General features: G+C 42.4%; 1 protein-coding gene across 1 annotated transcript; it reads left to right on the top strand.

The window, feature by feature from the left end:
• The first annotated feature begins 62,056 nt into the window (after positions 1 to 62,056).
• Positions 62,057 to 136,025, top strand: LOC117508587 (protocadherin Fat 4). The gene is made up of 16 exons (XM_034168382.1): positions 62,057 to 62,304; positions 63,092 to 63,326; positions 82,042 to 82,383; positions 88,502 to 89,415; positions 94,463 to 94,637; positions 94,730 to 94,910; positions 102,576 to 102,826; positions 117,734 to 122,056; positions 124,664 to 124,765; positions 124,867 to 125,168; positions 125,819 to 125,904; positions 126,025 to 126,204; positions 126,354 to 126,481; positions 132,006 to 132,226; positions 132,311 to 132,569; positions 134,656 to 136,025. The coding sequence occupies exons 1-16, from the start codon at positions 62,251 to 62,253 to the stop codon at positions 135,999 to 136,001; spliced, it is 9,099 nt and encodes a 3,032-aa protein (XP_034024273.1). The 5' UTR covers positions 62,057 to 62,250; the 3' UTR covers positions 136,002 to 136,025.
• The last annotated feature ends 8,154 nt before the right edge of the window (positions 136,026 to 144,179 follow it).

Genomic DNA, 144,179 nt, shown 5'->3' with positions numbered 1-144,179 from the left:
TTTCACGCAGGTTGACCCCGGCTGAACGGAACTATGACGTCGGCAATCGAGAACTCCTTGCGGTGAAAGAGGCTCTTGAAGAGTGAGACATCTGTTGGAGGGAACGTCCATGCCATTCATGGTTTTCACTGACCACCGGAACCTGGAGTATATCAGGACCGCCAAGCGGCTGAACCCCAGGCAAGCCCGCTGGTCACTGTTCTTCGGCTGTTTTGACTTCCGGATCACCTACCGCCCCGGGACCAAAAACCAGAGATCGGATGCCTTGTCCCGGGTGCATGAAGACAAAGTCAAAACGGAGTTGTCGGATCCACCGGAACCTATCATCCCGGAGTCCGCTATCGTGGCCACCCTCACCTGGGACGTAGAGAAAACCGTCCGGGAGGCCCTGGCACGGAGCCCGGATCCCGGAACTGGGCCGAAGAACAAACTTTACATCCTACCAGAGGCCAGGGCTGCAGTCCTGGACTTCTGTCACGGCTCCAAGTTCTCCTGTCATCCAGGGGTGCATAGGACCGTGGCAGTTGTCCGGCAGCGCTTCTGGTGGGCGTCCCTGGAGGCCGACGTCCGGGATTATATCCAGGCCTGCACCACCTGCGCCAGGGGCAAGGCTGACCACCGCAGGGCATCGGGACTGCTCCAGCCGCTGCCTGTGCCTCATCGCCCTGGTCCCACATCGGCCTGGATTTTGTCACGGGCCTCCCGCCGTCCCAGGGCAACACCACCATCCTCACGATAGTGGACCGATTCTCCAAGGCGGCCCACTTCGTGGCCCTCCCGAAGCTCCCGACTGCCCAGGAGACAGCGGACCTCCTGGTCCACCACGTCGTCCGGCTGCATGGGATTCCAACAGACATCATCACAGACCGCGGTCCCCAGTTCTCCTCACAAGTCTGGAGGAGCTTCTGCCGGGAACTGGGGGCCACGGTGAGTCTCTTGTCCGGGTATCATCCTCAGACCAACGGGCAAGCAGAACGGGTCAATCAGGAGGTGGAACAGGCCCTGCGCTGCGTGACGGCCGCGCACCCGGCGGCCTGGAGTACCCATTTGGCCTGGATCGAGTATGCCCATAACAGCCAGGTGTCTTCAGCCACCGGCCTCTCCCCTTTTGAGGTGTGTCTGGGGTATCAGCCCCCGTTGTTTCCGGTGGTTGAGGGAGAGGTCGGTGTGCCCTCGGTCCAGGCCCACCTGCGGAAGTGCCGTCGGGTGTGGCGCGCCGCCTGTTCTGCTTTGCTAAAGGCCCGGACGAGGGCAAAAGCCCATGCAGACCGTCGGCGGACCCCGGCCCCTGCGTATCGGCCAGGGCAGGAGGTGTGGTTGTCCACAAAGGACATTCCCCTGAAAGTGGACTCCCCTAAACTACAGGACCGTTACATCGGTCCCTTCAGAATCCTTAAGGTCATCAGTCCAGCCGCAGTGAGGCTTCAGCTTCCGGCCTCACTGCGGATCCATCCTGTTTTCCATGTGTCCCGGATAAAGCCGCATCACACCTCACCCCTCTGTGCTCCGGGTCCGGCGCCGCCTCCTGCCCGGATCATCGATGGCGAGCCGGCTTGGACTGTGCGCCGGCTCTTGGATGTCCGTAGGATGGGCCGGGGCTTCCAGTATTTGGTGGACTGGGAAGGGTACGGACCCGAAGAACGCTCCTGGGTGAAGAGGAGCTTACGACAGCTGTCACCAATCATCTGATCAGCAGTGGTATATCAGCAAGACGACATCTCCACCTCTTTGCCGAGATATCGCTCTACCTAGGAGGTACAGTCCTCAGCCGACTGTGTTGTCTTTTTGACATTAACACTTTGTTACTTTTGTGCGTTAAATAGCAGACATTCTTCCGACGAGAGGTGGAGGTGGTTTTCCCGCCATACGGGTTGCTGGGTGCAAATGCACCCACATTTAACTGTTTTTGTTCCTCGCCAGCAGTACCAGATCCGACACGCGGAGGCAGTGGCCACCTGGGAGTTCGGGACTTGGCGGCTCCAGTATTCCCGGGGTTCGGTGGCGGAGGAAATCGTGTGGTTCCGGTTCTGCTTTGGACAGACGTCTCTTATCTTCGAGCCTGCCCACGTGACACATTTTCATTAGCATATATTTAATTTTGGACAACTTTAGCATTTGTTATAGCCTGCAAATGAATGTTTTGTTTTGTTTTTTCCCCACAGCACATCACAGGGATGCATGGACAGCTTTGTCCGGAGAGGTCCCTCATGTACTGTCGAGCAGGCTGTGGTTTTGACCAACAGCATTTTAAATATGCTCATCACAGACATGCGCCCACTGTCCATGGTGGAAGACACAGGATTCAAGAATATGATCAAAACATTCAATCCCAAATACACCATTCCCTCAAGAAAATACTTCACAAATATGGAGCAAAAATACTCAGAAATAACTGAAAAATTACAAAGTGTTCTTAAGGACATAGAGTGTGTTGCACTCACAACTGACATTTGGACGAGTGTGGCTACAGAGGCTTATCTGGGGGTCACATGTCATTTCTTGGGAGACATTTGGGAAATGAAGTCCCTCTCCCTTACTACAACCCCTGGCAAAAATTATGGAATCACCGGCCTCGGAGGATGTACATTCAGTTGTTTAATTTTGTAGAAAAAAAGCAGATCACAGACATGACACAAAACTAAAGTCATTTCAGATGGCAACTTTCTGGCTTTAAGAAACACTATAAGAAATCAAGAAAAAAGATTGTGGCAGTCAGTAACTGTTACTTTTTTAGACCAAGCAGAGGAAAAAATATGGAATCACTCAATTCTGAGGAAAAAATTATGGAATCACCCTGTAAATTTTCATCCCCAAAACTAACACCTGCATCAAATCACATCTGCTCGTTGATATTGACCCTATGCCATGACATTGACCCTATGTGTCTTTTTGCAAGGAATGTTTTCACAGTTTTTGCTCTATGGCAAGATGCATTATCATCTTGAAAAATGATTTCATCATCCCCAAGCATCCTTTCGATTGTCCAAAATATCAACGTAAACTTGTGCATTTATTGATGATGTAATGACAGCCATCATCTTTATAAATCCCATTGGAACGGCACCAAACAAAAGTTCGAGGATCATCACCTTGCCCAATGCAGATTTGAGATTCATCACTGAATATGACTTTCATCCAGTCATCCACAGTCCACGATTGCTTTTCCTTAGCCCATTGTAACCTTGTTTTTTTCCGTTTAGGTGTTAATGATGGCTTTCGTTTAGCTTTTCTGTATGTAAATCCCATTTCCTTTAGGCGGTTTCTTACAGTTCGGTGACAGACTGTTGTATGGCTGGGGGGGCCTGGCTGCCTTTTTGTTTCTGTCTTTTGTTTTTCCTTCCAGGTGGCTTGCATTTGAGACTGAGTGGCTGTGTTGCTGAGGTTATCAGGACCTCACCCTGATCACCTGCGGCTCGTCAGGACTCACAGCTGTGGTGCATCTATATGGATTGGAACATGGTGGCATTTAAGACTGGAGTGTACAGTGTGTATTTGCCAGAGACTCGACCTTGTGACCAGACGGGTGAGATCGTCGTCTCGGGAGCCATCTCATCATCAGTGGATGCAGAGAACGTCCAGGGTTTGATGCACGGTCTGTGAAAGAGGAGGGGGTGAGGTCTCACGCTCGTCAGCACACTTCCTGAGGTACGTTAGATTTTGTGACTAACGTTTATACAGTCAGTAAATGTGGTGTCCCTCACACCTTATTATATTGAGCTGTACGTTAGTCATGTATCGGCTTCCACTGCAGTGGAGTTTTGTGAACTGGATGTTCCATGCCTGCAGGTTGGGAAGCTGATTAGTAATTAAGCCAGGAAGTGTTTGCTGTTTATGTACACCTTTGAGTGGTCTCTCTGTGTGTAGAGTGTGGACTCACATAATGGTTCCTTCTTTCACAGACTCGGTTTGTTGCGGCCACCTGGGGGGTGTCGGCGGGGTCCTTGGGTCCGAATGGCCTCTGGCTCCGGACCGTTAGCGCTGCTGGGAGCGCACCGTATCACCACCACGCCAGACCGCACATTCTTTTGTTGTTTTGTATCACATCACTGTTATGTATTAAATTCAGTTAGCCTTTGTACCGTGCTCTGCTTATTTCATACTGGGTCCTTCAAACGCTGGTCGGTTCTCCGAGCTGCGTCCGACACATAACACAGACGTTGACTCCAGTTTCCTCCCATTCGTTCCTCATTTGTTTTGTTGTGCATTTTTCGATTTTTGAGACATATTGTTTTAAGTTTTCTGTCTTGACGCTTTGATGTCTTCCTTGGTCTACCAGTATGTTTGCCTTTAACAACCTTCCCATGTTGTTTGTATTTGGTCCAGAGTTTAGACACAGCTGACTGAACAACCAACATCTTTTGCAACATTGCGTGATGATTTACCCTCTTTTAAGAGTTTGATAATCCTCTCCTTTGTTTCAATTGACATCTCTCGTGTTGGAGCCATGACTCATGTCAGTCCACTTGGTGCAACAGCTCTCCAAGGTGTGATCACTCCTTTTTAGATGCAGACTAACGAGCAGATCTGATTTGATGCAGGTGTTAGTTTTGGGGATGAAAATTTACAGTGTGATTCCATAATTTATTCCTCAGAATTGAGTGATTCCATATTTTTTTCCTCTGCTTGGTCTAAAAAAGTAACCATTACTGACTGCCACAATCTTTTTTTTCTTGATTTCTTATAGTGTTTCTTAAAGCCAGAAAGTTGCCATTTGAAATGACTTTAGTTTTGTGTCATGTCTGTGATCTGCTTTTTTTCTACAAAATTAAACAACTGAATGAACATCCTCTGAGGCCGGTGATTCCATAATTTTTGCCAGGGGTTGTACAATGCCTCTAGAGGAGAGGCATACAGCTACAAACATTGCAGATTGGCTGGAGGAGGCTGCTACCAAATTTCACATTCCTTTTGAGAAGGTGAAGGCATGACAATGGGGCCAATGTAGTGGCAGCTGCCAGAATTCTGAAAGAGAGACATGGATGGGCCTCAGTCAGATGTGCAGGACACACACTGAATTTAGTTGTGCAGAATACACTAAACAATAACAAAAACATTACAAGTTGTGTTGCCTCTGCGAGATGCCTGGTGGAGCACTTTAAAAAGAGTGAACTGGCCTGCACAAAACTTAAAGAAAAGCAGCAGCAAATGGGAGTGCAACAGCACATGTTGGTCCAGGATGTCAGTACCCAGTGAAACAGTACATTTCATGTGCTGTCCAGGCTCCTTGGCCAGTGACTGCTGCGCTTTCCGACCCTACAGTCAACACATGGGGAAAACATCACTATTTGGGTCTGAAGCCTGAGCAGTGGATATTGACTGAAGAGCTGGCTCAGGTTCTTGAACCTTTCAAGGGGGCTACAGTGTTCCTTAGTGGGGAGCAATATGCGACCCTGTCTGCGCTTCCTCAGCTGGTATAAACATTGAAGAAATCCACCATAAATTCAGCTTTTGAAAATGCACCAGTGAAGACATTTCAGGGTCATGCAGTTCAACAGACCACTGACAGGTGGGAAGATCTGTTTGTATTTAAACCTGAGGACCCTAACACTGCCCTACTTGCTGCTGCCATGGACCCCCGCTTCAGAAAACTTAAGTTCTTGTCTTCTCAGAATCAGAATAAGTTTATTGCCATTGCCAGTGAACAGGATTCACAGACTAGGAATTTGCTTCGGTACAATGGTGCAACATTAAGAAGAGATAAAATGCTAAGATAAAATATAACATATGTGTCAAAATAAGATAAAAAAGAAATATGAAATATGAAAGGCTGTGTACAACAGAAAAACAGAGAAACAGAAAAAACAGTGCAGTGGGAGGAGTGCAATTAAAAACCAAAGTACATTGTCTAAAGTGACCCGTGATAAAATGATAAAGTGACAGAGTTAAGCTTAAGGTGACTGAGTTATGAGGTGTTCATGAGTCTAACGGCAGAGGGGAAGAAACTGTTCTTATGGCGGGAGGTTCTGGTCCGGATAGACCGTAGCCTCCTGCCCGAGGGGAGTGGTTTGAATAGACCGTGTGCAGGGTGAGAAGGGTCAGCTGTGATCCGACCTGCTCAGCCCAGAGTCCTGGAGACGTGCAGGTCGTGTAGAGATGGAAGGCTACAGCCGATCATCTTCTCAGCAGAGGCCACAATGTGCTGCAGTCGGTGTCTGTCCCTGGCTGTGGCTCCGGCGTACCACACCGTGATAGAGGAGTAGAGGATGGACTCGATGATGGCCGTGTAGAACTGCACCATCAGCTGGACAGGCAGCTTGGCCTTCTTCAGCTGCCGCAGGAAGTACATCCTCTGCTGGGCCTTCTTGATGAGGGAGCTGATGGTTGACTCCCACTTGAGGTCCTGGGTGATGGTGGTGCCGAGGAAGCGGTGACAGACCACAGTGGTGATGGGGCTGTTGGTGAGGGCGAGGGAGGGCGGGGAGGCTGTGGCTTTCCTGAAGTCCACGATCATCTCCACTGTTTTCTGGGCGTTGAGCTCCAAGTTGTTGCTGCTGCACCAGGTCACCAGCCGGTCCACCTCCCTCCTGTAGGCAGACTCATCCCCATCCGAAATGAGTCCGATGAGGGTGGTGTCGTCCGCAAACTTGATGAGCTTTACAGAGTTGTGGCTGGAGGTGCAGCAGTTAGTGTACAGGGAGAAGAGAAGAGGGGAAAGGACACAGCCCTGTGGAGATCCTGTGCTGAGAGCCCGAGTGTTCGAGACATTTTTTCCCAGCCTCACACGCTGACTCCGGTCCATCAGGAAGTCTGTGATCCACCTGCAGGTGGTGTTGGGCACGTGGAGCAGAGAAAGCTTGTCCTGGAGCAAAGCTGGAAAGATGGTGTTGAATGCAGAGCTGAAGTCCACAAACAGGATCCTAGCGTAGGTTCCTGGGGAGTCCAGGTGCTGCAGGATGGAGTGCAGGGCCAGGTTTATGGCGTCATCTACAGACCTGTTGGCTCTGTAGGCAAACTGCAGGGGGTCCAGGAGGGGTCGGTGATGGACTTCAGGTGGGATAAAACCAGGCGTTCGAAGGTCTTCATGACTACAGATGTGAGAGCCACAGGCCTGTAGTCATTAAGTCCAGTGACGCATGATTTCTTGGGGACTGGAACTATGATTGAGGACTTGAAACAGACTGGAACATGGCATGACTCCAGGGAGGTGTTGAAGATCCCCGTGAAGACTGGGGCCAGCTCATCAGCGCAGTGTCTCAGGGTGGCAGGAGAGACACAGTCTGGGCCCAGGGCTTTACGTGGATTCAGCCTTTTGAAATGTCTCCTCACGTCCTCCTCTTGGACCGAGGTCCAGAGTGTTTGAATATCCAGTTGTGTGGGGGGTGGGGAGGTGTGAGTCCTTGTCTTCAAAGCGTGAATAGAAGATGTTCAGGTCGTTGGCCAGCTTGAGGTCATCAATAGAACAAGGTGCTTTGGGCTTGTAGTTGGTGATCTCTTTCAACCCCCTCCACACAGAGGCCGAGTCGTTGGCAGAGAACCTTTGCTGCAGACATGAACTGTACATGGATTTAGCCTTTGCCACCTCCTTGCTAAATCTGTACTTTGCACCTTTATAGCTGTCTGTCTCCTTCTCTGAAAGCCACCTCTTTCTGCTGACGGAGCTGCCGGAGTTTAGGTGTGAACCAGGGCTTGTCATTGTTATATCTCACCCTGGTGCACTGTGGGATGATGCTGTCTTCACAGAAATGAATATATGACGTCACAGTGTCTGTGTAGTCATCTAGACTGTCTGTTGAAGCCTCAAACATATCCCAATCCGTGGTGGCCAAGCACGTGCGTAGCTCCTCTACAGCTTCATTGCTCCACACTTTAGACGTCCTTACAACAGGTTTAGAGAGTTTAAATCTCTGTCTGTACGTGGGGATCAAGTGGACCATCACGTGATCTGAGAGTCCCAAAGCTGCACGGGCCACCGCGCGGTAGGCGCCGCTCACTGTCGTGTAACAATGATCTAACGTGCTCCCTTCTCTGGTCAGGCATTTAACAAACTTTGTATTTTGGTAATTCCTGACTGAGATTCCCTTTGTTAAAATCACCGAGAATTATAACAAGAGAGTCCAGAAAGTCTCTCTCCATGCTCATAATCTGACCCGCGAGCGCGCGCTCGGCCTCGTGCACGTCCGCGCTCAGTGGAATATACACAGAGAAAAGTATGAAAGAGTTAAAATCACGTGGAGAGTAGAACAGTCTGCAGTTTATGAGGAGATATTCCAGAGAGGGACAGCAGTGTTGGGAGATCACAGTCACATCGGAGCACCAGGCGTTGTTGATATAGAAGCAGAGTCCTCCCCCTCTAGTTTTTCCACCAGAGAGTGCTTGGTCTCTGTCTGCGCGGAGGAGTTGGAATCCCTCTAGTTGGAGCGCGCAGTCCGGTGTCTGTGCATTTAACCACGTCTCCGTGAAGCACAGTACACAAGATGAGGAGAAATCTCTATTCTTCTTCATCAGCAGTGCCAGCTCATCCATCTTGTTGTGGAGTGAGCGGACGTTGGAGAGAAATATCCCAGGTAGGGGCGTGCGCGTGCCCCTTCGCCGTCGTCTCACTTTTTTGGCCAAAAAATGAACCAGTTCAGCTGCAGGCACTAAAAAAACTGGCGTAATGTCCGTGGGTGTTGATGATTTGATGTTTAGAAGCTCCTCGCGGGTGTAGGGACACGATGACACACGATTCACGCACAAAAAAACAGGGAGCACCATAATACCAGGGTGCCTTCACGTGGCACCATCTTGGAAGGGTCTGAGAAATCATTTAAGGTCCAAAGCACAATTCAAACAATGGCACTAACTGTCAAAAGGCAAGAGTCCAATGTGCAGGGAAATTAATCCACCACCAACATAGAAGGAGACTCCCCACCTACTCAAGCCCAAGGATCAGCTCACAATGTTCTTGGCTCTTCATCAGACTGCAGTAGCAATGAAGAAGGGGATAATGATGAGAATCAAAATCAAGAGGTCCAGAGGAAAGTCTTACATTATTTTGGTGAACATCCTCTCTCCAAAAAAAAAAAAAAAAAAAAAAAAAAAAAAAGAGGATCCACTGTCATGGTGGAGAGGAAATGCAGTAAGATACCCAACCCTGGCTAAGCTGGCAAAGTCTTTTCTCAGTATTCCAGCCACCTCAACACCCTCAGAGCGCTTGTTCTCTGCTGCTGGGAACATTGCCTCAAAGCGTAGGGCTAGCCTCACCTCTGACCATGTCAATATGCTGACCTTTTTGCATTGTAACCATCAATTGCTCATTTAACGGGATGCATATGCATTGCACACACATACACTACTACAAATTCTCTCTCTCTCTCTCTCTCTCTCTCTCTCTCTCTCTCTCTCTCTCTCTCTCTCTCTCTCTCTCTCTCTCTCTCTCTCTCTCTCTCTCTCTCTCTCTCTCTCTCTCTCTCTCTCTCTCTCTCTCTCATGCATTGCTAAGACAAGCACTCACCTTCTTGAACAAAGAAGAACATTATACTCTACTTACCTCATCTGGATTCAGTTGGAAACTGAACTGTACTAAGTTACAGTAAAATGTTTAAGTTAAATAGGCCTGAAAATGCAACAGAATGCACCTAAGATCTCAAATTTTCTGGGAGAGAACCCCCAGATCCCCCGCCAGGGAAATTTTCTTTTTTTTTCCCATGGCCCACTTTCATCACTGAATATTAATGTTTTTGACATTTAACAGATTCAGGGGCAGCTTTTACCCAATTGCCATAGGACAGTTAAATGCAAATCGATAGAACTGTGCAATATAGAATCAGTATTCCTTAGTGGGGAGCAATATGCGATCCTGTCTGCGCTTCCTCAGCTGGTACAAACACTGAAGAAATCCACCATAAATTCAGCTTTTGAAAATGCACCAGTGAAGACATTTCAGGGTCTTGCAGCTCAACAGATCACTGACAGGTGGGAAGAAGATCTGTTTGCATTTAAACCTGAGGACCCTAACACTGCCCTACTTGCTGCTGCCATAGACCCCCACTTCAGAAAACTTAAGTTCTTGTCTTCTGAGGAATCATTTAAGGTCCAAAGCACAATTCAAACAATGGCACTAACTGTCAAAAGGCAAGAGTACAATGTGCAGGGGAATGAATCCACCACCAACATAAAAGGAGACTCCCCAGCTACTCAAGCCCAAGGATCAGCTCACAATGTTCTTGGATCTTCATCAGACTCCAGTAGCAATGAAGAAGGGGATAATGATGAGAATCAAAATCAAGAGGTCCAGAGGGAAGTCTTACATTATTTTGGTAAACATCCTCTCTCCAAAAAAGAGGATCCACTGTCATGGTGGAGAGGAAATGCAGTAAGATACCCAACCCTGGCTAAGCTGGCAAAGTCTTTTCTCAGTATTCCAGCCTCCTCAACACCCTCAGGGCGCTTGTTCTCTGCTGCTGGGAACATTGCCTCAAAGTGTAGGGCTACTCTCACCTCTGACCATGTCAATATGCTGACCTTTTTGCATTGTAACCATCATTTGCTCGTTTAAAGGGATGTATATGCATTGCACACACATACACTACTACAAATTCTCTCTCTCTCTCTCATGTATTGCTAAGACAAGCACTCACCTTCTTGAACAAAGATGAACATTATACTCTACTCGCCTCATCTGGATTCAGTTGAAAACTGAACTGTACTGTTTAAGTTACAGTAAAATGTTAAGTTAAATAGGCCTGAAAATGCAACAGAATGCACCTAAGATCTCAAATTTTCTGGGAGAGAACCCCCAGATTCAGGGGCAGCTTTTACCCAACTGCCATAGGACGGTTAAATGCAAATCGATAGAATTATGCAATATAGAATCAGGGTTCTCCCCAGACAATGGAACAGTGATGCCACGCCGTTATACTGCCATCTAGCGCCGCTATAGTATAGTGGCATCTCATGATGTTTTAGCAGATGACTTGATGGGAATCTATCGGCGTGCAAACCTGCTTTTGCGGGAAATTTCACATGAACAACTTCAGCTCTTTATTCTATCCTGTATACGTCCAGATGACACAAACCATGACCAAAATGCAAGTGTTACCCAAAGCCAGATGATCAGAGGACGATCTCTGGATTTTTTTGTTTCACCTTGGCAGGACCACAGCCCATGTGGGGGACAGCGATTGCAGAGACAGGTGCCCAGCCGACTCGATCAATGCTGTCTGTTGTGGGATTGATCAAATCAGAGGGTAAGAATAATGCTGCCTCTGTGACAGTGAACAGAGAGGCTTTTATGAAGGAAACGGCAGAATGGAATTCGAAATTCTTCAGGTACCGAGACACACTTTGAGATTTTGGAACTGGATAGCAGCGTGCATTATTTCCATTCTTCTATGTTTTAAAGGACATGTTGCACTGAAATTATAACATTTCCGAGTGTTTCCGACAGCGTTTCTTAGAGGAAAACGTGCACTTGAATGCTGCTAGCTAGGGTTGAGCTGGATAATCATCTGAAATGAGTATCCGGTACGGATAAAGCATTTTTGATGAGCACAAGCACGATACGAGTAAAACTCGTCAATATCTGTGCTCGTGCTGAAGGAAAATCCTGAATGGCTAACTGACTGTCTTCACGCTCTGTGATTGGCCTGTCACTCACAGCGCCTGCCCCTCTACACAGACACGTCTCTACAGCCTCTGGCACACACACAGACAGCAACTCTGTCTCTGTGCTTCTCATGATTCTACCTCACGTTGTTCTCTCAGTACTCCTTAGGTTTTCTTCAATTCGCCTGTATTTTGGTTTGTATTATATTTAAAGTTACTTGGTGAACTTGTTTCGTAATGTACGCAATGCATTTGACAAGACAGAGCTGAAAACGGCTCGTGTTGTGTTGATAACCGCCTCCACTCAGGTCGTTTTTTTTTCTTTTAACTGTTTGCTTGCTCTTTGTTTGGTTGGGTGATATAAAGTCAGTTGGAAAACAGCTCGTACTGAACATGATGCTTTTGAGAAGAATACAGTAAACAAGGCTGACATATTATTTCCCTGTTTGCCATCACTGGTTTCAATTTTCAATTTATTTTCATTTATATAGCCCCAAATCACAACAGAGTTGCCTCAAAGCACTTCACACAGGTAAGGTCTAACCTTACCAACCCCCAGAGCAACAGTGGTAAGGAAAAACTCTCTCTGAGGAAGAAACCTCAAGCAGACCAGACTCAAAGGGGTGACCCTCTGCTTGGGCCATGCTACAAACATAAATTACAGAACAATTCACAGAACAATTCACGGATGAATATACAAGAAATGCTATTGGCGCATAGGACAGGAGGATCGCCAACACGAATACAACTCCCAGCTCTGGATGGAGCTGCACCTTAAACAGAGAGAAAAAAACCAATCAGGCATCAGAAAGACAAAAAATACTGTATAATTTGCCAGCATTAAACAAGAAAAACAGAGAAGTACTAAAGTGATCGCTGGCCAGTAGCCCTAAACTTCAATTAAAGACCCAGAATTTAGGTAAAGTTGAGGCCGCAGTCCGCTCCAATTACTAATAAATGAATTAAAAGAGTAAAAAGTGTAAAACAAAACTGTACCAGTATGCTAGCCATATGAAAGGGAAAATAAGTGCGTCTTAAGTCTGGACTTGAAAATCTCCACAGAATCTGACTGTTTTATTGATGCAGGGAGATCATTCCACAGAACAGGGGCACGATAAGAGAAAGCTCTGTGACCCGCAAACTTCTTATTCACCTTAGGGACACAAAGTAGTCCTGCACCCTGAGAACGTAAAGCCTGGGCCGGTATGTAAGGTTTAATTAGGTCAGCTAGGTAGGGAGGTGCCAGTACATGAATAATTTTATAGGTTAGTAGCAGAACCTTAAAATCTGATCTCACTGGGACAGGAAGCCAGTGAAGGCATGCCAAAATGGGTGTAATGTGGTCGAACTTTCTGCTTCGTGTCAAAAGTCTGGCTGCAGCATTTTGAACAAATTGGAGACCCCTAATGCTAGATTGTGGTAAACCAGAAAATAGAACATTGCAGTAGTCCAATCTAGAAGAGATAAATGCATGGATCAGGGACTCAGCATCAGCCATAGACAGGATGGGACGAATCTTCGCTATATTTCACAGGTGGAAGAAAGCAGTCCTCGTAATATTTCTAATGTGGAGACCAAAGGACAATGAAGGATCAAAAATTACCCCAAGGTTCCTCACTTTGTCAGTGTGATGTATGACACACGTGCCGAGGCTGAGCGTTAACTGGTCAAATTGATGCCGATGTCTCACTGGACCAAGAACCATCATTTCAGTCTTATCAGAGTTTAAAAGTAGGAAGTTTCTAGACATCCAACTTCTCACTGCTGCAAGGCAATCTTCTAACGATTTTATGTGAACGAGATTACCAGCAGTTATCGGCATGTACAACTGAGTGTCATCTGCATAGCAATGGAAGTTAATCCCAAAACGCTGCAATATGTGCCCAAGGGATGCTATATAAAGGGAGAAAAGCAGGGGGCCTAAGACAGACCCCTGTGGAACCCCAAGAACTTTGAGTTATGATTGTTTTTGTTGATCAAATCAGAGTAGTAAGTCCGCTTTGTAGCCAGTAATGTATGCTTATAGTCTAAGATAGCATCACACCACACAAGGTGAAATACTTCTAATTTTGAACGACGCCATTTCCATTCTAGACCTCTTGCTTTATGCTTGAGGTCACACAGATAATCATTGAACCAAGGTGACTATGATTTGGGGGAGTGTGGTTTTAACACAGGTGGTGCAATCATGTCGAGTGTAGTTTTGAGCACTGAGTTTAAACTATCCACAAGTCTGTCTACTGACTGGGTATTTGTCAAATGTGAAGCTAAGACATCAGGCAGTCTAGCTTCAAGTTCAATCTTAGTTGAGGAGTTGATGCATTGCCGTAATGATATACGAGGTCTGTGAGAAAAGAATCGGACCTTTTTATTTTATGCAAAAAATATATGGATTTGAGTCATATGTTTTTACGTCAGCCAAGCTTGAACCTTCGTGCGCATGCGTGAGTTTTTCCACACCTGTCGGTTGCGTCATTCGCCTGTGGGCAGGCTTTGAGTGAACACTGGTCCACCCCCCTCATCGTCGTTTCATTGCGAGGAAATGGCGGAATGAATTGGGCTTTTTTTCCATCAGAATTTTTTCAGAAACTGTTAGAGACAGGCAGCTGGAAACCATTCGAAAAATTTATCTGGCTTTCGGTGGAAATTTTATGGGCTTCACAGAGAATAAGGAGTGTTACTACAGCTTTAAGGATGCTTTAATGGTGCGCGTGCGCCATTGTGGGCAGTCCTGGAAAAACTGGAAAAACTCACGCAAGCGCACAAAGGTTCAAGCTTGGCTGACGTAAAAACATATGAATCAAATCCATATATTTTTTGCATAAAATAAAAAGGTCGAATTCTTTTCTCACAGACCTCGTATAAGGTTGTTGTTCAACTAAACACGGCAGAGAAACTGTAAACTTAATAAGCGAGTGATCAGACAACACTGATGTAAGAGGCATGATGTCAATATTCATGACAGCAATACCACGTGCAAGAACCAGATCCAGGCTATTTCCACTAATGTGCATCGAATCCCGAATGCATTGCCGAAATCCTAATGCATCCACAATTTCCATAAATGATTTGCAGAGGGGCTCAGAAGGCTTATTTATATGAATGTTAATGTCACCATTGATCAAAATGTTATCTACACTAGTTGACAAGTTAGAGATGAATGCACCAAATTCATCTAAGAATTCAGAATATGGGCCAGGAGGCCTATATACAATGACAAAGTAATACGACTGATTTTTATTCTTCTGACCTTGGCAATGTGTAATATCCTGAGCAGAGCGGAGAATCAGATGCTCAAACGAGTGATATTTGTAACCCCTAACAGATAATAGGCTAAACCTAGCTTTATAAATAAGAGCAACACCCCTGCCTTGCTTCGCATCACAAGGGACGTGACTAAATGTATATGATGGTGGGCAGGCCTCATTTAAGGGGAGGACAGCTGTAGGTTTAAGCCAGGTTTCACATAGCCCAATCATATCTAAGTGATGATCAATAATTAGATCACTGATCAACAATGATTTTGAGGACAGTGATGTTATGTTAATGAGACCCAGTCAAAGGGACCTCAGTGGGGTTGACAGTTGAACTGTTTGGGTTTAGGGGTGGTTCCAGAGTAGCATATATAAGATGCCTAGAAGTAGGTTCAGGTTTGAGACATTCCACGCGCGTTGTATGTAGTAGACACAAAATCTTTGCTATTGCTGGAACAACCACTGGGCCATCCTCAATTTCAACATCATCCAATATAGTAATGGGTATTAAGTTTGGAAAGCATATTCCTCTATGATTTTTATGGACACGACTATGGAAGCGGGCCACAGTCTCAACTTGTTGAAATTCCCTCCCTGGCAAATAAACTGCACTATCACCATAGTGGATTTTCTGCACTAAATTCCCTGCTAAGCTAATGGATTCCACACCCACATTTGTCATAAACCTTGCAGGGTCTCTAATCACATGCTCCGTGGCCTGCTGTAGATTCCTAATGTTACCCTCCCTGTAGCGCTCTATGTTCGCAGACAAGATGACGGCGCCTTCCCCAGTAGGGTGGAGGCCGTCCAGCATCAGCAAGCCACAGCGGCCCCACAATGAAGGCCAGTTATCAATAAAGCTAAAGCCTTGATGTCTACAAAACTGCGCCAGCCACCTATTTCACGATGTCAGCCTGCTAAAGACCTCATCAGTACCCCTGGAGGGGAGGGGACCAGAGACTATTAATCAATGCCGACACATCTTTCTGGCAAGGTCACAAGTCCTCTCTATGTCCATTTTTGTGACCTCTGAGTGCTTCATCCTGATATCATTGGTGCCAACGTGAATAACTATGTGACTATATCTCATGTCATGTTCCTTCGTCTGTCTTCCCTTCTGCAACATCAGCACCCTAAGATGGGATGCAATGTCGGGAGCTCTGGCCCCAGGAATACATTTAACGTCAGCCAGCGTCTGTAACCTGACTTTGCGGGTGATAGAATCCCCTATCACTAAAGTCCGGTGTTTTGGCCTGGAGACAGGAGTGGAAGTCACTTGTGGGCTCAGAGAACTCACATCAGGTAAATCCAAGGGAACCGATTCACAGTTCACACTGGCAAGTGTGATCGGGGTGCCACAACCGGGCACCAAGCCCTACAGGGTTTCCTCCGCCTAGCCACAGTCCGAAAGCCGTCCTCCACAGCTGGCGTTTCTAAGCTGATGTTAATGGGCTCACTAGCCGGCCCAACACTAACCTCATCTGGAGTGTCCATAACATCTAACTCCACTGAGCTAAGAAGCAGCTCTAACTTACGGACATGGCTCTCTAAGAGAGCCACCCTATCTTCCAACATCACGCAGGTTGTTTGCATGAATCACCAAGTTTACACAGATCATTAAAAAATAAACAGTCTTAGAACAAACTCTCTCTATCCCTCTCACTCAGTCACACTCACATCCACATGGAAATATAGACTGGAATGGACGTGCGCGCCTCAATCTATTAGTGTCACTCAGGACAGGAAGGCGCCATTACTAAGGGTGGAGATCATCAATAATAAACTGACCGCTTTTTTTGCACTAGCGTCGCTATTTATTAATGGATTTTGATAAATGTAGGCTTGTTTTCAAGCCATTTTGAAAGCTCTTTCCAATGAACCTATGCATGTGCGAGTGAAAAAAAAAAAAAACGTTTATGTAAAATGCAGAAATTTGGGGAAATTATGACAAACTGTGTTGCTTTTCTCTCTCTCTATTGTCGCTATTTGTTAACAGATTTTAATAAAAGTAGGCTTGTTTTAAAGCCCTTTAATTGCTCTTTCTAATGAACCCATACATGTCTGGGTAGAAAAAAAATGTTTTATGTAAAGTGTGGAAATTTGGGGAAAATATGGCATTCTGATCATTTACTGTGATGTTTTTTTTTCCTGTCATAATTATCAATGGATTTTTATAAATGAAGCCTTGTAAGTTGTATTCATGCTGATTAAAACCTCTAACGAACCCATACATGCCTGGATAAAAAATCCTTATGTATTAAAATATAAATCTGAAGTATGCCTTGCCATTGTGCTCATTTACCTTGCTGCTTTTTCCACTGTAATATTACTGCTAGTCTTTTAATGACAACAACATATGTATGATTTTTACTAACATTTTATTACAAGTAGATATAAAACCATTCAGAATTTATGACTTTTGACCCTCACTCAGGGTAAAAAGTACCTCCTCCATCCCCTCCAACCACACTGTTAAAATTTAAATGCCGCCTGAGACCACCATGTACATACCATATTAAACAACACTGCAAGTATATATATATATATATATATATATATATATATAAACATTTTTGTTTCCATATCTGTATGCATGTGAATGCAGCTTAATGAAAAGAACTTATGGCGTTGAGTTATAGTCTCAGTATATTGATATTAAATTGCGACATGACTTTAAAATAGACATTTGTTTTACACTGTCTGCACAGGTGCACTAATTTTACGCACGGGGAAAACCTCAGGGAACCGCGTAGATGCGCACATGACAGTTATCAAAAACTTATTTCCAGATTTGGTTCGCGGTAACGGACCCACACAGTCAACCAACACACGTTCAAAATGTTCACAAACTGCTGGAATTGGACACAATGGAGCAGGTGGAATTGTCTGATTAGGTTTCTTGACAGATGACACGATCTACAATAGTGTGTCACATCACGCTTCAACCCAGGCCAAAAGAAATGACACAAAATGCGATCATACGTTTTCCTAATACCCAAATGACACGCTAACGGATTATCATGAGCCAGCTTCAATATTTCAACACGGTACTTCGTCGGAACCACAATCTGCGTAACCACGCCCTAATCCCCAACAGGAGAGACATCCACAGGTGTCCATTTACGCATCAACAGACCATCCGACAAAAAGTAACCATTGGACACAGACTCATCAGTCACCGCATCAAACAAATGTGCTAAAGTGTCACCAGCTTTCTGATCAGCACCCAGTCTACTCTTCGATTGTAACAGCACCCCCATATCATAACCCTCTACAACTCCTGTCACTGCACCTTCATTCACAAAGGGAACACTCTCACTCTCAACTTCAGTGTCACCCAAAAAAACTGTCACTCAAATCAATCTTGCCTTTTCCCTTTTCCTGCTCACACTTAGCCCCTGCGCGCGTAACGGCACAAGATGTAAAAACGTGTGGAAATGTACGAGCAAGCTCGTCTGGACATGAACATAAGACTGGGACAGGAATAACCTCCTGTATAATCAACACTATACCTCCTGCCACATCATTTCCCATAATGAGAGAAATGCCACTGATTGGAAAACCAGGACGCACGCCGACCACAGCCTCTCCAGGCCACAGCTCTGACTGAATCATTATTTTATGCAAAGGAACGTCAATTTCCCACATACCAAACCCACAAACAGGAATATTAGAACCAACCGCAGTATCGCCATTTAAAGGCAAAATCCCCTCCAAAATAAAAGACTGTGAGGCAGCCGTATCGCGTAATATTTTCATTGGAATGCTCTCACCACCTGCAACGGAGACAAAGCCATCCATAATGAAAGGCTTAAAATCTGTGAAATCACACTGCTTCTCTGATGCAAAATGACTAACTTGATCCACAGTTTTCACCAAAGCCACAGATTTAAGGTTCTTTTTCTTTAAAACCGGACAGCCTGCAACGATATGCCCTCTTTTATTACAATAAAAGCACAGCACATCGTTAGATTTTCCAGTTGTGTATGATTTACTCTCAATAACGCACGGCACCTGCCTCGTAACAGCCTCTACTGTTGGAGAAGAAATTTTCTCCACCTCCTTTCCATGGCCATTAAATCTGTCAGATTTAACAAAGCGCTCAAAATGCGTTTCATGCATCAAGATATATTCATCAACGAGCACTGCAGCTCTTGCATTACTTTCTTTTCATTCATTGACATAAGTAGCAACTCTATCAGGCAGGCCATTTTTAAAATCTTTCATTAAAATCAGCTGTTTCAGTTGCTCAAAATCCTCAACTTTTTGAGAAGCACACCACCAGTCAAAGAGCATCTCCTTATCGCTCACAAATTCCACATACGTTTGATTATATTTTCTCCTAAGCTTAAGAAATTTCTGACAATAAGCCTCTGGCATTAATTCATATGCCTGAAGGATGGCACTTTTCACTTTAACATAATCAAGGCTGTCGGCAGCAGACACTGATGCATAAGCCTCCTGCGCTTTACCAACCAGACTACACTGTAACAATAATGTCCACGTCTCTCTAGGCCACTTAAGTTCTTCAGCAGCTCTCTCAAAAATGACAAAATACTTATCAACATCATGCTCATTAAACGGTGGCACCAAACAAATATTTTTATTGACATTAAAGCCTGTGGTCTGCGATCGCTGCTGTTGTCTCACCAACTCCAATTCCAGTTTGCGCAAACGAACTTGAGCCTCCTGTTCAACTCTTGTTCCAATTCAACCTTCTTCCCTTCCAAACTCAGACGCTGTAACTCCACATCCAGTTCCTTCACGTGAGCCACTTCCTCAATATCAGAAACTAACCGTGAACTTCCTGGAACCAAAGAAGCAGGAAAAATCCCTCGTTCAACCAACCCAGGTAACAATTCAGATTTGATAACCGCCTTCCCAACCTTTTCCAAAACCGGAACTTCAAAATGATCAGCAATTACAAACAAATTATCCCTAGAGCACTTGTGAAACCCTTCCAAAGTGGGTGCCTTAACAAATTCATCTAAATTGAACAACATCTTAAATGCAGAACAAGTGCATCCAAACAAATTTTTCTGCGCACTCGAAAGGCATACACCCCACAACTTAACAAATTTCACAACAAATGCCCTCAAACTCTAACTCCAACTCACTTAAAGAAGAAAAAAAAAAAACAATATTCCCATGGACTCAGCACAAGTCTCAACGAAAAGCCAAACAAATGTCACAAAAAAAAAAAAGGAAATAACATTCATAAACTACCAAAATACTACAAGTAACAATAGCACAACTCTATGCTGAAGGAAAATTTGTTTTTAGACAAGCCCCCCATAGTAAGTTACCAAAAATAAAACTACAAACAACAACGGGGCACAATTCGCTGCTAAGAGAGAAATTTGGTTTTAGACGAGCCCCCATAAATATGTTACGACCCAACGGGACACAACATATTTATTGAGACACAGACAACAGAGGAAAGAGTCAAATAGTCAATTTTATTCATTATTAAGTAATTCGTCGTTCTTCTTGAGTTATTTCATTTAGGCAGACTTCTCTCTTAAGGTTTCACAACAGAACCCTTACCTAGAATCTAAAAGTTACAAAAGAAAGTTGGGGCCTGGAAGGCCGGCTAAACAGAAACAACAGGTGCCGCAGAGGGCCAACCCCGTACAGGGCCATCAAAGCCGCTGCAAACACCAGGCTAACAAAAAAGCCAAACCCCCCGAAACCCAATCAAAAGAAAAGCGAAAACAGGACAGCCGGACCCACCAGGCCCAAAAGAGAAGAAAAATCCAAAAGTAAGACTACTAAAAACTACTCACAGGACAGGCTCAGGCCTATGGCTTGAGGCCTGCATCCTGACAACTGACAGCTGTGCGTGCTGACGAGCCACGCCCAGACCCTGGCACAAAGTGAGCTGGAGAAGGTGAGAGAGAGAGAGAGAGAGCCGCAGACAAGCCTATTTATAGGCTGACAGAGGGGGCGTTTCCACAAAACCACAAAAAATACCCACAAAAATCAACAGACAAAAAAAATACAAACATACTTATAACCGGAAAAATAAACCAGAAAAGAAGAAAAATATATTGATACAAAAATAAGAATGGTAAGGAATCACGTGCCCAGCATGTAACAAGGACAAAAGTGTCTTCAGCAACACCACCAGAGTTCAAAGCTGCAGAAGAGACCTTCATCTGGTCCCGAGAATCCAGCATAACATCACCTGCTTCTAAATAAAAGGTTCTTTCAACAGCAACTATTTTACTATTTTTTAAAAAGCTGTTTCATTTTATATTTTAACAATAAATGAACGGATCATTAAAAATGTCCACGAATCAAAGTCCAAAGACATTTGCACAGGTAGAAGCTCTCCACTTATTGTGCTCAAATTCATATTTTAGAAATGACTCTGCCCTGATAACAATATTAATATATAAAAGGCAATTACATATTTTGTGCATCAGGTGCGTGCAGCAGGGGGCAGACAGGAGGTGAGGACGCAGCCTGCAGGTTCTCTGTACAGAGAAGTCAGAGTGCACAGTTTGGCTGCAGACAGACTGTGCACTCTGACTTCTCTTCTACTTTATATGTGTTCTTGTGCTGAGCTGCACGTCTGCGCTCTGAGTTCTGTTATAGTTTATCTTTCCTCCTTTGACCGCGAGATGCGCGTGGTCAAGGGAGGATAGAACCGTCCGTGAGCAAATGTGGAGATGTCTGGAGTTCTACTTGATGTTGACATGTCCTGTCTCTGGCAATCAGTCTTTGAGCAGGACTTATGTCCTTTTTTGTCCTTTTTTAAACACAGTGATGAGAGTTTGAAGGGAGAACAAGGAACTAATGCCTGCAGCCAGACAGTTTTTTTTTATTTTATTGTTCACATGTGCGCATGTGAATGAACTGTCCGTGAGTGGACTGGAGATGTCCAGACTTTTTACTGGATGTCTCTGGCAATCAGTCTGTGAGCAGGACTTTTACGGATTTTATTTAAACACATTTGTGAGAGAAGAAGCTGCTGTTTCACAGTGCGTCTCTTCACCAGACAGCTCCACACAGAGAGGAGCAGCAGCTGCAATCAGCATTTTTTTTCCTGCGGTCTTTTTCTTAAGCGCGTATTTTTACTAGGGATGTCCCGATCCAATCACGTGATCGGAAATCGGGCCCGATCATGTGGTTTCAGACTTGATCGAAATTGGATGTTGAATCCCGATCAGGAATCCAATATAGATTTTATCCTCATTATTTTGATCAGCGCTATTTCAGGCTCATTATTGCAGATTAATGGGCCTTTCACATGTCTGAAGCATCAGAGGCGTGAGACGCGTTGCTTTTTAGAGGCATCAGAAGTGTTGCTTTAGCTCGGCTTTTGACGCAACGCTTCTGACGGGAGCGTGCATTGCCACTTGTCGGCAGGCTAACGTGGTCAAAGTTCAACTCAGTCTTTTTTTTTTAAATTGAACAAAAGAAAAGTTCAACTGGACAGAGGTGGGGGAAGTTATGCACGCAAAGTTTATTTTGCAGAACTGCTGTTGGTGTGTTTACGCGCTCAGCCTGACGCCTCGATGGAACGACAAGAGCATGATGGACACTTTCCCAACGAAACTCTTGCTCAGTCATCCTTCCGTGCGCAGCAGGACCCGGTGCTGACCAAGTCCTCAGGACGACGATCTGTCATCTGATTAACAAAAAGAAAAAAAACAAATTGTCCTGTGATCATTTGTCTGCAAAACGGAGCGAGAGATAGTGTGCGCATGAGCGACGTGCGCACTCATCACATTTAGGAGCCAGTTTTAAAGAGCTTCCGTCTTCATTCACGTTCACTGCGCTGCTCTGAACTTGATGAATACTGATAAAGCATCAGAGGGGTACACTGAGGACTGTCAGGACGCAAATGTAAGTTTTTTTTTTCTATTACTTTTCAAGTTGACTTTTGAACTTTCGACACTCTGAGCTGTGACGTAGCTTCACGCTGTCCAATAGGAACAAGGTATCTGGCAAAAACATGGAAGACTAGTGGCAGAAACCACTGATCTGGACTGCAAATGTAAATGGACTGCATTTATGAAGCGCTTTTCCATCTGCATCAGACGCTCAAAGCGCTTTACAGTTATGCCTCACATTCACCCCGATGTCAGGGTGCTGCCATACAAGGCGCTCAATACACACCGGGAGCAATAGGGGATTAAAGACCTTGCCCAAGGGCCCTTAGTGATTTTCCAGTCAGGCGGGGATTTGAACCACAGATCAGTGCAGAAACCACGTGTCTGAAGAAAAATCCTTGGAAATGTTTTTTTGTTGTTGTTGTAATTAAAATAGCTAAATCAATAAATGGTTCTTTAAAACCTTTCATCTATAAATTAAAACCACCTGTTATTTCAGATTAGATAACTTCTTGTTTAACATAAGGAACCTTTGACATTTATTTTTAGACAAATAAAATAACATGGAAATTTGTACATTTTTTAAGTCTGGTAGATTATTACTTGATTGTTCAAGCTACCTCAAGGAGAAGTGCACTGTTTAAGTGATAAATAATAAAATAAGGTGATTAAAATGAAATTATTATATATTTAGCATTTGTTCATTGTTCATTCAGTTTTTAAAGTATTGGATCGGGACTCGGTACCGGCAGATACTCAAAATCAGATGACTTGGAATCGATCAGGGCCAAAAAAACCTGATCGGGACATCCCTAGTTTTTACTGCATTGCGTACATGGTATTAAAACAATCCTGTGTGATTTCTACTTCGGGAACAATGGAACACAGCAGAAATCATAAATTGGTGTCGGGTAACGTCGTCTTGTGAGGGTGTGGCTTCCAGTCACGCTGAGTACTGTCCTGTTGCTCTGACATGCGCTGAAACCACTTAATTCTGCGTCGAGCAGAGGACGCAAAAAAATTAATCATGTTTAATTTTTGTTTGTGCTGTTGTGGCGCTGAGCTGCATCATCTCCGCACCGAGTTGCTTCCACGTGGCATCGTCATAACAAGCCTGTACTATCTGCGCTCATGGTAAAACTTCTCATCAACCTCCTATTGGGCTCCTGCGACCGCTCCCCATTCCCGGCCATCCATGGTCACATATTGGAATGGATTTCATCACTGGACTCCCTCCTTCCCGAAGACAAAAAGAACTTTCAGTTTAATTCTTTACAGTTAGTGGGCTAATGCTTTAATCCATTCTCTTCATCTGTTTATCTTTTATGGTTACTGGGCAACCGATAATGTAATGCTTTAATCTATTCTCTTTATCTATTACAGAATTCATCTTTAATGAATATTGCTTGAAATAATCTACAACCCCAATTCCATTGAAGTTGGATGTTGTGTAAAATGTAAATAAAAAGCAAATCCTCTTCAACCTATATTCAATTAAATACACCACAAAGACAAGATATTTAATGTTCAAACTGATAAATTGTATTGTTTTTGTGCAAATATTTGTTCATTTTGAAATGGATGCGTGCAACACCTTTCAGAAAAGCTGGGACAGGGGTATGTTTACCACTGTGTTACATCACCTTTCCTTCTAACAACACTCAATAAGCATTTGGGAACTGAGGACACTAATTGTTGAAGCTTTGTAGGTGGAATTCTTTCCCAATCTTGCTTGATGTACAACTTCAGTTGTTCAACAGTCCGGGGTCTCCATTGTTGTATTTTGTGCTTCATAATGCACCACACATTTTCAATAGGCAACAAGTCTGGACTGCAGGCAGGCGAGTCTAGTACCCGCACTCTTTCACTACGATGGTGCTATCACAGATGTGTAAGTGCCCATACCACAGGCACTAACACACCCCCATACTATCACAGATGCTGGCTTTTGAACTTTGCACTGGTGACAATCTGAATGGTCTTTTTCCTCTTTTGTCCGGAGGACACGACATCCATGATTTCCAAAATCAATTTGAAATGTGGACTAATCAGACCACAACACGCTTTTCCACTTTGCCTCTGTCCATTTTAAATGAGCTCGGGCACAGAGAAGGCGGCTGATTTTTTGGATGTTGTTGATGTATGGCTTTTGCTTGCATGGTAGAGTTTTAACTTGCACTTGTAGATGTAGCGACGAACTGCGTTAACTGACAATGGTTTTCTGAAGTGTTCCTGAGGCCACGCGGTAAGATCCTTTACCCCCGCCCTAGATGTCGGTTTTTAATGCAGTGCCGCCTGAGGGATCGAAGGTCGTGGGCATTCAGTGTTGGTTTTCGGCCTTGCAACTTACATGTAGAAAATTTTCAGATTCTCTGAATCTTCTGATTATATTATGGACTGTAGATGATGGAATCCCTAAATTCCTTGCAATTGAATGTTGAGAAACATTGTTTTTAAACTGTTGGACTATTTTTTCACACAGTTGTTCACAGAGTGGTGATCCTGGCCCCGGCGAAACCTTTTGGGGATACTCCTTTTTTACCCATTTATGACACTCACAATTAGCGTCCTCAGGTCCCAAACACTTATTGAGTGCTGGTGCAACACAAAATAGATGCTGAAAAATTTATTAAGGTGCTGAACAAACAAAAGGGACTAACATTTTGATGTGAGCATCAAATCTTCATCAGAGTCCTGAAAAATCATAGGTGGTACAGCCTAAATAATTATAAGAGCCAGGTGTCATAATCCTTAAATGGGGGCGTGACCATCCGTCGAAGCACTCACTTCATTTGTAATCAGTTCATAATTAGAGACAAATTGTCCCAAAAAACAAACATGACAAAAACCCAGACTAAAAAACAAATATTAATATTAAAGAAAACAAGTGAATTTCAGTTCATTCAAACCAAATGGTTCCATAATGCCCAAAATATAAATCCAAAATGCTTCTCTACATAAACGTTTTTTAATGATGTCACCTCCTCTGGGTGGAACTGTGATTTTCTCAATCCCCCAGAATTTTAAAGATGCTGGAGAGCCAGGCCTGTTTATAATGCCTTGCCATGGCATAAGTTAAATTCTGAGTATGGATTGCTGTTTTATGTTCAGCTATCCGTAATCTAAGTTGATGTTTTGTTTGGCCAATATATGCCAATCCACAAGGGCATTTTAGGAGGTATACTACATGTGTAGTATTACAATTGATAAATGAAGAAATACAATATTGCTTACCAGTACGGAGATGAGAGTAACACTTTGCATTAGTGGGATTAGAACAATGTGCACAATTACCAGTGGTGGGCACAGATAACTAAAAAATTAACTTCGATAACAGATAACTGAAAAGTTTTCTTTGATAAAGATAAACCACCCAAAAATGTATCAGAAGTTATAGATAATTGATAAATTCCGGTGTTGTCTATGGGACATTTGCAGTTACTAAAGAGTTGAAATTGATTTTTAACACAATCACTTTCGAAAGCATCAAAAGTGGTAAAAGACCTAAATAATAAGCAAGAATGTTTGACCATGCTGCCCTCCGCAGGAAACAGCACAGACAAATCCTGAGAGCACCCAGGACCAACTCTTTACTAATCATAATCATTTTTCTTTCAACATTCTGCTCCTGCTGGAAGCTCTTGTTTACAACAATGCTCCCACCACAGAGGCACACCAAAAGCAGCCACAAGGCCAGCTCCCTATCAATTTCAACACTCCAGCCAGCCGGAGGTCTTGAAAAATAAAGTCATACTAACTTATGTTTTTTTGAAAATACTGATAGAATAACTCCATTAATGTCAATTCTGTCATTTGTACAAAGTTAAAATATAACATATATCTTTTAATGTTGAATAAGGCACTAATTCTGAGGTTTTGTAACAAACACAGACCGCAAAGCATTCTGGGTAAAAGTGCTAAACAGTGATTGGTTCAGTAATCCATTATGTAAACCAACACATTAATGTGACGTGTGTCGTGTGTTGGTTTAAAGATAAATGTGCTTTTGTAAAATATTCAATTTTTATTTGTAAAACAGGCATTTTTACGGAGCCCTGGAAGTGTCATCGCAATTGCATGTTTTAAAACTTTTATGATGTTGTAAAACATGCACTCAATATTAGTAAGTAAGTACGTAAATTTATTTATATAGTGCCTTTCACAGACATAAGGCCATGTACACACGTCGGGTATTTGTAAAACCGAATATCTTACCCTTTCAGTTTGGGTCAGTTTGGGGAAAAAAACTTCATCCACACTACGTCGTTTAAAAAAAAAAATCCATCCACATCGAACCATATAAATGTGTTGTAATTAGTCTGCCAAACCTTTGGGTGGTGGTACTGATTAAAATTCTATCCAATCAGGAGCCTTATTCTCTTGTCGTCACTTCCACAAAAAACTAAAAACATGGCGCCAACCTCGTTCGTGTGGACAGATAAGGAGTCGGAATTACTTCTAACCGTAGTTTTAGAATACAAAGTTAACATATATGCACATAAAAAGCGTCTGGACAATGGACAATACCAACACTTTGAGAGCAGCCTTGTACCCAGACGTTTAATACTGCCATGAACACTCCTGGCCAGTAGATGGTAGTAGCGGCCTTGAAAAAATGTCAAACAAAATTCCAGATAATCCGTGTCTGCTACATTTAAGATGCGTGGAATTTAACAAACGCAAATACACTAATGGCTATAAACCCAGAGAATATATTCACGAGAGTTTTAGGCACTAGAGTTTAATGTGGTTATCTGTGGACCCTGAACAGAGTGTCTGAAATGCATTTGTCCTGTCGTGAACGTCTGAGATTACCTTATGCTACCCATAATGCATTGCTGCCTGGCACAGCATGTGCTCACAAAACCTTAAAAATTAGCACATTACTTTAAAACGAAAACATATATCTGATATTTTCACTTTATAAACTTCAGACATGACAATAATTTTAAATAATGTCTAAAATGAGTGGTTAAAATTTGAACCGTAAGTTATATATATATGCCTCTGGATGACTTGGTGACATTGCGATTATATTAGTATGGTGTTAAAGGAAATGACTTTTTTTTGGTTACCAGTTCTCCTATGCTTACAGACAATAGTGGTTTCTGATTGCAGGGGGTAGAACAACATGCTTATTAGGAAACGTTTAACAGGTAGGTTTCAACAGCTTTAACAGTTTTAAAAATGTTTTTCACTGTTCAGCTTAGTTTAGTACGTTATCAGTCTAAAAGTTATCGGACAGTAATTCATCGGAAGATAATTAGTCTGATGATGGTTTTTAAATTTATCTAAAAAGATAATCCGATAATGAAAACATTATCTTCGATAATTATCTGTTATCGGATTATTGGAAGTGTGCCCACCACTGACAATTACCACATCAAAAGAAACCTTTTGGTGGCCTGGAAGGCCAAGTAGATGACACAGAAATATTCATATCTGAGTGAACAAGTCGATCAAGAATATTACGAGCATGCCTAAATATAAATTTGGGCAGTTCAGCACAGGTTTTAAGTTTTAAGATTTTAAGTGTCGGATCACTCTTAAGAATATATTTGTAAATTATGTTGTTGTTTCAAAATGAGCAAATATTTTCACAAAAACAATAAAATGTATCAGTTTGAACTTTAAACATCTTGTCTTTGTGGTGTATTCAATTGAATATAGGTTGAAGAGGATTTTCATATCATTGTATTCTATTTTTATTTACATTTTACACAATGTCCCAATTTCATTGGAACTGGAGTTGTATTGATCTATCACAGAATTCAGTTTTAATCATTATTGCTACACATTTTAGACAAAAATAACTCACTTTAATTCTTTATGGTTACTGGGCATCCAATAATTTAATTCTTTAATCTAGTGTCTTTATCTGTTTAAACAGCTTTAAACATTATTGCTAGAATTCTTAGGCAAAAAGAACTTCTGGACAACCAAACATTTAATGCTTTAATCTGTTCTCTTTATCTATTTATCTATACAGAATTCAGCTTTAATCATTATTGCTAGAAATCTTAGACAAAAAGAGCTTTCACTTTAATTCTTTATCATTACTGGGCAACCAGTAATTTAATGCTATAATCTGTTCTCTTTATCTTTTATATATTACAGAATTCAGCTTTAATCATTATGACTTTAATGTGTGTGTGATGCTTTAAACTAGTGTGTGTGTGTATATGTGTGTTTGCGCACATGCTCTTTCAACAGAAAGTTTCAGTTTCAGTTCAGTTCAGTTTCAGTTTATTGCCATTTGCAGTAGAAAAACCACATTGGAATTAAAACAATTGCGAGCAGATCTCAGTGCACATCAAACACACTAACACAAAACCATTCATTCAACATGTACAGCATGATTAAAACCTCCAAGCCACATAAAAATCTTAAAAGAAGGTATTCAAAGTCAATAAATAGTAGTTTAAAAATATCAAAAACTTAAGTGCCCGTGCAGATCCAAAGTGCTTTACTATAGTGCATCGTTTAAAATTTTCACAGCCTGTGGGAAAAAAACTCCTGCTATGATGGGGTGTTGTGCTTTTAATGGCACAATACCTTCTGCCAGAGGGAAGCAAGTCAAAAAAGTCACTGGCCGGATGATGAGATGGGTCATTAATGATCGATAATGCCCGAGAAAGAAGTCTTTTTTATAAATGTTCTCTAGATCGGGCAGCTCCACACCTGCAATCCTGCTGGCCAAGTGGACAACTTTGTGCAGTGCTCGTTTTTCTTTGTTTGTGGCGTTACCAAACCACACTGTGACGGCTCCTGTGAGGACACTCTCAATAGCACAGCAATAAAAGTTTGTCAGAATTTGTTTGTTTGGGGTAAAAGCCTTCAAGTTGCATAAAAAGAACAAACGCTGATGGGATTTTTTAGCAACAGCAATAGTGTTTGATTTCCATCTTAAATTATTTGAAAGAGTCACACCCAAAAATTTGCAGCTTTCTACCCTTTGCACCTCAACATTATTGATACGGATAGGCTTATGAGAGCTGTGTCCAAAATCAACGACAAGCTCAAGTTTTTGAGGTATTCAATTTCAAGTTGTTTTGTTCGCTCCACAGAACTATTTTTTCCACATCTGATCTATAATGCGAGTCATCATTGGCATGAACGAGACCGATTATAATTGTGTCATCTGCATACTTAATAATCAGATTGTTGGGATTAGAAGCAATACAATCATAGGTGTACAAGGTATACAGCAATGGGCTTAGTATACATCCTTGTGGAGAGCCAGTGTTTACAATAAGTTCATCAGAGACACAGTCATTAACCTTAACCCTTTGAGGCCTGCCAGACAAAAAGTTCAAAATCCATTTGCACATTGCATCACAAAGGCCAAGATTTTTCAGTTTTACAATGAGTCTTGATGGAACCAAGGAATTGAATGCTGAGCTATAGTCCAGAAAGAGCATTCTTGCATGAGACTGCCTTTTGTCCAAATGCTTGTATACAGAGTTCAGGGCAAAGGCAATGGCATCCTCCACGCACCTGTTTTGTCTATAAGCAAACTGAAGTGGGTCAACGGCCACAAGAATCTGGTCTTTAATATAGTTCAACACCAAGCGGTCAAAACATTTCATTAAAACTGAAGTTAAAAGGCTCCAAAGACGCCCACCTCTGTGCCCCCCAGTCAAGCCAAGTTTGGTGCCGATCGCTTAATTGCTGCGAAAGTTCACTCTGAACACAAATAAGATGACGTCCCGGATCAACACAGCGTTCAGTTTGGAAATGATCTGGTCATTTCAGCCTGTCGATGGCCGCTCGGAGCGCGGCGCGCCCTCTGCCGCTGTGGGCCGTCTTTAATCCGGTTGTAATGCTCCTTAATCTGTGTGATCCCCATAAGATCTTCACCGAAAGCCACCTGAATTTTCCAAATGGTTTCCACCTGGCTGTCTCTCAGTTTCTGAAAACATTTTGATGCAGTAAAGCGGCAGTCGCTCAGCCAATTTCCTGACAATGAAAATCCGCCGAGGAGGCTGGACCACTCCTCCCACAAGGCGTGCTCACAGGCGAATGATGCAACCGACAGGCATGAAAAAACTCACGCATGCGCATGAAGGTTCAAGCTTGGCTGATGCAAGCACACATGATTCAAATCCATATAGTTTTTGCAAAAAATAAAAAGGTCGGATTCTTTTCTAACAGACCTCGTATATATATATATATATATATATATATATATATATATATATATATATATATATATATATATATATATATATATATATATATATATAGTGTGTGTGTGTTTTGTGGTTTTTGTTTGTTTGTTTGTTTGTTTGTTTGTTTTTTGGCAAGGCATCCATCTGTCTGTCCATCTCTGCTTAACAGAATATTCTTGGGACACAGACCTTGGACATGTTCAAAGATGGCTAACCTTGTCCTATTTTAAAAGGTCAAAAGGTCGCACACATTCTGTTTCCTGTTTATATGCTCAATTTCAGTCAGTCAGTCATCTTCTACCGCTTAGTCCAATTAAGGGTCACGGGGGGCTGGAGCCTATCCCAGCAGTCAATTCAATTTAATTAGCTTATAATGCGCCAAATCACAGCAAAAGCCATCTCAAGGCACCTTACATAAAACAATTCAACATAAAATTTAAATAAATAATTAAAAATGAATAAAAAAAATTAAAATACATAAAAACAAGTAAAATGATAAAACAGATAAAAACTAAAAACTATTCATAAGAAAGAGAATAAAAATAGGTTTTCAGTCTTGACTTAAAAATGTCCACGAACTCCGACTGCCTCACGGTCGCAGGAAGACTATTTCACAGGGTGGGTGCACGATATGAAAAGGCTCTTTGACCTGCTGACTTCTTCTTCACCCTGGGAACACAGAGAAGTCCCGCATCCTGCGACCGCAAAGCCCGGGCCGGCACGTAAAGTTCCACCAGATCAGCCAGATAAGATGGCGCCAGTCCATGAACAACCTTATAAGTCAATAACAAAACCTTAAAATCTACTCTCACAGAGACAGGGAGCCGGTGCAAAGATGCCAAAATGGGTGTGATATGTTCAGACCTTCTGCAACGTGTCAGAAGTCTGGCGGCAGCGTTCTGAACCAGCTGAAGACCCCTGATGCTGGTCTGCGGTAACCTTGAAAATAGAACATTACAATAATCTAGTCTAGAAGAAACAAAAGCATGAATCAGGATCTCAGCATCAACCACAGACAGGATGGGGCGGATCCTCGCTATATTTTGCAGATGGAAAAAAGCAGTCCTAGTAACATCCCTGATGTGGAGGTCAAAAGACAACATGGGATCCAAAATTACCCCAAGGTTCCTCATTTTGTCCATATGATGTATGACACACGAACCCAGGCTGAGCACCAGCTGGTCAAACTGATGCCGATGTCTCGCCAGACCAAGAACCATCATTTCAGTCTTATCAAAGTTTAAAAGTAGGAAGTTACTAGACATCCAACTTCTCACTGATAGAAGACAGTCCTCCAGGGATTTTATGGGAGTGAGATTTCCCGCAGTTATCAGCATGTACAACTGAGTATCATCAGTGTAACAATGAAAAGCAATCCCAAAACTCTGCAGTATATGTCCAAGGGGTGCCACATACAGGGAGAAAAGCAAGGGGCCTAAAACAGATCCCCGTGAAACCCCAAATCTCATGTCACCAAGGTCAGAGGTAGTGCCATTATACAAGACACATTGAGAATGACTGGACAGATATGACGTCACCCAGGCAAGGGCACTTCCAGTAATCCCCCCAAAAATTCTCCAACCTATCAAGCAAAATATGATGATCCACGGTATCAAATGCAGCACTGAGATCTAACAACACCAAAACCGTAGTGGTGTCTGAGTCCATTGCTCGCAGAAGATCATTCACTACTTTAGTGAGCGCTGTCTCTGTGGAGTGATATTTCCTAAAAGCAGACTGCAGTGGCTCAAAAAGATCATTCTCAGTGAGGTGGTCTACAAGCTGCCGTGAAACCATACTCATATGCCAAAGTTATTTTAGCATTCCGTTATATTTCAGGGCCTGTATCCATGAAGCAGCCTAAGGCTAAAAATAGCTCAGAGTGACATTATTCTAAGAAAAATCTTAGAATTTTCCCTTGGTAAGATGAAAGTTGTCCGCAAAGCACCTTAAGCCGTAAGAGAGCTCCTAAGGTGCCAAACTGGTAAGAGGAAGGCTTTTAAACAGAGAATATTGCAGAAAAAAACAGAGAGGAAGCAGAGGTCTTCTCCGTATGTAGGATGAGTTTTGAGTACCGGTTTGATCTACATAATTATTTTATGTTAAGTTACTGTCTTAATGTATTTATAAATGGTTTAGGTTCTTGTTATGATATACACACAATTAATATTATCATTATTTTTATTATTAGTATTATTGTTATTACCATCTGTATTATTAATATTATTTTATTGCTACTTCTGTTTTGTCATTTGATTTTAAATGGACCACAATGGAAATAAGTGTTTTCATTTTCTTCTGTCATGCATGCATTTTTAACGTATTTGCAATTATGTCCTCGCAATGAACGTACTAGATAAACTCACACATGCTTTTAATATATAGATAATTGGCATGTGAATGAGGTACGTTCAAACGTTTTTAAGTTGTGTAACAATTAATTTAATTTCACTGGGTTTCATCATCATAACAAAGTTATGCTCACGAATATATGTCTTAATGCAGCTAGGTTATATGATCGGTTGGTTTCCCTGTCCATTCATAACTAGGAGGACACAGCGCATTTGTTTTTTTTAATTTCTCCTCTCTTTTCTGTGACAACCAATCACAGCTCTTAGAGGACTGGGTCATACCGAGCAACAGGGTCAACGCCACCTCCTCACAAAGATAGGAGTTTTTTGGCCCTTCCTTACTCAGAGTTGCTCTCATACACCTGGTGGCTCACTCTTAGGCTAAGATTCCTTGTCAGAAAATTTTAGGCTAAGTTAGGAGCTCTTTGAAAGAAAGGGCTTTGATTTAAGTGACATGCTTTTTCTTCAGCAGTGGAGTCCTGCGTGGTGAGTGTACATACAGGCAATAGCGGGAGTGTATGACTTGTTTTCTTTGAAACAATTTTATCTACTAATTCCAGGTCTTTCTGAAGCTCTCCACAAGTGGTTCTTGGCTCTTAAACAACTTTACTGATAATTCTTTTCACTCCTCTTTCAGACATCTTGAGAGAAGCACCTGGTCCGAGCTAGTTTATGGTGAAATAATGTTCTTTCCACTTACGGATTATGTCCCCAACAGTGCTCACTGGAACATCCAGAAGTTTAGAAATCCTTCTGTATGAAAACACATTGGCTGCCAATCAAAAGTATCAAACTGGCTGAATACTTTAAAAACAAAAGTTGTATCAGTACCAGTGCTACATAGGAATTGAAATTAAAGACTAGACTAATTACAGTGGTGGACTTGGCAAGGAAACCTGTGGGAGGTGACTGATTTTTACATTGACCTTAAAAGGGTCCCCAGATCTTTTGAAATCAGTTAATCTGGTTGGATTAACTAATTAATGCAGTTTTTCCATTTGTATTGTGTGTCACATGCCCATGAGCTGTTGTCGAAAACAGCCAATTAATGCAGTTTTTCCATTTGTATTGGACTTGTATTGACAATGGCATGCCCATGAGACATTGTCAAAAACATGGTGGAGTGGTGGATTTATTTATTTATTTTAGCAGTACCATTGCCAGATGTAGGACATTTTGTATGTCACATGGCATATTCAGAGTCATGACGTATTCAGAGTCTCTGTGAAACATCCAAGGATGGTTCAGTCATGGTTGGGATGAATTATCCCTTGAGTAAACTTTTAAAAGCCATTCGAAAATAACAGTTTAATAGTTGACTGAGGGGCAAAGCCAAAAAAGATGCGCCAATGATCCATCCACAGACAGACACCTGTCACACTTGTGAGATACAGATGTAAAGATGTGGTTTAATTTTTGTATAGTGGAGTCTGTGTATCAATTATACTGCATTAGCCTGCAGCATGAATTTAAATAAACTGTGAATCCAAGACATTGCTTCTTACCACAATTCCACCCGTATATCAATTTAAATCTCTGTCCCATTCTTACCTTATATAATCTGAAGAAATTATATCAAAAACTGTTCACAAATTTAGATACAGTGTGTCTTGACTCTGAGGGGGAGAATGAGATTTGCGTCACATAGTTGAATGGGGTGAGTTGACTCAAATTGAAAGTTATTTTCCCTAATATAATGCCTGAGATGAAGATATCTTTAAAAAAAAGTGAACTGGGAAGGCGAAACTTGGTGTAATTTTCAATTCAATTTCAATTTTCAATTTAATTTCATTTATATAGTGCCAAATCCAGGTCTCACTGTCACCGCCCATGTGGGCACTGAAATCCCCCAGGAGAACAATGGAGTCCCCAGTCGGAGCACTATCTAGTACCCCTCCCAGGGACTCCAAGAAGGTTGGGTACTGTGCACTGCCACTCGGCCCGTAGGCCGAGACAACAGTGAGAGACCTGTCCCCGACCCGAAGGCATAGGGACGTGGTGGTCCCTCTGTTTAAGAAGGGGGACCGGAGAGTGTGTTCCAACTATAGGGGATTGCACTCCTCAGCCTCCCCGGTAAGGTCTATTCCAGAGCACTGGAGAGGAGAATTCGACCCATAGTCGAACCTTGGATTCAGGAGGAGCAGTGTGGTTTTCGTCCTAGTCATGGCACACTGGACCAGCTCTACACCCTCCATCGGGTGCTCGAGGGTTCAAGGAAGTTCGCCCAACCAGTCCACATGTGCTTTGTGGATCTGGAGAAGGCATTCAACCGTGTCCCTCAGGGCACCCTGTGGGGGGGTGCTCCGGGATTATGGGGTCCGGGGTCCTTTGCTAAGGGCTATCAGGTCCCTGTACGACCGCAGCAGGAGCTTGGTTTGCATTGCCGTTAGTAAGTCAAACCTGTTTCCAGTGCACGTTGGCCTCCGCCAGGGTTGCCCTTTGTCACCGGTTCTGTTCATTACCTTTATGGACAGAATTTCTAGGCGCAGCCAGGGTGTAGAGGGGGTCCGGTTTGGGAACCACAGAATCTCATCTCTGCTGTTTGCCGACGATGTGGTTCTGTTGGCTTCATCAAATCAGGACCTTCAGCGTGCACTGGGGCAGTTTGCAGCTGAGTGTGAAGTGTCCAGGATGAAAATCAGCACCTCCAAATGCGAGGCTATGGTTCTCGACCGGAAAAAGGTGCCTTGCCCTCTTTAGGTTGGTGGAGTGTCCTTGCCTCAAGTGGAGGAGTTTAAGTATCTCGGGGTCTTGTTCACGAATGAGGGACGGCTAGAGCGTGAGATCGACAGACGGATCGGTGCAACGTCTGCAGTGATGCGGTTGCTGTATCGGACCATCGTGGTGAAGAGAGAGCTGAGCAGGGGGGCAAAGTTCTCGATTTACCGATCAATCTACGTTTCGACCCTCACCTATGGTCATGAGATTTGGCTCATTACCGAAAGAAGGAGATCATGAGTACAAGCGGCCGAGATGAGTTTCCTCCACAGGGTGGCTGGGCGCTTTCTTAGAGATAGGGTGAGGAGCTCGATCACTTGGGAGGAGCTCGGAGTCAAGCTGCTGCTCCTCCACATCAAAAGGAGCCAGCTGAGGTGGCTCGGGCATCTTTTCTGGATGCCCCCTGGACGCCTCGCTGGAGAGGTGTTCCGGGCACGTCCCATTGGGAGGAAGCCCCGGGGAAGACCCAGGACACGCTAGAGGGACTACGTCTCTCGGCTGGCTTGGGAACGTCTCAGGGTTCCCCCGGAGGAACTGGGGGAGGTGTGTGTAGATCGGGAGTTCTGGGCGGCTTTGCTTGAGCTGCTGCCCCCGCAACCCAATTCCGGATAAAGCGGAAGAAAATGGATGGATGGAAGGATGGATGGATGGATGGATAGCGCCAAATCACAACAGAGTTGCCTCAAAGCGCGTCACACAAGTAAAGTCTAACTTTAGAAACCTGGTGCTTAATTGATTAAATAATGCAACATGGCCATCACTGTAAAAATCACAAAAAATAGTGATACCTTTCTGTCTCTCCATTCAGTGAAAACTTTTATCAAGCGGAACTGGTTTGGATGAATGACTCCAACAAATGGGAGCCAATGAAAGTGAATTTGAAGCCTGAGCTTGGTGAGCAACCCTGATTTGCTGTAGGATTCATAGAGTTTTTCAGAATTAAATTTTGTTTAATGGACTTATGCATTGAGTCCGTGTCAGCGAACAAAAGGGCAGAAAAGTGAGGAATTTGTAACAGCGGCTGCTTCTAGCTGTAGCCACGCTGGTTTATTATCGAGGTCGGTAGCACAGTTAAAAAAAAAAAACAAAACCTTAGAATTCACTGTGCAGTAATGATGTTTAAATATATAAATACAGGAAGACCAAACCCCCCTCCTCTTGGTAGGTTTATGCAAATGAGCTCTAGAAATCCTATGAGATTTATATCCCCAGGTAACGCAACAGAAGTTGACCTATTTAAAAAAATTATGCATTTAAGTAGATGGGCAAGATTTGGAAAAAGTTAAAGAAACCTGGGTAAAGTTACCATTTTGATGGTGTTCACTCGTCCAGTCATTGATAAAGTGTTGTAACAATTTTAAGCCTCCACATGGGGCACCAATAATCATGTAGTGAATATTAATAATAAAGCCTCCACACACGGGCACCAATAAAACTGTAATGAATATTAATAAATTTATTGGAATAAATGTATTAATAATTTACTGAATCACGCTCACGGAGCACCGATAAAATGTAGAAAGTAGTGATTATTGGTGATTTGAGTGGAGACACTTTGCTTTACATATATTCAGGCCTCACTACGGGGACCCTTGATATGTAGCATTTAGTTGTAGTGAATAAGTAATTAAACTCCCAAATTGAATTAGACTGGATTAGGCCCCAAAATAACGGGTCACCAAAATAATTGATTTAGGGTTTAATACTAATGGGGCACCACTTATTCTTTTTTAATATGGCATAAGTACCATAATTTAAACATTAATTTATCAGTCTTAATTAATTAGTCTCGATTTGGTTTAATCAATCTCTGATCTGAAAATCATGAATTCTTCAATACGGTTGACCAAGACTTTACTTCTGTACCCAAAATAAACCACAGCAGAAAATATTTACAATTTATACAAGAAATGAACATTTGACTGGCATTTTATAGACAGTGATGAAAAATACGTTCATTCAGGGAAACAATTTTCTTACTCACTCATGAAACGTTGGAAGAAAGAGGTGATGCTTAAAACTTTAAGTAAATGAGTCTGATTGAAATTTAGTGATGAATTTTGAAGCCAATTATGACATAGAATATTACAAGAATGTCTTTAAAGAAAAAGGAGATGAGGAGCCACCTGTATCCATTGACAACACCTCCTTCATGGAGCCTGGACTGGGTCAATTAGCTGCTGTTAGAGGGCTGGTTCCGTCAATCCGTCATCGATATCGGGCAGTGTGAGCTCACCTGGGTCGGAGGGGTTCACTCAAAGGTGTCCCCGGTGGGATCCCAGGGCTGGTGTCGGCTAGTTTTGCTGTAACTGCTGCAGTCAGGTGGAATCAGCTGCGTGTCCGTGCAGTGACCCAGAGGTGGAAGGTGTTTGTTGAAAAAGGATTCTTAGTAAAGAAAGATGGTCCTTTCTGTGGTGTTTGGTCTTGAGCTTTGAGTCGAGGACTCGGGATCTTTGTTTGAGTCAGTCTGTGACGTTCCTCAGTTGTGTGAGACTGAGGGAATGATGTTGCTATGTTTGAAGGTGGAACTGTACAGGTGATGGATAGCACATCAGCCATCTGTTGATGGTTCTCTTCCTTCAGGTCGTAGAGGATGTCTCTTAGGATGCCTAGAGCTCTCTGCCTAAAGACAGAGTTTTCATTTTTATCTGCAGGGGAAATCCTGCTTTGGTGTTGGTTAGCAGTTTGTCTTTCCCAGTATGTGGTGTCAGATCCCGTTATTTTTTTAGATACACGGCACACGCTCACCCTCCGATGAGTGTGTTTGTGCACTAAACCAGCTCTCCGTCTCTGGGGTCCGACCTTCGTGTCTCCATGGGTATTACCCAGCAGGGCTGCACAAAGGCTGTTCAAGCTGGTGGCGAGGAGATTCATCTAGCCACTCACTGCCTCCATCCGGACGTCCACCCCGCTGACGCTGATCTCGCACCCCGGACGAATAGCCTTCTCTGGAACCAGGATACGAACCGGCCACGCCCGTTAACGGCAGCTCTCCTCTTATGGGTCAGGGCTCTTGGAATGTTGCTAGATTTTGAATTTAGTGACTCGTACAGCGAGTCCCCAGGATGCGTTAATTTAATTAAAAACCAGACTAACCTTTTAGAGCACTTTTTGATGTTGTACACCCAATAAACTTTAACTTTTACACCTTAAGAAGCATCAATAAATCCAATGTCCGAGCCTTAACACTTTAACTACATGCTTGGAAATTTATTGCAGGTTTTGCAAGTGCCGACAACATAATCAAAATAGGTTATATGATGATAATTTCACAATAGTAATTCAAGTATAATCAGAATAATGATTGGCAGAGATTTTTTTGTTTTTGATTCAATAATACTGTCTGATCTTACTTTGACTGGACTGGATTGACTTCTTAACAGTTTTTCTAGGAGTGAGGGAAGGAGGTTTTTGATGTTAAAATCCCCAGCTCGATGAATTGATTTCCTCTTCATCAGCTATTAGTCGTTAGCTGACCATGATCCTTGTGTGATGTTGTAATCCTTCAGGAAATTAATCCACATAAGAGTTTATTCCTTCTTCAATCAACCAAAAGTTGATCTAATCCATTCTGGTATGCTGTGATGTTCCTTGAGAGAGAAAACGTTGAAACTTCCCCACTCAGACTTAAGGCCAGTGATTATTCCCCAATGCTCTGCTACTCCATGACTGGACGACCTGAGTGGGAGTTGAAAACTCTCTCAAATGATCTCTTATGGCTCCAATCCTCTCACTCCACGATTCCAATTGCTGCTCACAAGATGGTCAAGTCTTGTGATCTCCTCGTAGCAGGGGTTGAGGTGGCAACAGCACCTCTCCCTGGAAGAATAACCCCGTTTCCTGGCGTTTCACAGTTTATATATGTGCTGGACTCTTGTCTTCAGATCATCTTGGTTACCATGGGGACGCTGGTGACTCAAAACCTCCTCCCTTCTCCTTCCCTTACTGGAAGCCATCTGCGGCCCTTTGCCAGTAACTTATTTCTCAAGTTCCTCTTTTCTGTTAACACTTCAGCTTTTCTGAGAATTCATTCTTTTAAATCATTTCTTTAAAATCACATCAATCATATTCAATCATTTCATTACAACTCTCTTTCACATAAAAACAATTCATATGATCATATACAAACATTTTCATTCCTTATTATTCATTTCATATTTCACCACATCTTAATCATTTGATCAGTTGTTTATCATCAGCTTTCCATGCCCTGCTTGCGACATCACTTCACTTCCTTTTTTCTCTAAGTCTGCACTTTTTATGAAAAACAACTGATATAATCATTCATTTCACTTATTTGTAACATACTTTTTCTAACTCTTAATTTTATTACATTAATAGTTCATTTGATCATACTTGTCATGTTAGAATCATTCTTAGACATATTCCATCGTCTTCACCACTGAGTTCATTCCGTGGGCCTCCCCATTTGTAATGGAAAAGTCCGGTATGACCTCACTTACTCCGGGAAAGTACCAAACACTGTCCAGTTTAATCCAACAGCATGTATATGAATCCCATGGCACTTATTATATTCCAAGATGAAAACAAGCTGAAAGCAAGCTTAAAGTCAGTGGGTTTCTCCTGACGTCTGGGTGCAAACTGTCCATGTTGTGTCTTTGGGTTTGGATCAGTCTTTGATCCAAGGTAGTGAGCATTTTGGGGGGGACCATGGTTGTTGACGTGGTCTGCCTCAAATGTTTTGTCTGTTTTGAGTAGATTTCTGCTTCCATTTAGGAGAGCTTGCTGTAGAGCCTGTGGTGAGCTTAGGTGGACCACAGGGGGCGCCTTTGCGCTCAAGGGCTGACAGTTGAGTGTTGACATTCAAAACTGAATGATGTTTAGTGGCTTTAGAGTCTCTTTTCTGTTGCTTTGTGAAACCTTTCAAAGCAAGATCACGCAAACATTGAATGTCGGCTTCCTTGGGGTCCCCAAGGATTCCAAGGTGTCAGAGTGGCTGGACCCGCAATGCAGACTCCCACATCAGGTTCACGTGTAAAAGCAAACGTCGTCTTTATTTCAGGCTGAGGTATGGTACACAGGTGATCAGTCAGCGGAGCGGAGGTACAAGCAGGGTCAGGCAAAAATGCAGTCATATTCAGGCAGGGTTCAGAAGCACGAGCAAACATGGACATCAGGGATGAGGCAAAAAGCGTAGTCAAAAAACAGAGCAGATTTCAAAACACACGGCTAGGCAAAACAGGACTGGATACGAGAGCTAGGATGTGTACTAACGATGACAAACTGGCAGTGAGCTGTGAGACTGTGATGGTTTAAATAAGGGGCAAACAAATTAGGGTGATGTGAAGCAGGTGCGTGGAAGTCTCTGGAAGGGGCCGTGACCGGGGGAGCCAAAGGTTGTGCAGAGTACAAGATAGTGAAGGAAGGAAAGCACAGAGTGAAGTGAAGTAACAGACAAAGACACGTGAGCTGGAGCAAGAGTGGGAGTGAATGAAAACACAAAGCAGACATAAACATGGGGCAGGTGCAGGGTGTGGAGTGAACATAAGTATCCGGGCGTGAGACAAGGAACAAAGACATGATGGAAGGTGTGGAGTGGAAACAAAATGACAAAAACAGAACAGAGCTAAATTGGAAATCATGGTCAGAATATAATGCAACAACAGGAACCATAATCAAACATGAGCATGAGAACAAAAGCAAATAGAACTGAACAGGGAATCAATACAAAAGCAAAATTAAACAGGAACAAACTAATAAACAAAAATCAAAACCAGATATAAAAGTACACAGCCAACATATACAGAACAAAGCTAAATGATAAACAATGAAAACACAAACTGGCTGAACAGAACTAGAACAGAACTGGACATTGGCTAAAGTATGAAAAGTAACAAAATGATAAGAAAAACATAGCCGAATAACTCATGATGAAAATAAAAAAACTAATACATCAAAGCTGGGGCTGGAGATGAGCCAAAAGGGGAACCAAAATAAGGACTAAGACCTAGACCCAGGCCAGGCATGACAGTACCCCCTCCCCATGCGGGAGCCCCCAGGCGACCACACACACAACACATCGACACTGGGAGGGCGGCGGGGGACCCAGGACGGGGGGCAAACAGAGGCAGAGGGCACACAAATGGGCCAACAGGCTGGAGACCCCAAGGACAACCGACAACAAGGCTACAAAAAGGCCAGGGACCCAACGGCCGGCAACCAGCAACAGGCAGCCGGACACCAGGTATGACCTGGCTTCGAAAGATGGTGGGAGGCAAGCGTGAGACCCAGTCTGGGGGCCGGCCAGGAGGCCCTGCCAATAGCGCAATATCATCCGGAGGTTGTCTCCTGGGGACATTGGAATCAGACAGACGTGCAGAGACGGACTTAGGGTCGAAAATTGGGAACCACAAAGAGACAGATATCGGTGCCTCAAGACGGAAACCATCAAACGGAAAAGACAAAGGAATTCAAAAAACAACCAAGCCCAAAACATCCCCAATAACCAATGAGACGAACACTCTCCCATGGTACCTAAACTAATTTCCCAGAGAACAACCCCCTCCGATGAGTACAAAAAACGGTTGGTCACAGATGACAGGTAAGAATAAACCATTTCAAAAGTAGTGCTATGGAGAACACCGAAGGTGAGCAGATGTGAGGCACCGAAGTGCTTAATCCAAAAATATGAAGACCTCAAAACCCAAATCATCCCACTAACCACAAGAGTTGAGACATCAGCACACTTTGCAAAACCCCACATCCAGTTAACCATCTGCCCCAAATTGTGCAGATGAAGCCTCACCAGATCATATGACGCATCAAAGACAGCTGACACAGAGAACTTATATAAGGCACACAGATGCGAAAACCAGAAGCATAAATAGTCCCATGCCTCAATAAAAGATATGGAACACAACTCAAACAATGACCTTTCTCTAAAGTATGGGCCAACGTTACATATCATTTCCTTCCAAGGATACAAATGATAACTGCTCCTTCTCAATAAGTCCTTAAAGTGAGCTGAACAGGAAAAACAATCTGGGAACCACTGACTGGATTCGGCACCAGCTTGGGTGGAATTGCATCTTCCAAAATAATCAACTCTTTCAGAGAAGGAACTGAAGAAAGCAACTTGACAACAGCTCAGCATTACACACATAATCAACAATCATAACGGAAGCTTGCATGTAATACAATTCAGAATGTGACAAGGCAACATAGGCAGTTTCTCCATAAATTTACAAAAACACCTTCTCAGATTCAGGAATGGTGCTTGTGACAACTTTTTCTAACGGACTCACCGACAGTGAAACAGTACAGCACAAACCAGATACAAAAAGAAAAATTACTGACCGTCCCTTTTATGTTGTCCTCAGAAGTTATCTTCCCAGAAGATAGAGACGATTGAACCAGCTGTAGAGGCTCTGGAATGGCAGAACTGTGCAGCTGTGTGTGCGTATGAACAGCGCTCTCCAATCCCATTACTGGTCGTGAAGCAGGATGTGTTCCGGCTCTTCCAACCGGTGTAAAAATGGCGGCGGAACGTGCGGAGGCTACCTTGATAGTAGGAGACAAGCCGGCTGGTGTCATCGTAGCTGTAGAACTGAGTGACGTCACAAGCAACGTCGCAGCGGGTCTTACTGAAGCTGAGTCGCTTGCTGATGACGTAGAGTCAGCTGTAAACAAAGGTAATGAAGAGGCGATTATGGTGTGCACTGAGACGGAACCAGCTGGTGCTGCCAAGAGAGCAGGTTCGGGTGGCATCGCTGAAGTAGCTATAGCGATTCTTCCCGAGACAGATCCAAATTGTGGGGATGACGCCGCTGGTCCATGAAGCGTTGCTGTAGTAACCACCAACGTGCTTGAGGAGGCGGGGCTGGCCGGCGTTGTCGTGGACATGGATCCAGATGATTCCATGGGAGAGGCTGCAGCCGAAGATGTGGAGGTTTCCAGGGGGGATGGGGTCTTGGTTCTCCCGGTCGGAACCGCAGGTGGTGTCTGGCACGTTCCCGAAGGCCCCACTGGCAACTTTGCGATCGTGGACTGACTCAACGAGCTGGTGGGTGTGGCTGCCAGCGGGAAGTCGGGCAAAACTGGCACCTCGGAGTTCCTTGACGGAGTGATCTCCGAGGCAGGAGCCAGCGATGTCGGCTGAGGTGCCCGTTTTTCCGAGGCACAGGAACTGGGATGTCATGAAACTGACGAACTGCGGTGCTCGTGACCGGGACGTGCTGCCCCGCTGGATCAGAAGGAATGACTTGAGACACCACACGGTTTCTTCGTGGAGCAGGTTTTGGGAGCACCTGAGATGAAATCGGCCTCGGAGGTGACACTTCTGGAGGCAGGAGGTAAGCGGCCGGCTTCTGTGCCACTGCGTGCCGGGCAGGAGCGATGGCAGCATCTGAAAGCGTGATTGTGCGTGGTTCATCACAGCAGTAGGCCGTAATATCAGACTCAAATAACACTTCTATGGGATCTTCAATGCAAGGAGGAACCCAGCCCTGCTTAAACTGCGTTTTAATGTTCGTAAGTTCAGGGAAGGCGGTTAGCAGCTCTGGCTCAGCTCGGAATATCTGGTCGAGTGCCGAGAAGATCTGCTTCTTGCTCTGCTGACTGGAACAGTCCTGATATTCAAAAAAACAAGTCTTGAATCTTAAATAGGGATGTAGCCATGTCATGTAGTGCTGTCTGCTCTGACTCAGAAAAATCATCTTCGTCCAGATCAACCCAATCTGATTCAGAAGGCAGAAATGCCTCAGGATGCTTCATCCAATCTGGCCGTGACTTTCCACAAAAAACATCATCCAGGTTCAGAAGCTCTGGGAAGAAGTCAAACAGCCAAGGGTGGGAATTAACAAGATCACAGGCTTGCTCCAAATAATCGAACTTCTCTCTGGGAGCATAGCAGTCATGAAAACAAATGAAGAAAAAAGAGAGGTCAGTAAAAATCTATTTTACCACCTTAATGTCTGGAAGCATGGCAACAGTGTCTGTGACAGGAGTGGAGTCTGCGGAGTCCATGTTATGGCCAGTTTGTACTGTCAGAGCGGGCGGGTGCCGGGCACCTGAAGCGGCTGGACCCGCAATGCAGACTCCCACATCAGGTTCACGTGTAAAAGCAAACGCTGTCTTTATTTCAGGCTGAGGTACGGTACACAGGTGATTAGTCAGCGGAGCAGACGTACAAGCAGGGTCAGGCAAAAACACAGTCATATTCAGGCAGGGTTCGGAAGCACGAGCAAACATGGACATCAGGGATGAGGCAAAAAGCGTAGTCAAAAAACAGAGCAGATTTCAAAACACACGGCTAGGCAAAACAGGACTAGATACGAGAGCTAGGATGTGTACTAACGACGACAAACTGGCAGTGAGCTGTGAGACTGTGGTGGTTTAAATAAGGGGCAAACAAATTAGGGTGATGTGAAGCAGGTGCGTGGAAGTCTCTGAAAGGGGGCGTGACCGGGGCAGCCAAAGGTTGTGCAGAGTATAAGATAGTGAAGGAAGGAAAGCACAGAGTGAAGTGAAGTAACAGACAAAGACACATGAGCTGGAGCAAGAGTGGGAGTGAAAGAAAACACAAAGCAGACATAAACAAGGTGGGAAACAAAGACATGGGGCAGGTGCAGGGTGTGGAGTCAACATAAGTAACCGGGCATGAGACAAGGAACAAAGACATGATGGGAGGTGCGGAGTGGAAACAAAATGACAAAAACAGAACAGAGCTAAATTGGAAATCATGGTCAGAATATAATGCAACAACAGGAACCATAATCAAACATGAGCATGAGAACAAAAGCAAGTAGAACTGAACAGGTAATCAATACAAAGGCAAAATTAAACAGGAACAAACTAATAAACAAAAATCAAAACCAGATATAAAAGTACACAGCCAACATATACAGAACAAAGATAAATGATAAACAATGAAAACACAAACCGGCTGAACAGAACTAGAACAGAACTGGACATTGGCTAAAGTATGAAAAGTAACAAAATGATAAGAAAAACATAGCCGAATAACTCATGATGAAAATAAAAAAACTAATACATCAAAGCTGGGGCCGGAGATGAGCCAAAAGGGGAACCAAAATAAGGACTAAGACCTAGACCCAGGCCGGGCATGACACAAGGTGGAAGCTTGTGGCAGGATGAAAGTTTTCAACAAACAAGGTTTTGAAGCTGAGGTCTTCCTCCATGCCTGGCTCGTTGCGTGTACCAAAGTATGCAAGCAGCAGACGGTTGTAATACACTCTGGGATATTCTTTTCTCCCCTGTTTGACTTTCAGGGCGGCTGCTAAGCCTGTCTGAGCTGCGGGGTTGGAGAATTCTTTCTCAAGGGCCATACAAAGCTTTTCAGTGTCTTGTCTTACCGCTTCAGGTTGGCGTTCAAGGAACCTGCTAACTTCGTGGCCAGAAGTTCTTCTGAGAAGATAGATAAAGTGGTCACTAGTTACTTGAGGAAATTTTCTGAGAAAATATTTGATGTCATTTTCCTGTGCCGCCGCACCGCGCCGGCTGCGTCCCGACGCGCGGACCCGTCCCCACGTCTTTCATTAAAAAAATCTCCTTTAACAGTGGAATATCCGGATAAAATGCTGAAACCGACTTCTTCTGAAACTTCTCTGTTCTCTCACGACGTCCTGGATCAATAGAGCCTGAAATGTGGAGGTTTTCAGCTTGAAACAGGCTGATGACGGCGCCTGGGAGTGCTGCACGACGTCTCGCTCCGTGGGAAGTCCTTAAAGCGACAGTATCACCTCAAAATCTGTCATCAGCCGTTAAAATTTTCACCGAAGACCAGCTTAATTTTTCGAACCGTGTCCACTTCGATGTGTCTCACAGGTTTAGAAAAAAGTTTGATCAAACAAAGCGCCAGTCTCTCAGCAACTTCTCAGACAAAGGAATTCCGACGAGGGGCTGGACAACTCCTCCCAGAAGGAGTGCTCACAGGCGAATGACGTCACCGACAGGCGTGGAAAAACTCACGCATGCGCACAAGGGTTCAAGCATGTCTGACGTAAAAACATATGAATGAAATCCATATAGTTTTTGAAAAAAATAAAAAGGACCTATACTTTATGGACAGACCTCGTAAGTCAAAGAATTAGTTTGGAAAATCACAAACAGTAAAAATTCAAAATTAGACAATTGCCATAAATTAGAATCCAAATGAATTTGATTTTAGAGATGTGTTATCGCAATTATTAAAGTGAAGGAGTTAATCACTAGCACTTTTTTTTTTGATTGGAATCAGGATTGTACCAGCTTAATCAGTTTAAAAGTGATTAAAAATTGTTAAACGATGCAATAAGTTTCATTGATCAATGTCAAGTATTCACAAAAGGAAGCTGGTCAACTATTTACAAATTCGGCTTGATGCCTTTGAAGCCGAACAGGATGAAATGCGGTCCTCCACCTGTAGGTGGGATCACTTGTTCAATAGGCTTGGAGTCTCAAGGAGGTGAGGGGGGGGTTCCCCCCACTCGCTTCCTGTCCTGTCCGCGGTTCCAAGCAGGCTTCTTATCAATTTAAGCGCCTTGGGGCAACTGTTTGTTGTGATTTGGCGCTATATAAAAAAATTGATTGATTGATTGATCAACGCTTTGAGAAGAATTAATTTTGGAAGACTATCTTCTGGCTGCTTTGGTCTGGTCTATGACTGTGTTTAAGCACTGCAACCTTTTACAGTGCTCTTCAACAGGGGCTTGGTGACTTTCGGAGGTTTTCCGAGTGAGTTAGCAGAGTTAGCTTGGCTTAGCGTGGCCTAGCTTAGCCCATGTGCTGTCGTGCTAGCTGTTAAATTTTATCGTGTTATAAATTTAAAGTCGGTAAGCGGACTCGACATTTCTGTTCATTAGTTTTCCTTCAATTGATCGACGTTAGTTTGCACCGACGAATTTAATCGTTTTTGTTATTTTAAAGGTAAGTTAGCTCACGTGTTAGGTTCGGCTTTGTCTATTTGAGCGCGCAGTAGCTTGTCAGGTCATAAATCACGATCGCTTTCCAGCTTGGCTGAAGCGGAGACTTTAAGGAGCCAAAAGAATTCACTTTTGTGTTACACCAGGCAATAATTTGGAAGCAACGTTTTGTAGTACAGCGTGTTTTCAAAAATAAAAGTTCCACGCGTCCGTCCACAAAACATTTAAATAAATTTGCTCAGCGCACACAGACGTTCTTTTGAACTTTAAACGACACATTTAAATGTGGGTAAAAATAAAGCGTTTAACTGGAAAAGACGCAATTAAACAGTGTTTTAACTGGAAAAGACGCAGTTAAATTATTAGGTAAAATAACAGCTTTTTTACTGGATAGTCGCAGTTAATCAGTGTTATTTGTGGCTTCGGGATTTGGTTTAATCTGGAGAGTCGCAGCAATAACCGAATCCAGACGAAGTAATTATGTGGAAAGTCGCACAATAAAATACTTTGGTCAAAGGCCTTCATTTTCATGCATTAAATGCCATAAATAAATGCTTAATTCATTCATAGAATTTTAAATTTGTGGCTTTGTTTCATTCAGCAAAAGTTTTAAGAAAACATCTCATGAGGGGTTAATTTGTGTACAGTCACAGAAACAGAAGGTCAACACTAGATTGGCCTCACACGGGGCACCAATAATAATGTATCAATTTTAAGCCTCCACACGGGGCACCAATAATAATGTAGTGAATATTAATAATAAAGCCTCCACACACGGGCACCAATAAAACTGTAATGAACATTAATAAATTTATTGGAATAAATTTAAACACTTACCAACACAACGTCTCCCACCTCCTCGCCTTTTCTTCTCCACCTGGAACCAAAAAAAAAAAAAAAAAAAACTTTTCGCGACTGCTTCTGTGATTGCAGCCAAAAACAAAATCATACACAATTTATCCGTGTGAAGTTATGCTTTATATATATATTAAATGGAGGTCCTCATAAGTGGTCAAATCCCGCAATATCACGGAGGGTTCAAATGAGACTACGGTCTGCTATTCTGTGAAGTTTTGCTTCAGATGATTTGGGTCCCTGGTTCATTTTGAGGCCTAAATAAGTGAAATGGTCCTTTATTACTTGAAAAGGCAAATTTTCAAAAAACAAAACAGTAAACTAATCTACAAGAGGTATAAATTTAAGCTTTCCCCAATTGATGGTGTACCCAGAAATGTTGCCAAATAAATTTATATAATCTAAAACTTTTGGGATTGCCACTTCTGGCTCAGTTAGACTGATGAGAAGATCATTTGCATAAAGGTGTTGTGTGGGCCGCCCGAAGAGGAGGTACTGCTGGCCCAACACCAGAGGGCGCCCTGCCTGACGTTGGGCTTCAGGCACTAGAGGGTGCAGTCACCTCACAGGAGCACCAGGAGCCCGGAGCTGACAGCTGTCAGTAATCATCCCATCACCACCTCATCCATAAAAGCCTGGGAGAGACATCACTACTCTGCCGAGTTATCAGCTTACCCATCAGGTAAACTTACTCAGCCGTTCTGTGCTGTACGCACATGTTTTTGCTTCTGAGCTTTTTGGAGTCGTAACCTTTTTGTACACTTGCAGCTTGTAGCCGAGTTTGTGGAAGTTGGAAGGAGTTGGCATTTCCACTCCTCACTTCAGACTTTGATTAAGTGATACATAAGGCACTGCACGTACTCTGTGTTCCTGTGTTTGGAGGTGGAGATTTTTCCCTCAGGAAGGAACTGTCCTTTTTGCTGACTGTTTGCTGGGTGTACACACACCCACCTTAACCTGTTTGTTTTCCCTGCCAACAGTACCGGATCTGACAGCTGGAAGCGGTGGCCACCTGGGGACTCGGGACTTGGCGGCTTCAGGGTATTGCAGGTCTCCGTTGGCGGTGGAACCTTGTGGGTCCCGGCTCTTCTCTGGATAGGCGTCTCCTACCCTCGGGCCTGCCCACACGTCACCTTTTGTGGAAACTTAATTGACAGACTAAAGCAGCATTTTGACCTGTTGTGCACATTTGCAATATTAAATTGTATTTATTGGCATCTCTATTGTCCGTTCATTTACGCCCCCTGGTGTGGGTCCGTGCATTACACTTTCCCCAACAAAAGGGTCACTCAAGTCTCAGTGCAAAACAGTTCAATGCCTTTAATGTCTGGAATGCCCTGATACCTATTGTCAAAGGTTCCAGGGCAGTGCTGAAAAAGGTGAGAGTGGTCTTCAAAGGGTGTTCGAAGGTCCGAGAGAGCCAGAATTCTTGCTGGTTGCAGGTCAGTGGTGGGCAGCTTGTTCCAGAAAGGGCTAAGAGGGTGCAGGTTTTTTGCAGCCACTGACTTCACCAGGTGATTAACTGATTCTATCTGCTCAGAGTGATATTAATCAGTGAAATCACCTGGTGGAGTCAGTGGCTGCAAAGAAAACCTGTACCCTCTTGGGTTTCTGGAACAAGTTGCCCACCCCTGTTGTCGGTGATCAAATATTAATTTCATGCAATAAAATGCAAATTAATTATTTAAAAATCATACAGTGTGATTTTCTGATTTTCATTTTTTATTTAGTATTCATTTTTTTAATCTGTCTCTCACAGTTGAAGTGTACTTAATGATTAAAAATTACAGACCTCTTTATTCTTTGTAGGTGGGAAAACTTGAGAGTGTATCAAATATTTATTTGCCTCACATATATATATATATATATATATATATATATATATATATATATATATATATATATATATATATATATATATATATATATATACACACACATCCGGCAGTGAGGTGTCTGTTCAGGAATTCAGTGATTTGAGGAGAATTGTGCTACCTCTTAATCACTGTTGTGCTTGGGTTGCCCTTAGGCAAGGCGTAGCACCCACCAGCCTCCCTATGTCAAGGGCTACTGACACAACGTTTTTGCTGGTGGTATATAAATCCCAAACTGATGGACAGCAAACAAAGTCCTCAACGGTGGAGCAGGCGGAGAAGGTGTTTCAACAACACCAAACGGCTGTGAAAGCGGAAGAAGGCTGCAGCAGAAACTCGACCCCAATCATCTGGTTTTCCCAGCCACTGGAACCAGTCATGGAACTGTCAAGAACCGTGGGCCTGACGGAGTGCAACGTCATCCCCATGCTAAACAAACACACGCACAGGCGTCTCCTTGCCTAGGCAACTGTTTCGTTGCCATCTGCCTTCTACTCCAAGTCTTTTGGCGATCAGAAATGAGCAATGGGGGCAGGATTGTGAGTCTGGGAGGCCTTAGTTTCAGACCCAGTACTGAAGCGGCAGGTACTTGATTCAGTCATCTGACTCCTCGGACGAAGCAGGAGGATCTTTCAGCAGCTACCCATGACTGAGCAGCCCTTTTTAGGACCCACTCTGCTCACCCTGAATAGGTAGGGAGCTAGAACATAGCCTGGTTCAATTTCACCTGTCTGGGTAACCGTGCCCAGAGGGTCACCACTATGCGGTCGAAACAATGAGAAGATTCTGAAAATCTGCACGTGGAATGTGCGCACCCTAATGGACACCACCAACACAGACCAGGCAGAAAGAAGAACTGCACTGGTCTTGAGAGAGCTCGCCAGGTAAAACTTGGACATTGTCACCATGAGCGAAACAAGAAGACCAGGAGAGGGTCAACGGAGGGAAGAGCTGGGTGGATACGCATTCTTCTGGAAAGGACTCCCCGAAGAAAAAGCCAGATCCACGGTGTCGGCTTCGCTATCAACAACTGCCTCCTCCCCAAGCGAACTGAACTTCTGTTTGGGGTCAATGAACGACTCATGACACTCTGACTCCAACTCACATCCCAGCAGCATGCATTTGTCATCAGCGCATATGCTCCCACCCTGGATGCCTCTGATGAAATGAAAGAAGCCTTCTACCAGCATCTTGAACACATCCTGGCAGCAGTCCCCGCATCCGACAAGATCATCCTCCTCGGCGATTTCAACGCCAGAGTCGGTAGAGACTACCAACTCTGGGATGGAGTCATCGGAAGGAACAGGGTCAGAAGTGCAATGACAACAGAACCCTGCTACTCACCAAGTGCACTGAACACCACCTGGTCATCATAAACACTGTCTTCCGACAGAGAGAGAGAGTTTCAAGGTCTCTTGGCAACACCCCTGCTCCAAGCACTGGCATTTGCTGGACTATGTCTTTTTTTCCAGAAACTGGGTGACAGCCAGGTGGAAACCATTCGGATTATTCAGATGGCTTTCTGTGACGATCTTATGGGCATCACACAGATTAAGGAGCAGTACAACCGGTTTAAAGACGTCCGCACAACAGTGGAGAGCGCGCCGCGCTCTGGGCGGCCATCAACATGCTGAAATGACCAGATCATTTCCAAAGTGAATGCTGTGGTGATGTGGGACCGTCGTGTGATTATCCGAGAAGTTGTGGAAGAGGTGGACAGCAGCACTTTTTCGGCACATTCCACTGTGACAGAAGATTTTGCCATGAAAAGAGTTGCAGCGAAATTCATTGGCACGAAGCTGATGGCGCAGCAAAAGCGCCTTCGTGTTGAAGTCTCACAGGACATGTTGTGACATGCTCACCTCGTCCACAATTTCACATTTAAAACACTCAGTTTGACCCTTAAATGCTACAGACTTAATCACTTATGTTTCTTTTTTACTTGCAGAGACCCTGAAATTTATGTTGATGCCAAGCATTGATGCATTGAAGGAAAACATCTGCCGAGAAATCAGAAACATTCCTCAGGAGTTTCCCCAAAGCGTTGCAGGCCATAATTGGCCAACACGGGGCCTACATTGAACATGTTGTCTCAGAGACTGACAAAATGCAAGGCCAATTATTGACATTGGTATGAAAAACTTCAATCTTTCAGATTTCTATCCAGCCATAAATTTATTTCCTAGACATATGTTTTGAGCATTTTCTTTGCTGATAAAATGTTGCATATTTTTTTGGGACACACACACACACACACACGCACACACATATATACAAGGTCTGTTTGAAAAGTATCGGACCTTTTTATTTTTGCAAAAACCTGATGGATTTGAATCATGTGTGCTTGCATGAGCCAACCTTGAACCTTCGTGCGCATGCGTGAATTTTTTCATGCCTGTTGATTGTGTCATTTGCTGGTAAGCAGCCTTTGTGTGAGGACATGTGTAGTGCGCTTGGCGGATTTTCATTGCAAGGAAAGACGGAATGACTGGAGCAGCACTACTGCATCAAATTTTGCCAGAAACTGGGCGACAGCCAGGTGGAAACCATTCGGATGATTCAGACGGCTTTCAGTGACTTTTCAGTCGTGTGACTATCCAAGAAATTGTGGAAGAGGTGGGCATGTCACAGCATGTCCTGTGAGACTTCAACACAAAGATGCTTTTGCTCCGCCATCAGCAGCTTCATGCCGAAGCCGCCACTCTTTTCATGGCAAAATCTTCTGTCACAGTGGAATGTGCCGAAAAACTGCTGATGTCCACCTCTTCCGCAATTTCTCGGATAGTCATACGACAGTCCCGCATCACCACAGCATTCACTTTGGAAATGATCTGGTCATTTCAGCATGTTGATGGCCGACCGGAGCGTGGCTCGCTCTCCACCGTTGTGCGGACGTCTTTAAACCGGTTGTACCGCTTCTTAATCTGTGTGATGCCCATAGGATCGTCACCGAAAGCCATCTGAATCATCCGAATGGTTTCCACCTGGCTGTTACCCAGTTTCTGGCAAAATTTGATGCGGCGCTGCTCCAGTCATTCTGTCTTTTTCCTTGCAATGAAAATCTGACGAGCGCACTACACACGTCCTCACACAAAAGGCTGCTTACCAGCAAATGACGCAATCGACAGGCGTGAAAAAATTCACGCATGCGCACGAAGGTTCAAGGTTGGCTGATGCAAGCACACGTGTTTTAAATCCATCAGGTTTTGGCAAAAAATAAAAAGGTCCGATACTTTTCTAACAGACCTCATATATACAGTATATATATATATATATATATATATATATATATATATATATATATATATATATATATATATATATATATATGTGTGTGTGTGTGTGTGTGTCCCAAAAATATGCAACATTTTATTTGTTTTATATATGCATATGTATATATATGCACAACCCCAATTCCAATGAAGTTGGGGCATTGTGTAAAATGTAAATAAAAACAGCATACAATGGTTTGCAAATCCTTTTCAACCTATATTCAATTGAATACACCACAAAGACAAGATATTTAATGTTCAAACTGATAAACTTTATTGTTCTTGTGCAAATATTTGCTCATTTTGAAATGGATGCCTGCAACACGTTTCAAAAAGTGGTGTGTTTACCACTGTGTTACATCACCTTTTCTTCAAACAACACTCAATAAGCGTTTGGGAACTGAGGACACCATTTGTTGAAGCTTTGGGGTCTCCGTTGTCGTATTTTGCGGTTCATAATGCACCGCATATTTTCAATGGGCAACGGGTCTGGACTGCAGGCAGGCCAGTCTTGTACCCGCTACGGATGGGTATCAAGAACCAGTTCTTATCAGGTATTGTTAAGAAATGATTCGATCCACCAACATCAGCAGCCTTTTTGCTTAATGATTCCCTTATCGGTCCTTCAGAGCGGCCGTTGTTTTTGGGGGTGTTTGTTGTCAAAAATTATAATTTCTCTACATTGATTACAGAACCCCTGCAGGGTCTGTAATCAGCTGTTTCTGCAGCACAGCTCTTCTTTGAAGCTTGAAGCAATGAAGCATTGATCCGACCCGCTGCTTCGTGGTTCTTTATTTCACATTATCTTAATTTTTTCTAAAACCCCAAAGAGCATATGTCTGTGAGTAATATTTACCTTTTTTATGTTTAACTGACCTGTTACGGTCTTCTAAAACACTTGATAGATGTATGAATAACTTAAAAACGGGACCGATGCTAACATGTTAGCATGTCTATGGCATTTTCAATGTTAAAGTTAGCATTAAGCTGTTCGCATCTCAGCACGTTTGTGTGCATTTGTTTTCTGTATAATAATTAATGGCTCAGTGTTTGTTGTCGTAAAAGAGGCAAATGTATTACAAATTGTAATTTTTTTAATTTATTTTTGTTTATATATTAATAATAATAATAATAGCAACAACTTAGTAATAATAACTAATAATGCTACAATACAATTTTAGAGAAAGAGACAAAAAGAACCTGATTAAAAACATAACAGAAAATATAAAACCAACTAACAATGAACATAAATAAATTAATACATATAGAAATAAATAACTGTTTCCTGTGAACACCAAGTGACTCTTACACCTCCACTTCATGCCTGTTTTATTTAAGTTTAATGACAATTTGTTTCGGTCAAACCATATTTTTAATTTGTTAATTTCTTCAGTGATTTCTTCCAGAACCATCTGCCAAGCTAGAAAACTGCTGCATCCTACTAAGAACAGAATACGACTGGAATGAATTTGAATAAGGAAAGTTGTGTTTTTTTTCTCACCAAAATGGATGCTGCACTCACTGCAGTTTATTGTCTGGAATAGTCCCAGATTGCATTTCAGAGATTCTAAAATTCAAACATTTTCATGCTGGTGGTGGTGGGGGTAATTTTGTTTTTCAGCTTTTTTTGTTTTTCACCACTTTCATCCCTGAATATGTCAATCGTGAGTCACTTTTTTGCAGATTAAAGTCACTAACTGGGACTCCAGTCTTGTTGCGAGAAAGAAACGAGAATTGTTCTTCGTTCTATTCACACAGCTCCAAACGCTGTACGGCTCTCTGCCGAGTCAAGTTAGAATGATAGAGTCCAGCCGGAATTAATAACTTCAAAGTGAAACGCTGTTTAAATCAATTGACATCTCTTTCCAGATCTTGTAATACAAACTGCAATCGATCAAAACATTTTTTTCCTCCCAGAATGAGACGTCCTGTGCTGACGTGCAGGAGCCGGATGAGCTCAGATCAGAGGTATGAAGAGACATTCATGCCAAAATGTCTGAAAGGAAATGCTTTTGACAAAAACTACAGATTTTATTTTTATTTACGTCCAGAGATCAAGGATCCATACAGTGACCAATTTCATATTTATTTAATTTAAGACTCCCCTTACCAAAAAATAGTACTGATAAGTATATAAAAAGAAGTATACTTGAAAACATACTTGCATATACTACTTTTTGGTAAGGGTCAATAAAATGTTGTTGACATAGCAAACCTGTAAAGCCTACTTTTACAGAAAATTCACAAGAGGTATTGATAACAGAATCGATAAGGAATCGGATCGTTAAGAAGAATCAATAATGGTATCGATATCGATAAAGTCTTACTAATACCCATCCCTAGTACCCATCTTGCTCTATCTTGCTGAAATAAACAGGGGCATCCCTGAAAAAGACATTGCTTGCATGGCAGCATGTTTGCTCCAAAACCTGGATGTACCTTTCAGCATTGATGGTGCCATCACAGATGTGTGTAAGTTGTCCATGCCATGGGCACTAACACACCCCCATACCATCACAAATGCTGGCTTTTGAACTTTGCGCTGGTAACATTCTGGTTCTAGAGTTTTAACTTGCACTTGTAGATGTAGCGACAAACTGTGTTAACTGACAATGGTTTTCTGAAGTGTTCCTGAACCCACGCGGTAAGATCCTTTACGCAATGATGTCGGTTTTTAATGCAGTGGCGCCTGAGGGATCGAAGGTCATGGGCATTCAGTGTTGGTTTTCGGCCTTGCCACTTACGTGTAGAAAGTTCTCCAGATTCTCTGAATCTTCTGATTATATTATGGACTGTAGACGATGAAATCCCTAAATTCCTTGCAACTGAACGTTGAGAAACATTGTTCTGAAACTGTTGGACTATTTTTTTCACGCAGTTCTTCACAAAGTGGTGATCCTCGCCCCATCTTTGCTTGTGAATGGCTGAGCATTTTGGGGATGCTCCTTTTATACCCAATCATGACACTCACAATTAGTGTCCTCAGTTCCCAAATGCTTATTGAGTGTTGTTAGAAGGAAGGGTGATGTAACACAGTGGTAAATATACCACTGTCCCAGGTTTTTTGAAACATGTTGCAGGCATCCCTTTCAAAATGAGCAAATATTTGCATTGGAATTGGGGTTGTACTTGAAAGACACTGAACTCATTGATAGGATTTAGTACTGCTATAAAGAATGGTGCAGAAGGTGGCAGCAATGCAACAATAAGGATGCCGGCTGTCGTTATCTGCCGTAGGAGAGGTGCACTTGATTTGTTCATGGGGGTACGATGGAGTGCATTTACAAAATGCCACAAAAAACTGATTAAATAATTTAAATGAAATAAAAGTACTTACTTTACTCATATGTGCAGTCAGTCTGGGTAAATCATGCGACCCATTGATTGTTCAGCTAAGGGGGACTGGAGCCTATCCCAGCAGCCATAGGGCATGATGCGTGGTACGCCCTGGAAAAGGATGGCAGTCTGTCACAGGGCCACATGTAGACAGACAAACATTCACACTCGCACGCAGTCCTGATGTCAACTTAAAGTTTCCAATTCACCTAACCTGCATGTTTTTGGAAGTGGGAGGAAACTCCACACAGAAAGGGTGAGAAGCTACCCCCATTCATGCTGTGAGGTATCTGTGCTAGCCACTAAACCACCATGCTGCCCCAATAACATATCATGAATTCCTTCATGCTTATTAAGTGCAAAGTAATAAAATTATAGTAGTGCAAAAGAAAATACTTATTATGACCTAAATCTTAGAAATTAAGAGGCTGGCCCGGGTTAACAATGTCCGCCACCGGTGCTGTTGCCCAACAGGGTGCCAGTGGAAATTGGGTTACTGCTGGGTGAAGACGATGAAGAAGAGGAGGAAAACTTTGCCACGAACAGAAGAAGAAAACTAGAAGGGTGGAAATGAGAGTGGGGACTTTGAATGTTGGTAGTATGACTGGTAAAGGGAGAGAGCTGGCTGATATGATGGAGAGGAGAAAGGTAGACATATTGTGTGTGCAAGAGACCAAGTGGAAGGGAAATAAGAGTAGGAGCATCGGCGGTGGGTACAAGTTGTTGTACCATGGTGAGGACAGGAAGAAAAATGGTGTTGGGGTCATTTTAAAGGAAGAGTATGTTAAAAGTGTGTTGGAGATTAAGCGAGTGTCTGACAGGGTGATGAGTGTGAAGTTGGAAATTGAAGGGGTGATGATGAATATCATGGAGGAAGGTGCACACAGGTGGACTACATACTTTATAGGAGATGCAAGCTAAAAGAAATCAGAGACTGTAAGGTGGTGGCAGGAGAGAGTGTCGCTAGACAGCATAGGATGGTTGTTTGTAGGATGACTTTAGAGGTAAAGAAGAAGAAGAGAGTGAGAGCTCAACAAAGGATCAGATGATGGAAGCTGAAGGAAGAAGACTGTTGTCTGAAATTTAGCGAGCAGTTGAGAGGGGCACTGGTTGGAGGGGAAGCAATTTTGGACAACTGGAAAAGTACTGCAGATGTTGTGAGGGAGACAGCTCGGACAGTACTGGGTATGACATCTGGACAGTGGAAGGAAGGCAAGGAGACTTGGTGGTGGAATGAAGAGGTCCAGGAAAGCATAAGGAGAAAGAGGTTGGCAAAAACGTTTTGGGATAGTCGGAGAGATGAAGAAAGTAGACAGGAGTACAAGGAGATGCGGCGTAAGGCGAAATGAGAACTGGCAAAAGCAAAGGAAAAGGCATATTGCGAGCTGTACAAGAAGTTGAATAGTAAGGAAGGAGAAAAGGACTTGTACTGATTGGCCAGACAAAGGGACAGAGCTGGAAAGGATGTGCAGCAGGTTAGGGTGGTAAAAGATGCACATGGTAATGTGCTGACAAGTGAGGAGTGTGTGCTGAGAAGGTGGAGGGAACATTTTGAAGAGCTGATGAATAAAGAAAATGAGCGAGAGAAAAGGCTGGATGATGTGGTGAGAGTAAATCAGGAAGTACAAGAGATTAGCAAGGAAGAAGTGAGGGCTGCTATGAAGAAGATGAAGAGTGGAAAGGCAGTTGGCCCAGATGACATTCCAGTGGAGGCATGGAAATGTCTAGGAGAGATGGCAGTAGAGTTTCTAACCAGATTGTTTAATAAAATCTTGGAACGTGAGAGGATGCCTGAGGAGTGGAGATGAAGTGTGCTGGTTCCTATTTTCAAGAACAAGGGTGATGTGCAGAGCTGCAGTAAGTACAGAGGCATAAAGCTGATCAGCCACAGCATGAAGTTATGGGAAAGAGTAGTAGAAGCTAGGCTTAGAAAACAGGTTAAGATCTGTGAGCAGCAATATGGTTTCATGCCAAGAAAGAGCACTACAGATGCAATGTTTGCTCTGAGAATACTGTTGGAGAAGTACAGAGAAGGACAGAAAGAGTTACATTGTGTGTTTGTGGACTTAGAAAAAGCTTATGATAGGGTGCCAAGAGAAGAGTTGTGGTATTGTATGAGGAAGTCTGGAGTGGCAGAGAAGTATGTTAGGGTAGTGCAGGACATGTACAAGAATGGTGTGACAGCAGTGAGATGCGCAGTAGGAATGACAGACTCATTCAAGGTGGAAGTGGGATTACACCAAGGATCAGCTCTGAGTCCTTTCTTGTTTGCAGTGGTGATGGACGGGTTGACGGATGAGATCAGACAGGAGTCCCCATGGACTATGATGTTTGCAGATGACATTGTGATCTGTAGTGAGAGTAGAGAGCAAGTTGAGTCTACAACCCCTGGCAAAAATTATGGAATCACCGGCCTTGGAGGATGTTCATTCAGTTGTTTAATTTTGTACAAAAAAAGCAGATCACAGACATGACACAAAACTAAAGTCATTTCAAATGGCAACTTTCTGGCTTTAAGAAACACTATAAGAAATCAGGAAAAAAATTATGGCAGTCAGTAACAGTTACTTTTTTAGACCAAGCAGAGGAAAAAAAATATGGACTCACTCAATTCTGAGGAATAAATTATGGAATCACCCTGTAAATTTTCCTGCTTTTAAACTCAGATAAAACTGAAGTTATTGTACTTGGCCCCACAAATCTTAGAAACATGGTGTCTAACCAGATCCTTACTCTGGATGGCATTACCCTGACCTCTAGTAATACTGTGAGAAATCTTGGAGTCATTTTTGATCAGGATATGTCATTCAATGCGCATGTTAAACAAATATGTAGGATTTTGCATTTACGCAATAACTCTAAAATTAGAAAGGTCTTGTCTCAGAGTGATGCTGAAAAACTAATTCATGCATTTATTTCCTCTAGGCTGAGAGCTATATATACTGAGAGCACTACTTTTTTATTTTTGGTTCCCTCATTACTTAATATTTGGTGTGTGTAATGTTACTTGGCTTTTATCTTTCAGTCAAAGCTGTATAAAAATGTGGTTTGGGGTGAGTTAAAGAAAGTACTTATGGTGTGTATTTTTTTATTTTATTTTTTTTAAAGGAAAGGTCCCTGCCCCAAAACAAACAGCCTTTTGTTTTTGAGTTTTGTGGTGTCTGCAGTATGAAGCCAGAAGGTGGTGCAGTGATGAGCCAAAATGTAAGATCTCTATAGTCCGTGTAAAAACACTTGACAAATGGTTCTTTACTAGAACTGGCGACTTTGACTTGGCCAGTAAAGTTCTTTCTGGTGTCACACAAGTGCTTGCTGTGTTGTGTATGTGTATTTAAGTGTGTGCAGGGTCGTGCACTTGGTTTCAGTGCAGTAGGTTCCCGGTTCAAACACCAGCCCTGCTGCATTTTCTCCCTGTAATGTGGAGTTGCAACAGGAAGGGCATCCAGTGTAAAAGTTGTGCCAAATCAACATGTACCACCTTGGATCTGCAGTGAAAACAAGGGAGCAGCTGAAGGGACTTATTTTTACTTAGCCGGTGAGACTGAGCAGACACCTTTCATTGGATGTATCAAGTTCCCTCTGGCCAATTTTGAGTTTGGGTCACAGTCACTTCAAGGGGTTCAAATCTTTCCCAGGCACAGAGCTGTTACAAAGAACTGTTCTCAGAGGTCTTTGTAAATCTGAATCAACCTCCTCTTGCTTCTTGTTTGGAATCACTTCACACAGTTGAATAATTAAGTTATGCAGTGTTGTGAAAGTGTAGGAACACGGACCCACAACAGGGGGCGCAAATGAACGGACAATGGAGGAATCAAATAACACTGTTTTTACTGTTGTGAAAAAAGGCACAACAAATACAACCGATTACAATATAGAGATTGAGTCTAATTACAACGGTGTCGTGTGGGCAGGCTTGACGATAGGAGACGTCTGTCCAAGTCGAACCGGAACCAACCCGATTTCCTCTGCCACCGAACCCCGGGAATACTGGAGCCGCCAAGTCCCGAATTCCCAGGTGGCCACTGCCTCCGCTCGTCGGATCCGGTACTGCTGGCAGGAAACAGAAACAGTCAGGTGTGGATGCGGCTGCACCCAGCAACACGGAGGGTGGAGAGTCCACCTCCACCTCTCGTCAACAACAATCAAGAAATGTAGGCAGGTGAGTACTTATCCACACGCTGTCTGATAGTCAGCTGTCCTACAGATAATCACAAGAACACAATTAAAGTCACACGTATGTGTAGGCTGAGTTGGTTACCTCTTTGGTAAGGCGATATCTCGGCAAATGAGGTGGAGATGCCGTCCTGCTGATATACCTCCTTATTGATTGGGATCAGCTGTCTCCAGTGATGGGTGACAGCTGTCATCCTGGCTGCTCCCGTAAGGCGGCAGCGCCCTCCGGTGCCTGGAGCCCGCACTCCAGGCAGGGCGCCCTCTAGTGGTGGTGGGCCAGCAGTACCTCCTCTTCAGCGGCCCACACAACATGCAGTTTGTTTTAACAGCAGCAGTCAGGCGTTAGTTTCAAGCAACACTGCTCTTACAGTGTAAAGTGTTTTAGCGTGTGTTATTTTTTGCTTCCACAGTAAGTAATGTGCACTCTGGCTCGTCTGAACATTGGTGTCATGTTTGTTCTCTTGAAATCTGTTTTAAAGACCCCCCCGCACACACACATGAATGCTTTGTATTGTCTGAATGAATGCTCTGATGGGCAGAAAGAAGCACTAGTACACCTTACTGGAAGCAGAAAGTTGATCCATTTTGAAGCTGTGGCAATAGGAAGTCATGAAGAAAACAAAACATCTTCAGTAAAAGTGCTGAACATTCTTTTAACGATAAAGTTTCTGAGGAAAGAACACTTAAATATATTTTCCATGCTGTAATTTGACATGGCGCATTGCATAAAATCTACTACACAGTGGTCATTAAATCTGAATATTCTTTCAATATATACAATTTCGCCCTGCTCCCCACCCAAAAAAGGGGAACTCCAACACAAGATCTGCATGAAGTGATGTCAAAGGGGCGGTTCAGTCAGGATTACAGGCCAAGGAGGCTGATGGCTGCAGCTTTTACCAGCTGTGCAGTCAGTGCTCTGCAATTTCCAGGACATCAGTTTCTTTCGTTGTTATATCATGACCAAGCAGAAGGCACTTAGCAAGTAAACTCTACAATGGACTATACTGGGCAAAGGAAAAACTGTGTAAAATTACTGTTTACTTCTGTGGTAAGTTGTCTTTATGTGTCAGGACTTTTAATAAAAGATTAAGAGTGTGAAGATGTAGCAATCATTGCTTCAATTTAGAGCCTTCAGTCAAGATGATAATGATGTAATACATTTTAAAGCCTCAAATGCACATATGGTACTGTGCAAGAATTTAGACACGTTTAAGTAACAAAAAAGTGATGGTTTTTGTAAATCAATACACACTTATTCCAGCTTTCATATTTAAAACTAGACCATTAAGAAGAAATTATAAACAAGTTGTATAACTTAGAAAATGAGATTTAAATTTGTAGATGTATATCATGGTGTGATCACCTGCTGTTATGATGCATTAACAGCAGGCTGCCATACAAGGAAATCAAGTTGATGCATTTATTAGATCATTTAATAATTTAATTCATCTGATACAAATTTGTATAAATATATAAGTTCAAAACTGGGTTTGTGACTTGGCAGCTGATTCTTAATAAAATAGAAAATATTTGATTATAGAAATTTTTTAACAGTTTGAATTAGATTTTTATGTTGATCTGCTGATGAATGGAAGAAAAGTGCAAACACTATCACACAGCATCTAAAACGTTAACAGTATGTTGCAGTTAATGAGGAATTCTGCTTTAGGGTGTATTATCCATTGCTTACATCCTGGAAGTTGAATTATGGTGGTGAATTTACATGATATTTTGTATGTACATCTGCACTGACTGTTCTGTCAAGCATATTTTCGTCTCTCTAAAATGTAAGTTTTGCTTTTATTTTGACACAGTTTCCATTTATTTCCTCTTAGCTCTTTAACATCGTATGTTCTCATGAACTTGGGTCAGGGGGTGCAGTGAACACGAGCATCGAGAAGCGGTTTGCAGATCCCGTTCTCGAGCCGCTTCCTTCCTGGCCTTATGCAGCTGGTAATGGTGTGCCTAAGCACGGCACAGCCAGCTTACACTCTCATAACAGATGGCCAACACAGATAGCTTTCTCCAAGGCTGTTTATTCATTTCAAGTGAAAGAAGACACAATAGCAGGTTAGTCAACTGTGGTGTAATGCCTTCTCCATGTACAGACCATGAATGGCACCCCTAAATTTTAAGTACAAAATTTTAAATATGTCTTAATAATTAATGGAAATGAATCAGCTGTCATCAGAATCTATATACTACTTGTAATAGACAACTGTCTGTGTCTATGTATATGTCCCTCTCCTGTCCAAATGGCACCTTGGAACTCAGCTGGCATGGGGCAGATAATCAGCTATTATTTAATAAAATGTCTGAAGTTACTGAGCAGCAACAACAGATGTTTTCATATAGTGAAATAAAATGCAGACATAAATTGGAGGCACACACAGTTATTGGCACCCTTTGATGAAGTTACAGTATCAATCATCACTTTTACAACCATTTTCTTTAGACAAGTCAAATGATGGATACATGAACTTCTCCAAGTCACTGGTATTTTACATCAGTCATTAAGAAATGCAAATGCTGGGGTGGTGGTCAAGTGGATTATAGTGTTGCTTGTTTTCAGAGCAGAAGGTTGCTAGTTTAAGGCTAGAGGGCCTTGATTGGAGAGTGGCATCAACTCAGAACATGGTGCCATTTTGGGTCTAACTGCGCTGAACTACTGAATGGACCTTTTAGGTTTTCAGCATTTTTTACAATCATTATCCACATATAGCAATTGCATATGCTATTAAAATAAATATAAAAATAATTAAGATGACAAATTTACATAAATTTATAATTTATGATGATTTATTTAATTAATGTAATGCCTATTTTATGCAGCTGCTACTCTTTAACTGCGTGTCATGCAATGACGTGTGTGACAGTTTTAAAGTTCTCCGTCTCTGGATTATGCTTTATTATGGACTAATTTGACCCTCAACAAGCTTTTCTTTCTACAATCATGACCTCCAAATCAAAGGTAAGCTGTATATTTTCCTCTTTTACCGACTTTGTGCTGTAAATGTGATGCAGACTTTTCTGATCCATTTATCAGTGTTCACGGTATATAATATGTTGGCAGACAAAGGATTAAAAGCAGAAAAGTGTTAAATCACAGCCTTTTGTGTTTGATTTAACAGGTGCACATCAGGCTGCGGGTCCAAGTCAAAGTCAAAGTCAAAGTCTGAACACCGCATGAAAAAACTAAATGGTCGGATGTTTAATCACAGAAATGATTCCTCTCCCACTTTCCACAAATTGGCGAGTGTCAGAGCTGAACTTTAATTTGTACCTCTGCTCATCCAGACTGCTCGGAGTTTTTAGTGGAATTACATTGCAATCGGACGGGACATTTTATCTGACACATGTGGTGTGCAGGGGGAGAGCACACTTGCATGACATGCTGATATATATTTACAGACATGATCACATGGGGCTGGACAGCCAAGTCTGAGTGAACACAGCCAGGCTGCAGCGGCCGCACGCAGTGCACCTCGGCAGGCTGTTCTATGTGAAACAGACCATCAGATCACGAAGCAGGTAATCTGAATGTCACACATGTCCGGCAGAACATGTGTGCCACAGGAACAGGACTATGACAATATGACAAGCCAACAGCGCCACAAATATGCCACTTTCAGTCATGTATCACCAAAAATATGCCGTAACAAATGGCGTTTTGTCAGTTATTATAGTGCTTTTTTCTCTTTTTAAAAAAAAATACATTTATCTCCTTGTTGGTTTTAGCCATTTTATGCTCCTGTTATAAGACAATGATTGTAGTGCAGTGGTAAAGTTTCCATCTGTTAATTAGAGCTTTTGTACATAGCAGGTTCGAATCCCGTGAATGGCATTTATTTTTTATTTAACCACAGGGTTCTGTATTGCATCACAATTTTATTCATTTATATCAATCCAGTGATATTCATGAATTATTTATTGTATTTTTCTCCACATCACTGGAGCGATGTGGTGCAACACATTCCAGCTGGTCGCACTGTGTTCATGCACATGCACGATGGCCCGTGGTTCCCCATTTCATGTTTGGTTCACGGATTTTCTCCCAGTTTCTGCATCTTTCGTGTTATGTGTGAAGGGGCCCTAATGTGGAGTTGTGTCGGGAAGGGCATCTGGTGAAAAAATTTTGAAAAAAGGGAGAAGTAGAAATGACAACCCCAATTCCAGTGAAGTTGGGACATTGTGCAAAATGTAAAGAAAAACAGAATACAATGATTTGCAAATCCTCTTCAGTCTATATTCCATTGAATACACCACAAAGACGAGATATTTAATGTTTAAACTGATAGACTTTTTTGTTTTTGTGCAAATATTTGCTCATTTTGAAATGGATGCCTGAAACACATTTCAAAAAAGTTGGGACAGGGCAACAAAAGACTGGGAAAGTTGATGACTGTTCAAAGAACACCTAATTAGAAACAGGTGAATGTCATGATTGGGTATAAAAGGAGCATCCCCAAAATGCTCAGCCATTCACAATTAAAGATGGGGTGACGTTCATCACTTTGTGAACAACTGCATGAAAAAATAAGAATAATGTTTCTCAACATTCAATTGCAAGGAATTTAGGGATTCCATCATCTACAGTCCATAATATAATAAGAAGATTCAGAGAATTTGGAGAACTTTCTACACATAAGCGGCGAGGGCGAAAACTAACATTGAATGCCCATGACCTTCCATCCCTCAGGCAGCACTGCACTAAAAACCGACATTGTGTAAAGGATCTTACCGCGTGGGCTCAGGAACACTGCAGAAACCATTGTCAGTTAACACAGTTTGTCGCTACATCTACAAGTGCAAGTTAAAACTCTACCATGCAAAGCGAAAGCCATACATCAACAACATCCAAAGACACCACCGCCTCCTTTGGGCCTGAGCTCATTTGAAAAGGACAGACGCAAAGTGGAAATTTCAAATTGCTTTTGGAAGTCATGGACATCGTGCCCTTCGGACAAAAGAGGAAAAAGACCATCCAGATTGTTACCAGTGCAAAGTTCAAAAGCCAGCCATTCTGTGATGGTATGGGGGTGTGTTAGTGCTCATGGCATGAGCAACTTACACATTTGTGATGGCACCATCAATGCTGAAAGGTACATCCATGTTTTGGAGCAACACAAGCTGCCATCCATGCAACCTATTTTTCAGGGAGCAAGACAATGCCAAGCCACATTCTGCACGTGTTACAACAGCATGGCTTCATAGTAAACGAGTACAGTTACTAGACTGGCCTGCCTGCGGTCCAGACCTGTCACCCACTGAAAGTGTGTGGTGCATTATGAAGTGCAAAATATGATAACGGAGACCCCAGACTGTTGAACAACTGAAGTAGTACATCAAGCAAGAATGGGAAAGAACACCTACAAAAGTTTCAACAATTAGTGTCATCAGTTCCCAAAAGCTTATTGAGTGTTGTTAGAAGGAAAGGCGATGTAACACAGTGGTAAACATACCACTGTCCCAGCTTTTTTTTAAATGTGTGGTAGGCATCCATTTCAAAATGAGCAAATATTTGCCCAAAAACAATAAAGTTTATCAAATCAAATCAAATCAATTTTATTTATATAGTGCCAAATCACAACAAACAGTCGCCCCAAGGCGCTTTATATTGTAAGGCAAAAGCCATACAACAATTACAGAAAAACCCCAACGGTCAAAACGACTCCCTATGAGCAAGCACTTGGCAACAGTGGGAAGGAAAACTCCCTTTTAACAGGAAGAAACCTCCAGCAGAACCAGGCTCAGGGAGGGGCAGTCTTCTGCTGGGACTGGTTGGGGCTGAGGGGAGAGAATCAGGAAAAAGACATGCTGTGGAAGAGAGCAGAGATCAATCACCAATGATTAAAAGCAGAGTGGTGCATACAGAGCAAGAAGAGGTGAATAAAAAGAAACACTGGGTGCATCATGGGAAACCCCCCAACAGTCTAAGTCTATAGCAGCATAACTAAGGGATGGTCCAGGGTCACCTGATCCAGCCCTAACTATAAGCTTTTTCAAAAAGGAAAGTTTTAAGCTTAATCTTAAAAGTAGAGAGGGTGTCTGTCTCCCTAATCTGAATTGGGAGCTGGTTCCACAGGAGAGGAGCCTGAAAGCTGAAGGCTCTGCCTCCCATTCTACTCTTACAAACCCTAGGAACTACAAGTAAGCCTGCAGTCTGAGAGCGAAGCGCTCTATTGGGGTGATATGGTACTATGAGGTCCCTAAAATAAGATGGGACCTGATTATTCAAAACCTTATAAGTAAGAAGAAGAATTTTAAATTCTATTCTGGAATTAACAGGGAGCCAATGAAGAGAAGCCAATATGGGTGAAATATGCTCTCTCCTTCTAGTCCCTGTCAGTATTCTAGCTGCAGCATTTTGAATTAACTGAAGGCTTTTCAGGGAACTTTTAGGACAACCTGATAATAATGAATTACAATATCATTTTACAATTACAATTTTTATCAGTTTGAACATTAAATATCTTGTCTTTGTGGTGTATTCAATTGAATATATGTTGAAGAGGATTTTGAAATCATTGTATTCTGTTTTTATTTACATTTTACACAACATCCCAACTTCACTGGAATTGGGGTAGTACTATTAAGCAATGCAAACAGTATGGTATGTGTTTGGAGTAGGCAGTTCTCAAAAACTGTGTGTCTATGTAACAGGAAGATGAGTGAGGGAAGTCATCAAGACATCCCTGATAACTCTGAAGACGATAAGCCCTGGTCCCATCAATTAATAAAGGCATGAATAATGAGACACGTATGGATTTGCAGAAATTTCAGTGATTATTCCAATGCGCCACGTATATGAACATTGCGCAATTAAAAAACACTGTGTGTGACTGATTGTGTTTTACAAAGCCATTAAATTATAAACATTACAAATAATTACCTTTTTAGAAATTTCCAAATAAATTCTCCACCTCATGAAGTGCACGAGAGAGACAGAGAGAGAGCAAAAGCTGCAGCTAAAACAGTCCTCTGTGATTCCGCAAGTGATTAGAGGTGTTTTTAACTGGTGTTTTTGAGATAAAATGATTCATCGCTACGGTGGGATTATCATGACGAAGTGCGAGAGAGTGCGGAGCCAAAATAGCCTGTCCAAAATAGTCTTTCCTGTCCTCGTAGCGGCAGGTACTCGGGCTATGAGCAGCCTCGTCCTCACCACTACTATTCCTTTAACATCCTTGTTTGTCCTCATAGTACCCTGTACCAGTGGTGGGCACACGTCCGATAATCCGATAACAGATAATTATCGAAGATAATGTTTTCATTATCGGATTATCTTTTTAGATAACTTTATAAACCATCATCGGACTAATTATCTTCCGATGAATTGCCGTCTGATAACTTTTAGACCGATAACGTAGTAAACCAAGCTGAACAGTGAAAAACATTTTAAAAACTTAAAAGCAGTAGAGACCTACCTGTTAAATGTTTCCTAATAGATATATTGTTCTACCCTCTGCAAACAGAAGAGTGCTGTTGTCAGAAGAAACCACTCTGTCCTCTGTAGGCAAAGGAAAACTGGTGACCCAAAAAAAAAAAAAGTCCTTTAACACCATACTGATATAATCGCAATATCACACAAGTCATCCAGAGGCATACATTTTTAACTTATGGTTCAAATTTTAACCTACTCATTTTGGACAAGTTATTTAAAATTACTGTCATGTCTGAAGTTTTATAAAGTGAAAATATCAGATATATGTTTTCATTTTAAAGTAATGTGCTAATTTTTAAGGTTTTGTGAGCAATGCTGTGCCCGGCAGCAATGCATTATGGGTAGCATAGGGTAATCTCAGACGTTCACGACAGGACAAATGCATTTCAGACACTCTGTTCAGGCTCCACGGACAACAGCATTAAACTCTAGTGCCTAAAACTCTTGTGAATATATTCTCTGGGTTTATAGACGTTATTGTATTTGCGTTTGTTAAATTCCACGTATCTTAAATTGTTAAATGTAGCAGACACGGATTATCTGGAATTTTGTTTGGCAAGTTTTCAAGGCCGCTACTGCCATCTACTGGCCAGTAGTCTTCATGGCAGTATTCGCCCCAAGTACTAAGCATCTGGGCACCAGTAGATGGCAGTGTTCTATTTATTTGGACCCGGTTATATCAGATCGTGGTCAAATCAACTTTTTGGCTTTGCAAATGGCTTTTTTTTTTTACAAATTAAGTTTAAAAACAAAACAACAACAACAAAATAACATTACAAGACAGCTCTGTGGCTGGATGCTTGTAGCTCTTCAGCAGCAGGAGGCGGTCGTGAGATGTTAAAGCTTGTTACTCCACTACACGATGCAGGACGCGTGATTAACCTGAAACTCGGTCCAAAAAATTCTTGCACGAATGAAAAATCATCTGAAAAATTTTTACTATTTATTATTGCATTTTAACCTGTGAAGTGCTTTGTGACTTATATCTGTGAAAGGCACTATATAAATAAATTTACTTACTTACTTACTAATATTGAGTGCACGTTTTACAACATCATAAAACGTGCGCACGGCACTAATAAAACGTGCGCACATTCTCTCCACATGCAAAACATTTTGCGATGACACTTCCAGGGCTCTGTAAAAATACCTGTTTTTACAAATAAAAATGGAATATTTTACAAAAGCACATTTATCTTTAAACCAACACACGTCACATTAACGTGTTGGTTTACATAATGAATGACTGAACCAATCACTGTTTAGCAGAGGCACTTTTACCCAGAAAGCTTTGCAGTCTGTGTTTGTTACAAAACCTCAGAATTAGTGCATTATTCAACATTAAAAGATATATGTTATATTTTAACTTTGTACAAATGACAGAAGTGACATTAATGGAGTTATTCTATCAGTATTTTCACAAAACCATAAGTTAGTATGACTTTATTTTTCAAGACCTCCGCCTGACCAGAGCATTATGATTAGTAGAGAGCTGATTTTGTGGGTGCTCTCAGGATTCTTCTGTGCAGCTTCCTACATGGGGCAGCATGGTCAAACATGGAAATACCGGCTTATTCTTTGGGTCTTTTGTCACTTTTGATGCTTTCAAAAGCAATCGTGTTAAAAGTCAATTTCACCTTCTTAGTAATTGCAAATGTACCAGAGCCAAAACTGGAATTTTTCGATTATCTGTAAGTTCCGATACATTTTTGGGTGGTTTATTGGTTTATCTTTATCAAAGATAACTTTTCAGTTATCTGATTAATCTGTTATCAAAGTTAATTTTTTTGGTTATCTGTGCCCACCACTGCCCTATACACAAACTAACCCATGCTGTTTTTTGCTAAATTTTGAACTCCTCGAAATTAGCGCCATTCTCAGAGATGAGCCTCCTTTGTCGAATATTCTGCCTCTAAGACCCACTATTCTCCCACTTTTGTTGAATAACTCAACTCGTACCAAAAAAAAAAAAAAAGAAAAAAAAAGCGACACAGCTCATTATTCATCGTTCATTATTTGGTGGGACCAGATCTATATATCTGTTGCATCAGTTATACAACTTTATAATGGAGTGGCACAGATAAGGATTTTCATACAGGAAAACAACAGATCTAGACTCAATGGGCCTCATGTATCAACGTTGCGTACGGCGATATTTGAGCGTATATGGGGTGTACACCAAAACGGCTGCGCTACTTGGCATTTATCATTGTGGTCGTTGGCGTACGCTGCGCTGAAAATATACACCAGGTCGAGAGGTGGCGTAAATTATACATCAAAATGAACCAGCACTGGAATCCACATAAAAATGAAGATGATCAACATGATAAACAGTGCCATTATACAAATCAATGCATATGTTACATAAATAACACTTTCCTGATTATACTACATAATAATCAATACAAATCCCGCTGTTGCGGGATTGTTATGGAGCACGATCCGTGGCCACAGCGCTGACTGCAAAGACAGCGCTGCTCGCCTTTTTCTCCAGACTTCGTGCCTGGAGCCAGAGCAGCGCTGAGCTTAACTTCATGTGGTGTGATCATTTTAGACTATGAAATTGATAATAACTGTAGTTTCGTCATTCCCTTAATTCGCTCGTGCTGCAATCAGGTTTTGTCGTCTCCATTCGGTTGTCACAATAAAATAAATACAGAAATACATTTAAAAAATAAAGAAATCTGACAGATTAGGCGTGTCTTATTAATTGAGCGAGCAAATATCCACGTCAAGAATTATTAACATGTGAAAAGAATATACAGTGGTCCCTCGCTATAACGCCGTTCACCTGTCGTGGCCTCGGAGTCTCGCGGAGTTTTTAGTCCAATTTTGCATGCCTTTTTTTACAGTGTTCTGTGTTCTGCGTATCTGTTTATAAGAATCTTGTTGCCCAGAAGAAAAAGAGCGCCAACAACTACTCATAACTGTGTTTGTCACACGGAAACAAACACCTGCTGCAGTGAGACGTGAGTGGGAAAAGGCGCGGTGTCAGGACGCAGAGGCGCGATCTGTGAAATACTGGTGAGTCACTATTAATAATTTCTTATGTGTCCGACCTCGTTCATTGATCGTTAAAATTAATTCGTTAGTTCTAAATGCCATCATAATTATTTATAGGAAAACGTTCTATTTTTATTTCTCAAACAAATGTTTGGGCCTGAAAACAGTTTGGTATTATTTTCCTACTAAGTTTTGAACTTTAAGAGTGTTTACACACGAGAGAAAAGTGAGAAAATGTTCATGCCTGATTGAGAAAGTGTATAAACTGTGTAGTGAGGGGTTTTACAGCTTTGAAACGTCTATAATAATTGTAAAAATAACGCTGACTACGTCGCGGTTTCGCATATTACGGGCTATTTTTTAGAATGTAACTCCAGCGATTAATGAGGGACCACTGTAACACTTTACTGATTATATACTACAAAACAATTGATATGACAGCCGCTTTTGACGCTCTATTGGCACGCGTCGTGATTGGTGGAGTTCTTTTTCATTGCCGTCTTTCCGGCTTCTATGTCGTAAAATGAGGGTGTGTCTGAAGCAGAGTCTGAATATTTATGGGCGTGTTTATTATAATTACGATCGTTTCCACCCGCCGCATTTATCAAGATCACGTCAGGCGTACACCAGAAATGGGCAGGTGCGCACTGCTTGATACATGTCACGGCGACTTTGGTGTATTTCAAGTTTACGCCGTAAATTTACGCCACAAGTGCGCAACATTGATACATGAGGCCCAATGTCTCCATGTGCCTTCTGGCAAACTATAACAGAAACTTCATATCGGTTTTATTTTTTTCAACACTCAATAGGCCACAATACATGCCCATCTAAAGCTTTGTTTCGTGCAACACATAGGGGGCAACTTTATTCTTGAATGGAATTTGAAAAAATATTCTTCAGAAAATATATATCACCACATCAAAAAGCTGCTCACAAAAGCTTGAAAATGAATAATTTTGAGAATTATTTTCACTTTAAAATTTGCGACCAAGCCTGTCCCCCAACTAATCAGATTAGATGTGATTGTGTCATAGACCAATGACGATAGCTGTACAGTCACTCTGAGATCCAAGATGGCAGCATCCACGGAATGTTACTCATTGGCGGAACCTACCATATTTTTGTCCAAATCTTGCATTATGAGTGTAGCTGTGTCAGCAAAAAGTAATTTCTTAAAATTGAACAATGATTCATGTCACTCAGTAAAATATAGGACTGCACAATTGATTATATGGCACATGATACAGTATAAATTTGTTAGAAAGGAATCTATTACAATAACAAATTCCTCATGAAGTAATTTTTATTATTCATTATTTCTGCAACCCTGATGTTATAAAAAAAATTGGATATCAAGTAATTTATTGTCACATGGATGTTTCATAATTAGGTTCCACCGTAATGCAATAGCTTAAACAATACATGATACTGTAGAATCACCCCATTTTTCTCATTCTTTAATAATTTGAAAATGTATGATATATAATGGATTGTTTTATGCACCATCCATATCCACCAAATTACTAAAGGTGCTTAAAGAATTAGGAAAATATATGATTCAAAAATATGTGCCAAATGGTTCGAAGCTACTGTACCTTATTGTATACTCAACAAAAACATAAATGCAACACTTTTGGTTTTGCTCCCATTTTGTATGAGATGAACTCAAAGATCTAAAACTTTTTCCACATACACAATATCACCATTTCCCTCAAATATTGTTCACAAACCAGTCTAAATCTGTGATAGTGAGCACTTCTCCTTTGCTGAGATAATCCATCCCACCTCACAGGTGTGCCATATCAAGATGCTGATTAGACACCATGATTAGTACACAGGTGTGCCTTAGACTGCCCACAATAAAAGGCCACTCTGAAAGGTGCAGTTTTATCACACAGCACAATGCCAGAGATGTCGTAATATTTGAGGGAGCGTGCAATTGGCATTCTGACAGCAGGAATGTCAACCAGAGCTGTTGCTCGTGTATTGAATGTTCATTTCTCTACCATAAGCCGTCTCCAAAGGCGTTTCAGAGAATTTGGCAGTACATCCAACCAGCCTCACAACCGCAGACCACGTGTAACCACACCAGCCCAGGACCTCCACATCCAGCATGTTCACCTCCAAGATCGTCTGAGACCATCCACTCGGACAGCTGCTGAAACAATCGGTTTGCATAACCAAAGAATTTCTGCACAAACTGTCAGAAACCGTCTCAGGGAAGCTCATCTGCATGCTCGTCGTCCTCATCGGGGTCTCGACCTGACTCCAGTTCGTCGTCATAACCGACTTGAGTGGGCAAATGCTCACATTCAGTGGTGTTTGGCACGTTGGAGAGGTGTTTGTTGTGAAAGTGTAGTGACACGGACCCACAACAGGGGGCGCAAATGATCGGCCAATAGATGAGCCAAAAGGTAACAATTTAATGTTGTGAAATGTGCACAACAAACATACAGACAATCTCAGAATATAATTACAGTCAATCCACAAGGTGACGTGTGGGCAGGCTCGAGGATAGAAGACGTCTGTCCTGAGAAGAGCCGGAACCACACGATTTCCGCCGCCACAGAACCTGGTGAATACTGGAGCCGCCAAGTCCCGAATTCCCAGGTGATCACCGTCCCCGACTGTCGGATCTGGTACTGCTGGCGAGAACAAAGACAGTCAAGTGTGGGTGTCTGTACACCCAGTAACAACAGCGGTGGGAATGCCACCTCCACCTCTCACTCAATACGTGCTGCAGCGATCCCTCAGAGGAAAAAGAGTGCCGTCCTGCACAGCCTCCACAAACTAAGGACCGGTACTCCTGCAAACACTCACAATAGAAAGATTTAGAAAATACCAAAAAGGCTGAGGATATTACCTCCAATGAAGTATGATATCTCGGCAACGAGGTGGAGATGACGTCTGGTCTTTATGGAGTGAGAGGACGTTGAGTAGATGGGTGACAGCTGTCAAGAGGTAATGAGTGACAGCTGTCACCCTCGGCTGCGTCCATGACGGCAGCGCCCTCTCGTGCCTGAAGCCCGCACTTCAGGCAGGGCGCCCTCTGATGGTGGGCCAGCAGTACCTCCTCTTCTGGCGGCCCACACACAACAGGACCCCCCCCTCAACGGGCGCCTCCTGGCGCCCGACCCGGCTTGTTGGGGTGTCGATGGTAGAAGTCCGCCAGGAGGGCCGGATCCAGGATGAAGCTCCTCTTCACCCAGGAGCGTTCTTCGGGTCCATACCCCTCCCAGTCCACCAAGTACTGGAACCCCCGGCCCATCCGACGGACGTTCAGGAGCCAGCGCACCGTCCAAGCTGGCTCCCCGTCGATGATCCGAGCAGGAGGCGGCGCCGGTCCGGGAGCACAGAGGGGTGAGGTGTGGTGAGGTTTGATGCGTGACACGTGGAAAACCGGATGGATCCGCAGTGAAGCCGGGAGTTGGAGCTTCACTGCGGCAGGACTGAGGACTTTGAGGATTTTGAAGGGGCCAATGTACCTGTCCTGAAGTTTCGGGGAGTCCACCTGGAGGGGGATGTCCTTCGTGGAAAGCCACACCTCCTGCCCGGGCTGGTAAGCAGGGGCCGGGGATCGCCGGCGGTCTGCATGAGTCTTCGCCCTCGTCCGGGCCTTCAACAAGGCAGAACGGGCGGAGCGTCACACCCGACGGCACTTCCGCAGGTGGGCCTGGACCGAGGGCACACCAACCTCTCCCTCCACCACGGGAAACAACGGGGGCTGATACCCCAAACACACCTCAAATGGGGAGAGGCCGGTGGCAGAAGACACCTGGCTGTTATACGCATACTCGATCCAGGCCAGATGGTTACTCCAGGCCGTCGGGTGCGCAGATGTGACGCAGCAGAGGGTCTGTTCCAGTTCCTGGTTGGCCCGCTCTGCCTGTCCGTTCGTCTGTGGATGGTACCCAGACGAGACGCTCACGGTGGCCCCCAGTTCCCTACAGAAGCTCCTCCAGACGTTTGAGGAGAACTGGGGACCACGATCAGAGATGATGTCGGAGGGTATCCCATGCAGACGGACGACGTGGTGGACCAGGAGGTCTGCTGTCTCCTGGGCTGTTGGGAGCTTCGAGAGGGCCACGAAGTGGGCCGCCTTGGAGAATCGGTCCACTATCATGAAGATGGTGGTGTTGCCCTGGGACGGCGGGAGGCCCGTGACGAAATCCAGGCCGATGTGGGACCAGGGGCGATGAGGCACCGGCAGCGGCTGGAGGAGTCCTTGGGCCTTCTTATGTACTGCCTTGCCCCTGGCACAGGTGGTGCAGGCCTGGATATATTCCCGGACGTCGGCCTCCATAGACGCCCACCAGAAGCGCTGCCGGACAACTGCCACGGTCCTTCGCACCCCTGGATGACAGGAGAGCTTGGAACCGTGACAGAAGTCCAAGACTGCAGCTCTGGCCTCTGGTGGGACGTACAGACGGTTCTTTGGACCGGTTCCGGGGTCAGGGCTCCGTGCCAGGGCCTCCGGGACGGTCTTCTCCACGTCCCAGGTGAGGGTGGCCACGATAGTGGACTCCGGAATGATGGGCACCGGTGGATCCGACAGCACCGTTTTGACTTCGTCTTCGTGTACCCGGGACAAGGCATCCGATCTCTGGTTCTTGGTCCCGGGGCGATAGGTGATCCAGAAGTCAAAACGTCCGAAGAACAGTGACAAGCGGGCTTGCCTGGGGTTCAGCCGCTTGGCAGTCCTGATATACTCCAGGTTCCGATGGTCAGTGAAAACCGTGAATGGCACAGACGCTCCCTCCAACAGGTGTCTCCACTCCTCAAGAGCCTCTTTCACCGCAAGGAGTTCTCGATTGCCGACGTCATAGTTCCGTTCAGCCGGGGTCAGCCTGCGTGAAAAGTAGGCACACGGGTGAAGAACCTTATCGGTCTCTCCGCTCTGGGATAGCACGGCTCCTATCCCTGAGTCAGAGGCGCCCACTTCAACCACGAACTGGCGGCTAGGGTCGGGCTGCACCAAAACTGGCGCAGTAGAGAACCGTCGTTTCAACTCCTTGAACGTGGCTTCGCACCGATCCGACCAGGTGAAGGGGACTTTTGGAGAGGTCAGGGCTGTCAGGGGGCTAACTACCTGACTGTAGCCCTTAATGAACCTCCTATAGAAATTAGCAAAGCCGAGGAACTGTTGCAGCTTCCTACGGCTTGTTGGTTGGGGCCAATCTCTCACCGCCGCAACCTTGGCCGGATCAGGGGCGACGGAGTTAGAGGAGATGATAAACCCCAGGAAGGACAAAGACGTGCGGTGAAACTCGCACTTCTCGCCCTTCACAAACAGTCGGTTCTCTAATAACCGCTGCAGGACCTGATGTACATGCTGGACATGGGTCTCAGGATCCGGAGAAAAGATGAGAATATCGTCCAGATATACGAAGACGAATCGGTGCAGGAAGTCCCGCAAGACGTCGTTAACCAAGGCTTGGAACGTCGCGGGGGCGTTGGTGAGGCCGAACGGCATGACCAGGTATTCAAAGTGACCTAACGGGGTGTTAAATGCCGTCTTCCATTCGTCTCCCTTCCGGATCCGAACCAGGTGATACGCATTTCTAAGATCCAGCTTAGTAAAGATTTTGGCTCCGTGCAGGGGGGTGAACACGGAATCCAACAATGGCAACGGGTATCGGTTGCGAACCGTAATCTCATTCAGCCCCCTGTAATCAATGCATGGACGGAGTCCGCCATCTTTCTTGCCCACAAAAAAGAAACCTGCCCCCATCGGGGAGGTGGAGTTCCGGATCAGCCCGGCAGTTAATGAGTCCCGGATGTAGGTCTCCATTGATTCGCGCTCAGGTCGTGAGAGGTTGTACAGCCTGCTGGACGGGAACTCAGCGCCTGGAACCAAATCAATGGCACAATCGTACGGACGGTGCGGGGGAAGGGTGAGTGCCAGATCCTTGCTGAAGACGTCAGCAAGATCGTGGTACTCAACCGGCACTGCCGTCAGATTGGGAGGGACTTTGACCTCCTCCTTAGCCTGTAAACCGGGAGGAACCGAGGATCCTAAACACACCCGATGGCAGGTCTCGCTCCACTGAACCACCACCCCAGACGGCCAATCAATCCGGGGATTGTGCTTCAACATCCATGGGAAGCCCAAAATCACGCGGGAGGTAGAAGGAGTCACAAAAAACTAAATCTCCTCCCGATGGTTTCCAGACACAAAACTTTTTAGATCTTTGAGTTCATCTCATACAAAATGGGAGCAAAACCAAAAGTGTTGTGTTTATATTTTTGTTGAGTGTATATTGATGAAAAGGTGAGAATTAGAAGCTATAAAACAATATAACTTGTCTGTGGTAATTATTAGAGTCATATTGTGTTTTTTACATGATGTACAATGCACATAATAGGACAGTTTCGACAATTTCAATCCTTTGCATTTTCATTATTTTTCATTAGTAACGGCCTAAAAGCAAAGCTCTAGAGTGCAGAAATTTGGCATTTTGTGTTCATGTGCATTGTAAGATTTTGTTCAGTCTGGGGTCTCATCAATTCCCTGGGACCTTGGGGGAGGGTCCTGGGATCTTGTCCTATCTTTGGGGTTCTGACACTTGTATCAAAGAGAAGTCAAGTGATAATTTCAAATAGATCAAACGTACATCAGTCTTGTTAAACATCATACTGCAAAATTTGTCAACTTCATATTTCGTGCAAAGGAGATATATGACTATAATTGACACCACCCCAGCAACACTCTTTTTAAGTGTTACCATTGAGGGGTTTTCTTTTATATTAGTACATTAGCACATTTAAAAAAAAATAATGCATTGTAATCTATAATTATTTTCCAACATAGTCTGCTTCACTTTACCTCTCCAAAAATGCAATATGAGATATTGTTACATTACCTGCCTAATAATTTTCCCCACCCCACCCCAGCAGATGCAAGAAAAGACCTTGCAGTGGTTCACAGTAGTTTGGATAATGTTCTCAATCAATTTTAATCATCAATCTGATGATCTATGGAAAACATTTACCACAATACAGTTTCAGGTTGCCCCCACCATTGTTGCACGAAAATGAAAAATCTGGCATATTTTCATTACATGTCCCATGGCCTACAAAGTCCTCTCTTCCACCCTGCCTTGAAGCTGTGATTGTTGTGGGCTGGGGTGTTTGGCTGGCTTGGTTTTTGTTTTCTGTTTCTCCCACCAGGTGGTATGCATTCAGGACTGAGTGGCTGAGCATCAGGACCTCACCCTGAACACCTGAGGCTTGTTATCACGTGCAGGTCATCAGGACTCACAGCTGTGGTGTATTTTGTCTTAATCGGAGATTGCTGCATTTAAACCTTGAATGCACAGTGTGTGATTGCCAGAGACTCGACCTTGTGAGCAGACGTGTGAGATCGACGTCAGGAGAACAATCTCACCATCACGGACGCAGAGACCGCTCCAGGTTTGACGCCACAGTCTGTGAAGGAGGATTGGGTGAGGTCTCACGCTCTTCAGCACACTTCCTGAGGTAATTTGGTTTTGGTGACTTTTATGAAGTAATGACAGTGGATTTGGTGTCCCTCACACCTTGTGTTAGTGAGCTGTCACGTTATGCTAATTGTCTAATCAGCTTCTGCTGCAGTGGAGATTTGAACTGAGTTGTTCCGTGCCTGCAGGGTGAGAAGCTGATGTATAGATTTAAGACAGGAAGTGTTTGCTGATTGCATGCACCTTTGAGTTGTGTCTCTCTGTGTGGAGTTGGACTCACCTCATGTTTTCTTTCTTCACAGACTCGGTTTGTCGCGGCCACCTGGGGGGTGTCGGCGGGGTCCCTGGGTCCGAACTGCTGTGGCTCCGGACCGTTTGCGCTGTTGAGAGCGCGCCGTGTTTCCACCTCACCAGACTGCGGACTTTTTAGTTGTTTAATATCACTCACTGTTATGTTTATTAAATTCTGTTATCTTTTGAACCGTGCTCTGCTTATTTTATGCTTGGTCCTTCAAACGCTGGGTCGGTTCTCCGCCCGCGTCCGACACATAACAGTGATTGGCGATACTTTATCACAGACTGCACTATTCCCAGTTTCTCCAGTGGCAGCCAGAGAATAACTTAACTCATTCAGAGTTATCATGGGTGTCTTGGTGCCTTCCCTCATTTGTCTCTTTCCTGCATGGTCACTCAGTTTTTGAGAGCTGTTTATTCCAGACAGATTTACCATAATGTACCATACTGTTTTTATTTCTCAATGATGTAAGCGGTCCCAGATGTTCAGTGACTTGGAAATGTTCATGTATCCATCCCCTGAGCCATCCAAAGAATACCTGCTGTGAAAATTGCATTATATACAATATCAGTAAAATTGTATACTGTAAATTAATCAAAAAGTGCCTGTAGTGTATAGTTTGTCTGCTTTTTAAAAAATATTATTTCAGTATATGAAAGCATTTCTTGTAACTGTTCTTTAACTATGAGCGTTGTATTAAATATTATGATGATCCAAAACTGTTGAATTTATATATATATCTTGTACTTAAAATTCAGGGGTGTCAGTAATTCTGTCAGGACTGTGAATTAGGCACAAATGAATATAAATGTCTGCCAGCTGACAACAGTTAGAATGTTATACACTCAACAAAAATATAAATGCAACACTTTTGGTTTTGCTCCCATTTTGTATGAGATGATCTCAAAGATCTAAAATTTTTTCCACATACACAATATCACCATTTCCCTCAAATATTGTTCACAAACCAGTCCAAATCTGTGATAGTGAGCTCTTCTCCTTTGCTGAGATAATCCATCCCACCTCACAGGTGTGCCATATCAAGATGCTGATTAGACACCATGATTAGTGCACAGGTGTGCCTTAGACTGCCCACAATAAAAGGCCACTCTGAAAGGTGCAGTTTTATCACACAGCACAATGCCACAGATGTCGCAAGATTTGAGGGAGCGTGCAATTGGCATGCTGACAGCAGGAATGTCAACCAGAGCTGTTGCTCATGTATTGAATGTTCATTTCTCTACCATAAGCCGTCTCCAAAGGCGTTTCAGAGAATTTGGCAGTACATCCAACCAGCCTCACAACCGCAGACCACGTGTAACCACACCAGCCCAGGACCTCCACATCCAGCATGTTCACCTCCAAGATCGTCTGAGACCAGCCACTCGGACAGCTGCTGAAACAATCGGTTTGCATAACCAAAGAATTTCTGCACAAACTGTCAGAAACCGTCTCAGGGAAGCTCATCTGCATGCTCGTCGTCCTCATCGGGGTCTCGACCTGACTCCAGTTCGTCGTCCTAACCGACTTGAGTGGGCAAATGCTCACATTCGCTGGCGTTTGGCACCTTGGAGAGGTGTTCTCTTCATGGATGAATCCCGGTTCACACTGTTCCGGGCAGATAGCAGACAGCGTGTGTGGCGTCGTGTGGGTGAGCGGTTTTCTGATGTCAATGTTGTGGCTCGAGTGGCCCATGGTGGCGGTGGGGTTATGGTATGGGCAGGCGTCTGTTATGGACGAAGAACACAGGTGCATTTTATTGATGGCATTTTGAATGCACAGAGAAACCGTGACGAGATCCTGAGGCCCATTGTTGTGCCATACATCCAAGAACATCACCTCATGTTGCAGCAGGATAATGCACGGCCCCATGTTGCAAGGATCTGTACACAATTCTTGGAAGCTGAAAATGTCCCAGTTCTTGCATGGCCAGCATACTCACCGGACATGTCACCCATTGAGCATGTTTGGGATGCTCTGGACCGGCGTATACGACAGCGTGTACCAGTTCCTGCCAATATCCAGCAACTTCGCACAGCCATTGAAGAGGAGTGGACCAACATTCCACAGGCCACAGTTGACAACCTGATCAATTCTATGCGGAGGAGACGTGTTGCACTGCATGAGGCAAAGGGTGGTCACACCAGATACTGACTGGTATCCCCCCCCCAATAAAACAAAACTGCACCTTTCAGAGTGGCCTTTTATTGTGAACAGTCTAAGGCACACCTGTGCACTAATCCAGGTGTCTAATCAGCATCTTGGTATGGCACACCTGTGAGGTGGGATGGATTATCTCAGCAAAGGAGAAGTGCTCGCTATCACAGATTTAGACTGGTTTGTGAACAATATTTGAGGGAAATGGTGATATTGTGTATGTGGAAAAAGTTTTAGATCTTTGAGTTCATCTCATACAAAATGGGAGCAAAACCAAAAGTGTTGCGTTTATATTTTTGTTGAGTATAGATTGTTTTAAAATACCTAGTGATGTGTGATAATTACTTTTACAGAGATGTCTTTGTTCCATGTTTAGCAAATAGGTATTCACTCCACAGTCATCAGATCTGCCAATGAATGTTCTTTTGTCCAACCTGTTGACAGGAACAGTTGTGGGAAAAGTGGAATCTGTGTTGGATAGTCTCACGCCTATCATGTACTCAGTGCAAGAGGATGATGGGGAGAACCTGTTCCTCCTTAGCCCACTCTCTGGGGAGTTCCTATTGTCCCGCAGCCTGGATTTTGAAACACAGCAGTTCTTCATTCTCACAGTGGCTGTGCAGCAAGGGGACTGGCAGGTATCCAGTGTCAGGGTCTATTTTAACGTGCTGGATGTGAATGATAATGCCCCTGTTTTCAGGCCGGGAACCTTTTCTGCTTCACTGTCAGAGGACACAAAGGCTGGAACTTGCTTTCTTCACCTGAACGTTTCTGATGAAGATGATGGTAAGTGTCTAATGTGCCTTTGAAATACAACAAGCATTAGTATTCACTTATGGGGCCATTATTGTAGCAAAGGTATTTGCAAATGTGTATTTTGATCCACAAATCTGTAACCAGATCCACAAATGCGTAAAAAAAAAAAAAAAATCAGTAACCGTGTGTCTGTGAAAATTGGGCCACTCGATTGGTTCTTACACGTGACTTTTGCTACACTTCTGCCGTGAAAGATCCACAAATGTGTGCAGCAATTTGCACTTGTGTGGAGACTAACCACCAGGGGGCATGGGCGCAATTTGGTGGGGGATGGGGGGACATGTCCCCCCCCACCTTTTCAACCAGGGGGGACAGAATATGGTATGCCCCCCCCCACCTTCTGACATATATGTGTGTACTTGGACATGCTATGCCAGTCTTATGTGCAAACCATGTCAGTCTTATGTGCAAAACCATGTCAGAATAGTATCTTTGTTTCTGCAAGTTTGTATTTTTTAGCAGCATTGACTTGTTTACAACACCTGTTTCTTGTTTGTCACATTTGGAATTTTCTGGGACTGCATTTGCCCAGATTTGAAACCAAAAATAGTTGCCTCTAGGGACTAGTGTCTACACATAAGTATCAATGGACCATATGCTAATTTACTAAATTCTGAAAGTTAAAAAAGGAAATCAGAAAAGCCATCTGGGACCTCAGAAAGCCCATCTGCAATTACTGCTTGATCTCCAAAATCAGCCTATTCAAGCAAAATTATGTTCAGTATGAGTGTTGTCATTAGTGCCACTTCGAAAATTAAATTCATGATAAGTAATTTATCCTAAACTTGTGATCTGTTGTTTTTTCAAACTTATGCAAAAACAAATCTTGAGAAAAAAAATTAATTATTAATAATTATTAAGAGTCTGTTCTTTCATATTTATGAATACATTTTACCACATTGCAGTTGTTGTTTTTTTTTTTTTTTAATGAAAACTCAACCTATCATTCTTTTTGAGTTCTACACATGTGTAATACCTTATTTACACCAGGATGTTAATAAAATCAATGCTGGCTATTCTCAGAATAAAGTACTTATATCCACAGTTTCAAATTGCATAAGTCAAATGGTGTCCACTTTATGGTCTTCTCAAAACATTAAAATTACTGTTCTGGATGCTCAGAATGCATCTGAGCTTATCTAGAAACCTATGGGCTTCGGTCCTACGGGCCTCGCACTTTGTTCCCCCCAATTTCTAGTTCTAAATTGCACCCTTGCCAAATGGCAATAATGACAAAATGTTGACGGTTCCTTTCAGCCCGTGTCTCGCCCCCTCCAGACTTCCAACTCTCGAAATTACAAGTACAGGATTTTTTTTAATTCTTATTCAGTGAATGCAATGCTCTTCTGTAGGATATAGTACTATTTGTGTTAACATTTTCTTATTGATACCATTTTTATTCGTGCTTACTTAAAATTAAAAGACGCAAGAAGATCCATTCATGTTCCTGGTTTCCGAAACACAGGAAAAAATAAATAAAACACGCTCTCAAAGATGTTCTTTGAGGGCCGGCCAGGCTTAAAATGGTAGTGGTGACTGATATCATTGGTGCTTATGCCCCCTGGTGGATAGTCTCCACACAAGTACAAATTGCTGCACACATTTGTGGATCTTTCACGGCAGACATGTAGCAAAAGTCATGCGTAAGAACACATCCAATCAAGTGGCCCGATTTTCACAGACACATTTATGGATCTGGTTACACATTTGTGGATCGAAATACACATTTGTGGATGTGATTACACATTTGTGGATCTGGTTACACATTTGTGGATTGAAATACACATTTTCAAATACTTTTGCTACAATAATGGCCCCATATTCAGTTCTCAGGGAAAATAAATGCTTACCAAAAAAAAAAAAAAAAAAAAAAGAAGCACAAAATGTAGCTTGGACATATTCTGGCATTTCTGATTACAACATTTCTGATCAGGTCCATGTTATCAATGCATTCTATACAATTCACCAAACAGAATGTGCATGGACATGATGATAGCTTAAAAATGGTCTCTAATGTTTGATGTAACTAAATGTATTATACAGTCTCTGTATGTGTCAAAAGTTTGGGTTTCATGAACACTGTGCAATAAAACAGCTGTACTAATTTTCACAGTTGGGCCTGAAAACGTACTACCGCATTCACCACACTGTGGAACCACCATAGTTGTTAACTAGCAGAATATTTAATAAACTACCCCAAATTATTCAGCAACAAGACAAAATGCTTTCATATAGTTAAATAAAAAATACAAACATATAGACCAAATGGTTAGTGCGCGTTGCTTTAGTGCAGAAGGTTCCTGGTTCAACAAACCCCACCTCTGCCCATTTCTCCATTTAATGTGGAGTTGCAGCAGGAAGGGCATCCAGTGTAAAACTTGTTCCAAATCAACATGCAGATCCACCTTGGATCTGCTGAGGTGACCCTGAGTCAAAACACGGGCGCAGCTGAAGGGACTTACATACTTCTTATAATCAGACATAACATTGTGACCACCAACCCAATATTGTGTAGGTTCCCTATGCCCCGACCCACTGACTCATGGACTCCACTTGACCTCTCAATGTGTGCTGTGGTACAGTTGTATGTAAAAGTTTGGGCACCCCTGATGATTTCCATGATTTTCATTATGAATCATTGTTTTTTTTGTTTTTTTTGGCTCAGCAATTTCAGTTAAATATATCATATAGCAGACAAATACAGTGATATTTGAGAAGTGAAATGAGGTTTATAAGATTTACAGAAAATGTGCAATAATTATTTTAACAAAATTAGGCAGGTGCATAAATTTGGGAACCCCAACAGAAAAAAGACATCATTATTTAGTAGATCCTCCCCTTGCAGAAATAACTGCCTCTAAATGCTTTGTATAGCTTCCAATGAGAGTCTGGATTCTGGTTGAAAGTATTTTGGACCATTCTTCTTCACAAAACATCTCAGGTTTGTTGGTTTCCTAGCATGGACAGCCCACTTAAATTCACACCACAGATTTTCAATAATATTCAGGTCTGAAAACTGAGATGGCCATTCCAGAATGTTGTATTTGTTCCACTGCATGAATGCCTTAGAAGATTTTGAGCAGTGTTTAGTGTTTTTGTCTTTCTGAAAAATCCAGCACTGGCACAACTTCAAATTTGTCACTGATTCATGAACATTGTTCTCAAGAATCTGCTGATATTGACTGGAATCCATGTGACCCTCAACTTTAACAAGATTCCCAGTACCTGCACTGGCCACACAGCCCCACAGCATGATGGAACCACCTCCAATTTTTACTGTAGGTAGCAAGTGTTTTTCTTGGAATGCTGGGTTCTTTTTCAGCCATGCATACTGCCCCTTGTTAAATCCAAATATCTCAATTTTAGTTTCATCAGTCCACAGCACCTTATTCCAAAATGAAGCTGGCTTGTCCAAATGTGCTTTAGCATACCTCAAGCAACTCTGTTTGGGGTGTGTACACAGAAAAGGCTTCCTCTGCATTACAGCATCTCCTTGTGCAAAGTGCACTGTATAGTTGAACGAGATGCCCAGAGACACTGTCTGCAGCAAGATCATGTTGTAAGTCTTTGGAGCAGGTCTGTGGGTTGACTATGACTGTTCTCACCATCTTTCACTTCAGCTTATCTGAGATTTTTCTTGGCCTGCCACTTCAGGCCTTAACTTGTACTGTGCCTGCGGTCTTCCATTTCCTCACTATGTTCCTCACAGTGGAAACTGACAGCTGAAATCTCTGAGATAGCTTTTTGTGATTAATATCAGTTTGAGAAGTTAATCAGTGAAATCACCTGGTGGAGTCAGTTTCTGCAAAGAAAACCTGCACCCTCTTGGCCCTTTCTGGAACAAGTTGCCCAACCCTGGTCTAGCACATTACACATGACACTGTCGCTAGGTCACTGTGTTTTCATTCCTTTGACCAGTTTTGGTGTGTGTGTGTGTTGTCATTTCGGCTGCTCCCGTCTTGGAAGCGGGTCACCACAATGGATACAGCCAGATCCGCATTGGTAGTTGGCACAAGTTTCCTTCCTGACGCAACTCCAGTTTTGGTAGGTACTGAAAAGTACAGACTGGGAACATCCCACAAGAGCTGCAGATTTTGGAGATATTTTGGAGATATCACAATTTGGCACTTGTCAGAGTCACTGAAATATTTATGAATCCCCATTTTTCCTGCTTCCAGCACGTGAACTTCAAGGACAAACTTTTTACTTCCTGCCTAATCTATCCCACCCACTGGTAGGAGTCACTGTAAGACGATAATCAGTGTTATATAACAGCTGAGTGGATCGTTGTCATTTGATTGGTGGGTTGTATGTCACATGACATGGATTATTCATACCAATTGCTGCTGTTTAATTGACTGTGCAATAGTTCTTTTTAGTGTGCAGTTTTGGTGTTATATAAAATGTGCTCTTGCATGCTCCGACTACCACGCATACTCACACTACAGGGGGCAGCATTTAGCGAAACATGGTGGAGTTTGTTTTGCTGGCAGATGATGATTTGAAGGAGCTAATTGACGGTGCTAATTCTTCTAGCACACACAAAAAATAAATCCACTATGCTATAAGACGTCTGGAGGCATGAAGAGGATGAAGTTAGGATGAAAAGCTGGTCAGATTTCTGAGGTGATTTTTCATTGGACTGATTTATTATTTATTTATTTATTTTTTTGGAAGTTCATGAGCTCAGTGCACGGCATCACAGACTAGATCGTCAGAATTATTTTTGAACTAGCTTACTGTTTTTCAAAGTTGATTGAGAACACTTTTGGACTTCTAATTAAAGTTTGTGTTGGACTGTTAAGCACCAGTGATGAACACCAAAATGCAAAATGTAAGACCCTTTTCTGTTTATTAATTAGTAAAATATCAAATGACAAGGATCTATTTTCACTGTTATATAAAACAAATAATGAATGTTTTTTCATTCTTTGAATATTTAATTCAGTGAAAGCTGGAACGTACAATTCAACTTGTCTTCACCGAGTTGAATGGAACATTCCATCATCCACCTCATGAAATATTTCTACCATTGAACTCATAAATATTCATTATTTGTATATTTTTACATTCCCACCTGTCAGTACTCACAATGTTATGGCTGATCAGTATAAACTGTACATATGACACAGTAGTTGGCATAATTTGATGAATTTTCAGTAAATCATCACTTTTACAGTCACTCTTCCTTAAAGGAAAAGGGTGGATACATTAACATTTCAAAGTCACTAAATATGTTTACACTCTAAAAAGTAGTATGTTGTAGGGTTAGTGTGTATAGCTTGAACTGAAGAGCCTTTTCAGTACGAAAAAATTATATATATATATATATATATATATATATATATATATATATATATATCATACATATTTTAGTGATTGGACAACTTATTATGTTAGGACATTTTTCACAATTAAAATATGGACTTAGGTTGACAATGGTTTTACAATAATGAGTTTGATCATAAAACTGGAATTGCTATATGTAATTTCTTTTGATTTAAATTAAATACATTACTCATGTTAAAAAAAGGTACAACTACAATGGACACTGAGTAGAATAGAAGTAAAATAAAAAAAAAGTTGGCTGCTGAATAACACCAATACCTTTTAATTAAGTGGGCCCAACTCAGGACAAACCAAAACAAGTATTCTAAACTACTTAACTTACTACTTGCCTTACTAAACTTGAGTTAGTGTGACTACAAAACTCTCATTTACTCAGTACTGGCTGAGTTAGAATTAAAAGCACCATCCAAATTCTTACCTTAAAAAGCCAGTGTATTCTTTTTTTTTTTTTCAAGTGTACGGAGTACAAACAGAATAATACTCTATGGTTAATCTGTCTAGAGTAGGTAGTTCTCAAAAAGTGAGTGACGCACACAGTAAGTAGACCAACAAGACGCCATAGCCAGTCTAATAGAAGTTAAAGGCCTCTGTGGATGTGACTGTAGAAACTGTACATCACACAGTTTTTGCCTGTTACATTACCAGTTGCACAAACTCCTTAATGCTTGTGAGGGCACAGATGTGAGAGAAATATTATGAGCAGTGATAATGTCAGGCATCATTGTCTCCTTTTTGGCAGGTGATAATGGAGACTTGAACCTGAGAGTGGCTGGTGGAGATGAAGGGCAATTGTTCTTTATAAACCCAACTCATTACTTATGCCTGAAGACAGAGTTAGACAGAGAGAAGAACTCTTCCTACAGACTGACTGTGGCAGCCAATGACCATGCACAGCCTATGAATTTACAGCTCACCAGCACTGCATATGTTGACATTCAGGTCAACGATGTCAATGACAATACTCCGGTGTTTTTATCAGCCAAAAGTGTGAGTGTACCAGAGGATGCTCCCCTTTATTTTTTGGTGATGACCATTCATGCTGAAGATGCAGACTTTGGAACCAATGGGGAAGTTATTTATTATTTAAGCAACACTTTGGGTGGTATGTTCAATATCAGTGATGACAGCGGACGACTGTACCTGCAGGAGACATTAGACAGAGAGCAGGTCGATCACCTGACTATTACAGTAATAGCTGCTGATAAAGGTTCACCCCGATTTTCAACCACTATGACTCTCACAGTGCACATCGAGGATGCAAATGACCATGACCCTGAGTTCTTACAGAGCAACTACAACCTGACAGTCCCAGAGGACACTCCCAAAGGAACAAGCCTGTTTCAGGTTGAGGCCCATGATCAAGATATCGGGCTGAATGGACAAGTGCGCTACTCGTTGTCCCTGATGAGCCCCTTTGTGGTGGACAGAGTTCGAGGCATTGTCATAGTGATGGATAAACTGGACAGAGAAAGGGAATCCAACTACACTTTCTTTGTAACAGCAGAAGATCGGGGAAACATCTCCAGATCTGGAACTGCTGTTGTTACTGTGACCGTGTTGGACATCAATGACTGTGCACCCATGTTTTCTCCAGAGACACTGATTATACATGTCATGGAGGATGAGGTGGATGTCTCTCTGCTGACACATCAGGTATTAAAGTGGTGGACACAGTTCAGCAAATTCAGTAAATTTTTTGTTAACATAGTAGCTTTTTGGCTATCTTTGACAACCACTGGTGGACAATTAGTCAACAAGCTTCAAGCCCATTTTGACCTAATTTGTTATGGTGCCCACTTACAACACAGCCTCCGTATACCTATGGCATGGCATTGTCAAAGTCACCACCACTTCCATATAGGGCAATCTTGTACTGATTTGTACGTCTGTCCCAGACATTGCATGTGTTTACTATGTTGCTATAGCTACTACCCTGGGCTGGCTCTCATACATTTGTCATAACCTTGGGCACAAAAAGGCAAACTACAACTGCAGGACTCACTCAGAAGCATGGTATGAGAAAAAGGGTTTCAGTCAAAAATAGGCAGAGGTCAATACACAGAAAGGCAGGCAAAAAGCAGTAGCAGTATCAAAAATCATGAGACAATACTTGAGGTCAAAAACAGGCAAATGGTTAAAAAAAATCACACCATGGCAAGACAACAAACAAGGACTGTGAGAGGTTGGTAGCAATGACACTAACAGAGTGCTTAAAAAAAGCAGGTGATGAGAGAGAAATGAGGAACAGGTGTGAGGGAACGTTCAGGAACAAGGTGTGACAAACAGAAGGAAAACACACCCAGACCTAAATCCCAGACAGAAGATAAGAGAATATGGTGAGCACAACACAAAGCAATACAAAACCCAAACATGAACATGGTCCCACGTGAAACATTTTTGTGTAGGCCATGGTATACTGAAGCTGTGATGTAAGTGTTGTTTGGGTACCTTAAGTTGTAACTGATAATTTGCTTGGCCCATGGACTATATTAGCTTAAAGTGTAGGTAACATGATATGTAATTATTATTATTATTATTTTTTTTGCGTATTTAAGAATAATATTAAACAACAGTTTGAAATTGATGTTTTCCTGGTGCGTAATTACTGAAGAGATAAACCAGGAATGGTTTATCTCTAATATAGTTTTTGAAAAAAATAAAAAGGACCTATACTTTATTGACAGACCTCGTATATATTTATATATATATATATATATATATATATATATATACATATTTTTTTTTTTTTTTTTTTTTTTTTTTTTTTTTGCACAATTATCCTTTATTGACCGAGTTTCATTCATGAAGTCAGTGGTGTGGGTGCACATCTCTGTGTGAGGGTGTGACTGAGCAGCACAGTGTGGGTCATTATAATCTCTGAGCAGCAGCTCGGTTATTTAAAGTAAAGCAAAATTTTTGAAAAGTTGGTCTTGTCAAAGAATTTTAATCACAAACGACAAGTATTTTATAAGTAGACATCGGTCTCACAGGGGCCATCCTGCCTGTGTCCTCAGACAACACAGGCATGGTAGACAACATACACCTGTTTATCGAACAAATGTCGTAGACAAAGTGACAAGAATAACCAAAACCACTTATTTATGGAAGGAGATGTTATCTCCCTTCTTCCTCCGTTTTGGCTTTGCCAACATGCGCAGCTTTCCGGCATATTCCACCTGTTTCTTGATGAGACTAATTGAGCGTCTATGTGCACTTGACACCTAGTAGCCTGGAATTAAAATGGTGACCACACCTCCTTGCTGGGGGACGGCTCATTGCGACTGCAGACTCTAGTTCTCATTTATTAACCTCTTTAGTATTTTCACATTATTTTATTTTATTTTATTATTTTGTGGATCACCATTCTGTGTTCTGAACTCTGCCAATATCGTCACTGTTGTCAGACTGAAGGTTTTAATCCAAGGTTTAGTCTCCCTCATTGTCATCTAAATAAGACTAAAAAACATAAGGCTGTGTCCCCAAAGTTTCTTGAGAAACACCTTCAGACTGGACTTAAAAACAACAACAACAAAAAAGCTCCACACTAGAAAAAAAAATCCAAAAACAGCTCGACCTCTGCCGTGTTTACAATTGATTTGCGCTTGAATCAGCAGGTCCCATTCTGGTGATGATGTAGCAACAATATGGCTGCGGCTGAGGGCTGAAATAGAGTGCAGGCTTCAGACAGCTGTTATCCTTCACCTGCACAGTTATCATCAACTTTTATTGTTCCGGATTTTTTAAAATATCAACATTTCGTCATTTTTAATGATTATCTGTGCACATTTTTTGTTGTCACCTACACTTTAAGTCAGATAACATTTTACATGAACAAAATTTGCAAACCCTGAAATCATATGTGTTTGTTCCTGCTGAAGCTGAAACATGAATCCAAAAAGTAAAATTAACTCATCACGGACCTGGCGCCACCAGGGGGCATTTGGGGGCGACGCCCCCTCACGTCATCAACCTCGCCCCCTCGGATATGAGAGTTATCAAGAATAAAAAAAGAAAGAAAAAGAAATACTGGAAAATATAGCGCCTCGCAGTTTCACGGATTTTTTAGTCCAATTTTGCATGCTTTTTTTAAAATTTATTTATATATATTTTTTTACAGTGAATTGTGCTCTGCGTCCTCATCAAGCACGCCAGTGTTCTGTCAAGATGACGGGACACCTGTTGCGGCACCGCATTGTGTTCTGCGTGTCTGTTTATAAGAATCTTCTCACCCAGAAGAAAAAAGAGCGCCAACAACTACCTATAACTGTGTTCTTCACTCGGAAAAAGACACCTGCAGCGAGGTGTGAGTGGAAAAAGGTGCGGCAGTGGCATGGCGCCAGGACGAGGCGCGATCAGAGGAACTGTGAAATACTGGTCAGTCACTATTAATAATTTCTTATGTGTCCAACCTCGTAGGTTGATCGTTAAAATTAAATTTGTTAGTTCTAAAAGCCATCATAATTATTTATAGGAAAACATTCTATTTTTATTTCCCAAACAAATGTTTGGGCCTGAAAACAGGTTGGTCTTATTTTTCTACTAAGGTTTGAACTTTGAGAGTGTTTACACACGAGAGAAAAGTGAGAAAATGTTAATGCCTGTTTGAGAAAAGTGTGTAGTGTGTAGTGAGGGGTTTTACAGCCTTAAAACGTCTATAATAATTGTAAAAAATAACGCTGACTACTTCACGGATTTCGCCTATTGCGGGCTATTTTTAGAACGTAACTCCCGCGATAAACGAGGGACCACTGTATATCTACATGAAAGATTTATGTGGGATTAATCTACTGTCTTATGTCGTTTCTCAGATCAGTTGTTGGTTTGGTTTTGTGGTATGCAGGAGATCACTTGACCGAGGGTCTATATGTTCAAATAATAATTAAAAAATACTGTCATCACTCTTTACTCTTAGTCAGTCTCTTACAACGGCGTAGCCTAAATACACAAACTTTGTAAGAGCGCACCCAATTCATTACGCACGCTCAGAGGCAGGTACCCTCTGGTGCACACTTTTTTTGTGTGTGTGGGGGGGGGATCCCGCCCCCTGTGATAAACTCATCGCCCCCTTAATATTTTTTTTCTGGCGCCGGGCCTGACTCATCACGTGAAGATGACAAGTATCACCTCAAAGAGACGGAGGAGTAGAATGTCAAGCCATACGCATAAACACATGAAGTAGATTTGTAAAAGTATTATTGATGTGCAATTTTATTTCTTAACATTTTGCATTTATATAATACTTTCGATACTGTGGATAAAGTGTATTTGTTTGATGTGTTCATTTAATTATTTATAGGAGATTCATCCTATCCTGTCTATGGCTGATGCTGAGATGCATTTGTCTCTTCTAGATTGGACTACTGCAAAGTTCTATTTTCTGGTTTACCGCAATCCAGCATTAGGGGTCTCCAATTGGCTCAAAATGCTGCTGCCAGACTTTTGACACGAAGCAGAAAGTTTGACCACATTACACCCATTTTGTCATCTCTTCACTGGCTTCCTGTCCCTGTGAGATCAGATTTTAAGGTTCTGCTACTAGCCTATAAAATTGTTTACAGACTGGCACCTCCCTACCAAGCTGACCGGCCTGGGCTTTGCATTCTCAGGGTGCAGGACTACTTTGTGTCCCTTGGGTGAATAAAAAGTCTCTTATTGTGCCGCTGTTCTGTGGAATGATCTTCCTGCATCAATAAAACAGTCAGATTCTGTAGAGACTTTCAAGTCCAGATGTAAGACGCACTTATTTTTCCCTTTCATATGACTGGCATACTGGCATAGTATGTTACTATGCTTTTTACTCATTTAAATTCATTTCATTAGGAAACGGAGTGGGCCGTGGCCCCAACTTTATCTAAATTCTTTTAGTGAAGCTTAGAGCTAGTGGCCAACAATCACCTTAGTATTTCTTTTGTCCTTCTTGTTGCTTAATGCTGACAAATTATACTGTATTTGTTGCTTTTCTGATGCCTGATTCTGTTTTTTTTTCTCTCTGTTTGAGGTGTAGCTCCATCCAGAGGTGGGTGTAGTGTCTGTTTTTGTAACCCTCCTGTACTGTGCACCGGCAACATTTCCTGTATTTTTGTTTTGTGAATTGTTTTGTAAATTGTGACGGTAGCATGGCCCAAGCAGAGGGTCACCCCTTTGAGTCTGGTCTGCTTGAGGTTTCTTCCTCAGAGGGAGTTTTTCCTTACCACTGTCACCTGTGTGCTTGCTCTGGGGGTTAGTAAGGTTAGACCTTACTTGTATGAAGCACCTTGAGGCAACTTTGTTGTGATTTGGTGCTATATAAATGAAAATAAATTGAAATTGATCTGAAATTGAAAATTATATATATCTTGATCCTCATGCTAAACCTTGACATGCTGAATATTTTGGGAACCTCCATGTTTACAGTTTAGCATATTATAATTTCAGCTCTTTCAGTCTGTTTATCAGGGTTAAAAAAAAAAAAAAAAAAGCAAGCCAAAGCTATCATACAAGTTAGCAGATACCGGTTACGGGTAGGTCCAAGTAAGGGTTTTAGTGGTTTATCGGTTCAGTGTTCTCACAGTTAACCCTTCATTTGTTGGATTAGTGGTTATCAAAGCTAACCTTTAGGTTACCTGTGCCCACCACTGGGTATTACTCGCATAATCAAAACATTTCATTCAGACATAAGGACAAAGCCTTGTAAATTACAGATTATGTCTTTTCTGACCAGGTTTTAGCTTTAGATGATGACACGGGTGTCAACAGTCAGCTAACCTATGTGATTCAGGCTGAAGATGGAGACGGCTTGTTCACCCTCACCCCCACTGGCATTTTTCAAATTTTAAACCACCTGGACAGAGAGAAAGAGTCATTGTACATCATCAGTATCATTGCTGTTGATTCTGGTAATATATTTCCAAGTTACTACATAATTCACTCAATTATAAAAGTGCTGACTTCAGATGGTTTAGTGATGAATCCCCCTTTTCCCTTACAGGATTGCCCCCTTTAACAGGGACTCTAACCATGCACATCATTGTGGATGACATTAACGACAACCATCCGGTGTTTGCTGAGGATGTTTACAACACCATTGTGTCTGAGGACAGCCCCACAGGCACGGTGTTTGCCATGATAACAGCATCAGACATTGATGAGGGGGTCAATGGAGATATACGGTAAAACTAGTATCTCAGATGTAACACAAAAACATTTAATTAGCAACTAACACCTGGTCACAAAAGGTGATAAAAAAAAATATTGATTACACAACCCACATATCACAAGTCCCGTCGGCTGCTTCCATGTTTTCACTCAGAGTCACCACAGCAGATCCGATGTGTATTTACATGCTGAATTTGGCACTGCACACATATGATGTAATTTCTCTACTTCCGGGGTCCAACCATGACATTTTCAATGGGTTTTTGGGCAAATTTCACGCAAATAAAGTGAAAATGCAAAGAAAAAGTGATGATGTGGTGGGAAAGTGGACATGTGTTGTGGTTTGTTTATGACCAGCTCCCACCATCCCCTTCCCCCTCTACATCAACGGAGCAGCTGTGGAGATCGTCTCCTCCATTAGGTATCTTGGAGTCCACCTCTCCAACACTCTCACCTGGCACACCGACACCACAGCTGTCATCAAGAAAGCCCACCAACGCCTCTATTTTTTGAGGAAATTGGGAAGGGTCGGACTGAACACCGAGGTCCTCAGGGCCTTCTACAGCTGTGCAGTGGAAAGTGTCCTGTCCTGATGCCTCCCTGTGTGGTATGGTGGCTGCATGGTGGCGGAGAAGAAAGCGCTGCAGCGGGTGGTAAAGTCTGCACAGAGTACTATCGGATGCAGCTTATCACCCATTGGGGACATCTACATCTCCAGATGTAGAGACAAAGCCACCTGCATCCTCCGAAACTCCACCCACCCTGCACACAGTCTGTTCACACCCCTTCCCTCTGGAAGGAGGCTGTGCAGCATCCGGGCAAAAACGTCCAGACTGAAAAACAGCTTCTACCCGAATGCTGTCAGACTATTGAACAGTTTCACATCCACCACCAAACTGTGAACATTGCACTACATGCACATTGTCACCTTCTTAATACTCTAATGCTGCTGCTGCTGCCGATCCTGTGCCTTGTATATATATATTCTATGGCCACAGGGGTTAAAAAAAATTTAAAAAAATTGTCCAAGTTAACTACACCAAGACCTGGAGAAACTGCATTTCATTCTGCCTGTAAGGGTTGAGTGACAATAAAAGTGAGTCTGAGTCTGAGTCTGAGCCTGAGAACACAAACATGTCAAGGCAGTTTTGCAGGCGAGAGAACGTAGCTACTCTGGCTAGCTGTGAAGGATAACACTTACGGACACGACGTCTCCCATCTGCCTCACCTTTTCTTCTCCACTGGATAATTTTGAGTCACTGTGGACTCAAAATTTGGCACTTCCTGTTTCAGTCTCAACTTGCCACTGAATTCCCGTGAGATCCCACAAGATCTTGTTTATTGTCAATCCAGGAAGTGTTCAACATTTGACATTTCCAGTTTCACTGTGGACTCAAAATTTGACACGTCCAGTTTCATTCTCAACTTGCCCCTGAATTCCCACAAGATCTTGCCAACTGTTGATCCAGGAAGTATTCAACATTTGACATTTCCTGTTTCCCTGTGGACTCAAAATTTAGCACTTCCTGTTTGTGTCACAGTGTACCATGAGTGAGCTTCGGGATACTTCGCTTGTACAATAAACTGTAATAATACCAGCGAAGCGACGTGGAGCGGCGCGAAGCTCGCTCATGGTACACTGTGGCCCAAACAGGAAGTGCCAAATTCTTAATTCACAATGAAACAGGAAATGTCAAATGTCAAACACTTCCTGCATCGACACTTCCTAGACTGACAGACGAGAACCCATGGAATCTCGCGGGAACGCATTGGCAAGCGCACACTCAAACAGGAAGTGCCAAATTTTCAGTACAAATTGAAACTGACCTTTGTTATCATTCTTGCTGCTTTTAACTCCATAACATTCAGTCATAGATTATCCAAACTATAACTTTTTGGAATCTTTATGATCAGGCAAATAATGTGGTGTAGTTTTCTACAGTTGGGCAAAAAAATATTGAGTCAGTCCCTGATTGTGCAAGTTCTCCTACTTAGAAAGATGAGAGAGGTCTGTAATTTTCATCATAGGTACACTTCAACTGTGAGACAAAATGAGAAAAAAAAAATCCAGGGAATCACATTGTAGGATTTTAAAATAATTTATTTGAAAATGATTGTGGAAAATATGTATTTGGTCAATTAAAAAAGTTCAACTCAATACTATGTAACATAACCTTTGTTGGCAATGACAGAGGTCAAATGTTTCCTGTAAGTCTTTACCAGGTTTGCACACACTGTAGCTGGTATTTTGGCCCATTCTTCCATGCAGATCTCCTCTAGAGCAGTGATGTTTTGGGGCTGTTGCTGGGCAACATGGACTTTCAACTCCCTCAACAAATTTTCTATGGGGTTGAGGTCTGGAGACTGGCTAGGCCACTCCAGGGCCTTGAAATGCTTTTTACGGAGCCACTCCTTTGTTGCCCGAGCGGTGTGTTTGGGGTCATTGTCATGTTGGAAGTCCTCCTTTGTTGCCCGAGCGGTGTGTTTGGGGTCATTGTCATGTTGGAAGTCGCAGCCAAATTGCATCTTCAATGCTCTCACTGAAGGAAGGAGGTTTTGGCCTAAAATCTCATGATACATGGCCACGTTCATTCTTCCCTTAACACGGATCAGTCGTCTTGTCCCCTTTGCAGAAAAACAGCCCCAAAGCATGATGTTTCCACCCCCATGCCTCACAGTAGGTATGGTGTTCTTGGGATGCAACTCAGCATTCTTCTTCCTCCAAACACGACGAGTTGAGTTTTTACCAAAATGTTCTATTTTGGTTTCATCTGACCACATGATATTCTCCCAGTCCTCTTCTGGATCATCCATATGCTCTCTGGCAAACTTCAGACGGGCCTGGACATGTACGGGCTTAAGCAAGGGAACACGCCTGGCACTGCAGGATTTGAGTCCCTCCCTGTGTAGTGTGTAGCCTTTGTTACTTTGGTCCCAGCTCTCTGCAGGTCATTCATCAGGCCCCTCCGTGTAGTTCTGGGATTTTTGTTCATCATTCTCATGATCATTTTGACCCCATGGGATGACATCTGGCGTGGAGCACCAGATCAAGGGAGATTATCAATGGTTTTGTATGTCTTCTATTTTCTTCCAATTGCTCCCACAGTTGATTTATTCACACCAACCTGCTTGACCTTTGTAGATTCACTCTTCCCAGCCTTGTGTACATCAACAATTTTCTTCCTGGTGTCCTTCGACAGCTCTTTGGTCTTGGCCATGGTTGAGTTTGGAGTCTGACTGTTTGAGGCTGTGGATAGGTGTCTTTTATACACATAACGAGTTCCAACAGGTGCCATTAATACAGGTAACAGGTGGAGGACAGAAGAGCTTCTGAAAGAAGAAGTTACAGGTCTGTGAGAGCCAGAAATCTTGCTTGCTTGTGACCAAATGCTTATTTTCCACCATAATTTACAAATAAATTCTTTTAAAATCCAACAATGTGATTTTCTGGATTTTTTTTTCTCATTTTGTCTCTCATAATTGAAGTGTACCTATGTTGAAAATGACAGACCTTTCTCATCTTTCTAAGTCGGAGAACTTGCACAATCGGGGGCTGACTAAATACTTTTTTACTCCACTGTATATGATTGGAGCATCTATTAATTTTGACCCCTGTGTAATTCTTCAATTGACCCCTACCTGGCAGCCTATTGAAAATTCAAGTGGCCAATCAAAAGCGTTTATGTCTATGTATTATTTGTGCCAAATGTGATACTTGTATCACCATTTGCAGGATTCCACTCTAAATATTCTCTTATCTGCTGCACTATATATGAGATGTAAGATGCTGCTTCTCAGTGTTTCTCGGTTGCCCTCAAAAGTATTGGAACACTTGATATTTCACACACTTTAATTTGTTTATTCCATTTCAAATACATTTTTTCCCTAAAATTATCTTCCTTAACTCAAACTGAAAACAAATCTCTATAACTTGATATAAATTAATTAAAAATATAAAATCCAGCTTCCTGGTGAAGTGGTGTAGAGGATGGTTTTCTTAAAAAGAAGACCTGAAAGTTCAGCTACAATTTGACAGAAAGTCAATTTGAGATGAAAGCCTAGATTTGATGTTTTGGTGAAGGAAACTTTTGTATTTCTTCATAATTGATGTAAATAAAGTCCAAGACATATTCAGTGACATGGAAATGTTCATGTTTCCATCCCCTGACTTGTCTGAAGAAAACTGGCAATAAAACTGATTATTATTTACAGGTATTATCAAGTTTTAGAGATTTGTTTTCAGTTTGAGTGGACCCAGCGCCACGAGGGGGCCTTTGGGGTGACCCCCCTCACGTCATCAACCTCGCCCCCTCGGATATGAGAGTTATCAAAAGAAAAAAGAAAGAAAAAGAAATACTGGAAAATACGAGGTCTGTTAGAAAAGTAACGGACCTTTTTATTTTTTTCAATAACTATATGGATTTGATTCATATTTTTGCCGCCATCGAGAGGCAGAAACCACCACATCATTTCTAAACAGATGGCTGTGTGGCGCCAGGACCATCGTGTGCAATTTCTCTGGTTATCACAAGAGCTGGACATCAGCCATTTTCTGGCAGATTTCACTTTTAACAAGAGATTTTGTCATGGAAAGCCGCGCGGAGGCTTCGCGTGTCACGACCGATTCGCTGATGAAGCGAGACAAAGGAACACCTCCGTTTCGGAGTGTCAGAGGACAAGTTGGGACATGCCCAGCTCTCCACAATTTCTCTTATACTCACTCGACTGGTAAGCACTGAAAGCCGAGATAGGCATGTCCCAACTTGTCCTCTGGCACTCCGAAACGGAGGTGTTCCTTTGTCTGGCTTCATTAGCGAATCGGTAGTGACGCGCGAAGCCTTGGCGCGGCTTTCCATGACAAAATCTCTTGTTAAAAGTGAAATCTGCCAGAAAATGGCTGATGTCCAGCTCTTGTGATAACCAGAGAAATTGCACACGACGGTCCCGGATCCACAGAGCCATCCGTTTAGAAATGATGTGGTGGTTTCTGCCTCTCGATGGCGGCTCAGAGCGCGGCGTGCTGTGCGCCATTGTGGGCCGTCCTTAAAGCTGTAGTAACACTCCTTATTCTCTGTGAAGCCCATAAAATTTTCACCGAAAGCCAGATAAATTTTTCGAATGGTTTCCAGCTGCCTGTCTCTAACAGTTTCTGAAAAAATTCTGATGGAAAAAAAAGCCCAAATCATTCCGCCATTTCCTCGCAATGAAACAACAACGAGAGGGGTGGAGCAGTGCTCACTCAAAGCCTGCCCACAGGTGAATGATGCAACCGACAGGCTTAAAAAAACTCACGCATGCGCACGAAGGTTCAAGCTTGGCTGATGTAATCACACATGATTCAAATCCATATAGTTTTTGAAAAAAAAACAAAAGGTACGATACTTTTCTAACAGACCTCGTATAGCGCCTCGCAGTTTCGCAGATTTTTTAGTTCAATTTTGCATGCTTTTTTTTATTTTTTTTTAACAGCACATTGTGCTCTGAGTCCTCATCAAGCAGGCCGGTGTTCTGTCGAGATGACGGGACACCTGTTGCGGCCCCGCGAAGGGTGAGCACGCGCATTGTGTTCTGCGTGTCTGTTTATAAGAATCTTCTCGCCCAGAAGAAAAAAGAGCACCAACAACTACCCATAACTGTGTTTTTCACTCGGAAAAAGACACCTGCAGCGAGGTGTGAGTGGAAAAAGGCGCGACAGTGGAGCGGCGCCAGGACGAAGAGGCGTGATCAGAGGAACTGTGAAATACTGGTCAGTCACTATTAATAATTTCTTATGTGTCCCTAACACTCGTAGGTTGATTGTTAAAAATAAATTTGTTAGTTCTAAAAGCCATCATAATTATTTATAGGAAAACATTCTATTTTTATTTCTCAAACAAATGTTTGGGCCTGAAAACAGGTTGGTCTTATTTTTCTACTAAGGTTTGAACTTTGAGAGTGTTTACACATGAGAGAAAAGTGAGAAAATGTTAATGCCTGTTTGAGAAAAGTGTATAGTGTGTAGTGAGGGGTTTTACAGCCTTAAAACGTCTATAATAATTGTAAAAAATAACGCTGACTACTTCACGGATTTCGCCTATTGCGGGCTATTTTTAGAATGTAACTCCCGCGATAAACGAGGGACCACTGTATATCTACATGATAGGTTTATGTGGGGTTAATCTACTGTCTTGTGTCGTTTCTTAGATCAGTTGTTGGTTTGGTTTTGTGGTATGCAGATCACTTGACCGAGGGTCTATACGTTCAAATAATAATTAAAAAATACTGTCATCACTCTTTACTCTTAGTCAGTCTCTTACAAAGGTGTAGCCTAAATACACAAGCTTTCTAGGAGCGCACCCAATTCATTACGCACGCTCAGGGGCAGGTACCCTCCGGTGCCCCCTTAATATTTTTTTCTGGCACCGGGCCTGAGTTTGAGGAAGATAATTTTAGAAAATTTAATTCAGATTTTTTTGTATTTCTTGTATTTAAAATGGCATAAACAAATTAAAATGTGTGAAATTCCAAGTGTTCCAATACTTTTGGAGGGCACAGTATCCTAACCTTATGATGAGTGCAAAATGAGTGTGGTATTATTAGTTTTGTTATTGTTGTTTTGTTTAAGAATGTTTAATTTTCACTGTTGCTGCACTTTGTGTCAAATCACAGTCATATCGTATATCATAATGATACGACAATATTCATTCATTCATTCATCTTCTACCGCTTAGTCCAATTAAGGGTCATAGGGGGCTGGAGCCTATCCCAGCAGTCATAGAGCGCAAGGCAGGGTACACCCAGGACAAGACGCCAGTCTGCCGCAGGGCAACAAACAGACAAACAAACACAGACACACCCACACCTACGGACAATTTAAAGACTCCAATCCACCTAACCCGCATGTCTTTGGATGTGGGAGGAAACCGGAGCACCCAGAGGAAACCCACACACACACGGGGAGAACATGCAAACTCCACACAGAAAGGCCACGGGAATCGAACCCACAACCTTCTCACTGTGAGGCAACAGTGCTAACCACTAATCCACCATGCTGCCCTATGACAATATTGAGATACGATAATTTGGCCATATTGTACAGCCCTACTGTCAACTAGCTGAAAACAATTAATTTACATCTACATTAAAAAAAATGCTTAAAAAGGTGAGGGCATGGGGGAGCAGAGCCCCTCCAGAAGCTTAAAGGCAAAATAAGGACCCCCCCAGAAGCTGAAAGGTTTTAGCCATGCTAATGCTCCCCTGAAGCATTTACTCAAAAAAAGTCTGGCCCTAAATTAAATGGTGAGATGCTGAAGAGCTTCGCTCATTCATGTCCGTGACATATACATTTTAATTAAATTATTAATAAATTATTAACTTCCCTTGCTCGGTCTGTATGTGAATATCAGACCTCGGTGCTTTTTGCCTGGTAATCCTTTTTTACAGCGCACCTTTCGAGATAAAATCACAATATGCTTTACAACAACAATAAAATAAAAATATAAATACAGATATTAAAACAGCAGTGAGATAAAACTAATTAAAAGCAAGCCTGTACAAATGAGTCTTGCGCTTCTCTTCAAAAGTTTCAGCAATGTCCACAGATCTCACATGTAGTTGCAGTGCATTCCACAGTTTAGGAACCACCATCTCACTTATTGCTCGACAATAACATTCTGCTGTGTTGCTTGGTCCTCCTTTAGGTATTTCATGGAGAACCTTGATGTGCCTTTCTCCATTGAGGAAATGTCTGGAGAGTTGTTTACGACTGATGTCCTGGACAGGGAGACTGAAGCCATTTACAGGTTGACAGTGATCGGCAGTGATAAACATCCTACTCATCCTCTATCCAGCTCAGTGCTCATCATTGTTCTCATTGGAGATGTTAACGACAACTGGCCTCAGTTTCTTAATAGCCCTTATGTGGCTTATGTGCCAACTGAGATGGCTGCAGGTGAGTGAACTATGTGTACTCACCAAAAATATGACTGAATCACTTTTGTTTTTGCTCCCATTTTTTCATGAAATGACTCAGAAGATCTAAGACTTTAGATCAGCAGCTGCTAGCTGCTGCTACCTGGTTCTATTCGGGCCTCTTTCCCAGAAGGACGAACTCCTCAGTGACTGGACTGAACAGCGCTCTTCTATTTAATACAAGACTGTAATCGTCTCTTATTTTAGTTACTTCTGCATCACTTTTGTTTGGGCCCCTTCACACATAACACGATTGAGGCACAATGGCGCACGAAGGAGGAGTCAAATGGCACTCGTGGGAAATCGGATTTGCACTCAAACGCCTCATACAGCATTCGCCACATTCATTAGGGCACGGCACATACACTCTATATTTGCGTGCCGTTCGCACCGGAAACCCATTTGAATAGCAGGCATGATGAGGTCACACTGCCATCTGATCGTGTTTGTAGCATTTGAACAGAATGTCGTATGCAGGTTGGACATGTCGAGCCATGGCCGAGCAGCTGTCGAACAGTGGCTGACTGATGCCATCGAGGCAGCCTTAACACCAGCGGCCAAACATTGTCGAATGCCGTGCGAGTGGCCATTCGAACCACTCTTGGCCGGAGTTGGCTGGAGTCTAGGTGCCACTCATGAACATCCAACACCACTTGTGGGGCACTTAGAAAAGGTGGGGCTATTCAACTGACAATGTCTCAGTGCCCCACGAGTGTCCTGTTAACAAGCAACATTTATGTCATGCAAGTGTGCCCCCGTAACACATATGTCATGCAAGTGTACCCCCCTGACCACCTGCAACACATGCGTTGTGCGAGTGTGTGCACCCCCACCGCCCACCATGAACCAACATTGTCAGGTGTAGCTGAGGTCGCTGGTGCAATTGCTGTCCAGCACATCTGGATGGCTGTAATGTCCAGCTGGAACAGATGACCACTGTGTACTCGCACGTCAGCTGGAGGACACATAATGTGCCATGAACAACACTCCACACAATACACATGTGTGGGTGGGCTCTCATGCTCTCATGACATGCTGATAATTATGCACAGATAAGATCACAGCCAGCCACGTCTGAGCGTGCACAGCATGGTGTGAACTTTGGTATCAGCCGGCCAGTCAGGCTAATGAACCTTCCACCACGTAAATTGTAGTCTACATGACAGAAAGGAACAGTGGAAAATATCTAAAACATGGGGAAAGGCGTGAACTCATTCATGTGTGATTGCTTTGCACACAGCACCGTGGACACACGGCGCCTCTTAGCTGATCGCAGTCACTGTCAGCTGGGAATGACAGTGACTCAGTGCACATGAGGTGCGAAATTAAAAACACAGAGAACACAGCCAGGTCAATTCTATAAATAAATAGTACAATAACTACATACAGTTGTATTCAAAAGTTTCTGCACCCCTGATCATTTTCATGATCGTTGGTTGTCTTGATCAGAAGTTTCAGTTAAATAATCACTTAGCAGATGAACACACTGATATCTGAGAAGTGAAATGGAAGTTTCTAGTATTTACAGAAAGTGTGCAATAATTATTTTAAAAAATAAGCTGGTGCATAAATTTGGGCACCCTTGTCATTTTATTGATTTGAATACATTTAGCACTAATTATTGGAACACAAAATTGGTTTAGTAAGCTCACTGACCCTTGACCTCTTTACACAGGTGAATCCAATCACGAGAAATTGTATTTAAGGTGGCAATTTGCAAATGTTTCCCCTCTTTGCATCTGTTCTAATGAGTGGCAACATGGGAATCTCTAAACAACTCTCAAATGACCTGAAAACAACGATTGTTCAACATCATGGTTTACAGGAAGGATACAAAAAGATATCTGAGATTTCAGCTGTCAGTTTCCACTTTGAGGAACATAGTGAGTAAATGGAAGACTGCAGGCACAGTAGTAGTTAAGGCCCGAAGTGGCAGGCTAAGAAAAATCTCAGATAAGCTGAAGCAAAGGATGGTGAGAATAGTCATAGTCATCCCACAGACCTGCTCCAAAGACCTACAACATGATCTTGCTGCAGATAGTGTCTCTGTGCATCGTTCAACTATACAGCGCAAGTTGCACAAAGAGATGCTGTATGATGCTGTAATGCAGAGGAAGCCTTTTCTGCGTACATACCACAAACAGAGTCGCTTGAGGTATGCTAAAGCACATTTGGACAAGCCAGTTTTATTTTGGAATAAGGTGCTGTGGACTGATTAAGCTAAAATTGAATTATTTGGACATAACAAGGGGCGGTATGCATGGCTGAAAAAGAACACAGCATTCCAAGAAAAACATTTGCAACCTACAGTAAAATTTGGAGGTGGTTCCATCATGTTTGTGTGGCTGTGTGGCCAATGCAGGTACTGGGAATCTTGTTAAAGTTGATGGCCACATGGATTCCAGTCTATATCAACAGATTCTTGAGAACAATGTTCATTAATCAGTGACAAAGCTGGGCTGGGGCTGGATCTTTCAATAAGACAATGACCCTAAACACTGCTCCAAATCTACTAAGGTATTCATGCAGAGGAACAAGTCCAGCATCCTGGAATGGCCATCTCAGTCCCCAGACCTAAATATTATTGAAAATCTGTGGTGTGATTTTAAGCGGGCTGTCCACGCTCAGAAACCAACAAACCTGAGATGATTTGTAAAGAAGAATCGTCCAAAATACCTTCAACCAGAATTCAGACTCTCATTGGAACCTATATGAAGCATTTAGAGGCTGTTATTTCTGCAAAAGGAGGATCTACTAAATATTGATGTATTTTTTCTGTTGGGGTGCACAAATTTATGCACCTGCCTCATTTTTTAAACAATTATTGCACACTTTTTTGTAAATCCTATAATGTCATTTCACTTCTCAAATATCACTGTGTTTGTCTGCTCAATGATATATTTAACTGAAATTGGTGATCCAAACAACCAATTACTTATAAAGGAAAATCATGGAAATCGTCAGGCATGCCCAAACTTTTACATACAACTGTACATAATTACATACAAATACATTAAATAAATAATCACAGAACAAAGGAACAGAGAGTGACACTTAGTTCTGTGAGCTGATCACAAAGGTGGGTGTGTCGCTGTGAGCAGCAGCTGTTGGGATCTGTCGAGTTGCGAGTCACAGCTGGAGAACACATGTTGCGTTATGCAGGATATGACCTTACAACACTCCACCGTGAGGCACGTGCATGAGCATGCTGTCCTCAAATGGAAATACATAAAAACGCATAATGCATTTGCAATGAGCTGGAGCGACCACGTCAGCGCGCACATCCGCAGGCTGTCTCATGTGAAAAGCTCGGTGTAATCATGTATATACTCAGCTGGCGATCTGAATGTCACTTCATCTATGGTTCATATAACGTGATGTCCTTCAGCGCACAGCTCGCTGGACACGCGGGGCTGGCTGGACACGTGGCGCCAGCAGATGTGGACATGATAAAAGCACACTGCTTCATTCATGTCATTTCATGATTTGACGTCTATGACCATAGGTCATACATAGAGGAACAGAAGGATCATACTTGTATTGTGCGCTCAGTAAGAGGGATTATCCATCCATCCATACATTTTCTTCTGCTTTATCCGGAGTCGGGTCGTGGGGGCAGCAGCTCAAGCAAAGCCGCCCAGACCTCCCGATCCATACACACCTCCCCCAGCTCCTCCGGGGGAACCCCAAGGCGTTCCCAAGCCAGCCGAGAGATGTAGTCCCTCCAGCATGTCCTGGGTCTTCCCCAGGGCCTCCTCCCAATGGGACGTGCCCGGAACACCTCTCCAACGAGGCGTCCAGGGGGCATCCGGAAAAGATGCCCGAGCCTCCTCAACTGACACCTTTTGACGTGGAGGAGCAGAGGGATTAAATAATGGAAAATGCAACTTTTTTTTTTTGGTGAGTGTTTTTTTATTTTTCCAACACGATGTGGTGTGTTCCAGGTGCTCACACTGTGTGTGCGTGTACGAAACCGTCACCGCGGTATCGTTCATGCCTGTCCAACCATGTGTCCCTCCGACAGCAGGTGGAATGTTTCATGGGTCACCATTTCATTTGTTTTTCGCAGTTTTTCGGTCGGTTCCTGCTTCTTTCACCCAACTTCATGTTTTGTGTGAAGGGACCATTAGTCTTTAAGTGCAACAGCGGTTAACTTGCACTAGCTTTCACTACTCGCTTATTCTTTCCTTAGTGCACAACACTTTAAAATAACTTGCACGATGTTGTCAGGACGGGTGGCCCTCTTAGAGAGCCGGTACCCAGAAGCTAGAGCAGCTTCATAGTTCAGTGGTACTCCAGCTGAGTTTAGTGTCGGGGTGGCTAGCAGTCCTGTTAGCATTAGCTTAGCTCCACTAGATAAAGGTGATGGTTAAGTGGAAGAAATCCTGTAAGACTTGGTGCCCGATTGTAATACCCGGCTCAAAGTCAGGAATGGAAACTGAACTGTTTTTCAGCCTTAGCTGCGCCTACTGATAGTCCTCCAAGCCCAAGGGTAACTTCTACCCATATCGCTATCATTAAAATATTGGTGATGACTTTTTGAGCTTTGCACAGTCAAATGCCACTTTACATCAGTGAACTCTTGCATCCATATGTGATAATCATGTCTCTGAGATCCTCGGACCAGAACCTGTTGGTTGTACCACGGTCAAGGCTGAAGACCAAAGGAGATTGTGCATTTGAGGTTGTGGCACCCAAACTGTGGCATTCACTGCCACTACACCTATGTTCCGTGGATTATGTTGTAACTTTTAAGATACAGGCTTGCTTTTAACTAGTTTTATGCTATTGCCGCTTTTAGTTTCTGTATTTTTTTTATTTCTGTTTTCTTAAATTTCTGTAAAGAACTTTGTGATTTTATCTTGAAAGGTGCTATAAAATAAACTTTGCTTACTTACTTACTTACTATCTCCAGGCCAGAACGCCGTGCATTAGTGATAGGGGAGTCTATTTTTCTGCAAAGTGAGATTACAGATGCCAGCACGTGCGGAATGAATTCCTGGGGTCTATCATGACTGCATGTGTCAGCCTGACTATGCACAAGGGCAGACAGACAAAGGAACATTACACTAGTTATACCCACAGAGTTACTCATATCAGCGCCAACAATGTTACATCTGTCTGGCAAGGTCACAAGTCCTCCCTATGTCTTTTCTGTGACCTCTGATTGTTGTGTCGGCATCGATTAATAGTCTCTTGTCTCCTCCCCTCTCTGGGAAATGACGTGACATTTCCCAGGTTAATATCTTTGAATTGGCTGGTGCAGTTTTGCAGACAGCAAGGTTTTAGTTTTATTAATAACTGTCCCTTTTTCTGGGATCGCCATGGCTTGCTGATACTGGGGGCCTTCACCCTACTAGGGAAGATGCTATCATCTTATCTGTGAACATACTGTATAAGATTTATACAGAAATGAGCTATTTCGGAGTGTTTTCTGCCATCTTGGTTTATTTTGGTTGAGTGAGCAGCCAGCTGATGTCACTACGCCTTTCTTCACTCTGATTGGCAGTGCTTTTCCCAGCATCCCTCGTGCAGATGTGGGGAAGCCCCCATGTTATCTGTGACATTGCAACCAAATGTAGGTCATGGCGTCTGATTGCTTGACATTCTCCCCTTCAGGGGTAGAAATTCTAAACTGTTTCCAGACAGTGTGAATTTTGATCATATTGGAAATATATTATGAATCCCTTATGTAAATGTGAAGAAAATAAAATTATAGTAGTGCCAAAGAAATTCTCTTTATTACTTAAATCTTAAGAAACCCAGAGGCTGTACAGCTTTAATATAAGGTCATTGTCCTTAAAATCATTGATGATAAATGATCTCTTTATGGAACATCACTTCGACACGATTGGTTTATGTAAAACCTGGTTGAAACGATATGTCCTCCTCCCTTTAAATGAAGCCTGCCCACCTGTGTACACATTTATTCATGTTCCTTACAATAAAAAGCAAGATGGAGATGTTGCTTTAACTAATAAATCTGTGTCTGGCTTAACGGCTCTTGGAGGTCCCAAATATAAGTCATTTGAACATTTGGCTCTTTTAATTTCAATTTAAATTTATTTTCATTTATATAGCACCAAATCACAACAGAGTTGCCTCAAAGCACTTCACACAGGTAAGGTCTAACCTTACCAACCCCCAGAGCAACAGTGGTAAGGAAAAACTCCCTCTAAGGAAGAAACCTCAAGCAGACCAGACTCAAAGGGGTGACCCTCTGCTTCGGCCATGCTACAAACATAAATTACAGAACAATTCACAGAACAATTCACGAACGAATATACAAGAAATGCAATTGGCGCACAGGACAGGAGGATCGCCAACACGAACACAACTCCTATCTCTGGATGGAGCTGCACCTTAAACAGAGAGAAAAAAACAGAATCAGGCATCAGAAAGACAAGAAATACTGTATCATTTGTCAGCATTAAACAAGAAAAACAGAGAAATACTAAGGTGATTGCCGGCCACTAGCCCTAAACTTCACTAAAAGACCCAGATTTTAGGTAAAGTTGAGGCCAAGGCCCGCTCCAATTACTAATAAAATGAATTAAAAGAGTAAAAAGCATAAAATAAAACTGTACCAGCATGCTAGCCATATGAAAGGGAAAATAAGTGCGTCTTAAGTCTGGACTTGAAAGTGTCCACAGAATCTGACTGTTTTATTGACGCAGGGAGATCATTCCACAGAACAGGGGCACGATAAGAGAAAGCTCTGTGACACGCAGACTTCTTATTCACCTTTGGGACACAAAGTAGTTCTGCACCCTGAGAACGTAAAGCCCGGGCCGGTACGTAAGGTTTAATTAGGTCAGCTAGGTAGGAGGGTGCCAGTCCATGAATAATTTTATAGGTTAGTAGCAGAACCTTAAAATCTGATCTCACTGGGACAGGAAGCCAGTGAAGGGATGCCAAAATGAGTGTAATGTGGTCGAACTTTGTACTTCGTGTCAAAAGTCGGGCTGCAGCATTTTGAACCAATTGGAGACCCCTAATGCTAGACTGCGGTAAACCAGAAAATAGAACATTGCAGATGTCCAATCTAGAAGAGATAAATGCATGGATCAGGGTCTCAGCATCAGCCATAGACAGGATGGGACGAATCTTCACTATATTTCGCAGGTGGAAGAAAGCAGTCCTAGTAATATTTCTAATGTGGAGGCCAAAGGACAAGGAAGGATCAAAAATTACCCCAAGGTTCCTCACTTTGTCAGTGTGATGTATGACACACGAGCCGAGGCTGAACGTTAATTGGTGAAATTGATGCCGATGTCTCACTGGACCAAGAACCATCATTTCAGTCTTAGAGTTTAAAAGTAGGAAGTTTCTAGACACCCAACTTCTCACTGCTGCAAGGCAATCTTCTAAGGATTGTGAACGAGATTACCAGCAGTTATTGGAATGTATACCTGAGTATTATCTGCATAGCAATGAAAGGTAATCCCAAAACGCCGCAATATGTGCCCAAGGGGTGCTATATAAAGGGAGAAAAGCAGGGGGCCTAAGACAGACCCCTGTGGAACCCCAAATTTCATGTCACTAAGGTTAGAGGTAGTGTTACTGTACAAAACACAGTGAGAACGACTGGTTAAGTATGATGTCAGCCATGCAAGGGTACTCCCAGTAATCCCAAAATGATTTTCCAGCCTATCAAGTAGAATATGATGATCTACTGTATCAAATGCAGCACTGAGATCTAACAGCAACATAACTGTAGTGGTGTCTGAATCCATTGTAAGCAGATCATTCACCACTTTAGTAGAGCCGTCTCTGTGGAATGATATTTTCTAAAAGCAGACTGCAGTGGCTCAAAGAGATTATTCTCAGTAAGATAGTCTATGAGCTGCCATGACACCACTTTTTCCAGAATTTTAGAGAAAAATGATAGATTTGATATCGGCCGATAGTTTGTCAATACACTAGGGTCAAGATTAGGTTTCTTAAGTAATGGTTTAATCACTGCAGATTTGAAACATTTAGGAACAGATCCAGAAGTTAAAGAAAGATTAATAATTTCCAGCACTGTCGCCCCAAGAGTGGGCCACAGGTCCTTAAACAGTTTTGTTGGTATAGGATCAAATAAACAGGTTGTGCTTTTTATTGACATTACGAGTTTTGTCAGCATGCCTAGTGAGATACTGTCAAATTCTGTAAATCTGGGTAACACCTCAGTAGTGGCGCCCACATCAATAGCAGGGTGTAGTGGCTGGATTAAGGCATGCCGGGATATGTTTAACCTGATGTCTTCTATTTTCTTCCCAAAGTAATCCAGGAAATCTTGTGCTGTAAAAGGAGAGCGAACTGCAGGTGGTTGTCCATGAATAAGTGTTGCCACCGTGTCGAACAAGAACTTTGAGTTATGCTTGTTTTTGTTGATCAAATCAGAGTAGTAACTCCGCTTTGTAGCCAATAATGCATGCCTATAGTCTAAGATAGCATCACGCCACGCAAGGTGAAATACTTCTAATTTTGATGCCATTTCCGTTCTAGACCTCTTGCTTTATGCTTGAGGTCACGCAGATAATCATTGAACCAAGGTGACTGTGATTTGGGGGAGCACGGTTTTAACACAGGTGGTGCAATCATGTCAAGTGTAGTTTTGAGCACTGAGTTTAAACTATCCACAAGTCTGTCTACTGACTGGGTGTTTGTCAAATGTGAAGCTAAGACATCAGGCAGTCTAGCTTCGAGTTCAGTCTTAGTTGAGTAGTTGATGCATCGTCGTAAAGATATATAAGGTTGTTGTTCCACTAAACACAGCAGCGAAACTGTAAACTTAATAAGTGAGTGATCAGACACCACTGATGTAAGAGGCATGATGTCAATATTCGTGGCAGCAATACCATGTGCGAGAACCAGATCCAGGGTATTTCCACTAATGTGCGTTGAATCCCGAATGCATTGCCGAAATCCTAATGCATCCACAATTTCCATAAATGAGCCAGGAGGCCTATATACAGTGACAAAGTAATACGACTGATTTTTATTCTTCTGACCTTGGCAATGTGTAGTATCCTGAGCAGAGCGGAATCAGATGCTCAAACGAGTGATATTTGTAACCCCTAACAGCTAATAGGCTAAACCTAGATTTATAAATAAGAGCAACACCCCTGCCTTGCTTCGCATCACGAGGGACGTGACTAAGTGTATATGCTGGTGGGCAGGCCTCATTTAAGGGGAGGACAGCTGTAGGTTTAAGCCAGGTTTCACATAGCCCAATCATATCTAAGTGATGATCAGTAATTAGATCATTGATCAACAATGATTTTGAGGACAGTGATCTTATGTTAATGAGACCCAGTCTAAGGACCTCAGTGGGGTTGACAGTTGAACTGTTTGGGTTTAGGGGTGGTTCCAGAGTAGCATATATAAGATGCCTAGAAGTAGGTTTGGGTTTAAGACATTCCACGCGCGTTGTAGGTAGCAGACATGAAATCTTTGCTATTGCTGGAACAACCACTGGGCCATCCTCAATTTCAACATCATCCAATGTAGTAATGGGTATTAAGTTTAGAAAGCATATCCCTCTATAATTTTTATTATAGAGGGATATAATTTATGTAAATTATATCCCTCTTTGCACCTTTAAGGCTAACACGTGCAGTCATGATCAGAACAAAAATTCAGACATGCTACTTTGCCACTGTTTATAGGCCCCTGGGCCCATATTCCAAATTCTTAGATTCATTTAGTGAGTTTATCTTTGACTTGGCAACACATGCTGCTAACATTCTGATTGTTGGTGACTTCAATATCCATGGAAATAAGCCTTCTGATCCCCTCAGCAAATCATTTATGGACATGATGGAAATGTTGGGATTTCATCAATGCATTCGGGGACTGACCCACGGGAGCAGAAATACACTGGATTTGGTCCTCACTTACTGTATTATATCGGCATTGTTTCTCTTACATCACCTGTTGTAAATCACTCACTTTATTAACTTTACAGTTTCACCAGCCTGTCCACTGGGACAAGATACTTATTCATTATCTCGGCATCACATCAATTCCTCAATCATAAATGAATGAACAGACTCCCTGATATCTTAGCATCACTTTCTGGACATGATCAATCAGCAGATAGTGTGTTATATGTCACAGTGATAAAACTTTTTGTGATCTTCGACCCCACACTCTCCACACATTTGGGAACTTCTGGGACTGCTTTCTTCCACCTCCATAATATTGCGGGGATTCGTCCTGTCTTGTCTGGCTGACACAGAAACTCTGATCCATGCCTTTGGCTCTTTTAGATTGGATTATTGCAATGTTCTGTTTTCTGGCTTACCCCATTCCATCATTAGAAGTCTTCAGCTGGTTCAAAATGTTGCTGGTAAAACTTTGACTAAAAGCAGAAAGTTTGACCATATTACCCTGAATTTGGCCTTCCTTCATTGGCTTCCTGTACCTGCAAAGTCTGATTTTAAGGTTTTATTACAAACTTGCAAAATCCTTCTCAGACTAGTGCCTCCCTGCCTGGTCGACTCACTTAAATCTTATGTATCAGCCTGTGTTCTGCTTTCTCAGTACACAGGATTACTATGTGCCCCTAAGGTTAAAAAAAAATCCAGTAGGCCACAGAGTTTTCTCTTATCTTGTGCCTGTTCTATTGAACTATCTGCTGGCTGAGATAAAACAGATTTTCTGTAGTCATTCAAGTCTAGATTAAAGACATATTTTTCCCTTTCGTATGGCTAGCATACTTGTGTAGTACACTGCAAAACCTGACAAATTGACTTTACTTTAAAAAAAAAAAAATGTGGAAACCAATTTCCTGGAAAACGCTAAGTAAAGGACAAGTACTTTTTTCATGTAAAATAAACTTGGTTATTTTGAAAAAAAGTACCTGCCCCACTACACACCTGCATACTGGCTTGAATGGATACTGCTGAGCTGCAACAATTCACACTGACTTAAAATTGGGACTGTTTAGAATCAGATCTGTTCTGGACTGTTTTTTGCATGCTTTTTTGTTTACATTTTATTAATTTGTACTTTGTTTTATCAATCAATCAATCAAGTTTTATTTCTATAGCACTTTACAACAGTTTTCACTGAACCAAAGTGCTTTCCAATAGCACCAGCTAGAGATAAAATAAAAAGAACAGTACGAAAAACACAATAAAACACAATAAGAGCATCCAAAATAGAATAAAAATAGACAAAAAAGTCTCAAAGCAATTATGTGCAAAAAGCTGCCCTGAACAAGTATGTTTTTAACTTAGCTTTAAACAGAGGCAAGCTATTAATGGACCTCAGTTCAGGAGGTAATGCATTCCACAACTTAGGACCTGCTACTGCAAAAGAACGGTCACCCCATTGTTTGGACCTGGACCTGGGAACCTCCAGAAAGTTTTGGTCAGCAGACCGAAGTGCTCTGACAGGGTTGTGTGTTTTTAACAGGTCACATAAATAAGAAGGTGCAATGCCATTTACAGCTTTAAAAACAAACATTAACAGTTTAAAATCAACTCTAAAACCGACTGGAAGCCAGTGCAGGGAGTAAAGTACAGGAGTGATGTGGCTGTGCTTCCTGGTGTTGGTCAACAGGCGAGCAGCAGCATTCTGGACCAGTTGGAGTCGGTTTAGAGAGCCTTGAGTGATACCAACATAAAGTGCATTGCAATAGTCAATCCGGGAGCTGATAAAAGCATGCATAGCCTTTTCAAGGTCCTTTTGGCTTAGAAAGGGTTTGACTTTTGCCAGGAGTCTCAGCTGGAAAAAACTGGCTCTTACCACACTGTCAATTTGTTTCTCAAATTTTAAACAGTTGTCAAACAGCACACCAAGGTTCCTTACCACAGCCCTACAATAAGAAGCCAGGGAGCCAAGATCTAGATCAGAGTTAGTTTTAGCTCCAAACAGAATACACTCTGTTTTAGCTTCATTAAGGTGCAGAAAATTCTGAGCCAGCCAGTCCTTAATATCCTTAAAAAAGCTATGTATGGAGTCCAAAGCACTTGTATTATTAGGCACAACTGGCATATAAATCTGGAGGTCATCGGCATAAAAATGAAACTGAACATTGTGTTTGGTGATGACTGAACTCAGTGGAAGTATGTACAAAGAGAACAAGAGCGGTCCGAGGATGCTGCCCTGGGGCACACCAGTGGTCAGAGGAACTGTGGAGGAGGAGAAGTCATTAACCATCACCCTGAAAGTCCTGTTGGTCAAATAAGACTGAAACCACTCCAAGACAGTCCCCCGGAGGCCAACCTGCTGGGACAGACGTGTGTGGAGGATTGAGTGGTCCACAGTATCAAACGCAGCTGTTAGATCCAACATCACCAGCAGCACAGGTTTTTTAGAGTCCAACGATAAAAGAATGTAATTTTGTACTTTTAAAAGAGCTGACTCAGTGCTATGTCGAGATCTAAAACCCGACTGAAATTTATCTAAAACAGAGTTGTGTTCTAAAAACGATTGCAACTGATTAAAAACAATTTTTTCTAAAACCTTAGATAAAAACGATAAGTTTGATACTGGTCTAAAATTAGATAAAACTGAGGGATCTAGGTTGGGCTTTTTAAGAAGAGGCCTAACTACAGCATGTTTAAAATGGGCTGGAACTGTCCCGGAGCTGAGGCAGCTATCAATAAAAGAGAGCAAGCTTGGACCCACAGTGTTAAAAACCTCTTTAAAAACCTTTCCTGGAATAGTGTCCAGTGAGCAGTAACTGGGTTTAATGCTCTGGACAACCTCAGTGAGGAGTGTCAGAGTAACCGGCTCAAAACTATTAAAAACAGCAGATGGTTCAGGTAGAGTGAGGCTATTAAAAACCGTGTTACAGTTTAAAATATTCTGTCTGACAGTGGCTACTTTCTCTATAAAAAACTTGAGAAATTTTTCACATGTAGCCTGCGAAATGTCAGACAATATTGTGGGAGGGTTTAAAACTGACTTGATTGTGTCAAATAACACTCTCGGACAGTTAGAACTACTGGCTATAATACTTGACAGATATTGGGTTTTTGCCTCCTTCACAGCATTCTGATACTCTGTAAGGCTATCCCGTAGCATTTCCAAGATTACCTGAAGCCTGTCCTTTCTCCATCTCCGCTCAGCCTGTCTACAGCGATGGCGTAAGGCACGGGTGGTGTCATTGAGCCAGGGGTCTGGTTTGGGTTTGGTGGACCTGGATTTAAAAGGTGCAACAGTATCTAAAATATCAGAGCATGTGGTATTAAAATATGAGATGAATTCATCTGGACTAAGGGAGGAGGCCACATCCTTTGTGCAATAAAGTGCAGTGTCTCTAAAAGCAGCCTCAAAGTCCTCTACAGTCGAGGGGGTTATGGTGCGGTGGGAGCGGGCTGGTATGGAGGGCCTGGGGATATTGACAGGAGCTGTAAATTAAAAAATAACAGGAATGTGATCTGAGATAGGAGCAACTGCTGTATTACTAAGAGCCAGGGAAAGTCCATGTGAAATGACTAAGTCTAGTGTATGACCGAATTGATGTGTGGAGCCATGCACTGATTGTAATAGACCAAAAGAGTCCAAGAGGCTTTTGAAACTGATTTGAGGCACAACAAACATGTATGTTAAAGTCCCCACAGATGAGTATATTGTCATATTTAGACATTATATCTGATAAAAACTCTGAAAAGTCAGTCATAAAATCCTTATTATATTTAGGGGGGCGGTATATGACGACGCAAAGCACAGGAGAGACAAAGTTAATTATACATGATTGTAATTCAAAACTAGAATAGTGCTGTATTGGAACTAAATGACAGCTGAAGCTCTGTTTGAAGAGAGTGGCCACGCCCCCACCGCGTCCTGAGAGCCGTGGTGCGCTGAAGAATGAGTACCCAGCCGGGAGGAGTTCAGTAAAAGCGCTGTTATCACCAGCTTTTACCCAGGTCTCATTCAATAAAAGTAGGTCCAACTTATGTGTTAAAATAAAATCCTTAAGTATAAAAGTCTTGTTGGAAAGGGACCTAGTATTCACTAGCATGCCTCGTATGGAGATGGCGCGCTCGTTTTGCTGCTCTGCGCGGCTGAGCGGGCGGAGATTCCCCGGTACACTGCCCCGTCTCTGGGTCTTAGCGTAACGCCAACGCGGAAGTGTGCAGCTGGTCCCAGGAGCAGTCTGTAAGAGCCATCGGTAGCTGATATGGACTTGTAAATCCACACAGTATCCAGACGCTGGGCAGCGGGGAGCACTTTCATCTGCAGAAGCCAGCTAGGACTTGACTTTGACATGGAAACCACCTCTTTTCCCACGCCGCCTGTGGCGCTTGTTGCGTGGAAACGCTGTGACAAGCCGGTGTAGGTATACCGGCACAGACGCCAGGAGAGGTGGTGGCATCTTTGAATATCCCTTATAATCAAAGAAAGAATGTCTAACAACCGCGTCACGGATATTTAGCAGCGTTTCTCTATCATAAACATATTGCGCTGAGGCAAAAGACATGACAAACAGAGTACTCCATAAAAATATCAGTAAAAACAGATGAGGCAGACGGCGGACCATACACAGTGGCGCCATCTTGAAAATCTACTAAAAAAGTAGTTAGACTGTTAGACTGGCCTAAGCACTGGGTCACCCCTCTGAGTCTGGTCTGCTTGAGGATCCTTCCTCAAAAAATGGCAGAGAGAGTATTTCCTTACCATTGTCCCCTATGTGGTTGCTCAGGGGGGTTGGTAATGTTTGACCATACCCATGTGAAGCACCTTGGGGTGGCCTGTTGCTGATTTGTTACTATATAAATAAACAGAATTGCATTAAAGTGAGAGAAATGTGCCTTTGAGTACATATAAGTCTTCAATCTTTCACTTAAATGCATGAAAAATGGCAACAAAAATAAAAGTGCATTGATAATTTAGTTATTTTTCATTTTTGATTTTATTCTTTATGTTTCTCTTGTTTTTCTAGGCTCAGTTGTTTGTGCAGTGACGGCAGTGGACACAGACACTGAGATGAATGCAGAACTTCAGTATTCGTTATACGGACAACAGTCAGATCATTTTTCCATTGATCCATACACTGGGACTGTGTTCACTTCAAAGGATCTCAGGAGAACAGAGGACATCATTATCAACTTGCATGTGGAAGACACTGGAGAAAATTCCAAATTGGACAACACCACAATAAGGATCAGGTTTCAGAATTTGACTGACTTTCCGAAGCTACATGTGGACATTTTCAAGGATTCCCTTCCTGAGGATGAGCCGGTTGGAACTTTAGTCGCTGTCATCTCTGGCGCAAGTGTTAGAGCTGAACCAGTGTTGTTTTACCTTGCCTCTGGAAACTCCGAAGAGACGTTTCATATGGATCACTTCAGCGGAGCCTTGACGGTGGAGAATCCTCTGGATTTCGAGAACAAAAAGGACTTCAGCTTATTGATTGAAGCGAGAGACTCTGGCTCACCTCCTTATTCATCATTTACAGAAATTCACATAAACATCAGCGATGTAAATGATAACATCCCACATTTTACCCAGGCTGAATACAGATGTGAAGTTTTTGAGAACACCGCACCCACATGGGTTTGTGACGTTCTTGCCATTGATGCAGACTCTGGAAGTTATGGTGCAGTGGAGTACAACATAACAGAAGGAAACAGTGGTATGATTTTTACAATTGACCGTGAAAATGGCATGTTGAGCACTACTGTAAGTTTAGATCGGGAGAATATCTCTGAATTCAATCTAACAATCCAAGCTGCAGAATTTCACAATCTTCTTCATAGCACCACGGCAAACGTCATCATCGTTGTTATTGATCGAAATGACAATGCGCCTCGCTTTTCACAGATTTTTCTTACAGAAATATCAGAGGATGCTCCTATTGGACATACAGTTATACAAGTCACCTGCAGTGATGACGATAGTGGTGCCAATGCAGTTATTCATTACTCCATAAATGACCAAAATGACATGCCGTTTAATATCCATATTACTACTGGTCACATAACTGTTGCAAGACATCTGGACAGGGAGAAGAAGGATCGTTATGTTGTGAAGGTAACTGCAAATGATTCAGCGTGGAGCATCCTAACAGACGTCACTATAGTGATTGCAGATGTTAACGATAACAAACCGCTCTTTTTGTACCATTTTTATAGTGTTATCCTTGCTGAAACAGAAGTTGAAGAGGTGTTTGTTGTTCAGGTTCTTGCTACAGATGCAGATATAGGACAAAACAGCCACATTTTGTATGTTATTGAACCACCAAATGAGGAGTTTTGGGTGAATGCCTTCTCTGGTGAAATTTTTACAAGTCAGATATTGCCTTTACATACTTCAGACATGTATTATTTTACAGTTACTGCATCTGATTGTGGCAGTGTTCCCTTGTACAGTAATGTCACCGTCACAGTGAGATTAGAGCCACGTAACTACTACCCACCAGTGTTTCTGCTTTTCCAGCCACACATTGCTATCCCGTATCACATGGCTGTAGGAACTGAGGTGGTACAGTGTACAGCTGTAGATCCAGATTATCATAACAGCAGCGCTGATATTGTGTATGCTTTGAATGGTGGTAATGCATCTGAATTCTTTCAGATCCAGGCTGACAATGGCAAAGTAATGCTGAATCAAAGTTTAACTGAGAGCATTCATTTATTTCTTATTTTGTTTGTGACAGCACAGGATCAGGGCCACCCCTCTTTGTTATCACAGACTGAAATTACTTTTGAAATTACTGGAAGGAATCAGTTTTCTCCAAGCTTTACACAGCCAGATGCCACTTTCAGTGTCCCAGAAGACTTGGCAGTAGGTTCTGTAATTGGGAGGATTCTCGCCGAAGATCGGGATTATGGTCCCAATGGTGTTGTTTTGTACTATATAATTCCAGATAATTTACATTTACCATTCTCCATAAGAAAAGACTCTGGATTGTTAACGTTAATCCAAGCACTTGACTTTGAAAAAGAAGGCTTTTATAATTTCCAAGTCAAAGCCATGGATGGAGGGTGGCTGTCTAAAACAGGTGTGTTAAACGTTACTGTGACCATTATGGATGTGAATGACAATCCTCCAGTGTTTTCAGCCTCAGAGTATGTCACCTCAGTGCCTGAAAACTCTGAAATTGGAACTAGTGTTCTCGATATTAAGGCTTCTGATGCTGACTCAGGTGCAAACAGCCAAATTACTTATTCTCTCATCGCTGGCCAAGTGGATAAGTTTGTAATTGACTCAAGAAATGGCACACTTACCATTTTGGATGTTTTTGATTATGAGCAAGTGCAGATTTTTGATGTAACAGTCAAAGCATCAAACAACATCGGTCAGCCTTTGTTTAGTCTGGCACATGTTATCATCCAAATCGCTGATGTCAATGAATTTACACCGAAATTCAAGAAAAAACTATTTCACTTTTCAGTTTTGAAAAATGTACCTATTGGAGCTACAGTTGGAAAAGTAACAGCCACAGATGATGACCAAGGCACAGAGGGCCAGGTGTTTTACCTGATGTTTGGCCAGAACAAATTCATGGGTTTTGAAATTATGAAATATTCTGGAGAAATATACACAACTCGTAGTTTGAGGAAACAAGGAAACAGCCATGTTGTTTTAAAAGTTCTGGCAAAAAACCCAGGTGTTATTATAGGGTGGAATGTGGATGAGGTGTCTGTCCGAATCAGTGTGATTGACACAAATGATGCACCCGTGTTCGCTTCCCTGCTTTATCACACTAATGTCAGGGAAGATGGCACAGTTGGGACATCTGTGATGGCAGTGAGTGCTGTGGATCATGATTCAGTCATGGAATGGAACCGCTTCTTCTTCAGCATTGAAAGAGGAAACACAAACCTCTCGTTTGCCATTAATCCATCCAGCGGAGTTATTTCAGTAAACGCTCCACTTGATCGAGAACAGTGGTCATTTTATAATCTGACTGTTACAGCCACTGATAATGGCTATCCACCGGCCACCGGTACCACAAATGTGATTGTGACTATTGGAGACATCAATGACAATGCCCCCAAACTCACTCTGACTGAGGCTGAAGTAAAGGAAAATCAACCTCAAGGCACCATAGTGACCAGGTTAAATGCATCTGATTCTGATTTGCCTCCAAACCAGGAACCTTTTACCTACTGGTTACTAAATTCTTCAACAGAGAATGGTTTTTCTTTGACTTCGGAAGGAGCTTTAATTACAACAATGCCTGCTGATCGGGAACAAGTCTCTGCCTATCGGATGCTGGTGGTTGTTAGGGATGCAGGAATTCCTCCACTCTCATCAACAACAGTTTTCCACATCAGGATTGCAGATGAAAACGATAATCCATCATTGCCTAGAAACATCTTTATTGAGGTGAAATATTTCGGCAGCTCTTTCCAAGGAGGCATGATTGGTAATGTTCATCCTGAAGATCCAGATGAGTCAGACACGTTTCATTGTGGAATCATAAGCAGACCACTTCATATGTTCTCTGTACCTAACCACACATGTGAACTGTGGTCAGCTCCTTTTCAAGGTGAGGCCACATACAACATCACTATTGAAGCGACAGACCAAATGCACTTCCCAGTTAATAACAGTATCTACATAAACTACAAAGGCTTTACAAATGCATCTGTGGACAGCTGTATACTCTTCTATGTGTCATCATCTTCAATGGAAGACTTTTTGGAGCACAAATATTTAAAATTTGTTAAAGCGCTGGACAGTCTCTTTAACATGCAGGCCTCTAAGACACATGTATTTGGAATCAAGCACATTGGCACTGAAATCCTCTTACTGGCTGCCGTCAAAAATTACAATGGTCAGTACCTCAGCAGCGAGGTAGCGAGTGGCATTTCTGCAGGCCATAAGAAATTACTGGAGACTCAAAGCAATGTTACAATATCTCAGATTGCCAGTGATCCGTGTCACACCAACCCCTGTCAGAGTGGTGCAACGTGCAATAAGAACATTTACATCAGTCAGGACGTCACTGTCCTTGAAAGCATGTCAGTCATCTTTGTGTCACCACAGAAAGAGATTTTTAATTGTACATGTCCAAAGGGCTTCACCGGGTCACTCTGTGAGGAAGACATGAATGAATGTGAGATGAATCCCTGCCATTACCAAGGTTCATGTATTAATACTCCTGGAGGTTTCTACTGTAATTGCCAGAATGGGTTTTCTGGCTCTGTTTGCTCTAATGTTGGAGATGATTGCCTGAAGATTAAATGCCATAATGGTGGAGCTTGTATTCAGACTCAGGATGGATCTCATTGCCACTGTGCTCCTGGATTTGAAGGTGAAATCTGCTAAATTTTCAAAAGCCCATGATTTATTTTATACCATGAAACCCTTAAGTTAGACCAACTCAAACAGTTTTAAGAAATTGTTTCCCTCAAACCAGTTCAATTAAATCAGATAATTAAATCATTGCTATTTTGTTATTTCTCTCATTTTGTAATTTTAATTACTTATTTATTGGTTTTGGCTGTCCCCAGTTCTCAGGGTCATCACAGCAAATCCAAGAGAGAGCTGCATTTGGAACTGACACGTTTAACACTGGATACCTTTGCTGACGCAACTCCCAGCAAAGTACTAATCAGGGCCTCCTCTGCTTTACTGCTGCGATCTGATGGATGGATGGATGGATAGATAGATGGATGGATGGATGGATGGATGAGATTTATTGTCATTGTCATTACAAGTGCAACAACGAGATTACGTCCACACTCAAATTTCCACAGAGAAGATACAGCAATTAATCCACAATTATTACTTGTTTACCATAATAATGGCACACATCAGAATTAAAGACAACACATATACATTTGACATTGTTTATGTGCACTAAACTTGAAACAGTCCATTTTCCAAATTGAGGCGATGTGAGTGTGTGGTAGCCGCAGCAACATGTCGACGTGCTGCCGCCAGCTTGGGGGGGAATGGGGGCCTACTGCAGTTAAAACTGCACAGCCCCCGGAGGGGGAATGGAGTGGCGTGAGCGGGGGCCGGGATGGGGTGGTGGATGGGTGCAGGAGGGGGGTAGGGAAGATGTGGAGCATGCTTCAGTCTCTTCTCCTTGTGTGAGTCACTTGTTTTTCTGTCCGTGTGGGAGCTAGAGAAGAGGTAGCCGAATGTTCACCAAGGCCATAGACATTCTTCTGGAGAAAAACAACGGGGCATTTTATCCTTTAGATACTGATAAGCCTGCCGTGTTTGTGGATGAGCAGTGAAAAACACTTTTAAAGTCTCACATGAACAAACCAGATCTCAAATTATGAATATTTCCCGGTCTCTGAAATCTTCATCTTCATGTGCAAGGTGCACATTTGCTCCGAGATGCCATCCAATTTGCGTCTGAGTTCCAGGGTTAACGCAGAAAACAAATCCTTGACGTCCTCCATAGAGAATGGCGCAAAGCATGCGACTTTCCACGTCTCCCAGGCGTCAAGAACATACCCCGCAGGGTAAGATCCATCTGGGCACACAGGGTCCCCCGGCCCTGATCTTCTTGTAGAAAAAAATGGGGTCAATAGCATTCAGAGACCAGCTGATCAATTCCATGGTTAAACCAATATGGTTTGAGGAATTCACAGTCTGGTGAAGTAGGGACTTTGAAGGTTGCAGCAGAGATAAGGGAGAGAGGAGGAGATGCGTCCGCCCTCGCCGGAGTCCCAGGATGATGGATCAGGTGTGCACAGAATAGAACAGCTGTAGTTTAAATCACTAAACAAAGTAATTATCCCCCTGTAGCCATGTTGGCATGGGGGATACAGAATCATGCTCCTTCTGTGCGTGCGTGTGTCAGTAATGTTTTTCTTTCAATACTATAACTTATGAGCAACTTATCCAATTCATTCCAAAATTGATATGTAATAACCTGTCATTACCATTGGGCCTGCTGTCTGTCCCAGTGGTAAAGGAAAAAACAGCAGGTCATTGAGCATTCAAGTGAGATTTTTAAAACCATGGTTATGACTTATTTGGTCTCAGTCTATAATCAGTAATGGATTTTTTTTGTCTTTATATTTTAGATTAATATATATTTGTATTTCTTATCATATTTTATATCCTATTTTATTGATTGTGTTATCAATGTGAATTTTATTGTATTTTAATGTGTGCAGTACTTTGTATTTATAATTGCAAGCGTTAAATAAAAAAATGCCATTGGATTCAAACCTGCACACTCTGATTACCAGACAGAAACTTTACCACTGCACTACAATCACTGCCTTGTAACAGGAGTGTGAAATGGCTAAAATCAACAAGCAGATAAACGTTATTTCAAAAAAAGAAAGAAAACAAAGCACTGTGATAACTGACCAAACGGCATTTGGTACAGAGTATTTCTGTTGATACATGGTTGAAAGTGGTGTATTTGTCATGCTGTTGGCTTGTCCTGGTCCTCCCGACACGTGTGGCCTGTCACACGTGACATTCAGATCAACTGGTGCGTGTCCAAATGGACCGATGGTCCGTTTCTCCTCCCATCACAAAAGCCATATATGTTTTTATGTATTTCCACATAAGCACAAACACGTGCATGCCCATCAAAACACGGGACATGTGCTGCAGCTGTGATGTCCAGGACCGGAGATGTCTCAACAGTGCACAGACCAAGATGTCACTCTGTGATCATTTTACATTTATAGTAGTACATTTTACATTTCACCATTTTACATGTGACCTTAGCTTTTGCTGAGTTGAGGTTGTAGAAAGTGTCCATTCTTTTCTCATTTATGGGTGTGAGTTATACATAAATACTTCAGTTAGTTCCGGTGGGAGAAAGTTCAGGCATTCGGTTTCCATAAAACGTTTGAGTTGACCTAACTTCTGAGATATTACTTGTCTGTATTGATTTCATGTCTGAGGCTGCCCGGCCCCCCTCCCGCTTTTCTTCCAGGAGAATTTTGTGAGAACATAACTGACCACTGTAAATCAACTCCCTGTGTCCATGGCAGCTGTGTCAACTCATACACGGGATTCTCTTGCCATTGCCCCTTTGGTATAATAATAATAATAATAATAATAATAATAATAAATAGAATATACAGGTGGCGTTTAAATTCTTATTTGTAGTAATACTGCTTTTCTTCTTTATTTTAGGAGTCAGTGGAGTCCATTGTAAGGAGGACAGTTATGGCTTTGAGGAACTGTCCTTCATGGAGTTTCCTCCATTAGATCGCAGGACTAATTTAATCTCTGTCGAGTTTGCCACAGTGCAGAGAAATGGTCTGCTGCTCTACAATGCAGGGGGAACAGTCAACAAGGAGTTCCTTGCTTTAGAGATCCTGAATGGATCTGTGCACTTCTCTTATGACTTGGGATCAGGCCCTGTGAAGCTGCAGACAAACAAACAAGTCACAGATGGAATTTTCCACAACATCACTGCCAGGAGAATCGGCAATGTGAGTTTTTGTCAGGGTTTGAATATTTGTCTGGTTTTCTGTTTTATTTTTTGGTCTGTTTTGTTATTTTCTGTTTTGCTGTTTCATTGTTTTTCTGTGTTCATTCTCTTGCTGGGTTTTTCTGCTTGGGTCTGTCTGTCTCCATCTCTCTTGTCTGTCCCAGGGTTCTTGGTGGTGGGCGTTTCTCTCTCTCTGGCCACAACCTTGTTCTGGTGCTTTCCAAGCACACCTGTTTCTAATTTGCAGCTCATCACTTGGGGTTATATAAACTCACTGGGTGCTGTAGTTCATCGCCAGACTGATGCGCCTTGTGCCTTCTCTCGAGCTCTGTTTCTTGTGTGCCATAGTCCTGCCTGCTTCGTTTTGTTCCTGACCTCCTGCCTGATTGTACGACCATGCCTAAGCCTGATGATTTTTGTACTGCTGTGTTTTTTGGACTGCCTTCTCCTGTACCGATCTCTGCTTTCCAGACCACTAAAGCCTTGTACCAACCAGAGCTGTTTGTGTGAGCTTTGCATTTGTGTCCCACAGTTTTTGACCAAACCGCCTGCCAGTTTCCAATATGTCTACACACATAGAATGATCACAAAGAAATTTCTACATAATAAAACAAACAAAAACTAAGGTTGAAAATTATTTGCATTCAACAGATGGGCTCTCTGCATGTGGACAACTGCACAGATGATGAAAATGATGGACTTTGCTTTTCACAGGGTGATGGTAGCAGCTCAGAGAGGTAGCACTGAAACCCTGATTTCTACTGTGATTTAAGTTATAATTGCACAATCTGAGTCACATTGCATAATCAAACTTCTTATCTACATTAATCATTTCTTTCTGTCTCACCTCCGTGTAGGACACTAGATGTCGGCAGCAGTAACATGACATTTGGAGGCTTGAGAACTATTGACTCTATTTTAAAATATCCTCCTCTGATACGCACCCATAATTTTGTTGGATGTGTGCGAAAAATCAATGTGAATGGTGTCTTGTTGAGACCTTCAGAAGCTATTACAAAGTATAACGTTCATGATCGGTAAGGACTTAAAATTCAGAATATGCAATTTTCACACAAGTTGCCAATTCATAGTAAGGAGTTATAGATGAAAATACATTACTGTTTTATTTTGTGTGGTGGTTTAATGTCTGTGCAAACTTTTAACTTGTGTTTTATTTTTGTTTTAGCTGTTCTCGTGCAAACATGTCACCATGTCACAGCATCCCATGTAAGAATGGTGGCATATGCCACGACCTTTGGTTTAATTATCGTTGTGAGTGCAAAAGCCCATTTGCTGGAATCAACTGTGACAAAGGTAAATCTACAATGGCCAGTCAGAGATGGTAACACCCTCATACTGCTTGACATGCTTGACACCGATTTATTCAAATGATTTCTGATTCAGTGTGACCATAATGTATGGGTCTGTGGGGGCTTGGTATTTAATTAAATCTGTCCAAAATTCAACCACTTGAAACAAACTGTTTGATTTAAACAGTTATGACTGTGAGTTTGACTTTTCACCAAGGGTCAAAGGTCAAATAACCAATAGAACAGGCATGCATGATTGCATATCAGTGTTTCATTGTAACTATTGGTCTGTCTTTAATTAATTCCTCAAGCCAGCCATTCCATTTCTCACTTACGTGTAGCACCCAAAATTTTGATCTTGGGCTCTACCTTGGCCTTTTGCCAAATATTCTCAAAATCAAGTCAGTTTTCCAGACATAAGATACAACACAGGTGTTTACAGTTAAAGGTGATTTATTTGTGACATGCAGGTAGTGATGGTGAGATGAAGCTCCTTGAAACATTGAAGTCTCTATGCAAGTTGTGTTGAAAGGTGGTTGATTTCTAGAGGCTTCGAATGCATGCTAGAGACCCCTACTGGTGAAAAAGAATATGATAGAACAAAAATTACAAGACTAAAGGGCTTTTCACACTGGAGGCGTCAGCCCGACACATCAATGCCTCCCAACGCGTCGTGATGTCAGACACTTCGGAAGCAGCAACCCGAAAAAAGTTGAAGCAATCGCCATCTTGCATTTGCATATGTAGAAGAACTAAAAAGCTCCCACTTTTTGCATATACTGTATGCGAAGTCCCAGTTTGACCAATGGACAATGAATAGTTCTGCAGCTTTATCGAGGTGAGAATAATATAAAAATAAAACGTAACGTTTACTGCATTGCTGTGAAGGTTTAATGATCAGCTAACATTAGCTTAGTCTTTTACCACAGTTGCTCTGAGTGAACACTTTAATTTGTAAATGGTTCAGTTTTTTATTTTTACCAAGTAAAGCTACAGCTTTTTTCGGAGATCACAAAAGCTCAGCTTTAAATAACTTAGTCTTTTCAAGCATTTTTTCATAGTTTTTTCCGTTTATATATATATATATATAGAGAGAGAGAGAGAGAGAGAGAGAGAGAGAGAGAGAGAGAGAGAGAGAGAGAGAGAGAGAAACTGTCATGGTTCTTTATATTTTAAGAAATATTTTTTATTTGTCCCAATTGGGAACATTTGCTCTGCAGACAACCTAAATACAGATGCACTTCAAAATCTTCCACTGATGAGCTGAACACCATGAAGTCCAGTCGGAAGAAAACATCTCTGTTCTTAAGAATTGGAAGAAAAGCGTCTTCAACAACAACACCAGAGGTCAAAGCTGCAGAAGAGACCTTCATCTGGTCCTGAGAATCCAGCATAACATCACCTGCTTCTAAATAAAAAACTCTTTAAACAGCAACTATTTTATTATTTTTTTAAAAAGCTGTTTCATTTTATATTTTAACAATAAATGAATGGATTATTAAAAATGTCCAAGAAATCAAAGTTAAGTCAAAAGACATTTACACAGGTAGAAGCTCTCCTCTTATTGAGCACCATTTTAAAACATTCACAATCACTAGTCAAATTAATATTTTAGAAATGACTGTCCTGATCACAACATTAAAGGCAATCACAAATTCTGCCGTAATTACAAGTTGAAATGACTCAAAAAAAACAAAATTTAATCATGAGGTTTATGTCACAGAAATCCTACTTTACAATCACACTGCAGTCATTGTTAAATTATCTCATGTTGCATTTCTAACAGACATTTGTATTTATTTATAGTGTCTGTTTTTCTGGTTGAAATGAGATATGAATAATCTACCAGACTTTAAAAAAGTACAAATTCCATGCTATTTTATTTGTCTAAAAATAAATGTCCAAGGTTCCTTATGTTAATCAAGAAATTATCTAATATGAACTAACAGGCGGTTTTAATTTACAGATGAAGAAAGATTTCTAAAGAACCTTTTATTTATTTATTTGCTATTTTAATTATAAGTGTTTGAATTTTTTTTACAGTAATCAGAAATTGAGGTAAAAAACTGCAAGGACTTTTCCTCACAAAACTGCTCTATAAATGAGCAGTCCTGTGACACGTTTCTGTTTTGTAGAGATCAGTGGTTTATGCACTGATCTGTTTTGTAGAGATCAGTGGTTTCTGCCATGAGTCTTCTGTGTTTTGGCCCGACGCGTTGTTCCTATTGGACAACGCGAAGCTACGTCACAGCTCAGAGCGTCGAAAGTTGGATTGGGTTGAACTTTGACTGCGACAGCCTGTCGACAAGCGGCGATGTGCGCTCCCGTCCGAAGCGTCGGTTTAGCTTGGCTTTTGATGCGACACTTCTGACGCCTCTAAAAATGAAAATAATGCTTTTTAGACCGATTCGTGATGCCTCTGACGCTTCCAACATGTCCGGTGTAAAAGGCCCATAAGACCCAACCTAAATGCGTTGTCCATGTATTGACACAAATACACACACACACACACACACACACATATATATATATACACTCAACAAAAATAGAAATGCAACACTTTTGGTTTTGCTCCTTTTGTATGAGATGAACTCAAAGATCTAAAACTTTTTCCACATACACAATATCACCATTTCCCTCAAATATTGTTCACAAACCAGTCTAAATCTATGATAGTGAGCACTTCTCCTTTGCTGAGATAATCCATCCCACCTCACAGGTGTGCCATATCAAGATGCTGATTAGACACCATAATTAGTGCACAGGTGTGCCTTAGACTGTCCACAATAAAAGGCCACTCTGAAAGGTGCAGTTTTGTTTTATTGGGGGGGGATACCAGTCAGTATCTGGTGTGACCACCATTTGCCTCATGCAGTGCAACACATCTCCTTCGCATAGAGTTGATCAGGTTGTCAATTGTGGCCTGTGGAATGTTGGTCCACTCCTCTTCAATGGCTGTGCAAAGTTGCTGGATATTGGCAGGAACTGGTACACGCTGTCGTATACGCCGGTCCAGAGCATCCCAAACATGCTCAATGGGTGACATGTCCGGTGAGTATGCCGGCCATGCAAGAACTGGGACATTTTCAGCTTCCAAGAATTGTGTACAGATCCTTGCAACATGGGCCGTGCATTATCCTGCTGCAACATGAGGTGATGTTCTTGGATGTATGGCACAACAATGGGCCTCAGGATCTCGTCACGGTATCTCTGTGCATTCAAAATGCCATCAATAAAATGCACCTGTGTCCTTCGTCCATAACAGACGCCTGCCCATACCATAACCCCACTGCCACCATGGGCCACTCAATCGACAACATTGACATCAGAAAACCGCTCACCCACACAACGCCACACACGCTGTCTGCCATCTACCCTGAACAGTGTGAACTGGGATTCATCCGTGAAGAGAACACCTCTCCAACGTGCCAAACGCCAGCGAATGTGAGCATTTGCCCACTCAAGTCGGTTACGACGACGAACTGGAGTCAGGTCGAGACCCTGATGAGGATGACGAGAATGCAGATGAGCTTCTCTGAGACGGTTTCTGACAGTTTGTGCAGAAATTATTTGGTTATGCAAACCGATTGTTTCAGCAGCTGTCCGAGTGGCTGGTCTCAGATGATCTTGGAGGTGAACATGCTGGATGTGGAGGTCCTGGGCTGGTGTGGTTACACGTGGTCTGCGGTTGTGAGGCTGGTTGGATGTACTGCCAAATTCTCTGAAACGCCTTTGGAGACGGCTTATGGTAGAGAAATGAACATTCAATACATGAGCAACAGCTCTGGTTGACATTCCTGCTGTCAGCATGCCAATTGCACGCTCCCTCAAATCTTGCGACATCTGTGGCATTGTGCTGTGTGAAAAAACTGCACCTTTCAGAGTGGCCTTTTATTGTGGGCAGTCTAAGGCACACCTGTGCACTAATCATGGTGTCTAATCAGCATCTTGATATGGCACACCTGTGAGGTGGGATGGATTATCTCAGCAAAGGAGAAGTGCTCACTATCACAGATTTAGACTGGTTTGTGAACAATATTTGAGAGAAATGGTGATATTGTGTATGTGGAAATAAGTTTTAGATCTTTGAGTTCATCTCATACAAAATGGGAGCAAAACCAAAAGTGTTGCGTTTATATTTTTGTTGAGTATATATATATATATATATATATATATATATATATATATATATATATATATATATATATATATATAAAATGAATGGTGGTGTATTCCAGTGAGACATTGTGATGAAAATAACTGATAGAGAAGAGCATAGAGCAGTGAAAGTACTTCATAACAGGGCAGTGTTTTGATTAACAGAGGGCAGTAAATTACATTTGTTGGTGTAATGTGGTTGAAATGTAGAGACGTGCTTTGTGTAACATTGGGAGGGGCGTGACTTTTTCAGCCGACACTAACCGTAACATCATGACTCTCAACTGACCAAAACTCTCCTCTATCACAGTCACACATTTTGAATGTAACCTATGGAGTTTATATTGCTGTCAAAAACCTCACACCAAGATCTGAACTGGTTCATGAACTGGTCATATGTAGCAAAGCTTTGGAATGTCATCAACAACGTCACTCGTCTGAAATGACACAAGCCTCGAAAGATGCATCGTGGAAACACTTCCTGGATTACACACGCATCGGCACATGTATCATCACTACATGCAGTGTAAAAAATATAGGCAGGATGAATAAGTATACAATGGACAAACAGGCATGAAGTCAGGCAGCGAAACCAAAGCAGGCCTGGTGATGCAGATGTTGGCTAGACTGGTTAACAGAAACTAGATGAGTAAGAATACAGAACAATGAGACAGAAATGAGGCAAAGAAACACGTATCACAAACATTACTGCTATAAATGCCAGTCAAAGAGTGAAGGTCCAGAGCTGATACAGACTGGAGCTGATGATAGAGCAGGGAACAGTTGTGTGATGTTGAGGTTATGGCTATTATATATATATATATATATATATATATATATATATATATATATATATATATAAACACACAAACTTACAGTATCGCCTGAATATGAAAGCTGCTGGCGGCTCGTAGTTCGACTTTTTGCTTCACCTCCATTAAGAACTTGCTTACAGATGGTCCGATCATTTGCTGGTAAAAAGCTTTCAATCTGTGTGTTTTTTCAGATGCTGTTTAGATATTTATGGATTACATTCATGTCTGATTTGCTTTTTCTAATCGTGTTTTTAGCTTCTGGTTTGTAAAGAAAATACGCATTTCGGACTGATTGTCATGGAAACCGGTCTGATATGGGAAATTATCCGACCAGTAATCAGCCAATCAGAGCGCACGTAGCGTCGCAGCCATATAATAAATTGGATTATGCAAAACTACGTAACCCAAAAAATCTCCAAAGACAGAACCAAAAACAGTACACCCACATGCATCACCACTGTGTGTGTGGAAATAAAGGCTTTTGTGTAACAAGAAAAGAGTATAGATTTGAATATTGACTTCACACCAACCAATGTTTTCCTTCTTTCCAAACAGAAATGTCTGAAGAGCTTGTACTGCGATTTAATGAGAATGATTACATTGAATATGTAATTAAAGAGCGGTTCAGGAGAGATTATGGGCTGCAACGGCTTATAGAAGATGGAAATATACAAAAAGAAAACCAAGACTTGAAGGCAATTAATATCAAGTTCAAAACAGAAGAAGACGGCGTGTTACTGTTTTTTCTCGGACATAAAGGACACATGCTGCTGGAGGTAGAGTAAATTTAGTTTAACGGCATTCCAGCAGTGTTTGTGTTTGTACTGTGACTGTCTTTGTATTTTTCTTGTCTGTCTCAGATAAAAGACAAAAAGCCTGTGTACGTTTTTAAAGATATTATGTCAGGAGATGACTCAAAGTTGATGGTGGACTCTTCGGTGGCTGATGGGACCTGGCATGTCCTATCCTTGTTCAGCAAAGGACAAAAGACTTTTCTCCATTTAGATGGAAAACTGGTGGTAAATGCCTCTGACAGAAGTATTGATCTGACTCCTGTTAATGTGGAAAAGATTGTTCTTGGTGCACCTCCACTACTAGAGTCAAAACTCCAGAAGACAGGTGAGAATCACACCGTAAAAGATGTCTCTGAGGAAACCCCCAGCAATGCTTAATTTTGCTGTATTTTGCTTTCTGTTATTGCAAATATCTTGGTTAAAGACCTCTACATCACCTTTCCTTCTAACAACACTCAATAAGTGTTTGGGAACTGAGGACACTAATTGTTGACGCTTTGTAGGTGGAATTCTTTCCTATTATTGCTTTATGTACGACTTCAGTTGTTCAACACTCCGGGGTCTTCGTTGTTGTATTTTGCGCTTCATAATGCACCACACATTTTCAATGGGTGACAGATCTGGACTGCAGGCAGGCCAGACTAGTACCTGCACTCTTTTACTATGAAGCCACGCTGTTGTAACACGTGCAGAATGTGGCTTGGCATTGCTGAAATAACCAAGGATGTCCCTGAAAAAGACATTGCTTGGATGGCAGCATGTGTTGCTCCAAAACCTGGATGTACCTTTCAGCATTGATGGTGCCATCACAGAGGTGTAAGTTGCTCATTCCATGGGCACTAACACCCCCCCATACCTTCACAGATGCTGGCTTTTGAACTTTGTGCTGGTAATAATCTGGATGGTTTTTTGTTCATTTTTTGTCCAGAGGACACAACGTGCATGATTTCCAAAAACAATTTGAAATGTGGACTCATCAGACCACAGCACAGTTTCCACTTTGTGTCTGTCCATTTCAAATGAGCTCGGGCCCAGAGAAGGTGGCGGCATTTCTGGATGCTGTTGATGTATGGCTTCCTCTTTGCATGGTAGAGTTTTAACTTGTGGCTGAGCCTTTTGGGGATGATCCTTTCATACCCAATCATGACACTCACCTGTTTCCAATTAACCTGTTCACCTGTGGAATGTTCCAAACAAGTGTTCTTTGAGCATTCATCAACTTTCCCAGTCTTTTGTTGCCCCTGTCGCAGCTTTTTTGAAATGTGTTGCAGGCATCCATTCCAAAATGAGCAAATATTTGCACACACACACAAAAAAAGTCGTACATCAAGCAAGAATGGGAAAGAATGCCACCTACAAAGCTTCAACAATGTGTCCTCAGTTGCCAAATGCTTATTGAGTGTTGTTAGAAGGAAAGGTGATGTATCACAGTGGTAAACATACCACTGTCCCAGCTTTTTTGAAAGGTGTTGCAGGCATCCATTTCAAAATGAGCAAATATTTGTACAAAAACAAAAAAGTTTATCAGTTTGAACATTAAATATCTTGTCTTTGTGGTGTATTCAATTGAATATAGGTTGAAGAGGATTTGTAAATCATTGTATTCTGTTTTTATTTATATTTCACACAACGTCCCAACTTCATTGGAATTGAGGTTGTATGTCAAAACTACTGCATGGATTTTGATGACATTTTCACCACATATAGATATTAGGCCATAGATGACTCCATTAAATTTTAGAGGTGATTCAGATCCGGATTCTGGATCAACATAAAAATGTGTAAAATCAGTGTTTCACCAAGAGTAGAAACACTTAAAATAAAACTGTTACATATCAGACTATATAAAACACAGTATTACAGTATATACACGAAGGAAGACTATACTGTAACCACTTTTTGCAGGTCCTAGTCAACAACAAAAATAATACATTAAAATAATGTGTCAATTTTTTATTGTAGATATGCAGTCAAATAGATTACATATTGCAATTTTGCATCTGACTCAGATGCTTAAAGCAATGACGCCTCATGTCAGCATGCTGCCATGCAAGGCACTTAACTGCATACCAGGAGCAACTTGCTCAAAGGCACCTTAATGATTTTCCTTTCTGATGAGGAATAGAACCTAGAATTCTATGGTCACATTTCTGCCTCTCTATAGGTCCATTTTCAGTTTTGTCTGGGCACCTGAGTGTGACACAGCTGTAATATCTGTCGAGGCAAGGTGGATCTCAAGACGTCAAATCCCAGCATGCCTTGCAGCACATTTTCATCTTGTTATATATGAGATCATGATGAGAAATACAATTTCATTAATGTTTAATATAATAGACCCTGATGAACACCAATAGGGGGGTCAAAAATAAAAGAGAAGATCCTAAAGCTGTCTTAATGTATTTTTATGACAGGCCTCAGTGGATGTGTGCAGTACTTCAATGTGACAGGCTACACCCTGCCTGTGAGTGGACACAATGAGATGGTGGAGGTATGGCCAAGCTTGACTCTCCTTCAGTCAAGCTGCAGGTCTCCAGGTGTCTGCCTCCCCTGGCTCTGCTCTCAGACAAACACACCAAAGAGCCCGTGTTTTTCTTCACACTGTCAGAACTGGCCGAGCTGCGGACCTGCCCTGCAGAATGCATCATGCATCTGTTTCCACAATGTCTCTAACCAGCCCTGTGACATCTGTGTCTCCAGAGCACAGAGCTCTGACCAATGCCGCGAGGAGCAGGACAGTGTGTTGCTGTGGCTCGTAGCTATCATACTTCCTGTTTTGTGCCTCCTGGTTATTACCGGACTGTTTGTCACCTTCAGAAGAGTGAGGAGACAGAATGCAAGCTGTGATGGTGCCAGTTTGCCACAGAAAGGGAGTGACAATGCTGTGTTTTGCTTTGATGACAGCAGAACATCAACAGCTGCTGCATGTGTGAAACAACATGACCCAGCAGGTGTTGATCAGCAAACAAGAAATTTGGACTTGTACAGTATTGCTGATGCTAGTCTGTCTGGTGTTGAGCCGCTGACAAACAGTGAGCTGGAATATTATGAAATTGGTAGGGACTGCAGTACATTTCATTCAAACGCTGCCTCGCTAAAGTTCAGCTGGCACAAGCATTTGTACAACGCAAAATGTTTGAAAGGTGACCCTAAAAGATGGAGTGATTTGAAACTGTTATTTTCAGATCTTAAGAAAGCATGTTTGAGTGAAGAAAGGACAGGAAATCCAAGAGCTGCATCCATAAACAAGCAGTTATTAAGCAATATTGACTCAAAGCCGCACTATATGATGAGCTCCACAAAACCGCGGCTTCTGGAAAAACCTGCACAGTATCTCACTTTTGAAGAAATTAACAAATTAAACACTCCTGCAAAGCAAACAACATGCTGCAGCAGATCATCACCGATGTCAGTTGTGCCCAACACAGTGATGAACGTGGTACGTGACAGTGAAGCAGACGCCACGCTCACCATCTTGGAATCTGAATGTGGACAGTTTTCTCGTGACCAAACTATCACGTCAACATGCAGCTTCACACAACAAAGCATTTTGCCTGTCAGTTCATTAACCTGCGACTCTGCTGAAGGTCAGCCTGGCCCCAAAAGCCCCATCTCATGCAGCTTTGAACAATGGGAAAGTATTTTAAATATGCGTCTACACTTTAGCACCTATGCTCCAGTGTTTGAGGACATTGCATGTTTTCCCATTGAAACAGTTTGTAACTGTGATATGCAGAGTGACATAGAGGAAATTATTTGATAAATACAGTGGTGGGCACAGTTCCGCTAATCCGCTAATTAGCAAAGCTAACTTTTACATTAGCGGATTAGCTTTTCAGTTAACTTTGAAAACCATCAGCGCACCAATTAGGTTCCACTAAATGTAGTTCCGCTAACTTTCAGTCTGCTAACATTTTTTTTACTGGTAAAGTGAGTAAAGTTTAACAGTCAAAAACATTTGTAAACCTGAAAATCATACATACAGTGGTGGGCACAGCTAACCAGAAAATTAGCTTTGATAACAGATAATGAGCTAACTGAAAAGTTATCTTTTATAAAGCTAAACCGATAAACCACCCAAAAATTTATCGGACGCTACAGCTAACCGATAACTTCCAGTATTGTCTCTGGTACACTTGCAACAAGCTGATTTTGAGTTTTAACACCACAACCGCTTCTGGTAGCATCAAAGGCGACTACAGACCCAAACAATGCATCAACACTTCTGTCTTTGAGTGCCCTGGCCCCTGCTAAAAGTTCCTGTTTGTTACATAGTTTCCATCAGCGAAGCTCAACTCTCTACTCAATAGTAGTGTTGCCATGAGGTGGAGGTCTTGGAAAATAAAGCAGTGCTGACTTATGGTGTTGAGTTATAAATAAAATTAATACTGATAGAATTATTCCATTAATGTCAATTCTGTCATTTGTACAAAGTTAAAATATATATCTTTTAATGTTGAATAACGCACTAATTCAGAAGTTTTGTAACAAACAGAGACCAATGGCATAGGATTATGGATAAAATGTGCCTCCGCTAACACTGATTGGTTGACTCATTCATTCTATGTAAACCAACACATTAATGTGAGGTGTGTCGTGTGTTAGTGTTTACAGATCAATGTGCCTTTGTAAAATATGCCATTTTTTTATTTGTACAAAAATGGCATTTTCAAAAAAAAAAAATCCAAGCTGTAATTAGATAACCATCTGATATGACCGGTGTCAAAACAAATAGAACACTGCCATCTACTGGTGCCCAGATGCTCAGTACTTAGGGTGAATACTGCCTTGAACAATACTGATACTGGTCAGTATTGTTCATGGCAGTATACAAAAAGCACGTCAGTGTTGGAAACCATTCGGAAGATTCAGACGGCTTTCGGTGGCTTTTCAGTCGAGTGAGTATCAGAGAAATTGTGTAACAGCTGGGCATGTCACAACTTGTCCTGTGAGACTTCCAACATGGACGTGCTTTTTGTTGTGCGCCATGAGCAGCTCCATCCCGATGCGCGAATTCCTCTGCACGTCCTTCATTACAAAATCTCCTGTAACAGTGGAATGTGCTGCAAAAGTGCTGATGTCCAACTCTTCCACAATTTCTCTGGTAGGCAGACGACGTCCCGGATCAACACAGCCTTCACTTTGGAAATGATCTGGTCGTTTCAGCCTGTCGATCGCCGCTCGGAGCGCGGCACGCCCTGCGCTGCTGTGGGCCGTCTTTAATCTGGTTGTAATGATCCTTAATCTGTGTGATGCCCAGGGTATCTTCACCGAAAGCCGTCTGAATCTTCCGAATGGTTTCCACCTGGCTGTCTCTCACAGTGTCTGGAAAAATTTGATTCAGCGCTGCTCCAATCGCTCAGCCATTTTCCTGACAATGAAAATCCGACGAGGGGGCTGGACCAGTGCTCACTCAAAGCCTGCCCACAGGTGAATGACGCAACTGACAGCGGTGAAAAAACTCACGCATGCGCACGAAGGTTCAAGCTTGGCTGATGCAAGCACACATGATTCAAATCCATATAGTTTTTTAAAAAAATAAATAGGTCGGATACTTTTCTAACAGACCTCGTATATCTGATATTTTCACTTCATAAAACTTCAGATGAGACGTTAATTTAAATAACTTGTCCAAAATTAGTTTGGTTAAAATTTTAGCCATAAGTTAAAAATATATGCCTCTGGATGACTTGGGTGATATTGCCAGTGTATCAGTATGGGGTTAAAAGAAATTATTATTATTATTTTTTTTTTTTTGTCTGTGTTTGTGCGTGTGCGCGCATGCGGGACCAGTTTTCCTTTGCCTGCAGAGGATAGAGCGGTTTCTTCTTTAACCAGTTCTCCTCTGTTTGCAGAAGATAGAACTGTGCATCTGCTATAAAACATTTAACACGTAGGTACTTAACTGATTTTAGATTTGACAGATGTTTGTAACTATTCAGCTTTGTTTACCACCTCTGCAAAAATACGTTAGTGGTCTAAAAATTATTGGACCAAAACTTATCGGAAGACAGTTAGTTCGATGATCATTTTCAAAGTTATCTGAAAAGCTAATCTGATAATGAAAACATTATCTTCGATAATTAGCAGTTAGCAGATTAGCGGAACTGTGCCCACCACTGCATACATGTTAGTTCCTGTCTGTTGTGTGTCTGCAACAGTCAGGCTGCTGTGAGGAGCTCAGCCCCTCCCCCCTCTGAGCACTCTCCCTGTCTTCACTAGGGATGGGTATCGATAAGATTTTATTGATATCGATACCATTATCGTTTCCGCTTATCGATCCGATTCCTTATCGATTCCCTTATCGATACCTCTTGTGAATATTTTGTGTACTAAAAGTAGGCTTTATGGGTTTTCTATGTCAGCGGGTCAAAGAGCTTTTTCTTATCGTGCACCCGCTCTGTGGAACGGTCTTCCTGCGACCGTGAGGCCGTCAGAGTCTGTGGACATTTTTAAGTCAAGACTTAAAGCCTATTTTTATTCTCTTTCTTATGAATAGTTTTTTTATCTGTTTTATTCTTTTACTTATGTTTTTAATTATGTATATGAATGTTTTAATTCTGTAGTTTTTGTCAAAACCATTTCCTTTCAGACATTATTGGCATAAATATCTTTCCATACAACTGAGCTGAGCTCTTGCAGCCGGCTGCGCTGTACATCAGGATGCAATTTATAAAGAATACAAGTCTCATTTTGGGAGGAAAAAAACATTTTAGTCGATTGTAGTTTCTTGTCTGAATTACAACGTTTGTAAGAGGTGTCATTTTATTTAAAGTGGCAACTCATTTTGAAGTTATTAATTCCGACCGGACTCTGTCTCTGCAGAGAGCCGCACAGCATTTGGAGCTGTGCCAGTGGAACGGAGGATGATTCTCGTTTCTTGACTGCAACAAGACAAGAGTCCCAGTTAATGACTTTAATCCACACAAAAGTGACTCACGATATTGTAATGGATTCCCCTGGTCAGATGCTAGGTGCCAGCTTACGCTTAGGGCCAGGCCCACCAGGTGGTCCCTGTACACCCAGGGCTGGGGTTAGGAGTAGGGACAGGGCAAGGCTTATGCTTACGGACAGGCTCAGGGCCAGGTGCCAAGGGCCAGGGATAGGGTTAGGGCAACCCGCATCACCAGCTGGTCCCTGCACAAACAGGGTTGGGGTAAGTTTAGGGACAGGTCAAGGCTTATGCTAAGGGACAGGCTCAGGGTCACGTGCCAAGGTCCAGGGTTAGGGTTGGGGCTGGGCCAACCGGCATCACCAGCTGGTCCCTGCACTCCTGGGCTTGGGGTTAGGTTTAGGTACAGGTCAAGGCTTATGCTAAGGGACGGGCTCAGGGCCAGGTGCCAAGGCCCAGGGTTAGGGTTGGAGTTGGGGCAACCGGCATCACCAGCTGGTCCCTGCACTCCCAGGCTTGGGGTTAGGCTTAGGGACAGGGCAAGGCTTATGCTTGGGGCCAGGTGCAAAAGGGCCAGGGTTAGGGTTAGGGTAACCCAGATCACCGGCTGGTCCCTGCACACCATGGTTGGGCTTAGGTTTAGCTGCAGGGCAAGGCTTATGCTTAGGGACAGGCTCAGGGCCAGGTGCCCACGGCCAGGGTTAGGGTTAGGGTAACCCAGATCACCGGGTTGTCCCTGCACACCCATGGCTGGGGTTAGGTTTAGAGACAGGGCAGTGCCTTTGCTCAGGGCCAGGTATAAAGGGCCAGAGTTAGCGTTAGGGTTAGGGCAACCCGCATCACCAGCTGGTCCCTGCACAAACAGGGTTGGGGGGTAGGTTTAGGGACAGGTCAAGGCTTATGCTTAGGCCCAGGCCCACGGCCAGGGTGTCAGCAACCCGGCTCACCAGGCGGTCCCTGCACACCCAATCTTAAGCACCCCACCCCCAACCTACAGACCCTTTAAACCTCAATTGAAAACTCAAAAACTCAATTGTACATTTTTAATATTAAAACTTACAAACCTTTTTTCTTATTTATTCAACCTGTAAATATGAACTCATTCTCTTTTAACAAATATTCAACCCCCCCCCCCCCCCCCCCCAAAAAAAAAAAAAAAAGACAGTTCAAGTGTTAACTTCCAAGGGGTACAGTAACTGAACTGGTCTTTTTAACATTGTCCCAGTTGGAGTGCGCACAGCACATGATCAAACAAGTCCATCTCTTCCTGGGAACACTTCTGTGACAAGTCCATTTTCCATGTCAGCTGTGGCATCTTGTCATCTCCAATGAGAACTAAATCTCGAGGTTTGACTTGTGTTGAATTGAGTTTTACGAGTGTGAGCTGATCTCAGGTCAAGCAAATACTCCTTTCTCCATCTGTTCCAAAATTAATTTTCCAGTCTGTGGCGGCGGGTCAGCTCTTCTTTGGTCGCATTTATTGTCTGATCTTGTTGGAGAAAGGCTTTTGGGGTAAAGAGGTGAGTCTTTTCCCGATCAAAAAATGCAATGGTGTCTGAGGTTGTGGTTCCTGTGACTCGCTCTACACAAATGTGAGTGGTCTTGAGTTAACAGTGGCTTCTATTTCTGACAAAAGAGATGTTAACTCTTCGAAACTCAAAGAAGCTCTGCCCATCACTCTTTTGAGGCATCCCTTTACAGAGCGCATTAATCTCTCCCAAAACCACCCCACCAAGCTACTCTTTCTGCAATAAATTTCCACTTAACGCCAGGATCCATAAGCCTATAGTGCTAAGGCAGAACTGTGTTTTCTGTGTTTTGTTGTTTTTTATTGTTTGTTTTATTTTTTTGTTGTTGTTGTTTGTTTTATTTCTTTAACTGAATTAACTATACTGTAATGTACAGTACTGCAACGTACAGTATTGACCATTTCATTTTTTGGTCATTGTGAATGCTTCCCTTATGTGGAACTGAATAAAAACAGTAAAAATGAAAGACTGCAGTGTTTTATATAAAGTAGACTAGTGTGTTGCTGCTAATTTGAAAGTGTATTCATATGATGCAAGTGGGCATCATTTTGTCATCAGAGTGACATTTTGGAAAAGGATTGTTCAGTTTTGATAGCAGAGTTTCAATTTGACATAGATGTGAATGGTTTATTTCCCAGTGTTGTGTCTTATTTCTTTGTGTGTAGAGTTTTGAAACTATGAGCAAAGTTTTGCAAAACGTGTTCAAGCAACGTACAAAAACTGTAAAATCCTGCCATGTGAACCAGGCTTAAGCAGTTGTTGCCTTTAAAATGATATAGAAAATGGGAACAAATTCAAATCAGCAAGTGGTATTTTATGGAACCACCGCTGACTGAAAGCTGTTTCTCCAGCAGCTGCTGCGAGCATCACCAACACCCTGTCTTGCACAGTGATGCAGACAGCCTGGCTCGCTAAGCTAGCTGCTACTACCTGTGTCAGCAGGGCCAGCCGCAGCATGACACAGTCATTCCTCCTCGAAACGCTGCCAACTAAACTCCGCAGTCACTTCTGCATTTAATATTTCCATAATCTATGAACTCGGATATCTGTGTCGCCCCTGTTATGTCCACTGAAATACCCGCAGAAAGTGTGTTTACCACCAGTAGTCTGAACAGTGCATTCCTTCTATCTGGACCTCCGTCACACAATGGACTCATCACAAGAGCGCTGCCACTGTGAGGCTATTTCACACCAAGCAGGAAAGAAAACATGGGATGGATCACAGCCTACCCCAACAGAGACACTTTTCCATGACCACCTCAGCACCAACCATCAAAATTGAACTTCTAAATGCACAATCCCTTAATAATAAAGCTTATTTCATTGATGACCACATTATTAATAAGGAGATTGACTTTATGTGCCTCGTTGATTTCTGGCAACATCCAGAGGTCTACTCTGCTCTTAATTATGTCTGTCCTCCTACCTACAGCTACCTAAACAAAGCCCGTACCACTGGCCACAGCGGTGGCCTTACTGTTGTATACCACGGACACTTTGATTTGTCCCCCCTGTCCCTGTCTGTTTATGCCTCTTTTGAATACTTTCCATTCAAATGCAAACCCCCACTTTCTACTATAGTTATCCTTATCTACCGGTCCCCCAAACCAAACCCTGCCTTCATTACTGAGATACACGACCTCCTCATTACACTCTGCACAACTTCAGGCAATATCATTATACTCTGTGATTTTATCATTCATGTTAAAACTTCCTCCTCCCATTCTGTAGCTGAAATCCTCCATCTTCTTGACAACCTCAACCTCACTCAACATATCAATGTCCCAACACACACCAGGGGCCACAGTCTCAATCTGCTCATCACAAACTCCACCCTCATCAGCAGTCTCTCTGTGTATGATTTGGGCTTGTCTGACCATAAGGCCATTTTAATGGAATTATCTACCCTGTTCCCCTTCAATAATTTTAAGTAATTTATATTAAGTCAAAATTTGGTGTACAACTATTGCTTTCAGAGTCTGTGAGTAAAGAGCTTGAGTTACTGGCCCTGAATGTGGAGGTGTCCAAATATCATCATATAATGCTGGTGGGTTATCGGCCTCCATCTGCCCCCAGTTGGACTCTAAACACCCTCATTATGTTTCTTTCTAAACTAAAATTTAATGAATTAGGGCTGGTTGGGGATTTACAGTAGCGTTCAGAATAATAGTAGTGCTATGTGACTAAAAAGATTAATCCAGGTTTTGAGTATATTTCTTATTGTTACATGGGAAACAAGGTACCAGTAGATTCAGTAGATTCTCACAAATCCAACAAGACCAAGCATTCATGATATGCACACTCTTAAGGCTATGAAATTGGGCTATTAGTAAAAAAAAAAAAGTAGAAAAGGGGGTGTTCACAATAATAGTAGTGTGGCATTCAGTCAGTGATTTCGTGAATCAGGTGTCCCCTATATAAGCATGAAGCCAGCACCTGTTGAACATGCTTTTCTCTTTGAAAGCCTGAGGAAAAAGGAACGTTCAAGACACTGTTCAGAAGAACAGCGTAGTTTGATTAAAAAGTTGATTGGAGAGGGGAAAACCTATACGCAGGTGAAAAAAATTATAGGCTGTTCATCTACAATGATCTTCAATGCTTTAAATGGACAAAAAACCAGAGATGCATGGAAGAAAATGGAAAACAACCATCAAAATGGATAGAAGAATAACCAGAATGGCAAAGGCTCACCCATTGATCAGCTCCAGGATGATCAAAGACAGTCTGGAGTTACCTGTAAGTGCTGTGACAGTTAGAAGACGCCTGTGTGAAGCTAATTTATTTGCAAGAATCCCTCGCAAAGTCCCTCTGTTAAATAAAAGACGTGCAGAAGAGGTTACAATTTGCCAAAGAACACATCAACTGGCCTAAAGAGAAATGGAGGAATATTTTGTGGACTGATGAGAGTAAAATTGTTCTTTTTGGGTCCAAGGGCCACAGACAGTTTGTGAGACGACCCCCAAACTCTGAATTCAAGCCACAGTTCACAGTGAAGACAGTGAAGCATGGTGGTGCAAACATCATGATATGGGCATTTTTTTCTCCTATTATGGTGTTGGGCCTATATATCGCATACCAGGTATCATGGATCAGTTTGGATATGTCAAAATACTTGAAGAGGTCATGTTGCCTTATGCTGAAGAGGACATGCCCTGGAAATGGGTGTTTCAACAAGACAATGACCCTAAGCACACTAGTAAACAAGCAAAATCTTGGTTCCAAACCAATAAAATTAATGCCTCGCAGATGTGAAGAAATCATGAAAAACTGGTTATACAACTAAATACTAGTTTAGTGATTCATAGGATTGCTTAAAAAGCAGTTTGAACATAATAGTTTGAGTTTGTAGCATCAACAGCAGATGCTACTATTATTGTGAACATGTTGGGAAGGTGTCGTAGCACGGACCCACAACAGGGGGCGCAAATGAACGGACAATGAGTAAGCCAAAAGGTAACAATTTACTGTTGTGACAATACACAACTAAATGTACAGAAATTGCAAAGTCAATGAACAC

The sequence above is a fragment of the Thalassophryne amazonica genome, chromosome 4 (assembly GCF_902500255.1).
Source record: "Thalassophryne amazonica chromosome 4, fThaAma1.1, whole genome shotgun sequence".
Taxonomy (NCBI): domain Eukaryota; kingdom Metazoa; phylum Chordata; class Actinopteri; order Batrachoidiformes; family Batrachoididae; genus Thalassophryne; species Thalassophryne amazonica.
The sequence above is the reverse complement of the archived record's forward strand: the minus strand, read 5'-3'. Positions and strand labels throughout refer to the sequence as shown.

Excerpts from the sequence above, each read along its gene's own strand:
- LOC117508587 (XM_034168382.1), top strand. The coding sequence starts at position 62,251 with ATGGACTATACTGGGCAAAGGAAAAACTGTGTAAAATTACTGTTTACT. Across the intron at positions 62,305-63,091 it reads AATTACTGTTTACTTCTGTG|CTCTTTAACATCGTATGTTC; the intron begins GTAAGTTGTCTT and ends ATTTCCTCTTAG. Across the intron at positions 102,827-117,733 it reads GCCAACTGAGATGGCTGCAG|GCTCAGTTGTTTGTGCAGTG; the intron begins GTGAGTGAACTA and ends TTGTTTTTCTAG.